Source organism: Neofelis nebulosa, chromosome 1 (genome assembly GCF_028018385.1).
Source record: "Neofelis nebulosa isolate mNeoNeb1 chromosome 1, mNeoNeb1.pri, whole genome shotgun sequence".
NCBI classification, from domain to species: Eukaryota; Metazoa; Chordata; class Mammalia; order Carnivora; family Felidae; genus Neofelis; species Neofelis nebulosa.
In genome coordinates, this window is record NC_080782.1 from 37,487,232 (window position 1) to 37,631,410 (window position 144,179).

The 144,179-nt window shown below is 38.3% G+C and overlaps 1 protein-coding gene and 1 pseudogene across 3 annotated transcripts; one reads left to right on the forward strand and one right to left on the reverse strand.

Moving 5' to 3' along the window:
• Nucleotides 1-51,795: 51,795 nt before the first annotated feature.
• On the reverse strand, nucleotides 51,796-98,703 carry EMB (embigin). 3 transcript variants are annotated; one of them, XM_058719355.1, is made up of 12 exons: nucleotides 98,492-98,703; nucleotides 86,112-86,201; nucleotides 85,548-85,637; nucleotides 84,984-85,073; nucleotides 84,414-84,503; nucleotides 67,458-67,641; nucleotides 67,137-67,225; nucleotides 59,105-59,232; nucleotides 56,417-56,696; nucleotides 55,359-55,392; nucleotides 52,571-52,625; nucleotides 51,796-51,986 (listed from the first exon to the last, which is right to left on the reverse strand). In XM_058719355.1, exons 1-12 carry the CDS (start codon nucleotides 98,595-98,597, stop codon nucleotides 51,969-51,971), a joined length of 1,254 nt encoding a protein of 417 aa, XP_058575338.1. In that variant the 5' UTR covers nucleotides 98,598-98,703; the 3' UTR covers nucleotides 51,796-51,968. The 3 variants fall into 3 exon arrangements, with proteins under 3 accessions (XP_058575338.1, XP_058575345.1, XP_058575355.1); XM_058719362.1 differs by lacking the exon at nucleotides 86,112-86,201 and having other exon boundaries at nucleotides 98,492-98,702; XM_058719372.1 differs by lacking the exons at nucleotides 84,984-85,073; nucleotides 85,548-85,637.
• A 367-nt stretch (nucleotides 98,704-99,070) lies between these two features.
• Nucleotides 99,071-110,847, forward strand: LOC131515514 (rhomboid domain-containing protein 3-like; annotated as a pseudogene).
• The last annotated feature ends 33,332 nt before the right edge of the window (nucleotides 110,848-144,179 follow it).

Consider the following 144,179-nt stretch of genomic DNA (forward strand, 5'->3'; position numbering starts at 1 on the left):
TTTGTATATAAATGAGAGCTTACTCATCTCAGCAGATACTGCTTTTATAAGCCAACATCCAGTCCACAGCAATAGAGGGTAATAGCATGAAGCATGATGGTTCTATTGCAGGAAGTTAGAGAATACAGAGAACAAAAGGCAAAATTGGATTCAAGATTCACAGACCTTGGAGAAAAGCACCTCATCAGTTGGTTAAGATGACTTGTTTATGTGACAGAAGTCTCTGTAACATTGCAGAAATGGTCTCTTGAGTAGAGTTAAAGAAGAGAGAAGGGCAGGATCAGACCATTCTAAATACATGCTAGGAGCACCTGGGTGGCTCAGTAAGTTAAGCATCTGACTCCTGGTTTTGCCCCAGGTCATGATCTTATGGTTTGTGAGTTTGAGCCCTACATTGGGCTCTGCGCTGACAATTCTAATAAACTTTAAAAAATGACATGCTAATGAAAAACAGATCTTTTAATTCACATAGCAATGCCAAACTATTTATTTTCAAGTTTCAAAGCTGAGTTATCATCTGTCCAGTGAAGAGCTCTCTTTGGATGCTATAGAAAAGAGATTTCTATCAGTTGTTTGGCTGATCATACTGTGAATTCAGTAGGGATTTTTTAAATATAGAATTATTTAAATGTTTTAAGGAACACTTAAAAAAAGAAGGGGCACCTGAATGGTTACATAAAAAAGGGGGGGGAGGGACACTTACAGTGACACAAATCATTATTTTATTTTATGGAGATCAAGACCATTTAGATATCCTCTGATGACGAGGAGTTGTACAAAAATATTTTATATTTATTCAGCAATTGAAGAAAAGCTTGTGGAAGTGGAAATTAAGGGGAAATCAATAAGATGGCCTTCCTGGAAAAAGAACAGACATTTTGCATGTTTGGGAACTATTGATTTTTTGGTAAGTTTTTTCTCAAAAAAAAATTAATATTATTTCTAACAATGATATTCCATAATCCTACCCCTGAGTGGGTGGGGCGGGGGGGGGGGAGGTAGGAAGAAAGAAAAAGAAAAAACAGTATTGTGTGTAGAAAAACAGCTAACAAAGACTGTCATCTATCTTCATAGGAGGTTTTAAGAATCCAGCCATAGGAGGCACCTGGGCTCACTCGGTTAAGCATTGGACTCATGATCTCAGCTCAGGTCTAGATCTCAAGCTCCATGTTGGGCTCTGTGCTGGGAGAGAAGCCTACTTAAAAAAAAGAAGGAGGAGGAGGAGGGAGAAGAAGAGGAAGAAGAAGGAGAATTCAGCCATAGATTTTCAAAAGAAAGGAGAAATTTTCTATGGGCTGTATCAAAATCTTCATTGAATCTGCCCTCCCTGGCTAACAACACAATAGACTTGGCCTGTTGTCACACACATATACATGTGTATTCAACCACAGATAATTCTTTGCTTAAACTGCCTTTTATATGGGGTTAGATACCCAAAGGTCCATTTGCTCTGTCTGATTTCATAAGAAGCTTAAAACATGGCTCAAAAAGTTGGGTCATCCTTCATGAAATGAATATTTCCTTTCTCTTTTTTTTTTTTTTCCTTCTTTTATTACTAGCTAACTTTCAACTCCTGATACATAAATTTTTATTTTCTTTCTTTTTTTCTCTTTACTAGTGACTATTATTAAGACTTTCTTTTCATGTAGAAATATTTGTCATCAGAAGCACTTGGACAAAATGTAACAAAAAAATTTATAAAGCATTATTAGTATCATAATTTTAGGTAAATTTTAAATATTTGAAATAATGGTTAACTCATTCAGAAAACTTTTGTGTTATTCTCAAATTAGTTCATGTCCATGATTAAAATTTTTTAAAAAAGAACATTTAATCCTTATAAAAACCAACAAATCTTACAAAAAAACCCAGCCATTTTGCTAGAAAATGGAAACTGCACTCAAATGTACTTCTAACATTTAATGGAATTCTTTCCATAAAGGTTGCACTGATTACATGTGTTCACAGGAGACTAAAAACCCTATGTCTTGACAGCTGATGCCTGCTTGAATAGCTTAGTAGTTTTTAGTTCTCAGAACTAAAGATATTCAATTAGAAGCTTTTCTATGTGATTTCACAATTAAGGGACTTTTAAAAAGCACTTTTGATAAAGGGGTAGCTCTATTCAGAACTTTATTTAGAAGGTAAAATATTCTAAAAGCTTTTCAGTCATTGATGGCAGCAATTATAACTTCTGTCAGAATTTTTATTTTAGGGAATATGCAAATTATCCTCTATTGGACAAACATTTCTGGAAGGTACAAAGAATAGATAATACTTTTACCCATAAATAATCTATCTTGTTATTTCCCAAGTGAACACTCTTCCTACATAAAGTTTGGGAAATCTATTCTGGAATGCTGTGTTATACATAAGCATGTATCCTCATCTGAACAGATATGAAAGTCTACCCTAGCAAGAAATGAGTGGACACAATAGTCTGGCACATCTATAGTAACATACAATGCCTTTACCTTTCATTCTAGAGTGCACTGTCCACCTCTGGTCAGCTCACATCAAAAAGCAAGCAAAGAAATGAACAAAACCAACAACAAAACCTCAACTATACATGCATATCTTGGTTTCCAGCCAAAGTACAGTAATGCAATTCAACAGATAGTTGAAAACTACTACAGAAGCTTCAGAATGCATATTTCACAGAGGGAAGCTTCGAAAATAGTTTCAGTAGTGAGTGCCCGGTGCAACTTAGTATCAGTAAGCAAAGCCGTCCACACTAGCTGACGGAGTTCATCCTTTTAATCAGACCAGCAGCAGTATACCAAATGGTAATTCTGCAGAAAAGGCACATGCTATTGGAAGCTAGAAATAGCGTATATGAGACACTGCTAAGAAGAGGTAAATAAAAGATTGTAAGAAGCATACAAAAACTAAACAAAACTCAGTAAAGAGACCCGCTGAAGTATGAAACAAGGGCTCCAAACAGTGGAGAGCTGGGAAATAGCAGCAAGAAAAAGATTAATTTGCCCTAGAGTAATTATGAATCTCTTTTTCTCTCAATCTCTGTCACTGGTTCTGTCTCCCTGTCTCTCTCTTTTCTATGAAGTTTTTAAAAAAGAGAAGGGAGGGATGCCTGGGTGGCTTAGTCGGTTAAGGGTCCGACTTTGGCTCAGGTCATGATCTCTCGGTTCGTGAGTTCAAACCCCACATCGGGCTCTGTGCTGACAGCTCAGAGCCTGGAGCCTGCTTCAGATTCTGTGTCTCCCCATCTCTTGGCCCCTCCCATGCTCATGCTCTGTCTGTCTCTGTCAATCATAAATAAACGTTAAAAAAAATTTTTTTAAAGAGAAAGGAAACTCAAAAATGATACTCTTTATGTGGCTACTATTCACCCATACCAAATAAAATTATTCCCACGCATTTCAGAAATTGGGGGAAGCTCTGAGATCATAATGTAATATGAAATCTATAAAAATTGCATGATGTAATAGGTAGACCTTTGACTTTCAAAATTTGCTTCTCTCCTTTTAATAGTTCATGATGTGTTGGAAAATATTTGTGAAATATTAATATGTTTTACTGGTATTTTCTCCCATACTCTCATTTGCCTTTTGCCATGTTCAAGCTCCCTGGGTTTTTCTAATGCTCATTTCCTCAAGAAAGGGAAATGTTAGGGGTACCTGGGTGGCTCAGTCGTTTAAGCGTCTGACTTCAGCTCAGGTCATGGTCTCATAGTTCCTGAGTTTGAACCCCACATCAGGCTCTGTGCTGACAGCTCAGAACCTGGAGCCTGCTTCAGATTCTGTGTCTCCCTCTCTCTCTGCCCCTCCCCTTCTCACACTCTGTGTGTTTCTCTCTCTCAAAAATAAACATTAAAATTTAAAAAAAGAAGAAGAAGAGAAAAGGAAGAAGAAGAAGAAGAAGAAGAAGAAGAAGAAGAAGAGGAAAAAAAAGAAAGAAAGAAAGAAAGAAAGAAAGAAAGAAAGAAAGAAAGAAAGAAAGGGAGATGCTAGTTGAGAGTGATTAGAGGATCTGAGAAAGAGGGGACAGACGCCGAACAGCCGAGAGAGGCCTTAAAAAGAATGAACACCACACATAAATTGGTGGGATCTGAGAATAGGCAAGTATGTATGCTGCTTCAGAAGTATAATAGCCCAGAAACAGCAATATTCCAGGGTAAGAATAGATCTCTATCATGCATGGACAGACAGGGCTGTAAATTAAGTCCTTGGAGAGAGCTCCCTCAGCTGGTGAGCCCTGGAGGCAGCCGAGCAGTTCCTTCCACAAGAACGACATACAAACAGCAGAAAAACCCACTAGATCTAAAGTAGTGTTAAAGGCAGAAACAACATAAAGTTGTATTTCTATACATCATCTAACTTTTGCTGACTGAGACTTGTATTTAGCTAATTTTCAAAATATTTGTCACTTTAAAAATGTTATCATCCACCCATATGGCATTTCTAGGTTTACCAGAGGAGTTTAGAACATGGAATCTGGCTACTTGATTTTAAATGATGAGCTCAGCAAGTCACTTATCTGCTTTGTGTCTCAGTTTTCTAATGTACTAACAATAGCACCTACCTTATAAGGTTGTTATGGAATTAATACGTTAATATTTGTGCTTTTTAGGTGTTTGATAAATAAAACAAGAAATAAGCAAGTGACATAACAAAAGCAGAAACGGAGCCATTATATTCAAGGGTCAAACAAAGGCTAAACAAAACATTGCAGACAGCAGGGTGAGGGAAACTACAAAACTACCTTCCTTTTAATGTTAAAAGTATTGTATTAAAGGGGTGCCTGCGTGGCTTAGTCAGTTAGGCAGCCAACTTCGGCTCAGGTCATGATCTCACGGTTTGTGGGTTCGAGCCCCGCGTCGGGCTCTGTGCTGACAGCTCAGAGCCTGGAGTCTGCTTCAGATTCTATGTCTCCCTCTCTTTCTGCCCTTCCCCTGCTCATGCTCTGTCTCTCTCTCTCTCTCTCTCAAAAGTCAAATAAAAACATTAAGAAAAATTTAAAAAGAAAACATTTAAGCACAGTATCACCATCCATAAATGATCACTGTTAATGCGATGCCCTTTAATGTATATACATTTTTTAAAATTTTTTAAACATTTTTTATGTTTTTTTACTCATTTATTTTTGAGAGAGAGAGAGAGAGCACATGAGCAGGGGAGGGGCAGAGAGAGAGAGAGAGAGACACACACAGAATCTGAAGCAGGATCCAGGATCTTTTTGTCAGGACAGAGACCGATGCAGGGCTCGAAAATATGAACCATGAGATCATGACATGAGTCAAAAGTCAGTATATACACTTTTTAAAATTATGACCCTTTAATATATCAATATACCTGTTACAGATACACACACACACACACACACACACACACACAAATGTAATGATAACTGTATACTGCTGTTTCTCAGTTAATAATATTATGAAATCATTTTCACATACATGCATAAATGTTTCCCTCATTTTTTAATTCAAGCAATATGAATTTTTAAATTTCAACTATGAATAAATAATGCCAAATAACTTTCCAGATCTTGCCATTTCCCAATCAGTGCATTAATATCAAGTTCTTATCTAAAAGCATGTCTTAAAGGTTCTTCTCCCAACTTGTAAAATAGAATTATGTATTTCCCCCCACCTTATATTCAATTTACTTTATTGAGTATCTCAAAAAAGTCACAAAACTCCAACTCTTTGCCCAACGTGAATTTTTATATCGTATAAGGTAGTGTGAGTCTGACACCTGCTGGCTATCTGTGAAGTTACACAATTGTCACAAATTGGAATTAAAATTTAACTTCAGTTTATAAAACTCACTGCTCCCCTGCGAAGCAAAAATCATGTGTTTTTTCCTTTCTGATAGGAACTTCAGGTTCTACTTTTAATAAATCTGTATATAATTTTATATTTTTGTGCTCTTGAAACGTGGGTCAATATTTTAAACAGAAGTTTTAAGAAAGATTTAAATTTCAATATTATTTAAATTTTATTTAAAAACTATCATATGATAAAATTTTAAACTGAGTTAAGTTATAAATATCCTTATAATTTTTATTGTAAAATAATGTAACAACCTTACCAAATTGATTATTTTTAAAACATTAAGTAAAATGAAGATATATTGCCCTGCCATGCAAATACAAACTATATTCCCATTCAGGAGTTTAACCAGTTTTCACCAGTTTCTATATGTTATGTTCAGCTTACCAGAGTTGTAATCAGAATGACTTGCATATTAATATTTTGGTCTTTATACTTATCACTACCTATTTAAGATTTTTTTTTCACGTAATCATTAGCATCTTCATTTTTCATGGATGCTTTGAGTATATGCTGATTTACTTAATCATTCACTTTTTGTTAAAGTCCTCACTGTTTCCAATTTTACTTAGAGTTGTACTGAAATGAATATCTTCATTGAAACTTTTCTTTACTAAAATAAGTGAGATATTCTTACACATCAAAAACTGAAGGCAGTGTCCAAGATTAATATTCTTTTAGGCATTTAAAACTAACATTAAATATATTCGAATTCTACAGCAAAATGAGGTATGACAGAGATCTATGTTGTGACTCCAGATGTTAGCAACAGGCAACTATTCATTGAGTCCTCATTAGTGTGAACCACTGACTTAGTATAAGAAGGAATGAGAGTTGTGTCAATTCTTACACTGGAAAATACCATTTGTAGAGATGAGATGTAGACAAACAAATGAAAATATGATTTCCAGAGGAATATTCAAGGAAGTCTTTACTAATAAAAATTAAATTTAAAATGGAGGTATGAATTCCATTCTTTTCTTCCACTTATCTAGTTTCTACATCTTAATGAAAGTAAGAGATACTTTTCCGACATAATTTATGTCAGATGTGTTCCATGCTGGCTCATGATCTGGCTCATTAATATGGGAAACCTATGAGGTGATATGGCACATTGAAGTATTATCTGGGATTTACTAAACAAATTCCTACTAATTAAAAAAAATATATAGCACAATGTAGTGGAAAGAATACTGATAGGGCTGAGTTTCTGCTGATCTAATTTCTGGATTCATCTATTCTTTTTTTCTTAATGTTTATTTATTTTTCAGAGAGAGAGAGAGAGAGAGATTCAGAAAGAGAGAGAGAGAGAGAGAGAGCGCGCAAGCATGAGTGGGGGAGGGGCAGGGAGAGAGGAGACAGAATCCAAAGCACCTCCAGGCTCTGCGCTGCCAGCACAGAACCAAACATGGGGCTCAAACTGACAAACCATGAGATTATGACCTGAGCCGAAGTCGGAGCTTAACTGACTGAGCCCCCAAGTGCTCCTGAATTCATCTACTCTTTGCAAGATCATATCCAAAAGGACTTCAACCCACACATTGCATATCTCTGCCTCAGTTCATGATATATTAATAAAGCGCACACGCACGCACAGAGTGGCTTTCGAGATTGTTTAAGTAACAGCAGGAATTTTATAAAGATGTTCAACATACAAAGCAGCTAAAATTTCAGGGGCAGGAGCCTGTGAGAGAGCCTGACGGATTTTCGCAGCTCCTTCCTCCACTCTTGCTTCATCTCTCAAAAACTCGACCTTCTTAGAAGAGATATGTTAGAAAGGAAAAGGGAATCCCTGACATCTGAAAGCCAACCTGACACAAACAGGCCATGGCGCTTTTAGAAGCTATCCTGGTGCCCATGTTGTTATCTTGTTGGACATAAAGAATCTCCCAGAACAACAAGGTCACTCTGTTACCAAGAAGCTGTGTGACAAATCAAGGCCGCTTGATAATTTTGTCTAAGCAGAGAAGAAAACAAGGTCAGTGGGCAAACAGCAGAATGTCCAATTGCTTCCTCCCTGGGCCAATATGACTATATTGAGTATATTACTTCTTTATAGTACGGTACTCTACAGTAATATGCTTTATCTGCTCCTTCTTTACCAAGTATGACTTTACCCTAGCTCTGTTCCGCCCTCCTTTTAGGTAAGGTTAATCAAGATGCACAATTGTATTGTCCCCACTTTCTTGCAGCACCTTATTTAGAATCCCTGCTTACTTGGATCCTTCCCAAATCGCCTAAAACTCATACCTTGCACAGTGTATGTTCTTTCAGTGTGTTCAATTACAAGTGTGTTACTGGCAGTCTTTGATGGTATGCAAGCAATTAATTCTTATATGTTAATTTCGTATCCTGCAAACTTGCTAAACTTGTTAAATTAATTTTTATTTGTTTGCTTTTGCCAATAGCATAGAATTTTCTATATTGACTGTCATGTCCACAAATACAGTTTTACTTTTTTTCTTTTCAGTCTGAGCACCTTTTATTTCTTTGATTACACTGACTAGATGTTGAATAGGAGCGTTGAGAGTAGAAATCCTTGATGCTGATCTTAGAGGGAAAGCATTCGGTTTCTCACTATTATGTATGATGTTAGTTGCAGGTTTTAATGGTACCCTCTTAGTTTAAAGAGTATTTGAATTAGGAATAGTCACTGGGTTTTTTCTAATTCTTTTTCCTACATCTATTGAGATATTAATCCACTTTTGTTTTTTTTTGTTACTAAGGTAAATTATATTGATGGATTTTTGAGTGTTAAAACAAACCTTGCATTCTTGAGGTGAATTGTATTTGGTCATGATGTGTTTGTTATTTTTTTAACATATAGTTAAATTTGTTAAAATTTTGTTAAGAATTTTTGTCTGTATATTCGTGAGAGATATTGGTCTACAGGGTTTTTTTTCTGTGATATATTTTGTCTAGTTTGGGTATTAGGGTAATGCTGGCCTCATTAAATGAGTTGAGAAACATCTCCTTTTCTATTTCCTGTGTTTTTTTCTTCCCGAAATATTTGATATGCTCATTGTGTTATTTCCTGTGAGAAATCTGCCAGCATCTTTATTTTTATTTTTTCCTATGTAATTTTTTCTCCAATATACCCCAGAGAAGCAAAGAACTTCTAAGATTTTTCTCTTTATCAATGATATTTATTAATTTTGTTCTGTGACCTGTTGGCTCTCATGTCTGTCTGCTCCTTCTTGCTCACTATCACGTAGCCACACTGGTTTATTGGCTGTTCTTGAACATTCCAAATATACTTCCACCTCAGAACCTTGTACTGACTGTTTTCTATGCCTCAGAAGATCTCTATACTGCTCTTCAACTCCTTCAAGTTTTTGCTCAAATAGAACTCTTTGAGTGATGCCTCCTGTGATCATGCCATATAAAATCTCCTACACTTCCATACCACACTTCTTATCACCGATGTAATTCCATAACACAATTAATACATTTTTATTCTGTCCTCCCAACTGAACTGGAAGCCATAGGAAAGCCGGAAACGTCTGTTTCGTTCTGTGTTGTATACCTAGTACCTAGAATGATACCTGAAATGGTGTGTTGTCAGAAAATGTTTATGAGGAGAATTAATTATTAAACAAATGAAGACCAAAGTAACAGCTTAACTTGAAAATAATATTTAATGGGTGCCTGGGTGGCTCAGTCGGTTAAGCCTCTGACTTCATCTCAGGTCATGATCTCACAGTTCATGAGTTCAAGCCCCGAATGGGGCTCTGTGCTGACAGTGCGGAGCCTGGAGCTAGCTTCTGGTTCTGTGCCTCTCTCACTCTCTGCCCCCTACCCTGCTCATGCTCTGTCTCTCTCTCCCTCTCTCTCAAATATAAACAAACATTAAAAAAATTTTTTTAAGAAGATAATATTTTTAAAAAGTGTTGGTTTGGATTGGGATTTATTTTATTCTACAAGAGCCTTAATTTTATCTGTCTTCCTGGCAGTTAACAAACCCTTAATAAATATTTATGGAATGAATGAATGGTAAATTCTTTATTATATACTTAAAGGAAGACCACATATTAATGTGATAATTTAGTTGACAAATTTAGCAGAATCCTAATTCACTGGTAATTTAATTTCTAGGGCATTTGCCATTAATAATTTTTTATTCATTATTAATAATTTTGACTGAAATGTTCTTTTGTCATTTTAAAACTATTTTTACAAATTCTTTTAAAGTTTATTTTGAGAGAGAGCACGAGTGGGGGGGGGCAAAGAGAGAGGGAGAGAACAATCATCCTATTTTAAAAATATTATAGGGGTGCCTGGGTGGCTCAGTCGGTTAAGTGTCCGACTTCAACTCAGGTCATGATCTCTTGGTTTGTGAGTTCGAGCCCCGCGTTGGTCTCTGTGCTGACAGCTTGGAGCCTGGAGCCTGCTTCCGATTCTGTGTCTCCCTTCCTCCCTGCCACTCCCTCACTCAGGCTCTGTCTCTCTCTGTCTCAAAAATAAATAAAAAACATTAAAAAATTAAAAAAAATAAAAATATTATAATTGGTGTAGTATAATCAAAAAATTATGGGGCACCTGGGTGGCTCTGCAGGTTGAGCGTCTGACTCTTGGTTCCAGCTCAGGGCATGATATCACGGGTCACGAGTTGGAACCCCACATAGGGCTGTGCACTGGCAGCACGAAACCTGCTTGGAATTCTCTCGCTCTCCCTCTGCTCCTCTCCCCCTCTCACATGTTCTCTCTCTGAAAATAAATAAATAAACTTTAAAAAAATATATATTACAATCAGAAGACCTAAATTCAGGACCTAGGTTTGCCACTTTCTAGATCTGTGACCAAGGAAAATCTCTTAAATTGTCTTATTCATTTTTTTTTCAATTTTCTTATTCTTAAATGAGGACAGTAACTATAAGTCCTCCAAGTCCTTTCCAAGTCTAATGTTCTGGGAATCTGTTGCAACAAATCACCTATCCAAATGCAGAGTTGTAAAAGATGATGTTTTACAGCTAGGCAAGGTAACTGCCATAATAATAAATGTCCATAATGATAACTTCAAGGCATTCTAACATCCTAAATTTCCTCTGGAGTCATCTTAAATGTATGTTAACTTTTAATTCATCCTTCCCAAGGAATTAAAATACACATGCGTGTATACACACACATATACTTGGGAAGTTGTAGGGAAGAGACTGTAGAAACTTTTTCTTCCTTGTCCCAGAGGTGTATATTTGCTAATCCTGTTATAACCTTGGTGGCCTTTTGAAAAACAGGCTTTTTTTTACAACTATATAACATACTATCCTAACAACGGTATTTTTATAACTTAGTTATCCTTACGTCTTACAATTACTACTTAGATCTACAAAATATACAATTGGGGAGATTTTCTTGTCATCTGAAATACCTCCTGTTGATCGCCTCACGAATACCTTCCTTCTCCTGGGCTCTGTCTTGTCATTGTCTCCAATGTTTGCTAATTGATTTACACCCTTGCTGTAGGAAGGCTCTTAGGCTACACAGGGCCTTGACAGGAAGAAAACAGTTCTCCAGACAAGGAACCAAGGAAAGGATTCCCTACATCCTGCAGACACCATAAAAATTTTCAAATTTCCATGTAGGTAATCATACTTACGGTTTCCAACTTTTTATTTTGCCAAGGACAATTCATTTAAAGCAACTACCTTTTCTAAATATTATTTTATAAAATAAAAGTTACTGCAACAGCAAAATATAAGAAAGACTAATTTTTTAAACAACTCATTATATTGACTTTTTTTTCTCATTTTTTTTTTCAAGAAATTGCTACGTGATCATAGGATGCTCACAGTTGTCTGGGAGTCTGTGCTCTATGACACTCCCTGGGTCTTTCAACCTAACACCCCACGGAAGTGTGAATCATTTCAAGCTCATCACCTGTGGGTGATACTTGAATTTCCCACAGACTGAGGGAGAGAATCACCAAAAGGACAGAATCCAAAGTGGCCACTTTAGAACTCAGGATACATGAGAAGAGAATGTCTCTGGAAGAAAATCTAGATAGCATTCTGTCATTCTGTAAGTTTATCCTCCAGATATCTCATCTCGTTGACTGCAACAGCACCAATTCCATAAATATATGGCCTTAATAGACAATGACTCTATCTTCTCTCTTTCCTTTTCTCCTTCTTCCACTGATGCTTCTGTGTCCCCCCTTCATTTCTATATTCTTTAATGAGAACATGGAAGAGGAGAGATAGAGAAAGAGAAAGAGGATGGTGACTTCAGAATGTAGTTACCAAAGGAAGACATAGCACACGTGGCTGTTATCGACATTCTCACTCACCATTATTGAGCTGTACTCTATGTTGATTCTTCCTCAGACATAGAGGGATGAATGAATACGTGCATGTCTGAATATATGCTTGTCTGAATACGTGAATGAATGAATACTTGAACAAGTTAAATTTACCATTGCATTTAAATTCAACATAGCGTACAGGAATAAATGATTGATTTGGAGGAAGGAGTAGGGAGGTTAGTTATAATAAAGAGGTAGAGGGGGGTATGGTTTTCAAAATGGGAAAATCAGTATTAGATAGATGGACTGGTTTAGAAAGAAGAGAGAAGAAAACATTACAGGGACAATTAGGTAGTAAAAGATCATTGTTTGTGGGGATTCTATCACTCTCTGATATAGGTTTTAAAAAAGAACAAATTTAGGCTCCACATTCATTCACCTGGGCAACTCATTAAGATGGAAATTCTGAATCTGAAGGTAGAGAACAGGAACCGAGGCTCTATATGTCTGAGATGACCTGTGCTGGTCCATGAACCACAGTATGCAGAGAAAAGTCTTAGAACACAGCAGGCACTAATCAATGGTCAGGGGAGTTCTCTCATTTGACTGGGATGACAATAGATCTCACATCTGCAGCCTCCAGAAGCTTCTCATCCTAAGTGATGCAGAGCTCAAATACTGCAGACATGGCATTGATATCTAACTCTTGTAGGATTTTTTGTCCCCTCTTCACTTTTATTATATTGAACTATGTTTTTTTTTTCCTCCCACCACCCTAACTCCTTTAATTGCTCATCATACACATATCTTTTGCCTCCTAAAAGTAGATATTCTACAAAGTTCAGTTTGGGGATCCTTTATAAACAGATCCCATTTATGACTTTAATTAAAACTGCCACACATTTGATTTTCAGATGTGTGTGTGTGTTGTGTGTGTGTGTGTGTGTGGAAAGAGAACACTCAGAGTGATTTAAGCAAAAAGGAGATCTACTATTTTGTAAAAAGGAGCAATGATATCTTCAAGCAAGGCTTGATCAGGCTCAACTCTAACATATTTCTTTGCTTCTGCCTGTCTTTTGAAGTGCTGTCTTGATCCTCAGACTTGACCTACTTATCTCTGGAATATCCAGTTTCTTCCTTTGTGTTAAGAAAATGATTATCAAAGTTTTCAGCCTCATTTCCTATGAAAGAAAGAGGTATTTCCCATTCCCCAGAGTCCCACTAAACATCTTGTCACATCTCACTGACTCTAATTTGCCCAACACTGTACTAATCATTGAGGTGGTACAAATTTAGCTTAAAGAATTTGAGTGAAGTTAATAATACTACCCAAACCCCATAGGTGAAAATGGGAAAGAGTACTTTGGGCAGCAGAAAGGAGGAAAGAGCATCAAGGAGCAAATGGACAAAGGTCCCCTGCATTCAGTTCTAGATCCCTATCTCAAACAGTCAGTTTTACCATATTGCCTAACATTGCCCACAACTCTAGGTAAGATATTCTTCAAAAAACACCTCTCATCTCAAATTTCTTCTCCTTGCCATTCACTCTAAAAATTCGCACCCTACCCATCTTTTGGATCTTACCTCACAATTGACCTTTGACCTTTTTGAATCACATTGTCTCCCCCCCACCCAGCAATATTCTTTTAGTTTATATTATTCTTCAATTATTTTATATGTCTCTTTCTATCCAACTAGGTTATAAGTACATTAGAAGATAAAGATATTTTACATTGTTTATATCCTTCTTCAATACCAAGTAGATTATCAGGCACATAGTCTGCACACAATAAACAATTGCAGAATAAACCCTTTTATAATGAAACAGGCAGCACATTAAGGCAAAAGAACACTGAAGTGAGAAATACAGCTTTAGTTTCAGCTCTATCTTATACCCGTGGCCAATTTTGCATAAAGTATTTAACCGAGAAGCCTCACTATGACATCTACAAAACAGGCAGCTGTCTATATGCTGTGCCTATCTCATCGATTGAAATGAAGTTATTTAAAAAGAAAAGGACGCTTACAAAGAAATTCAGAGGAGAATCTGGCAAAGAATTCTGACCTTTTAGGGAACACTTCCAGGAGGACAATGTAGCTGAGCTTGTAAATGTGAATATCCTTTAAATAAGGAGCAGGAGAAAAGAAAGTACACCTGCTGGGGGAAGGAGAGCAGGGCAGAAGTTTAGGAATGAACATAGCCTTTTCCCTGAATCCTAGAAAACCACCCTAACCAACACTCATCCTTTTCGAGTGAAATTGAAAAAAGGAAGCCTTTTGCTATTACTCTTTTGACAGTGAGGAATCCGGAATTTTCCAGCATTTTCAGCTAATCCCTAACTCTGGCTCTGTGAAATACCAGGAGTTCCTTTAGGAAAATAAAAGCAGCTATTGCCAGTCAAACCACTTATACCACAAAAATCACAGAATCACAGAAAGGGAAGGAACAGTAAGAAGGTATCTGGTTCCTTTAATTAAGAGATATGTCAACTTTCTGAATCAGACAAGAACTAACTTTTCAAAGGCTACAAGGAGCTTTTAAAACAGTCTCCTTTTGGGGCACCTGGGTGGCTCAGTCGGTTAAGCGGCCGACTTCGGCTCAGGTCGTGATCTCACGGTCCGTGAGTTCGAGCCCCGCGTCGGGCTCTGTGCTGACAGCTCGGAGCCTGGAGCCTGTTTCCGATTCTATGTCTCCCTCTCTCTGACCCTCCCCCGTTCATGCTCTGTCTCAAAAATAAATAAAGGTTAAAAAAAAAATTTAAAACAGTCTCCTTTTGATGTAAATTCTTATTGTGTGACTATATGCAGCCTCATACACATATAAATGCATTTAGTTGGCCCTGAATCCCCAAAGCCTTAACTTTGGAAGGGACTAATAGTCTCTCAAACCTAAGACTACAGAAGAGCTAACCAGAGAGAGGTTCTTTGTGAAAACAACTGTAGTCTTAACTGGACACCTGATTCTTTTCTTTGTGGTAACATCACATTGTTAGCTCGTGCTTAATGTGAACGTGATATCCCTGAGAGAAATCTAAAATACCCAGCAAGATTATTACCTAACAATAAGGACAAACAGGAAAACAGATGGAGGTCATTTGGATATGTTTCAAATCCCTAGCCATTTGAATCCAGCAAACAAATGTAAGCAACTATGAAAATAACATCTACAGGATACCGGTATCTTTTCTCTGATATCCTTTCCATCTAATTTTAGCAAGGGAATTCTTTGGAGTTATTTCTGATGAGTTTAGTAATCACACAATGATAACTTTGGTAATCAGCTTAAGTCTTTCTTTAATGCAACTCAGTTCAGTTTCTTAAGCCCCATGATACATTTTTATAAATTTTGACCTCACAAATATCCTATAAAATAAATAATAGCTTTACAAATAATAAAATATAAATATATGCTTATTTCTTAGTTTTAGTTTTTCACTTCATTATCTGTGTGCTTCATTTCATAAACAGAAGAGCAATTGTAACAGAGTACAATATTTCCTCAATACCTACCTTTAAATATGAGACATTTAAAAGTAGTTTTCAAATAAACGGACTTTTATTGCTAATAGGACTATAGAGAAAGAACACTCCATTCATTGTTGAGTATATATAACAATTTAACTTTTACAGAAGGCACTTTAATTATATTTTAAATTTTTACCTAGAAATCCCATGGCCAGAATTTTACTTATAGATAGATAGGTATAGAAATTGTATCAAAATATAGGTACAAAGATTTCATTTCAGCATTTTTGTGAGTGCAAAAATAAATTAACAGCAACAACAAAACAGCAAATACAAAAGCAACTATCTCATCTGCAGGGGACTGGTTAAATAAGTTTCAGGATACCTACCAAGAAAAATGGCTACCGTAGAAAAGAAAAGTGAACACCAGTCGTTCACACTCTTTAAAGTACATGTTCAGTGTAAAATTCAAGATGCAAAACACTATATATCATGTGATTTCTTTCCTGGAAAGCAACAACAAAAAGAATATACAAATAGACATACCTGAATTTTCTTTTTTTCTTCCTTTTGAGAAACTGGAAAATTTGGGGGGAAAAAATCAGTCATTATCTTTGAGAAGTGGAATGAAAGAAAATGGACGAAGGAGGTTTTTATTTATTTTTATGTTTTTACACAATTTTTAAAGTCAATTTATTTACTTTGAGAGAGAGAGAGGAAGCACAAGTTCGGGAAGGGGTAGATAGGGAGAGAGAGAGAATTCCAAGCAGGCTCCAGGCCATCAGCACAGAGCCCAATGGGAGACTTGAACCCAGGAACTGTGAGATCATGACGCAAGCTGAAATCAAGAGTCAGATGCTTAACTGACTTAGCCACCCAGGCGCTTTGAGGAGGTTTTTATTTTTAGTCCTATAACTTTCCATACTGCTGAGTTTTCTATTCTTATATATGTGCAGTTTTTACTATTGTTTTAAATTGTTTTTAATTTTATTTGTATCTGTGCAGTGAGGTTAGAGGCTATAATTGTTTTCCTTTTTGAACTACTATGTGCTTGAAAAAAAAAGTCGCAAGTCATACATACATGTTTTATTTTCCATACACAATGAAAATAGGAAGTCTGGCTACTTAGGGCTATAATATGAATATGAGGACTTTCCAGGACAGGAAGAGGGTATGCAACATGTCTCAAAAAGTATTTCACTGCAGAACTTTTAAAAAAATAATATCCACAGACTTCAATATTCCATGCAGGAAATGTTTAAAAAAAAAACTGACTTCACCAATCAATAACATATCCATTGAATGGGTTCCTTCTTGCTGTTAATGAAAGAGATTATACAATGCAGTTGACTTAAGTCTTATGAGTATTTTTACCTTGATGCATATTTTTTAAGTTTATTTATTTTTTGTAATCTCAACACCCAATATGAGGCTCTAACTCACAATCCCAAGATCAAGGGTCTCATGCTCTTCTGACTGAGCCAGCCAGGCACCCCTTGGTGCATATTTTATAACAATTAAATTTATACTTTTGTAGAGCAGGCATCACCTTTTTCTGTAAAGAGTGTAGGGACCAAGGGCAGGCTACGCCAAGATAGGCCACTTTGGCCTGAACATTATTTTGAGTTAATACTAATCAAAATTCAGCAAATGCAAGAAAAGCTCTCTTCCAGGTCCTCAATTGCCTAAATTGACATTGGAAGGAAGAGCCTGTACCAGGAAGAGAGCTGTTAACAAAGACTCCCCTTTACCTAAGAGATTTATCTGCATAATAGGGCAATCTTTGTGTGTTTGTTTGTTTGTCTCAAAACATTTTCTTTCACCTTGCTAATGGCCTTCCTCCCCTTTATATCTTCGACCCTACTCCTCTCCTTAGCTCATATAAGCTTCATGTTGCCTCACTGTCTTTGGAATTTCATGTCTGTGTGGATTCCCTGTGTATACGTTGTTAAATTTGATCTTCTTTTGTTAATCTGTCTAACGTCGATTTGATTCTAAGTCCAACTAGAAGGACTTTGAAGAGGAGGGGAAAGTCTTTCTCCCTGACTTTTGGCAGATTTGGGAGGATACTTTCACTTGCTGGACACTGCTGGCCGCAGACTCTGCTACAGCTGAGAGATCCTTGGGACACCTGACAAGCAGCCAGCAGAAGTTGAGATTTCTTAAGTCAGACTCCCAGAATCTCCGTGGAGTCCTATGGAACAAGAGTGGTGACAGTCCTCTTTCTCTCTTTCTAGATTTAGATTAGCAGGAGAAAATATTTGTAGAACTAGTTCCTTGGGCCTAGCAACTCTGGTTAAATTTGGTAGAGTACTCTTTTGGATACTGATCCATTTCCTCCCAGAGATGGTCTTTGTTTTATTGTCTCTTTTGTTTGATGTGCGCACAAGGTAAAACTGTTGCTAAGGGATACCTCAAAAGTCAAAGTCACAAAACTGGTGGGCACAGGTCAAGCACTTAAAAGCTGTTACAGTGCTTCCCACCTCAAAAAGACTCCTGTGATAGGATAAATTGGTCAAAGAACAAATTAGATTGACACGCAGTCACCTGCCAACCTCAAGAAAATTTCCATGCAATGAGGTACAGTCTAAACCAACACATGGTCTCTAACCCCACAGCGGATCCCTCTTAGGTATTCGTGTAGCTCCAAGAGACCCAGGGCTTAGCTAAGTTTGTTGATGTGCATAGATTTCCCTGCTGTCTTGTTCCGTATCCTAAGAGCTTGGCTTTGTGACCAGTGAGAACATTCTTTTTGGTCTTTCTTCTCCACCATTTGGAGATGTACCTACCAAGGTTCACCTTGATGACCAAATAGACTAGGGATCCGACTCTAACTTGCTTCCTCTCTCTCTCTCCCTCTCTGTCTCTCTCTGACTGTGCCAGCTGTCAGGGGTGTTTGTCATGAGAGGTTCCAGCCCATTGGAACCTTTGTTGTCTCAACCTTTGTTGCTTATTAGTGCTGGAAAGTCCCATACCAGTATCTCTTACTTGGTGTCACACATTAGTGGGTCTGTGACTAGAGGCATCTCATAATTTTGTGGGAGACCAGAGACATTATTTTCACCACATACCATCCTTACTGCCTGTGCAGCAAAGGTCCTTCCTTTCTTAGACTAGTTTTGGGAGCAAACTTTTGGATCAAGGGGCTGTATCACCTTTGCCTTCTCTGGAGGCATCTTGCATCTTTGGCTAAGCCATTAAGGCTTAGTTGTTTGAGTCACTATTAGCTCCTAGTTGCCATTGGCCAGATGAAGATCCTTTAATCTGGCTACCTGTGAAAGAACAATAATCTTTATAGAAAGCTCTCAATTGTTTTATTGATAATAATGGCTAACCTTAGGGATTCCCTTGACAAAAATGAAATCAAAGAAATTAGACTTAAGATTTAAAAATAAATCTCCACCTCCAATGTAAATTTTTCTTAAAATCTGGCCTCATCTACCTATTTTAACTTACCTTTCTTATAAGATATCCAGGGAGCACTCAAGCCTAATCTCGAAGTTCAAAGTGTACAAGTCACTCACATAAATACTAAAGCCAGGAAATACATCTAACAAAAGCACCGGAGAATGGCTGTAAGGCTTGCTTTGATCCTACCTTCCAGGGACTGATAATCCAGCCCTGCCAGCCTCAGGCATTCCTATGCAATGCCCCTTACAGGTGTATTCTGGATCCCCACAGCAAAAGAATTCCTGTCTCCTCCATAGCAAAAAGTTTTAAATGATAAAGCCCTGTACTTCCACATTGAAAAGTTCCTACCAAATTTAGAGATTAAGAAGATTAATGACAAACCCCCTTTACAGGAAAACAAGACCAAAAATTTCTCCTGGGCTCTCCCACAAATGATCTGTGAAAGGCCAATGCTCTTCAGGGCCAATAGAAGCCAAGGTTGAATTACATACCCAGAAAGAAAGCTTTTGTTAAAATGCTTTATACAGGTTTTACAAAGATGAAAATCTTTTGATTCCAATTTTAGTTAAAAATCTCCCAATATAAAAGAAGCAAATTTTGTTTAAAAGGCAGTCCAGTTGCTTGAGATTCAAGTTGTAATCTAGTTCTCTGCAGAATTATAAACAACTTTTTGTCCTTCAAATCTTTACAGAACCAGAAATGCAACTCTAGAAACAAGTCAGAGCTCACCACTCTTTACCAATCCCCAAACTTCACCTATTCCAAAATGTTTGTAGATATTATGAAAGATCAAGACTTTAAAACAAGTGTCCTGTACTTAAGAAAAAAAGGTAAGTTTTAAACCACAATTACCCTGACACTTAGTAAACAAACAACAAATTCATTCTTTCTGTCCCTTCAAATTATAAGCCACATGTCTTTAAAACATAAACACAGCACACAATTGCCTGAAATTGAGGAAATAAAAGGGAAAAGGACTTTAAATTTTTTTTTAATGTTTATTTATTTTTGAGAGAAAGAACATGAGTGGGGGGGGGGTGGGAGAGAGAGAGAGAGAGAGAGAGAGAGAGAGAGAGAACCTGAAACAGGCTCCAGGATCTGAGCTGTCAGCACAGAGCCTGACGTGGGGCTTGAACTCCTCAACAGGGAGATCGTGACCTACACTGAGGTCAGACGCTCAACCAACTGAGCCACCCATGCCCCGAGTTTTTTTGTTTTTTGTTTTAATACAAACTGCTAAAATGGCTTTTGTGTCCAGACTCTTACACCTCTCATAACAGACAGATAGCCACCAAATCTCTACTTTGGAGAAAACATTAATACTTCCTCTGTCTTTATGATGCAAAATTTCTACCCCCACCTTTCTAGGACTTAAGAGCCATTCTTTGAAATACAAAAAATTACAGAGGACTTTCAGGAAAGTTTTTCACAAAAAGAAAAAAAAAAGAATGTATTTGGGAATTGGGCCTTTAATGTCCTTTCCACAAATAAAATAAAAGCCAGAAGACTGTTTGCATTTTGTCTGTGTGTGTTTCCATGAATTTTGTCTGTGTATGTGTTCATATATGCTATAAACATAAGACATTTTTTTCCACCTCTGGATGGTATTGCTAAAATTAATTTGCAAAAGAGCTCTTTTTAGGTGGTTCTAAAGCAAGCACTTGTAAAAATTGGGCATTCCAAAATCCTGAAAGATAGAAACAAATCAAAATGCTTTTTTTTCATGTTTACATAATCTGGGAAAATATTCAGTACTAAAGTGAATTTAAGGTTGTTGGTTTAATTAAAATAAAATTGCCTTCTGTTTATGCGTTAGTTGGAAGACTTTTAATTTATCTGTGTTTAATGAAGGTCGAATAGGTTCGTGTTGTCTCTGTTGCTTATTTGTCAAAAAGAAAAATGAAAATAATGGTTAACTTTGTCCAATGCCCATGATGTTTGTGGGTAATCTAAACATTATTGTTAAGAATAAGTAGGTTAAATACATGTAAATAAGATTGAAAGGTTTATATGTAAACTACTGGGTGGCCTCCAAAATGTTTGGTAACCTGAAAGTTCAGAGTTTTGCTGAGTTAGATGAAAAGTTGAATTTGTTGCATATCTAGCTTTTCCAAACAAGATAAAATAATGAAATGTTAAGCACTAAATATAGATTTGTCTACTTTTGTCTTATGTCAATAAACTAAAGATATGTATAAGTCTGTTAGTAACTTGATTTATGCTTTAATAAAATTGCACATTAAAAACACACATTTCTAGGGGTGCCTGAGTGGCTCAGTCAGTTAAGCGGTCCAACTTAGCTCAGGCCATGATCTTGCAGCTCGCAGGTTCGAGCCCTGCATCAGGCCCTGTGCTGACAGCTCAGAGCCTGGAACCAGCTTCAGATTCTCTGTCTCTGTCTCTGTCTCTCTCTGCCCCTCCCTCAATCATGCTCTGTCTCGCAAAAATAAACATGAAATTCTTTTTAATAAAATAAAAAAACACATTTCTAGAAATTATAAAATGTATTCATAAATTTGCTAATCTAAAAAATACTGGTATAGCAAACTGTTCACAATTCCTTACTACGTAGTTTTCACTAGAAACTAAGGTTTCTAAGAATTAAGAATTCTTTTTAATGTTTTTTTTAAGAGAGAGAGAGAGAGAGAGAGAGAGAGTGAATGGGGGAGGGGCAGAGAGAGAGGGGGACAGAGGATCTAAAGCAGGCTCTGCCCTGACAGCACAGAGCCCCATGCGATGTGCTAACTCACAAACCGTGGGATCATGACCTGAGCCAAAGTCAGATGCTTAACTGGCTGAGCCATCTAGGTTCCCTGGAGTTAAGAATTCGAATAAATGCAATTAAGGCTCCTAGAAATATGAGAAACAATGCTGTAAGCAGAAAAAGTAAGAGTTGAAATTTTGGGGGAAAAAAACCAGTGAAGAATGGAAATACATTTTTCTTAAGGGAAAAGAAAATAATTTTGTCCTATATCTGGTTATTTAAAGAAGAAAAAACCTGTTAAAAGTAAAGTTATAGAAGGTTTATGGGGAGGGAATGGTGTAGAAGGGAATTTGTGTATGCAGTGCTGGCTAAGATTGGAATAAATGTAAGTAAATGAGTTTTAATATAAAAATTCAAATAACCAAGTTCTTTGTTAAAAAAAAAAGCTGTCTTAGACAATTGATCTACTCTTAATAAGACATTGTAAATGTTTTTATCTTTCAAGTTTCTGCCTAGAAAACAAGGATTAAAAAGGTAAATTTTTCTCACATCTGTGTAACCTTATGTATTTGTTTTTGATATCTTTTATTGTCACTTAGGTTAAATGGGTAATTAAATATTATTTCATAATAATCTATGATCCTGTTTAATCAAATGTTCAAATCTTTTGATATTTTCTGACGTAGTTCCCAAAGTCAAATTCTAAAATGAAATCTTCTGACCACAATCTAACTGAGATGTTCCAGAGAGCTGGAACATTTCAAAGATTTTGTAAGAAATTAGACTAATTAGACTTATTTGGTGTGTTAAATTACATGGAAAACATTGTCAAATAAGCAATACTATTTGTTAGATTATATTTGTGTAGCTTGTAATTAAAATAAGTGTTCTAAAAATTGTATAAAACCCTATTTATGATATTGGGGTATGTTATTACCTTGTGGTGTGTGTCACAGAAATAACAAAAGGTCCATTCCATCATAATGAACTCTAATCAGATTTTTAACCATGGCCATTTTTAAGTTACTGTTTTACACTGATGCTATTGCAAATGTGTTTCCTCTTCAGTGACTCATAAAAAGAACTCTTGAGTATAAGTTTCTGATTAACATTAAGGTCACAAATTAGAATTTCCAAAACTAGTGGAAGAACTGGGTTCTAACAAAACAAAAATTAACATGGACTGAATGAACTGAAGAAGATAATCATAATTTCTATGGCTTTCTGTTTAAAACTCAGCCACTTTTTAAAAATGTTTTGTTTTTCCAGATCTAAGGAAATCTTTTCTTAAGCTAACTGACCCATAGCAATTTGATAAATTATACCATTATAAGTAGAATTGAAAATTTTCCCTTTTCTCCCTACTGAACCCTCCAGAATTCAAAAACCCAGTGAGTATTCTTATATTTTTATGGCAATATATTTATTTGCATAAGTTCAATAAGAATCTGTTTTACTTGTTTTTCTTTTTTTTTTTTTTTTATGCTTATTTTTGAGAGAGAGCACACGAGCAGGGGAGGGGCGGGGGATGGGGGGCAGAGGATCCGAAACAGGCTCTGTGCTGACAGCAGTAAGCCCGATGTGGGGCTCGAACTCACAAACCATGAGATCATGATCTGAGCCGAACTCCGAAGTTCAACCCACCCAGCCACCCAGCTGCCTCCACAATCTGTCCTCCTTGTAAGAGGACACCATTGGAAACTTTAGTTATATTATCAAGACTTCGACTGGAATGTCATATTTGAGACATGCATAAACTCAGATATGACCAGACAGATTTAAGGAACTAAGGCTGACTTTAGGGAGCCAATAGAGCCCCTTGGAGATGTTGGCCAGATACCTTGCCTATAGAGTTTCCAGCAGCCTCATTGCCAGGTGAACTGGAGAGAGCCTGGAACCTGAGGCCTCAACCCAATCGCTCCCAAAGATGTAACTGAGGGCTCTTGGTCTCTTCAGGAGAAAGAATTCAAGGACAGACACAACACAGTGGATAAGCAGAACAGGCAGGAAAGTTTACTAAAGCAAAAGTACACTGTGGAGATATAAGAGCAGGCAAGCTCAAGCCCAAGAGATTGCATACACCAGAATTTGAGTTTCTCTTTTATTGACAATGGTTAACAAGGGGGTGAAATATTCATTACTTGGGGCAGGGATTTCTTGGAAGCAGGGTTTCACACTTTTTCCTCCTTATTTGGTCAAGTGTTTCCTGTCATGACACCTGCCATCTTGGGCCTGTCTGGGTTAATCTGGCTTCTGTTGGCTTTGTTTTGGAGTGTGCCAAAACACGCTTTGGACAGGCCTCTGACTTGCCCCATAGCAGCCATGGCTTTCTTTTTGCTGGCCTTCAGGCCTCCTGTTAGAACCTAACTAGATTCCTCATATGTACATTATTAAATGTGATTTTCTCCTGTTAATCTTCTTACGTCAATTTGATTCTAAGTCCAGCTAGAAGGACCTTGAAGGGGAGAAGTTCTTCCTCCCTGACAAAAGCCTGAAAGTAAATACTTTAGGTTTTGTGAGCCATATGGTATCTGTAGCAACTACTCACTCTGAAGATCCAGAGGGAAGCAGCTTCTGAATTCGATGGTTGTCTGAATTTGGCCTATGGGCCACAGACTGAAAATCCCTGGCTAACATTACTTTTCATGTGTATCATTTAAACTAAGAACCAAATAGTTCTATAAAGGATGTGGTATGCTGAGTTTGGGGATCATCCACTCTGTAAAAGGCTAGACAGCTCTATTTGGCTATGGGTGATTCCCATGGATCGGTGACAGCTCAGGACTGAGCGAGGCAGCATTGCTAGTAGCCAAGAGAAATATTCTTCAGTCCTAAAATAGGAATTGGGGACATAACACAGTATTCGCTATGACCCTCTCTTCAACACAGATATCTGAATCAGATTACTATCAGTATATTTACTTATTTGCTTAATGCTAGAATACACCAGAAATACTTTCAAATTTGCCAACCCATCCCACTAGGGATTTGGAGAAGAAAGCTAGGAACTAGATTTCGATATTGGTTAGCAGTCTTTTTCATCCTAATGGACATATTTAAAATACTGTGTTCAAAGGTTACTAGTATTCCTTCTTTTCTCGTCTTGTTAGCATGCTTATGGTATTCATTTGAGACTTGTTGCTGTTTGTACTTTAAGATTTTTTTTTAATCTCTGTTGATTTCATTCATTCATTCATTCATTCATTCATTCATTCATTTTGGATTAGAAAACATTATCATGGTTCCAAAAGTCAAGGCTATATAAAATACCCAGAGAACTATCATTCCTCTCCCCACCCCTTTCTTCTATTCCTACACCCTCAATTCTCCCATCCTGATCCCACCCATTCTCTGTAAATAACCAATCCCACTAGTTTTTGGTATTTCTTCAGGTGTTCCTCTTTATAATGTTAAATACATATATTTAGATTTTCTTATTTCTCCATATTCTTACATAAAAGTAGAATACTACTATTAACCTTTTTCTCTTCACTTTTTTAACTTTATGTGTTTTGGAAATCCCTCCATTTCAATTCCTAGGAAGCTTATTCATTCTTTTATAGAGCTTCCTGGTTCCCCAATGTGTGGGAATACTATAGTTTATTCAACTAGTCACTTATGTTGGAATATTTTAGATTGTTCCAGTGTTTTGCAGTTGTAAACAATGTATCAATTCAAATTTAAGCATATACATTTTTGTGTTTTTTGGAACTTTATCTTCAGAGTTAATTCCTAGAAGTAGGATTACTAGGTGTTTTATGTTAATAGATTCTCTTTTTTAAAAAAAAAAATGTTGAGCCTACCTTGAATTCCTGAAACAAATCCCATTTGTATATAATATATGATTTTATTACTGTGGTGTTAAATTCTGATCATCAATGCTTTATTTAGTATTTTTACAATAATATTCATAAGTGACACTAATCTGTGATTTCTTCTTATTGTACTCACTTCATCAGATTTAAGTGTCATTGTTATACTTCTGCCTAAAACAAGAATTAAAAAATTGTCTTTTATTTTATCTTGGAAATAATTCATGTAGATTTGGGACCATCTTGTTTTTGAAGGTTTTGTAGAAGTTTCTGTGAAAATATCTGATATTAGTGCTTTTTTGTCAGTATTTCCTAGATAATTTTCTCTATTCTACAAAACTTTCTGTATCTTCTAGAAACAATATACATTTAATCTATGTTTTCATATTTATTTGTTGGAAATGTCAGCAGTTTCATATGTTTTAAAATTATTCTCTTTAAATATTTATTTTATCCCTTGTCAACTATTACATGAATATTGGTGTTTTCCTTAATTTTTCTAAAGAAGTCTGTTAGTGGTTTATTTTATTTTTTAAGATATGATTTTGAGTTATTAATTAAATATAATGTCTTCAATTTCCTACTTCATTTAATTTCTATTTTTATATTCATCATTTCTGTGTATGTGTGTATGTATATTGCTTTATTTGTTCTTCTTTTTCCAGGTTTTGAGTTGGGGATTACATTATTTTTCATTCTTTCATTTTTACTAATGCAAATGTTTAAGGTTATAGATTTCCCACTAATGTGCTTTAAATGCATTTCAGGGGCACCTGGGTGGCTCAGTCAGTTAAGCATCCGACTTCAGCTCATGTGATCCCGCAGTTCATGAGTTGGAGCTCCGCATCAGGCTCTGCACTAAGAGAGCAGAATGTTAAGAAATAACATGGAGATCCAGTATATCCTTCGTTTAGCTTCCCACAATGGTAATAATTTTCAGATCTGTGAGCCTTCTTCAGATTTCACCAGTTTTCCTGTATTTGTATGTGTGTATTTACTTCTTAACAATTTTATCACATATATAGATTTGTGTAACCCTCACCACAATCCATATACAGAACAGTTCCTTCACAAAAGATCCCAAAGTGGGTGCCTGGGTGGCTCCGTTGGTTAAGCATCTGACTTCGGCTCAGGTCATGATCTCAACGTTCATGAGTTTGAGACCCACATCGGGGCCTGGGCTGATGGCTCAGAGCCTGGAGCTTGCTTTGGATTCTGTGTCTCCCTCTCTCTCTGTCCTTCCTCTACCCATTTTTTGTCTTTCTCTCTCAAAAAGAAATAAACATTAAAAATAAATAAATAAATAAAAAGATCCCTCATGCTGTCCTTTTATAGCACAACAAACTAGCTGTCTTCCCTATCCCTAACTCCTGGTAACAAATAGATCTGTTCCCCATCTCTATAATGTTGTAATTGCAAGAATGCTATATAAATGGAATCATACAATATGTAGCCTTTTGAGATTGGCCTTTTTTCCTCGGCCAGATACTTTGAGACCTATCTTAGTCGTTGTATGTATCCAGAGCTCATTCCTTTCCATTGCAGATTAGTATCCATGGTACGGATATAGCACACTGTGTTTAACTACTGGCTTGTTGGAGGACATCTGGATAGGGTCCAGGTTTCGGCTGTTATGAATGAGGCATCTTACCTATGAATATTCATGTGCAAGATTTTCATGAACATAACTTTTCATTTCCCTTGGATACATATCTGAGAGTTCAATTGCCGGATTGTCCAGTCATTACAAATTTAGCTTTGTATTAAGCTTCTATACTCTTACCCAGAATGATTGTACCATTTTACATTCCCACCAGCAATATATGAGTAGTGCAGTTTCTCTACATCCTCATCAGCATTTAGTGTTATAATTTTTTTATATATTTGGGGGCTCCGGTATTCGGCACATAGACATTTATAATTGTTAGCTCTTCCTGATGGATAGACCCTGTAATTATTATATAATGCCCTTCTTCATCTTTTGTTACAGCCTTTAATTTAAAGTCTAGTTTGTCTGATATAAGTATGGCTACTCCAGCTTTCTTTTGGCTTCCAGTAGCATGATAAATAGTTCTCCATCCCCTCACTCTCAATCTAAAGGTGTCCTCAGGTCTGAAATGAGTCTCTTGTAGACAGCAAATAGATGGGTCTTGTTTTTTTATCCATTCTGATACCCTATGTCTTTTGGGTATTTAATCCATTTACATTCAGTGTTATTATAGAAAGATATGGGTTTAGAGTCATTGTGATGTCTGTATGTTTTATGCTTGTAGTGATGTCTCTGGTACTTTGTCTCAGAGGATCCTCCTTAGGATCTCTTGTAGGGCTGGTTTAGTGGTGACAAATTCCTTCAGTTTTTGTTTGTTTGGGAAGTCCTTTATCTCTCCTTCTATTCTAAATGACAGACTTGCTGGATAAAGGATTCTCGGCTGCATATTTTTTCTGTTTAGCACACTGAAGATATCGTGCCAAGCCTTTCTGGCCTGCCAAGTTTCAAAGGAGAGATCAGTCACTAGTCTTATAGGTCTGCCTTTATATGTGAGGGCACGTTTATCCCTTGCTGCTTTCAGAATTTTCTCTTTATCCTTGTATTTTGCCAGTGTCACTATGATATGTCGTGCAGAAGATCGATTCAAGTTACGTCTGAAGGGAGTTCTCTGTGCCTCTTGGATTTCAATGCCTTTTTCCTTCCCCACTTCAGGGAAGTTCTCAGCTATAATTTCTTCAAGTACCCCTTCAGCACCTTTCCCTCTCTCTTCCTCCTCTGGGATACCAATTATGCGTATATTATTTATTTTTAGTGTACCACTGAGTTCTCTAATTTTCCCCTCATACTCCTGGATTTTTTTATCTCTCTTTCTCTCAGCTTCCTCTTTCTCTATAACTTTATCTTCTAGTTCACCTATTCTCTCCTCTGCCTCTTCAATCCGAGCCGTCGTGGTTTCCATTTTGTTTTGCATTTCGTTTAAAGCGTTTTTCAGCTCCTAGTGACTGTTCCTTAGTCCCTTGATCTCTGTAGCAAGAGATTCTCTGCTGTCCTCTATACTGTTTTCAAGCCCAGAGATTAATTTTATGACTATTATTCTAAATTCACTTTCTGTTATATTATTTAAATCCTTTTTGATCAGTTCATTGGCTGTTGTTATTTCCTGGAGATTCTTCTGAGGGGAATTCTTCCGTTTGGTCATTTTGGATAGTCCCTTGAGTGGTGAGGACCCGCAGGGCACTTCCCCCGTGCTGTGGTGTATAACTGGAGTTGGTGGGCGGGGCCGCAGTCAGACCTGATGTCTGCCCCCAGCCCACCGCTGGGGCCACAGTCAGACTGGTGTGTGCCTTCTCTTCCCCTCTCCTAGGGGTGGGATTCACTGTGGGGTGGCGTGGCCCATCTGGGCTACTTGCACACCTCCAGGCTTGTGGTGCTGGGGATCTGGCGTATTAGCTGGGTGGGTTGGCAAGGTGCGTGGGGGCAGGAGGGGCAGGCTTAGCTCGCTTCTCCTTAGGTGATCCACTTCAGGAGGGGCCCTGTGGCAGCGGGAGGGAGTCAGATCCGCTGCCGGAGGTTTGGCTCCGCAGAAGCACAGAGTTGGGTGTTTGCGCAGAGCGAGCAAGTTCCCTGGCAGGAACTGGTTCCCTTTGGGATTTTGGCTGGGGGGTGGGCGGGGGAGATGGCGCTGGCGAGCGCCTTTGTTCCCCGCCAAGCTGAGCTCTGCCGTCCGGGGGCTCAGCAGCTCTCCCTCCCTTTGTCCTCCAGCCTTCCCGCTTTCCGAGCAGAGCTGTTAACTTCTGACCTCCCAGACGCTAAGTCGCGCTTGCTGTCGGAACACAGTCCGTCCGGCCCCTCCGCTTTTGCCAGCCAGACTAGGGGGCTCTGCTTGGCCGGCGAGCCGCCCCTCCGCCCCGGCTCCCTCCCGCCAGTCCGTGGAGCGCGCACCGCCTCGCCGCCCTTCCTACCCTCTTCCGTGGGCCTCTCGTCTGCGCTTGGCTCCGGAGACTCCGTTCTGCTAATCCTCTGGCGGTTTTCTGGGTTCTTTAGGCAGGTGTAGGTGGAATCTAAGTGATCAGCAGGATGCACGGTGAGCCCAGCGTCCTCCTACGCCGCCATCTTCAAGATCTTCCAATTTTTTTATTTTAACTATTTTGATACATGCACAGGGCTATCTCGATATGGTGTTTTGTTTTGTTTTGTTTTTTGTTTTTGGGCGTGAAGCCCAACATAGAGCTTGAACTCAGGACTCTAAGAGTTAGATGCTTAATCGACTGAGCCACCCAGGCACCTCTATCTCAGTATGGTTTTAATTTGCATTTCCCTACTGGTAAATGATGTTGAACATCTTTTCACTGCTTATTTGCCATCTATATGTCCTCTTTGGTGAAATGTGTGTTCACGTCTTTTGCCAATTTTCTAATAGGATTTTTCATTTTTTTTAGAGTTTGGTTTGAGAGTTTTATATATTCTAAATACAAGTCCTTTTCCAAATATGTGGTTTGCAAATATTTTCTCCCAACCTGTAGCTTGTTGTTTTCTCCTCTTCACAGGATAGAACAATGGCTTTGTAAAGCAAAACTTTTTTATAGAGCAAAGATTTCTAACTCTGATGAGGTCCATTTTATCTAAGTTTTTACTTCTATGGATTGGCCTTTTGGTGTCAAGTTCAAGAAATCTTCACTTAGCCCTACATCCAGAATATTTTCTCTTATGAATTGCTTTTATGTCTTTGTCAAAATTTTCAAAAATAAAAGTGTATTCCTCCAATAATACCACAGTCTTGATTACTTTAGCTATTTGGAAAGCCTTAATATCAGCCACAATAATTCCTCCCACTTTATTCCTTGCTTTTTTCAAAATTATTTTGACTATTCCAGGTCCAATGACTTTCCATGTAAATTTTAGAATATGCTTATCTATGTTTACAAAAAACCTTGCTGAGATTTTATTTTTATAAGAATTGCATTATACCCATAGGTTGATTTGAGGAGAATCGATTTTTTTTTTACTATATTAAGGCTCTAATCAATGAACACAGTATGCCTCTTCATTTATTTAGATCTTTTCTATTTCTTTCATCAGCATTTTATAATTTTAACCTTACATATATTGTCCATTTTTTAATGTATATCTAAGAATTGTACTTTCTTTGGAGCAATTGTGATATTGTGTTTTTAAGTCGAAATTCATTCTTAGCATGTGAATTAATATCTGTCTGTTAGCCTCATATCTTGTAACCTGAGACGACTTGTTAGTTCCAGGAATTTCTTTTGATAGATTCTTGCAATAACATAAACAATAATATGATAATATAATCTATAAATAGAAATGATTTTATTTCTTCCTTTCTACCTGTAAGCATTTATATTCTTCTTCTTACCTTTTGCACTGGCTGTAGTGTTTTTGCCATTATTTTAAAAATTTTTTGTTTTAGTTTGTATTTATCCTTTTCCTGAGAAGAAAAGCTAGTAAAAGCAAGATAAAAAGGGCCAGCCAGATGTCTGAGGCTGGATACTCCCCTTGCATACTTCTGGCTTCTGTAATCTTCTGGCCTCCACTGTCCACCAACTGCCCAGATAACATCACTGATAAGTGCCCCCTCCCCTTTTTCTTTTGTCTTTCAACCCCCTACCATCCCAGCCATGAAAGGAGGCAGATGCCAAGGTTTGGGGCTCAGCCTTTGGAGGTGACTCCGCTGGGCTGGCACCAGTGCGCAATAAACAGTCTTTTCCTGATTTCCCGAGTGTTTGTGGCTTGTCTCTTCCTGGGCACCAAGTATTTACTGTAACATTACCAATATACAAATCATGTATTTTTATTTTGTATTTTTGATGCTTTCACATTTTAGGGTCCCGCTGGAAAGAGTGCCCCTCCCAAGGCTAGCTAATTCCTAGAGATAGCAAACAACTCACCTAGGGTATGTCTTTTGTATGCAAACCAACCCAGAGCCCAGACTCCCAAACACCTCCTTTATCAGGCTCTCACATTCTTGGCCACTATTCGCCTCCTATGCTTTCTTCCATACACAGAAGCACTATTGTGCTTTTTTTTTTTAATGCAGTAGTTCATATTTTCATAAGTTTGAGTATATGACACGTGCATTCAGTTTTTGTTTTCAGTCTAAATCATCTGTCTAAAGTGTCTTCACTAGATTTTTCTTGTATAAGTAGATATCTTCCATGATTCCAGCTGATGCATTTAACAATACACAGACTGATTGCTGGAATTAGTAATAGCACAGCACACAGCAGAAAGGTGAAGCCTGTGTATTAACCAATGGTGACTGAGTAAGTAACTGTAAAAGTGTTACGACACCAGGCTGGAACACTGGCAGAAAAACCAAGCGGCACTCGGAGACCTTGGTGGATCAGAGATTGATTTAACACCGGCAGGCTCAGAGGAGACTGTTTCTCCAAAGATCTGAGCTCTGAATAAAGGGGGGGAAGGGTAATTTATAGTTGTCAGCTTCCATATCTGTGGTGGGTTTTTGCGCACTTGGCAAACAGGGCAAGAAGAACCCGGAAAAGGGGTCTGTAAGCTAGAGATCAGAGCTTGTTTTAGTCCCTTTGGCCCTTTGGTGTAAAACTTTATTCATTTTCCCAACAAAAGTAGAAACTGCAATGACTCCACCAACGCTCTAAGAAAGCAGTGCAAGCCAAAGAGTGTGGTTCACTGTGTAGTCCCCATAGTAAGGCATGACCGTTCCTCTAGGGATCTGTAAGCATAACAGAGTATCATTTCAATGGCAGTTGTCTTCTGATCTTTTGGCCTTGCCACACCTAAATAATGATAAAACCTATATTTTAAAATAAAGAGCTGCTTAACAAAAGGTTTTTATTCCTGGTAGAAAGACCCTTTGTTTTATATCTTATAACTAATTTCTAGTTTTATTGTGTTGTTACAAAATGTTATCAGCATATTCTCTTTTTATCAGGGTGATGTAGGAGCATAAGGCAACCTTGAGGGCAAAGTACAAGCTAGCATATTCTTCCACCCCCAACCAAGGTGGGCTATGTGTGACATTCCTCAGGCACTCCTGGCTGCCCAAGAACAAAGGAAAGGAAAGAAAACAAATGGCTGACTGATAGAGATCACAGTCATATAGGACATGGGTCTCCATCAGTTTACAAATATCTTAGTAAATTACAAGAAAAAGGCAATCTTATTAATAGCCTTAATCTCCAGAAACCTATAGACTCAGCTTCCTGGAGCTCCAACATCACCCCTCCATAGTGATGTGGGGAACAAAGACAAGAAATAAATGGCAGGTAAAATTAAATTTCCTTATAACCTGCAGCCCATTGACAAATACTTGATACAAATAAGGAATATGACATTTCTCCAGGAACCCCCTACTGTCCGAATGTTAATGCTTTGCTAGAGGGAAAAACAACCTTAGCTGGACGATAGCAAGGCCTCAGGTATCTTAGGAGTCCTCTTTAGCATATCAAAGTCCTTCTGGAGGCCTCCCTTTTAACTTTACCTCTCCCACTCCATAGTATACAACCCTCATTCTTCACAACCCCAGTGCAGCAGTTTGTGCTCATGGGTCCTGTCCCTGTGTTTAATAAAATCACCTTGTTGCACCAGAGACTTCTCAAGATTCTTTCTTGGCCATAGGCTCCGGACCACCCCCTGCCCCCATCATCCCAAAACCTCATCACTTGGGCAGAGTGGAGAATAAACAGCATCAGTCTTTTCAATAAATATGCATAGGCTTAAGATTCTCAATTTAGCTCACAAAGCAACACTATATAAGAGCACACCCAAACAAAGGGATCTAGAAAGGTTAAAAACAAAAAGATGGACAAAGGTATACCAGGCAAAGGGAAATAATAAGAAAGCATAGGTTGCAATTCTGATATCAGACAAGTCAAGTTTAAATCATATGTATTAAACATGACAAAGAAAGGCACATTTTATCTCAAAGCTACAATTCAAAATGAAAATATAATACTTATGAAAATCTATGCACCAAATAACTATACAGCAGACACCATAGGTAATGTAAGAAAATACTGATAGAAAAAAACTTGGGGTGCCTGAGTGGCTCAGCTGGTTAAGAGTCCGACTTCGGCTCAGATCATGATCTCACAGTTCCTGAGTTCCGAGCCCTGCGTCAGGCTGTGTGCTGACAGTTCAGAGTCTGGAGCCTGTCTCAGATTCTGTGTCTCCCTCTCTCTCTGCCCCTCCCCCACTCGTATTCTGTCTCTCCCTCTCTCAAAAATAAATAAAACATTAAAAAAATTTAAAAAACGAAGAGACTTTTATACAGTCCAATATAGAAGATCTGAAAAACAAAATCAACTAGGAATATAGTTACCGTTAGATATTGATCTTTTACACCCTTGATGGGGTTTTGGAATGGTGGGGGTACAGAGCTGGCCATGGGGGGCTAGGGAGGTTGTGGAGGATGGGGAGGCGTGCTGCTAGCTTGCACTTTGTCTCAGCCCGCCCCACGCTCCCTCATCATTTACGGCTGGAGGTCCTGATAAATTTTTTCTTTACATTTAAATTTGAATAGTTTTACTAAAATATGTCTATGGCTTGATTATTCTGGATCACTTTTCATAGATAACTAGGAAGTCCTATAGATCTGTATTTTATTTCTGAAAAGTGTTCTCATAAATACCAATATTAACGTTATTCCAGTGTTGTTTCTTCTCCAGTAACTTCATTTATATTTATGTGGGCCTTGTTTGTTTGTCTTTTTCAATTGCTGCCTCTCTGACCAATTTTACTCGTTTATCTCAAGTTTGATTCTCTTTGATGTTTTCCTACTTTTGTTTCTCAGGCATCTTTTAATTTAGTCTTCACTTACTATATGATTTTCTTTTTTTTCTTCTATTTCTTTCCTGAAGTAAGTCAACTACCCTTTTATTAATTTTTTTATGGCTTTGGTAGTTTCTTTCCTTTTTAAATTTCTAATTCAAGGTTATTGTGATATTTTTATATCACCAAATGTTTGAGAATTTAATTTATTTCAGAATATTGGATTCCTTCTGCTGTGCACGTGTGCACACATGTGTGCATATGCATAAACGTGTGTGTGTGTGGGGAGCTTGCGTTAGCTAAAATAGTTTTATTCTTATTTATGGTGTTCTTCTCCTAACAGCTTTCTGGACATCAAAACACCTTTTGCCTTGCGTTTCATGAACAAGGCTTCTGGTGTAGGGTGGCTCAGAATATTCTTAGTTGAAGAATGAATGACTCCTTTCCCTCAGTCAGTGTAGGAAAATGCAGTTTTTAAATCAGTGGCACTTGGAGGATAGTTTTTGTGTTTTTAGTTCTATAATTTGTTTTCTTTTTCTTTCAAAATTTCTCCTTACTTGCTCTTGTACTCTTCATTGCATAATTTCCAGAGAACACTTCTCTCTTCCTTTTTACCCTGTTGCCTCCAGAAGCAATAACCTTTCAAACTGCATACTTTTAAGTCCCTTATCTGTAACCAGTGCTCTGCTATACAAGACCTCTTTTTTCAGTATTTTAGCACCTAGGATAGACTTTCTTCTTTCTGGTCATGATTTAGTTCAATCTTAGGCCCTCCATTTCCTCCTATCTTCCGGAGAGTTTTTCAAAATGTCTACCTTCTATTTTCTGCAATGGTTTGGTCAGAACGCAAGAAATAGCTCCACAAAAACATGATGTTTGTTTTTCTACCTAACAAGTCATTTGAAGTTGTACTGTTCTCTGTTTTCTACTTATAGTAAAGGCTTGAGATTTGTGTGGTTTTCTTTCTTGTTCTTCCTGATCTGTGTAGGTTTGAAGGACATGTTGTGAGATTTAAATTTAGATGGCCACCGCTACCTTGGCTATCCAGAATCAATGTATGGCATTTAGAGAATGATTGTTGTGTTTCATCTATAAAGTCTTAATTATGTATAGAAGAAAATATAAACTTTTTGAATTTTATTTTTATTTTACTTTTATTTTTTTTGAGAGAGAGAGAAAGAGCGCAGGGCACGCACAGGGCATGCAAGCTGGGGAGGAGCAGAGGAAGAAGGAGTGAGAGAATCCCAAGCAGGCTGCACACCCAGCACAGAGCCCAACTCAGGACTCAATCTCACCACACTGAGATCCTTACCTGAGCAGAAATCAAGAGTCGGAAGCCTAACCAACTGAGTCACCCAAGAGCCCCTAAACTTTTCAAAATTTAATTCAAAATTTTTCACCATATAAATCCAATTTACTTCTGCAGATTCATCAACCCACTTAACTCCCAACTTCCCACATCTATCCTCTATTATAATAACTGGTGCCACAATTTTTAGCATTCATTGATTTTGCTTTCTTATTCCCATCTTTATGCCTTTGCCTGTGCTCTCCCTAACCTGAAAAGCCCTCTCCATTAATTATTCACTAGTTGAGAATTATTATTTGTCCACTGAATTTTTACCTTTCTCTTCAATAAATACTCACTCTATGGTTATATGGAAAGATACCAAATCAGGAGAACTTTCCCAGTCTTGAGACTAGAACCCACTTAGTGGAATGACTACAAGCAACATATAAGCAAGAGAATATTTTTCTCTTTTTTTCAAAAGATAATTATTATGGAAGGAATAAATTCAACTAAATCAATCATCTATGATTCATTAAGATTGAACTCCCACTTAGTGTTTTAATAACATATGGTGACCTTTTCCTTGATAAACATTGATGATCAAGTTCCGGTTTCTGCAACGTTTCATATTCTTCCAAAGAGATATTTTAAAGGTACAGGAAGTTTTAAATTAGTAAAGTCCTGATTTTCTTTTTTTCACGGATTTAGTATTTTCTAATCTTGATTAACTATTACATGAGGCATAAATCAGGACCTTGGATACCCATTTCAAATTTTTTTTTAAAAGTCATGCGTTTTTCTAAGGTGGCTCAGTTTGTTGAGCATCCAACTCTTGATTTTGGCTCAAGTCATGATCCAGGGTTGTGGGATCAAGCCCTACATTGTGCTTGGTACTAAGTGTGGGGCCTGCTTAATATTCTCTCTCTCTCTCTCTCTCTCTCTCTTTCTCTCTCTCTCCCTCTGTACCTCTCCCTCACTCACACTCTCTTTTTCCAAAAAAACAAAAAAGTGTTTTTTTTTTAATAAGACACTTAGATAATTTCCAGGTCATAACTGTGGAGATTGACCTCCACCTTCAATTGGACTCATGAACCAAGGTGATCTCTCAGCGATATCCAAACATCTACAGCAGAATAAGAAGTAAATAAAATTCTGGGGAAGTCTAATTCACTAACAATCTATGATGACTCTATTTGAAAACTTCTGCATTTTAGTTCCTAACCATTTTTAGGTGTGGGGATTGTTCTAGTCCAGTTAAAGTAGATTTATATGGCCATGGCCCTTATAAATCCAACTTGATAGTGTAAGTTTGTTGCTGATTTGGCACATTTATTTATTGAAGAACTTCTTGAAATAATTCTGTTAAGCTCCCAAGCATACTAAAATGAAGCATGAAAATACTGAAACATTCTTATTCCTATTCTATATAGGAAGACACTGTACCATCCATCATGCTGCCCCCCGGAAAACTGACTTTTGGTGTCCTCTTTATGTGTGCCTGCTTTTCCAAGTAGTGCTTTCCCCAAATCAACGATTGCACTGAAGGGGTGTAGTAAATATCTGTAATTGGTGGAATTTTTCTACCACTGCTCATATCAGACCACAACACAGAAAGCTGGCCTTGACAGCAAGATACCAAACACATCAAGTCATTTAGGAAATGCAATTTAATGCTCTTTAGCTGATGAAAAAAATAATCACTTCTTTCCTGGCTTCTTTTCCTTTTCATATTTTTCTCTCTCTCCACCTTGCTTCAAGCATGCACAACACAAACTGCATTTCCACAGCCAAGTTGGAAGATGTGTTTGTTCAGAAACAAAGCATGCTTTTTCTCTCCTTGGAGAAAATAATCATACATTGTTAAAAAAATATATATTTGGTAGGAATGGTTAATGTGAAAAATTACAGGAAAACAGTAAAAACTGTAAGTAACTTTACCAGATTATCTTTCTTTGCTGGGTTTCAGGCCAGGACCTCCCATTAAGATGGCTGTTACTTTTTTTTTTTCTTTCTCTCTTCTTTCTTTCATTCTTTCAACTAGAGTTTGGCTTCTCATTGGAAGGAGATTTATACTAAGAAGAAATTATGTTGCAAAATCTGGTCCATCTAAACCATAGCAAGAAAATGATGGCAAAATGCTTTGTCCTGAGATTATGCTCTGCAGTGAATAACATTGATTTCAATTATTTCTCTAAACCTATGTTTCACTAAACATATATTAATATGTCTTGTCATAAGTTTTGCACAAGTTTATATATTTAATATACAGATAGCATTTCCTGTCATGGAGATTTGAGGTTACAGAAGAAGGCTTCTATATTGTCACTTGACCTTTCTATTATTTTGAAACAAATATTAAGTGAATAATCAAGCAAAGAGAAACTTGGGGAAGTAACACCAACAACTAGTATTTGGCTTGTTCCAAAGTAAACCCTACCTCTACAAATCTAAAAGCCATTACTAAGGTGACCTTAATAACGTTTAGTTTACTACCATAGACTTTTAGCTGGTCTCCGTGCTTCATTTCTTACGTCCTCCATTCTCTACATGGCAAGGTGATTTTTTAATAATGAAAATCAGATCGTATCATGCTTCTGCTCAACACCACCCAATGGCTCCTGGTGTCAGAACCAACTCATTTTCCCCAATACCTATTTACCATTCTTCTTTGAGAATTTAACCCCCAATATATTCACAAATGTCTAGAATGAAAACTACACTTTCTACTTTCTCTCAGAGCTAGGTGTGGCCTTAAGATACACTTTTCAGTAAATAAGTTTATAAATAGAAGCATTTGCTTTGCTCCTTTGTACTTTCTGATCATTGAAATGCAGAGTTGATGGCTGGGGCTCATTCAGCCATCCGGGTCTGAGGCTAAAGCCACATTCTGAGAAGGACTGACCCCTAAGGATAGAAGGAGCTATGCCCCTGACAATTTTTTGAAGCTGAACTGGGATGCCTATATCTTAATGTCTTTATATGAAAGAGAAGTAATCATCTGTCTTTCTTAAGCTATTCTAAATATAAATTTTTCATCACTTGCAGCTGTACCTAATTCTAACGTTTCATATGACTGAGATTAAAATTAAAATCCTTTCTGTGGCCTCCATATTGCTTGGCTAATTTTATCCCTCATTTCCTACCCTTCATCCTCATTCAGCTATACTGGACTTCCTGCTGATCCTTTGACACATCAAGCACATTATTATCTTTCAGTCGGCGTACTTTCTGTCCCTCAGCCTGTCATGCTCTCCCCAGATATATATGTAACTTTAGTCTGGTCTCTGCTTAGACCTCCTCCAGAAAAGCCTCCCAACTACTGTCCTTAAACAAAAGCACAAGTTAGTCTTTCTTTGCTTTATTTTTTTATAGCATTTATTAATCCCAGTTAATATATATTTTATTTGCCTTTTCATTTATCTGTCTTCTCCATTAGAAGGTAAGTTCCATGAGGTAAGCACCTCACTCTGTTTGCCACTCCATCTCCCAGACCCAGAACCCTTACAGGCACAGTTGTATAATATGTACATGAATGCATGAGTGACGGATTATATGTCTAGGCATCCATCTGCTATTCTTATATTGTCATGAAGTATATATCCTATCTATTATACCCAGAGAGTTAGGCTCATAAGCTGATATGACACTGGGCACTTTTTGTTTGATGGTGAGTTTGTTAAAGTTTTCCTGAAGAGCCTTCAAAATCTTACGTGGTGAATTACTACGTTGTTGGTTTCATTTGACACACAAGAAATAAGAAGAAGTTTGGTGAGATTAGGCCATAAGATTAGTTGTAATTTTTTTTATTTGATGGGAAGAAACCAAAAAGGAAATGCAATGAATTTGGTGTGCCCCGTTGTTAACTGAACTGGTTTTGACACAAGTATTATCTACTATTATACAATTCAAAATTCAGCAAATACACCGTTCTCACACTATTATGGGATTGTTTTATGGACAAGAGTAGAATTTTCCCTCAGTGGATATTTCTATCATCAATCACACTGGAAAGATGTCAGTCTTGAGGAAGAAAATGAGCCTCCAGAGGTACACCAGAGGCTGAGAAGTGCAAAAGCTTTCATTTTCTCTAAGCGTTTTTCAGACATGTGTCCAGGACTCTGAGAAGGTGAGACGGTGGGAATTCTCCCACTGGTGGAGGCAGCCTGGATTCACACAGGAAAGGAGTCTGGTAACCATTCTGCAGTACAGGGCTGCAACCCTGTAAGAATTATAAATTATTTTCAGGACGCCTGGGTGTCTCTGCCGGTTGAGCATCCGACTCTTGGTTTTGGCTCACATCATGACCTCATGGTTCAGGAGTTCAAGCCCTGCATTGGGCTCTGTGCTGACAGTGTGGAGCCTGCTTGGGATTTTCTCTCCCTCCTTCTCTCTCTGCCCCTCCCCTGCTCATGCTCTCTCTCTCTCTCTCTCTCTGTCTCTCTCAAAATAAATAAACTTTAAAAATTACTGAAAAGAAAGAATTATATTTTTTATGCTATATTTCCTTATAGTGTAGTGAAGCTTATAGCAACATCTTGGTAAATGTTCTCTATGTCGTGAGGAATTTTATTACCGCACTAAAGCCATCATCCCATTTTAACAAAGGCCACCTAGATAAAAATCTCCTTTATGTGTTCTTTTCTATTTATATCCCAGAAATTATTTAGCAGAGAAGAAACCATTTTTCATATTTTATCAAAAATTGGCTCTTAGTTTTTCACCCACCACTAGTCTATAAATTCTTTAGGAACTGCTCCTTTCACCCATGAATTCCCAGTGACAAGCACACTACTGAGCAAAGTAAGCCCTCAATAATGGCTTGTGGTAGGCATAAACAAGTCTTTCTAACAGCATTTACAGCCATTCCTATGACTTGAATGAAATAACATACATAAAATTTCTGTCATAACAAATTTAATTGAATCTTATGTGGTGCTATGGGCCTTTGACAAGTGAAGGCTAAAAAAAATGGGCAAGAAGAATTTCAGTATGCCTGTATTGCAAACTAGGAGATGAAAGGAAGTGACAAGAATGTTCTGTACAACTTCCATCGAAGTTCTTTCCCACGTTTTTGCAATTCCTATTCCATCTTTCAAGACACATAAAACTAGGATTGAGGGTAAAGAACCTGGAAAGAGACTTGGGGATAATTCGGGCCCTTTCCTCTCAGCCCAACTGTGACCTAATTCTGAGAAAATAAACTAGCTTCAAATTATGACCTCTCTAAATGCCTTCACTTCTTTCCCCAAAATGCAACTTCTTGGATTTCTGAGGCTGAGGCAAAGGAAAGTGCTGGCTAATAACCTAACTTTGTTCCTCACTACACATGGGTAGGCAACGGTTTTGCCAGATAACACTTAGTAAACTCCACTGCATTCTATTATGTGTGGTATGAAGGGGAAATTGATAGAAGATGAACATGTAAGTTCCTATTTATGATCTCAATGGCTCAAAGGTCCTGAAAGTAAAACATTTTGCCATGGCTCCCAGGATTTTGCAAAAATTCAACTGTCCTAGTTCATTCCTTTGGCCACATTCTTTCTCAAGTCAGCCCAACACAAGACCTTTCAGCTCCTGTCTTCTAATAGCTCTCTTTTGGGCTGAGAAGCTTCCAGTCTAAGCTCAATCCTATGGACACTGATTGCTTTTGTGAAACATATTATCACAAGTAATCGGAGCCCATTTAGTCTGCGTGCACAATGGCAGGGACACAGATACAAAGGAATGAGTACTTTTGGCAAATCCCTATGATTAAAACAGAAAAGTAAAAATGACAGATAAATTTCACACGGTGGAAAGTCAGACCAAGAGCCCAAAATGAGATGATGTCTCCTGCTATTTCACAAGAGAACATTACCATTTCTTTCTACAACTGACTTTAATGGACAAGTTTTTGGGTCATGAACTCAAAGTGTACTTTCATGATGAATTGTTAAGCTCTAAATGATATGATAGAAAATAGCAAGACACTACTTAATAGTTGTGAGATCAGAAGACTAATTTTCATGGCTAAGGATTCATTTTCTTAATTGTGGGTTTCCCCTATATAAATAGATTTACATCATTTCTATCATCTCTTCATGTACTTTTATAACATTTAAAAACAAAACAAAACAAAACCTGGGAATACAAACTGGTGCAGCCACTCTGGAAAACAGTATGGAAGTTCCTCAAAAAATTAAACATAGAACTACCCTATGACCCAGCAATTGCACCACAAGGTATTTATCCGAGGGATACAGGTGTGCTGTTTCGAAGGGACACATGCACCCCAGTGTTTATAGCAGCACTATCAACAATAGGCAAAGTATGGAAAGAGCCCAACTGTCCATTGATGGATGAATGGATAAGATGTGGTATATATATACAATGGAGTATTACTCAGCAACCAAAAAGAATGAAATCTTGCCATTTGCAACTATGTGGATGGAACTAGAAGGTATTATGCTAAGTGAAATTAGTCAGTCAAAGACAAATATCATATGACTTCGCTCATATGAGGACTTTAAGATACAAAACAGAAAGGAAAAACAGAAGGGAAGGGAAGCAAAAATAATATAAAAACAGGGAGGGGAACAAAAACATAAGAGACTCTTAAATATTGAGAACAAACAGTGGGTTACTGGAGGGGTTGTGGGAGGGGGTATGAGCTAAATGGGTAAGGGGCATTAAGGAATCTACTCCTGAAATCATTGTTGCACTATATGCTAACTAACTTGGATGTATATTAAAAAAATAAAAATAAAAAGCACCCTTGGCTTCTGTTTAGATGAAATATACTTATTAGTTATAATGCATTACGCTGACTTATTTTATATTTAACTAAAGGTTTTCTTTGCCCCAACTCAGGAAACTTCAGGGCTTTACTAGGAGCAAAATTAAAATGTAATTTGATTATGAGTTTCAGAATTTCAGGAGAAGTTTTGAAAACATAGAACGTTCCCAAAAGCATAGAATTTTAATGCTTCCTGAGCTACCTAATCTAGAAGAGTAAATAGGCTGGCTCAAGGTGTCATGAGAGGCAGATGTCTGCCTCCCTTGTAAACACATACTGCCAAATGCGATCTCTATGCACAAACTGTCCCCTGCCACTGCAAATCACTGGGAACCCTGACTGATCACCCTTATCTCCTGCTCCCCATGGTAGCAACAATAATGGCTCCACACCCCTATTTAAAGAAAAAATATGAGTTAATGTAGTTATGATAGGGAGATGATGTGAATATGAATATTTACTATTATTTTGCATGTGCAGATATATTTTATAAACGTAAAATAACGATTCAACCTCCTTGATTACGGATTTATTTCCAAAATAATGCAACTTTGTTGTTGTTGTTAGCATAAATTGCTCACATATGGTTAGGTACAACGAGAGATTTAATATAATTTCCATTTCTTACATAGATACAATAGCTCAGAATAAAGGTTCTTATGCTCAGATGATCTTTCTCAAGTTTGTACATAAATATTGTCAACCAATCAATGATGGGAAGAAACTTATAAACTTGTATTGACATTTAAACAAGAATAAGAAATGGATTTCTTTTTTCCTGGCCAGGACCATCAGATAAGAAATTACAATCTTAGCTCATCGGTTTGTAACCATCCCTACTCTTTACTTTTTCACCAGCTTTGAGCTGACCTTTTAGGTTGATTTTCTACCTGAACCTATAATTAAAAAGTAAACATTTCTACCATATTCTTTTCAGAATCTAATCATTTAATGCCTAGCCTACTCAACCATTTCAAACATTTTCTTAAACATTTTAGTTTGAAAAAATTATAGATTCATAGGAAATTGCAAAGATAGTTCAGAGAAGTCCCATTTACCCTTAATCCTATTTCCCCCAAAGGTAATACCTTAGGTAATGTAGTACAATATCAAAAGAAAAAAAATGGCATTGGTATAACGTGTATGTAAAGTTCAATGCCTTTTTCACACACGTAGATTCACACAACCACCAAGATACAAAACTAACGGATCATCACAAAGGTCTCCCGAATGCTATCTCTTTGTAATTACATCTGTGCCCTCTTCCAGCATGGCTAACCCTTAAGAAACATGAATTCATTCTCCATCTCTATAATCTTGTTATTTTGAGAATGTCATATAAATGGAATCATACTTTTTGAGATGGCATAAAGTCCTTGAAATCCAACTGGTTTACATGTATTAATAGTTTGTTCCTTTTTATTGCTGAGTAATATTCCGTGGTTTGAATGTAGTACAATTTGTTTAAATAGTCATTTTGGTTGCTCGCAATTTGAGGCTATTATAATTAAACCTGCTATGTACAGTCATGTACAGTATTTTGTGTCAACATACGTTTTCATTTCTCGGACATAAGTACCTACGAATGTGATTGCTCAGATAGGGAGCGTTTACTATCGTTAAGAATCTGCTACACCAAAATGTCTATACATCTCCACAAGCAATGTAGGTGAGTTCTCATTTCTGTGCATCCTTGCCAGCATTTGGTATTGTCAAAATTCTTTATTTCCACTATTCTCATATGTATATAGCATTAGCTCTTCATTTGTATTTCCTTAATGACTAGTGATGTCGAACATGTTTGTATGTGCTTATTTGCCCTCTATATATCCTCTTTGCTGAAATCTTTGTGGTTTTTGCTCATTTTCTGATTGGATTGTTTCTTTTTGTTTCTACTACTGAGTTTTATGAGTTCTTTATATATTCCAAATATGAATCCTTTGTCAGGATACATTTGTCTTTTTAAGAAAAATTTTTTTTAACATTTATTTATTTTTGACACAGAGAGAGACAGAGCATGAGCAGGGGAGGGTCAGAGAGAGAGGGAGACACAGAATCCAAAACAGGCTCCAGGCTCTGAGCTGTCAGCCCAGAGCCCGATGTGGGGCTCGAACTCACGGACCGTGAGATCATGACCTGAGCCGAAGTCGGATGCCCAACCGACTGAGCCACCCAGGTGCCCCTGGGTACATTTGTCTTTTTATCCTAAGGGGATATTTTGCAGAGTAAAACTTTGATAAAGTATAATTTCTTTCTTTTTAAAAAATTAAACCTGACGTTTGTCGAGTGCTTTAAAAAAAGGTTTAAAAAAATCTTTTTAAAAAAATAATTTCTTTTTATCCTAAGGGGATATTTTGCAGAGTAAAATTTTGATAAAGTATAATTTCTTTCTTTCATGGATTGTTTTTTTGATGTCATGCCTATACTCGCTTATACCAAGCCCTAGGTTCCAAAGATATTATTTTACTTTTTCTGCTAAAGGATTTATAGGTTATTTTTTTTTCATTCTGTCACTCTTTTTTTGTTTGTTTGTTTTGTTTTAAATTGTAATAAGGGGCACCTAGTTGGCTCAGCTGTTAAGTGTCTGAGTCTTGGTTTCAGCTCAGGTCATGATCTCGCAATTCATGAGTTCAAGCCTCGTGCCGGGCTCTGTGCTGACAGTGCAGAGCCTTGCTTGGGATTCTCTCTCTCTCTCACTCCCTATCTGCCCTCCCCCACTCATGTGTGCACTCTTTTCCAAAATAAATAAAACTCTTAAAAAATTGTAATAAAATTACCATAAAGAATATTTGCCACCTTAACCATGTTTAAATGTACAGTTCAGTAGCATTAAGTATATTAACATTGTTGTAAAACAGATCTCCAGAAGTTTTCATCTTGTAGGACTGAAACTCTATACCCACTAAACAGTTCCCCCTTTCCCTCTCCCAGCAGGAGCTAACCAGCTCAAGGCACACTTTTTTGTTGGGCTCTCTTGAGAAGGATGAATTGTTTTACCAAACTTCCCATGAGTATAATGAAAGGGGAAAAAATCAGTTTTTTCTATTGAAAATTGAAAATATATTTTCTTTTTTAAAAATGTTTATTTACTTTGAGAGAGAGAAAGAGAGAGGAGGAGAGGGGCAGAGAGAGAGGGAGAAAGAGAGGGAGGGAGGGAGAGAGAGAGAGAGAGAGAGAGAGACAGAGGTAGAGAATTCCAAGAAGGCTCCATGCCAATAAGGAGCTCCATCACAGAAACTGTGAGATCATGACCAGTTGGTTGTGGAACTTAACCAACTGAGCCACCCAGGTGCCCAAAAATATATTTTCTAATACTCACTTAAATCCTTAATTTGGAGGAAATTTTATTGAATTTAATTGCATATTAAGTACACTCTTTGAGTTATATGCAACAAAAAGCTGTCTTTAAACATTCCAATATATAGACATTTTCTGTGCTATTTACATAAATCAGAAAGGCATTAATGGAAATTTAGACACATATGCTAAAAAAAGAGAAAATATTAAAATTATTAGGAAATATGTCATCATAAATCCATGGTCCTTGATTTAAAAAAAAAAGTAAAGTTTATGGTCAAATTTTTATCTTAAGAGATACAAAAGCTGTTAATATAATCATATTTTGTGATATTTTTGTGCCATTAAATAACATTATAGTTAATTACATATGTAATATGTCTAATATTTCCATTTATCAAATAAAACATAGAAAAATGAGAATTTGTGCTTTCCCTGAAGTACAGTACAAATTAAATAGCAAAATCAATTTTTGTGAGCAAAAGTTCTGAACCATAATAGATAACACACCAAAATAATATAAGATTTTAACCAATATCCTGTAAACAAGTTTTCCTAGCATTTTCTTATTTGGAAAATGAGAGAGTAAGAAACATAGATGTTCCAAGTTAATCACGTGATTAAAAGTAATTTTGACAATGCTATTCATGAGTAATCTTCACCAATTTTGTAAGTAAATTTTATTATAAAAGCATAATGAGGCATTCCTGATTCACTGACAATCACAGATATTATTATGATACATTAATCACGAAGATAAGCAGATCCAAAGAATTGCCCAATTCATTTCACAGGTTATCAAAAACATGATTTTCTTTTCCAACATCTCTCACAACTGTGAATCATACTTTTGAATTATAATAAATTTTAATCACATTACCTTTGGAAAGTAATAAATCTTTAAACTTACTAAATTGTCTCATAATAGGTATTTGTCTATAGTGACTCTCACCTGGCATTTTCTAAAGATAGTTCTTTCCCTGACCTTGAATTTATCACTCAAACTTGCTATACATGTTACTGCTATGCCTAGGCTAGAATATCCATAAAGTACTTAGGTCTTCCCTGCAGACGAAAAATGTGACCATACAGGTCCATTTTCTGTCTGTTGTCCTGGTGAAATGATACATATGCTTTCTTTCATTCTCAGTGTTTGGATGATAAAGCTAATGTTCACACTAACTACTGAGGAGTAAAAATAGGGGGAGGTGGGAAGAAGGACTCTCCAAAGGAACAGAAGGGTCATGATTCCCCAGCACCACTCATAGGGACACAGCACAGATCCTATAAGCCTTGAGGATAAGATTGTGGAACTTCTTTAACTGACCATCTGAGAAAATAAAAATTTTTTTAAAAGACACTTGATATAGATAATAGCCTCATTTTCTAAGACGCATGTAAGTAGGGGCTAAAGATGTTCAACATGGTTGTTAAACGAAGACTCCTGAGAAGGACTCCTTGAATTTCCATCCCAGCTCCAAACAGCGTCTCCCCAGGTTTTGGGTTTCTCATCTCTAATACAGCAAATGGTAATATTTCCTGTAGCATAAGGATGTGATGTAGGGATTCAAGGAGGCAACACATGTCAAAGCATTCAGCACAGTGCCTGTCACATGCTAAGCACTCGACAAATGTCAGGTTTTATTATTTAATGAAATTTATATATTCTTAATGAGGAACTCAATTTGGCATGTAATTGACCATCTAGATTCAGTGCAAATACATTCCTAAAGACCACAGAATTGAACATAGGCAGTTTCAGTTTTCTTTTTCTCTGGATAGGATAGAGTCAAAGTTAATTAATCAGAATCAAAGTAGATATTATGTAAATATGTATAATTTAAGATTCCAACATAATTGAGTCATTCATCTATTTTTCATTCATCCAATAAATATTAACTCAGAGCATGCTTTAAGTAGGTCACTGTGCCTTTTTTAAAATGTTTATTATTTATTTTTGAGAGAGAGAGAGAGGAGAGAGCCTGAGTGGGGGAGGGGCAGAGAGAGAGGGAGACACAGAATCCGAAGCAGGCTCCAGGCTCTGAGCTGTCAGCACAGAGCCCGATGCAGAACTGTGAGATCGTGACCTGAGCCGAAGTTGGACACTTAACCGATTGAGCCACCCAGGCACACCTGTGCCTTTTAACTAATACTGCAACACATACTTGAACTCACTCCCACCTGAAGATGAACAAGGGTAATAGGGAGTAAGTCCCCTAATTCACTGACTGCATAGCCTTTTTCAATTAGAAAAGTGCATTTTCTGTAAGGAAGTATAGTAAATATTCAGTAACCATCTTGTATAAATCTATTTAAATGCCTCAAAGATGAAGACCTAGGGAATAAGTGAGCAGAACTGACTTTTTTTCTTTCATGAATTTGATTAAAGACAAATCTTCAGTGATCAAAACTAAACAATGAAACCTTTCTTTAAAAATTTTTATTTAAGATAAAATTTTGAATGGGATTCCAAGATACTCTAAAGTACTATAAGGTATTAGTGGGGAAGAGAAATGAGAAATGAGTCGGGGGGCGAGGGCGGGGGACACTACACCATGCAAAGGCTATAATTGCTAAAGTTGTTTATATTTAAATTCAATACATTATCTCATTAAAATAAAAGATAAAAATAGGGTTAATATTCCAACTGTCCATGAAAAATAGAGGACATTAGGAATTTTAAATAAATTGAAGGGGGCATACCTTGTATAGCATAGCAGTTTAGGAATCAGAGCTCTCTTCACTCACTAGATATTAATACATTATGAAAATCTGATGACACTTTTGACTCTATTACTGTGTAGTTTTCAAAGTAATGGAAGCAAACATTGACTCAAAACCTTGTTTATCTCTGTTAAAATAATGTGTTTTAATTCTGATGTCACAATTTAGATTGTTCTAAAAATAACTACAAATTTATGAAACTTGATTTTTACTGATACATTTACCTATTCAACACACATTTTGTGACATCTCTAATGCACCCTCTCTGTGGTAGGTTAGGTACAGGACACAGGAAGAAGACAGATGTTACAGGGTAATAAACACAAAGAAATTTGGAGTTATTTGATGAAATAACATGGTATATATTCCACTGGGTATGAAAGATCTACCAGGAAATAACATCAGATTAAAATTTTGAAAGCTAAACTCGAACCAGTCCATGGAAGGAGCACAGGGTGGGGGACAGCATTCTGCACCGGGTCTCTGCATATCAAGGCTAAATCAAGACACTGGGGAGAGATTAGCAACTTGGAAAACTGCAGTATTAAGAAATGGGCACCTGGGTGCTCAGTCGGTGGAGTCTCCGACTCTGGATTTCAGCTCAGGTCATGATCCCACAGTTTGTGAGTTCAAGCCCTGTGTAGGGCTCTGCGCTGGGATTCTCTCTCTCCCTTCCTCTCTGCCACTCCCCCGCACACACAGGTGCGTGAGCACATGCTCTCTTTCTCTCCAAATAAACTTAAAAAAATAAATAAAAGGAATATCAAAGGTGAGTCTGCAGAATGGAAGCTGCCATATTAAGTTAGCATAGCGAGATCCGTGTTTTAGAAAGATGAGTCGGGCAGCAGTACAAGAAGTGGACTAACAGAAGATGAGACAGAAGAAGGAAAGCCAAGCCCTTGCTACTGCAGTGGTGAGAGTGGGGGGGGGGGGAAGGCAATGGGTGGATTAGTGAACTACTGAGAAGGGTAAAGAAACAGATTCATTAATAATGAGTATTAGTTAATAGAGGAGAAGAAAATGTCATAATGAGCTCTGGGTTTTGGCCTGAGTACCTAGATGCTGAGAAAAAAGAGACATACAATGGGGGAGAAGATTTACATTAGAGCATAAACTGAATATGAAAGTATCTGGGAATTTTAAGACATCATTAAATCTACTTATTCTGCAAAACCCTGTTAGCCGGAAAGATTAATAGAACTTCCCAACATGTCTAATATATAAACATAGAGCAGTTTTCCTACTTCAGCTTTTCTGCTTGCTTAGAATTTTCAGCCAATTTACAATTGGTTATTATGAGTTAATCCATCTATCTTCCACATGAGGTTAGTTAATGGAAGCATTCCATTTTTAATCTAAGAGTCTGAAGTAATTTTCCAGAAGTTCTTCCAGAGAGGATCTAAAAAGCCAAAACTCAACTTTAATTTTCTGAGTACTTTTTCTGCTTAAAGTCACTGAAATGAATTGCCTTTGCTAGGAAAAATAGCAAGCATTGACCCTTAAAAATTCAACTTACTATTTAAACATTTCAGATTACCAAGGGGCAGCAATTTTTCTTGCTTGAAAAATATCTTAGCCTAAATAGTGTTGCAAAACGTAAGGATGCATACTGCCTATGAGCTACAAATTGTTTTGTATATGCCAATCATAAATACACCATTTTGAATTGTACTTAGTCAAATAATAGGTCTCATTTTTCACTGAATTCAAATTGTTTATATTAATTAAGTGACCTGATTGGTTGTCGGCCATCATATAGATACCATCCAAGAGAATTTTATCAAATACTGAATTAAACCAAAACAATGCAAGGCTTATGGCTCTGAGACTAAGAACGAAATAAAATCTGCCATTACTTAAGGGATATCTAGTTCAATCAAACGTGTATGTGTAGTTAACATGCTTTACACAAAATACTCTGCAACAAAACAATGAGCAGCTTCTAAGTCACGACTTTATGTGTATTACTCCTATTAGTAATACTTTTAACATTAGTTAAGATGCCATATAAACTCCAATTTTCATTAACACAATTTTATTATTTTCTCAGCCAGGACACAATGTAAATTTCTAGAAGTTATTATTATTATTATTATTATTATTATTATTATTATTACAAATCACTGAACTCCTCTTCTCCAAATGTGAGTCTCCTAGTCACCAGAAATCATGGGTTTCTTGTCACCGTCCCAACTCTTCCCTCTTGGCTTCTGCTTGTTCTGATGGCTGCTATACTGGACCCACCAGCACTAGGGACACTGAGGCTTCACATCATCATCTTCAACACAGTCTAGTGTCCTGCAGTATGATTTTAATAGTCCACTCAAAGCCACTGACAATTTTTCATGATCTATTTCATTTGATTTAGTTAAAGTGATTTTATGAAATATTTCAGTTATACACACCAACGGAACCATTCTAATTTTGAAGAAAAGTCTACGGCATTTACAACAACAGAGAAGAAATACTTTAGTACCTCTGGGTTTCAAACAAAGGAATCGTGACTAGAAAGCACTAGCAAAGCCTTTTTAGATATTTAGCTACCCATGAGTATCAGGGCACCAGGCACCAAGTCAAAGATACCAGGAAACCATGAACCACAGAAGCAGTGCTTCTACAGAACCCTGTCGCAGTGCTATATTATGACTATATGGACCTATAGCCTACAGCATCAGCCCAGGTGTAACTTATGAAATCCCAAACCCATGGCATTTAAAAAATGCTCCGCATAAAGACTAAGAGTCACTTTTGCCTGCTGTCTGAAAGCAGTGGAGAGGAGTGAAACAAAGGTCGGGAAATGGGCTTTTTTTGTGGTGATGGGAGATTTGGGGCAAGTATATGGTTATATTTCCTTGCCTTAAACTGCTATCTGTGGAGGAAAAGTATGTTTTTCTTGTGGCGATTGTGAATTGTTAGCAAAGGCAGAAAGTATTCATTTCCTAGTGAAGATGGTTTTTTTCCAGTGTGACAGAGGATGAACCTTACATGAAAATTATTACAAATATTTCTATACGTAGTAAGCATGATTAGAAAAAAACAACTTTTTAAGGCAAATGGCGAAGATTTTCTCTTTAATGAATTCTTTGGTTATAAACAGGTCTTGAATGACATTAGTTCTGTGTAGTATTAACTGGTTTTGCTGGTATCTGTTCTGTGCATCCCTTGATGACCAGGATGAAATTAATTATCCTAGGTTGTAGCTCATAGAACATATTTATTTTATTTTATTTTTTTTTTTATTTTTTTATTTTTTATTTTTTATTTTTATTTTTGGACAGAGAGAGACAGAGCATGAATGGGGGAGGGGCAGAGAGAGAGGGAGACACAGAATCGGAAACAGGCTCCAGGCTCCGAGCCATCAGCCCAGAGCCTGACGCGGGGCTTGAACTCACAGACCGCGAGATCGTGACCTGGCTGAAGTCGGACGCTTAACCGACTGCGCCACCCAGGCGCCCCTCATAGAACATATTTAATATAAGTTACCTTGCTTTAATGTAAAAATAACTGCAGACTGAAAATATATTTTTAGATCCCACATACATATATTATTACAAAGCTACTGCTGAGCAATATATTGCATAAACTTTTCATCCTTTTAAAAATAAAAATTCAGATGTTCTTAATAGGAAGCATAAATAAAGCTGAAATACAAACTGCACATGTTCCCATGACTCTTGACACGATGTTTCGCTCTCATTGGCTCACGGATTCCTGAGTTAAATAAAGCATAATGAAACATAATTAGCATGTCCTAATCATTCTAGAACTACTTATCACTCTAGCAAAGCAAAAAGTGCTAGCAAGGAGTGATCCAAACCACTGCCAAAACCAACAGTATCCATTCTAAATACTGTGGAAAAAATGTTGATGAACTATGAAAATTTGGATTCTAATCAGTAAAGAAAATAAGCTAATATGGATTTGTTCATAGCACCAAATGAGAATATGAGTATATGAGAATAAAAGAGGAAGATCCAGAAAACCTAAGATAGAAAAAAAAATAAGACTATATGAAAAGTAGTAAAAGGAACTAGCTAGCCCATGGTGATATATATATATATACACACAGTGCAATAGATTTACTTTTAGGTTTGTTGCTACATGTTCTATGGTAGAAAAAAGATGTCATTTATTCTTGCAGAACTATAAATTTTCTTCTATAATATTGTAAACAAGCATATTCAAGCACATAGTAAATGATTAGGTTTGTATGAAACTAAAAAGTGTAGTTGGAATAAGAGTCTGTGTATATGAATTTTTCCTTTTATTTGGAATATCCTTTGGAAGTAACTTACATTTTTTCTGTGCCTGGGGGCATTATTTTCTACACCATTGGTATCGTCTGATTTCCTGTATAGAAAACAAAAAAGAAAACCACTAGATATTTACATTACATCAAATCAAGTCAGTACACCATCTATACCGTGGCCATCAGGTTAAAATGTAAAAGGTCAATACAGACAATTCATTTTTCCTAAAAATGTTTTACTCATAATGTTGATTTTGTTTTTATACCATTGCTTAGAGAAGAACTATTGCCATAGATGACCGTAACCAAGTCCTGTTTATTTTATGCAGAGGGAGAACTGCTTCTCGCCCAACATGAGTGAGGACTTGGGTATATGACTATAACTTGTGTGCTGTTTTGAGGCCTGCAAGATAACAGCCAATCAGAAATTCAGCCAACACATAAGAGACGGGTGCTGTAATCTAACATGTTTATTACAATTAGACGTTACACACGGTTCTCTGTCTACCCCATGTGCATCAGGGCAAGACCACAAATACAGGCTTCAGATTCTTAAAGGCAAGAATGACTAAACAAGGTAACAAGAGTGCATAAGAATACCCTTCTAGGTCTTTCGGGCAGGCCTGAGCTCATTAAGCTGTTACCACCAGATGGTAAATTCAACCACCTAAGCAAAATTTGGGGGAGGGGTGAGTAGATGAGAGCGTATGCATTAAACATATGAGTGGATCAGATAAATGAATGAGCTCCTCATTGAAATACATGAAGTGATTAGCTTGTTTTGATGTTATGCACTTAGTACTGTTTTTAAGATTTATTTTCATCAAGGAACTCTATGACTCTCCCTGGCATCTAACATATAAACATTATATATAAAATGTAATGATAATTCTAAACTAAAAATTCTAAAAGAACATTGGTAAAAGTTACTGCAAATGAATTCAAGTGCCCTTGACCCTTGTATTAAAATTAAAGATACTGAAATAAACTGGAGATGAGCAGGACAGGGTAGAGAAAATTATGTACACTATCCCAATTATCCATAAAAGAAAGTTAATCATTATACTATAGATTCAGTCAGTATGACATTATTCTTAGGGTATTCTAGACAAAAATACTGTAAGAATATTTTTTAAACAGGGTAAGCTAGATAAATGAAAAGTAAATTGAGAATTGATGTCTATTCCATGCTTTTCTGATGTCATCCTTTCAGAGTGTGTGTTACACAAACCACAAAGCCTCCAAATGTGAGTACAAGGGAATGGCTAGAAACACTGGGGCAGCTGAGCTGGAAGAACAGAATTCAGGCAAGTCTATAACTGTTTCAAGTATCTGAATGATGGTCTTGTTCTTATATGACTGCAAGTATAACAATGGGAATCAATAGGCCGGAACCAGAAAGATAAAACATTCAAAGCCGTATAAACAAGGTATCCAAATTCTCCAGAAAGAGGTGCAACTTCCTTCCAACTGTAAGTGTTTATGCTAAGACAACACTATTTTGTTTTGTTTTCTTCCTATCTGTGGTTACAGAGCACAGAGCTCCTGACATAATTATTTCATGTCCTTACTTTAGAAGTTCATATTTATCTTACTGACCATATGTGAACAGAGTAAAAAGAACTATCTGAATAACGTCTGCAAATATCTAAATGACAGTGGTCTACCTCGCTCCCACTCTCTAACCATGGCTATAGCCCACACCTCAGAACTTGTGTCGGCTGACAAAGATAAACTTCAGTGCCATTCTGTATTGGTTACATTTGCTCAGGCCTTCCATTTCCTAGGTTTCTATCAGCTGCTTTAATCTGGTCTCTTTTTCCTGGTCCAGCCCTTGGCTATGTTACTCAGATCTTGAATCCCAGACTTGGGCACCTCTATCTATCACTGGACTCCATGTTCACTCCTCCAGCTTAGAGGACCTAGTGACTCCCATCTTTGCCACACTAAGCTACTTTCCTGATAATTTTCTTCTCTGCCCTCTTCAGGCTTGACTCTCAACAAAGGGGCTGTAAGAGAACCTGTGGCACAATAGGTGTTCTCTCAAAAGTAGTGACTAATAAAATTCTAGGCCAGTGATTTTCAACATGACAGAGAATCAGAATCAGTGATCGACATTTTAGAGAAATGGAGATGCCCAGGCACCAATCCCAGAGGTTTTGATCCAGGAGCAAACTGCTCAAGTCTGAGCAACTGTATTTTTAAAAAAAATTTTTAATGTTTGTTTATTTTTGAGAGACAGAGAGAGAGAGAGAGACAGGTGCGAGCGGGGGAGGCAGAGAGAGAGGGAGACACAGAATCGGAAGCAGGCTCCAGGCTCTGAGCTGTCAGCACACAGCCCGATGCGGGGCTCCAACTCACAAACTGTGAGATCATGACCCAAGCTGAAGTCGGACGCTTACCTGACTGAGCCACCCAGGCGCCCCCTGAGCAACTGTATTTTTAAGGAGCATCCTAAGTAACCAAAGATATAGCCAAGTTTGAGAAATACTACTTTACACAATAATACTTCCTTATGGTTATTGAACACCCCTGTGCATCAAAGCCTAGGCTAAGCATTTGGTCCAAAAGCCTTGTACGGCAAATGCTATCATTAAAGCCATTTTGTTGAGGAGAAAACCGAAGCACAGAGAGGTAAAAGTGAGTGGTGGAGGGAGGAGGGGAGGCTCCCTTGCAGGCAAGCCTCCCCACAACACAGATGTGTACAGAAAATAACACCTGCATGATGTTACACTTGTGGGTTTTGTTTTTTCACCTGCAAACTTTTATATTCAATTTCATAATTGTCTGTATTTTACTCAAGTGAAAATTAATCTGTAAAAAATAATACTTACAGCTGTTCAACTTGTTCAAATTCTTTCCCATCATCTGTGCAGCAAAAGAAGAATTTATTAAGATTGGTTTGTTATTCTTACGGATCACGTATGTTGAATTCAGCTTTCCCCAAGTTAAAAATGCATTGGTGCAGTTTTCTCTCTTTGGAATGAAAGAGAGACATACCACACAAGACACTTCCATATCGATCATGTTCTCCCCTTTCCCTGCTCTCTAGACCTCAACTGCAATTTTTTAAATTTTTTATTTTATTTTTTTAAATGTTTTATTTATTCTTGAGAGACAGAGACAGAGACAGAGCATGAGCGAGGGAGGGGCAGAGAGAGAGAAGGACACAGAATCTGAAGCAGGCTCCAGGCTCTGAGCTGTCAACACAGAGCCGGACGTGGGGCTCGAACTCACGAGCCGTGAGATCATGACGTGAGCCAAAGTCAGATGCTCAACTGACTGAGCCATCCAGGCGCTCCTCCTCCAATCTCTGAACAGGCATAGTGTAGTGTCTGGGATTTTCAAAATAGGGTTGACTAATTTGTAATTGTTTAAGTTAACAAAAATTTAGTACAAAATCAGAAAAGTATATAGAATGTAAGATACATTTTCTTAGGGGACCATTGGCTTCTCAACCTGTAATCTGTAAGATACATGCTACAAAAATAGAAAACTGACCAGAAAATGTCTCTTTTATAAGAACTCCAGAATGTTTGATAAAATATTTTTGAAACATGTTATCTAACTGAAAGACAGTCTTTGAGATCTTCTATGTTAAGCTACGAAGGGACTTACTAATATTCCAGTACCAAACCACATATCACCTAATTGGTGTTTAGGTACCAGCAACACCAAAGAAAAAGGGGGAAAAAGTATATTTTCATACTAAAATATTTTAGGAAGTTGAAACAGAAAGTCTATCAGTATAAATTCATAGTACTTTCACCATTAATATTAACATAAATACCACTCCAAATAACAAAAGTTAGACATTTCCCCCAAACTCTAAAGCCACTATAATGTATTAAGTCATAACATGAGAAGATTACCTAAAAAAAAGAAATCTTACCTATGTGCTTCTTTTTCTTTTGGGTGTATGTTTCACAAAGCAGAATAACAGCCACTAAAATAGCAACCTCAACAACTATTCCAAGAAATGGTTTGAGCGGCACCAAGTAACTCAGCACCACAAGTTGAACGCGCTCTTCACTCTCGCCTAATTGGAATACTGCATGGCACCAGTAAGATCCCTGATTGTCCTCTGTAAGTTGCATTATCTTCAGCCTTGTTTCATTAGCATTTGTTCTATTGATCGCATACTTCTCGCTCATTTGAACATCAATAGGAACCTAACATGAGGAGACATTAAAAGCCATTCCTATCATATTGCATAAAAGATACACATCCTAAATAATCTAGTTTGAGCAAAAGGTATAAGGCATAGTAACAGAGTCCAAGAGTTTGCTCTCCCAAAGGTAGCAAAGGAAAGGGATATTTTAAGTGCTAAGCACTCAGTCTTTGAAACTATAGTGTATAGGTGCTCGTGGGTAAATATCAGAATTAAAATTACACAAAAATTCCACCCATCTGGGTTACATGTTCTAAGCCCTAACTAGCTGTTTAAAGTCCTTCCTCCCTCCCATACATCAAATCAACTATTGAACTTAATGAATTAATGAAGCTATTTTTAAAAAAAAATTTTTTTTTAACGTTTATTTATTTTTGAGACAGAGAGAGACAGAGCATGAACGGGGGAGGGTCACAGAGAGAGGGAGACACAGAATCTGAAACAGGCTCCAGGCTCTGAGCTGTCAGCACAGAGCCCGATGCGGGGCTCGAACCCACGGACCATGAGATCATGACTTGAGCCGAAGTCGGACGCTTAACCAACTGAGCCACCCAGGCGCCCCTAATGAAGCTATTAAATCTGATCATTTGTATAAAGGAAGATCACTGGCCCCTGGCACCGGGAGGTCCTCAGACTGGAACTGAGGGTGAAATCTTCAGGCCTTTGAAGCTGACATAGAGGGAAGGGTAGAAATCCTGTGTGAGTCTGGTAAATGTGCTTGTCTGCACACCTTCTGTCTTCTCATATCTGAATTTCTTTCTTTATCAGGCAAGGTGGCTTCTGGGATTCACTGGATTTTCCCCAGCCTCTAAAGAGCCATACGAAACTGCTGTGGAGCTGATTTATTTAACCCGTTTAAATTAAAATTTATTCTCAGGCCATTTGATGCCTTCACTGCACTATCACTCAACTGCCCAGCTTGATAAGTGCTAATCTGCATACAAATATTCTTAGAGGTTATCTGATAAAGAATTGTCTGTGAGTTTATTATTTGCACCCCCCACCCCACCAAAATTTTAGCAACCTGGCTCCCTGTGCACAGAGCTGCCTGTGACGTTCAAATGAAACCCTCTCTAACTCAGAACTGATGAATCACAGTAATGCATGTTTAACAGGCACCCCGGATGATTCTGATGCAGATGGTTTGTCTACATTTTGAAAAAGAACACTTGACTTAAAGTTTTGACCTGCACCCTCTTCCTTACACTTTCCTCACATCCTAATATGACCCAAGCTGAGGACCAAATTGAGAGAAAATTACGATAGCAAATGAAGAGAGGCACAGACTACATCCTGAGAGTTTAATATCATCAGATTTAGGTTATTTTTTCCCTAGTATCCCATATACATAAATAAATCAGGCTATCTATTTCAAGTACTACAATTGATACTTATCTTTATAAATTTACATACTTAAAAAAATATTTACACACACAAAAGGATTGCCTTTCCTAATCACCAATGAGAAGATAAGCAGAAATGTGACTGGTTTAAATTTACTCCTAAGTGACTTGGAGCTTTCTCTGAAAAATCAAACCCACCACAGAATCAGACACTCTGTCTTTTAAGTCCTTCCTCTGGTTCTCTTCAACAGTCTATGGCAGTTTCAATTTTGTCTAAGAAGGAATTTAGCATTTCATTGTAAGGTCTACACTGTCTCATGCTGTCCCTCCTAGAATTACAGCTTGTTTTAATTTCACTGTTCACTAGTAGCAGAGTAATAGACGGTGTTCCCCTGGAGGACAATGTGCTAAATTTCCTTGCTCTTAGAGGCTATTTGGGAGGAAGGAAAAGAGTGAGAAATGATTTTTTGAATGCTCATGTTTTTCTTATTATCAGCTCTTTGAACAGCCATTAATTCTTTAACAGGAATGTAAAGTCTTTGGCTTCCCTTAGGATTCTGGAAGGCCAAGAAAGGCCAATGACACTCCCAAGACCTAAGTTTAAGTTACCAAATTTTTATTCTTTTCTCAAATGGCGCCACTGTGTTGCATATTATCACAAATGTTTCCAGAGACAGAAGCTGAAAAAGAAAACTGTCTACTTTTTCTAGATACTTTCATGGGATGATAAGAGAAGAGAATCTTTTTGTTAGGGTCATTTCTAAACTCATCAACTAAAAGCGAATTATAACTTCCTTTCAAAAAATTTAAATTAAGTCGCTAAATCTAAGAAACAAAGTACCAGTTAATGAAACATTAAGAGTATCTTCAGATGTAAAATGTAATATGCTAAAAACATTCAATGACAACGGCATTTATCACTGTTCTTCTTCATGAATACATATTAAATAGTAAGATAATAGAAGTACAAATGGTCCTAGAAATTCTGATTCTGCTGGTAATCTTATTATTTATGAAATAAAAGTTTCCATTTTGTTTTCTTCAGATCAAAGAAATACGATCTTACCTGCACACTCCCATTACTATGGTACCAGGTCCAATGTAAAGGAGAGCAATGTTGACATTTACACATCAAGACAGTTGAATCCCCCACGTAAGTGATCAATGGTTTGTTTTTTCCATGAATCTCAGGGACTAAGAAATATTTAGAAAAACATGTTACTGAAAGAGTTTGAATAAAGAAACTCATTCAAGTTGAGGACAAATTCTCCTTTCTTTCATTTTCTCATTAATATAATTTGCTTTATGTAATTTTAGCTTCATACAACGTGAAACCATTTATTTTTTAATTGGAGCACAGATGACACACAATATTACATTAGCTTCAGGTGTACATCACACAGTGATCAGATAAGTCTATATGTTATGCTTACCACATGTGTAGTTACCATCTAACACCATGCAACACTATTACAGTATCATAGACTATATTCCCTATGCTGGACCTTTCATTCCATGCCCAAACTGGAATCCTATACCTCCTACTTCCCTTGCCCATTTTCCCCACCACGCCCCACCCCTCTGGCAACCACCAGTTTGATGTCCCTATTTATGACTCTTTTTCTGTTTTTGTCTGTTTGTTTTGTGGGACAAATTTCCTAAGAAATTTACTACTCACCGGTAACAGAATCAAAGTGAACACTGAATTTAGAAATGTTAAGTTTTAAGGATGTGAATGACTTGGTAAACAAAATTAAAACAAAAGAACATAAGCAAAGCAATAAAAAGACAGCCACCAGCTCCATGGTGGAATCAGTTTCTTCTTATTGACCTCAAAGGATATATTATGGAATATACTTACACTAGAGATGTAGACTGATCAACAAAGATTACTTTTACTCATTTATTTTTTCTTTTAGTCATTTGAGCAGATTTTTGGTTTTGTGTTGTTCTTCCCTTTTTTGTTTGGCAACAGAAAGTATAAAAGATAACTGGGCACTTGCTGGATGTATGAATTGTAAAGATGAGGAAGGGAAAAATAATTAGTAATGACTAGGAAAGAAATTCTAACTTGTATAATCGCCAGGGAAATGGTAAAAATAGGTTGGAGAATAGGTTTTCTTTATAGAATCTGTCCTTAGGTGATTAATGTTACAATGATGGGTGTGGGGAGTCTTCTTTATTCCTCATTGTTTAAATTGTGCCTAAATACAATTGTGCGTATCACCCTCTCCTTCATCAAGACTGCTGACCAGCAGAGTGTTGAATGAGGCACTGCTAATAAAAAAGAGATGCAAATAAGAGGAACATATGTCACCCATGACAGTATAAATGCTTTAAGTAATCATAAGAAAGATAACTGAGCAATCTATAAGTCAATGGTTCTCACGCTCCTCATAACTAAGGAAACATGTTTTTATGAAACTGAATGGTCTACAATTTTACATTAAACAAAGATGTGAACTGCCGATCTGAATTTATAATCACCCACTGATAGTATACGAAAACCTAGTAAGGTTCCACTAGGGTGCTCCTCAGAGAGGAGAGAGGTGAGTATATATGACTATCTTGATTGAAGACATCCCAGCCAGAGAAGATACTCTGTGCATTCCTTTGACTGAGACCACTAGTGTCCCACACTCCTTATTGGTCACCATTAGGCTGAGGGATATTTAGTTAATATGTGGTTAGTATGTGTGCATTTCAAAGGTCAAGTCATTAAGTGTTTGAAGGAAGTCAGCCCAATGTGACAATGATGTGACAAAGAATTGATTTGGGTGCAGGAAATACATACATTAAAATTACAGTTTCAGTGTTACTACTGTTGAGGACGTAGGTAGGACATACCTATCCTGCAGTGTTGTCGTAGAGGATTAAGTATGGGATCATAAAACATTAAGTACTTGGTACAGAGTAAACACCACAAACTTTTGATCATGGACTAGCTCTGCTTTTCTTAACCGATCCTTCTTACAAGTTGTAATGCTCATGGCCTTACTACATAGTGTCATTAGCCAGCTTACTAGGATAGATTATCATTATGTGCGAGGATGATTTCTAGGTCATGTAGTCGTTTTGGACAGAGAAGAAATAAGACTTAGAATAAAAAAAGAAAACTGGAAATTCATCTGAATATATCTCAGAACTGTAGGGACCTGTAAAAACACTCCAAAATGGGGGAAAGCCTCCAAGCTGAGTCCTTGATGGACCACCCAGCCCATGTGAGAAAGGACATTATCAAAGTAAAATAATGAAAAATTCAAGGGATGAATTCACAGGAAACAAGACCCAAAAGAATGTAGAAACAGTAGCTTTGAGATGTGGGTGATGGCACCAATCCATCCTTTAATAACATACATTAAACAATTTAGTGAAGCTGTAAAACAAATTCTACTGCTTGACACACACATTCAAGTACTTGGTGAAAGCAGTTAAATAAGATTTTGTTTGTCTAAAGATTACAATTTCAGTATAAATTAAAACAATTAAATCAGAGTGCCTCATTACTGTTCCTTTGAATGAAATTAGTTGAAAGGTTAAGAAGTTAAAAAGAAAATCTTGTCAGGGAACCTGGGTGGCTCAGTCAGTTAAGCGTCTGACTTCAGCTCAGGTCATGATCTCACGGTTCATGGGTTCGAGTCCCACATCAGGCTCTGTGCTGACAGCTCAGAGCCTGAAGCCTGCTTCGGATTCTGTGTCTCCCTCTCTCTCCACTCCCCCTCCCCCCGCCCCTCTCTCTCTCTCAAAAATAAATAAACATTAAAAAAAAGAAAAAAAAAGAAAAAGAAAGAAAGAAAATTTGTTTCTAGACCTATGTAGTATACGGAGCAGAAAGAATATATGGAATAATTTTACATACTACATATAATCTAAGAACAAAAAGAAAAGGGCCCATCTACCACACACTAGTTTTCACAAGAAAAAGCAGAATAAAGCAACTAATACTTTAACATAATCTATGACCTAAATTTTTAAATCACAGAATAATTGCTGTCCATGTGCCTTTTTAAAAATAAAAGTAGAGTGTGTCCCTTGCATAAGTGTTCTGTCCTATTAAGTCAAACCACTTTTGTTCAGTGTCCTAAGTCTGTGGCTACCCCCCCGGGCTCATTCGTAGACCTGGAGAGCCCACTCTAATGTAGGAAAATAACCAATATAAGAAAACTGGAAGCAACTCTAGGATCTAAGAGGATAGATTGAACATCTGTCCTGATATTAACATGCCTGTATTCTAATTCTTGAGAAGACCATACTTTTCAGTGTCAAGATGTTACAGGCCTATGCTGAACCATGGGACATTTTGTTCTGTTTTGTTTTTCTTATGGTAGATCCAGCTTCCTCACTGGACACTGGAGTTGGTGGCTATAGAAGCCTGGACTGAAGCCCCTGGTGACCTCAATAGAGGTTCCCTTCTCCCATCCAGCCCTCCAGCTTCCCAGTCCTAAAGAGGAGGATTATCCTGTATTGGTCGTGGTCCAGGGCACTGATCAGGCCCTGTTCTTCAGGGATAGAAATTTGGAGGTATAAATACCATAGCCTCACGCTCAGCATGTTTTTTTCCAGCTCAGGAGGGTATATACTCTTGTCTTGGTAGTAAAGACCAAATGGACCTTGGGCTGAGAAGGAATATATGGCTCTGCTTTAGTTGAAGGTCAGTACAATCTAATTGAGAAAAGAGAAGCCTTCCATGTGGCATAGGCTTCCAAGAATTTCAGCAAGGTTTGTGGCCAAGACTGGCCAATAACAAACTGTTACTTTGCTTGACCATCCCTTTTTTGTGTATGTTTTCTTATTTGAGATTTTGCTGTGAGAAGGAATGACTGGACCTAGTGAGAATGAAGTTATTTGTGGGCCTTCTGACAAAACATGATCTATCAATTCAAGATCACTTCCTAATCATACTTCATCCCAGTATGTCCAACACCTGGTGTGGCTTTATTCTTAAATGAAGTATGAGAACACAGAAGCTCTTGGAAAGATCAACCCTCCTTCAGGTGAGGCCTCAACTAAAGACTTATAAATGAAGCAGAGATTTGAGCTTGGCTAAAATAAGGACTCTTTTCGGAAGCCACGAGGCTCCTTCCAAACCTCAGATGAAGCAGAGCCACACTTCTTGAGTTCCACATGAAAAGGTACAACATGTATATATCTGGCACTGTTTTTCAGTAGTGCAGCTCTGTTATAGTTACTTCTAGAGCTAGGCTAGGCTCGCCTCGAAACAAACACTGCTTTGAAGGCAGACTTTGAAACCAGTTGTGTTGGCCACTAGTCAAGGGCACAGTTTCTGCTTTCCTTGTGTGTTGATCTCCTATCCCAGATACCTTTCCTGGTTCTCAATCTCAGCATGATTCTTTCTGGAAATTCATTAGGACATGCTTTATTGGGAAAATCCGTGTTGAAATAAGATCAAAATATTGAAATCTACCTGTAAGCTAAGAATCAAAAGTGGAAGAAAGGCAAAATTTGGGGGAAGAAACATGGCAGAAAAACACTGTTTTTCAGTAGGCCTCTAAGAGGCACAGGGTTGGAAAGCATGACTGGTAGCTGAAAGGGGATTTTTAAGAAAATCTGGGATATTTTATGAGGTTTGGGTGAGGAACATACAGCTCTCCTGCTAAATCATTCCAATGAAATGCTAAGATCAGGGTACAGACAGCAGACAACTAACTGTGCAGTGACTTAGTGATGCTACAGGGAAACAAAAGCAAAATTCTATTTTCTTTTCATCTCCTCTGTTTTCTTGACTATCCCCTAGACTCATGACCAAGAGGACATGAACCACTGCTCTGCTATGCTTTATCTGGCTGATAACAGCAGTATGGATCTAAATAATAAAATACACTATGGTCAGGAAACATGAATTTGTTTGAACTTCTCCAGAGGTCACAGTTGGTTGTGGGCTGCTACTTATGTTTGGAAATATTTATACAAAGAAGGACAGTGATACAGTAGTCGAATGTGTTCTGTTGACCTTCTGAAACTTTGGATAAAGCAGGACAGGTGAGAGTCTTGGGAATGGAAGAATCCCAAGTTTGAAGATGGCAAAATTGCTAATTCAAACTTGTGTCTAATAAGATGCAATCTGGGATGTACCTGGTGACAGTAAAAGCCCAATGGAGTTGTAAGGTGAGAGATTTATATTTGCATATTCATGGACTAGAAAAAAATCAGCTGGTGTCATTTTGGGCTCAAAGACATTAAGGTATTATCAAATTAGGAAAAAGATCCTTTTCCATAGTTGAAGATAGCTAACTAGACTTCAACACCAGGGTTTGAAGCTGAAGTTCCAACTGACTCTATTATGCTACTCTTCCATACTTTGACTCCTTGGAAACTTCCTAGTAAAGGCAGATGGCCACTCCAAGACAGGTTGTGCAGTACTTGGTACTATCAAAATCTCACCATGACTTCTAAAAAGTTCTATGTGCTATTACTTGTCCCTCACCAACCAAATTTCTGCATCTTTCTACTACGAGATTTTAACATTGATGAATATCGTAGAAGTTTTCAGCAACTATGTCGGAATACTTGACCCACTGCCGAGGAACACCATAGCCCAGCATTCATTCATCTTTCTTGAGGGAAAAGTAACCACTGACATATTAGCACTTGCAAGCTTCCACGATGACTTTGCTCTCTCGCCTGTACCGGCATCAACAGCCAAACACACAAAGTTTGCTTTATACTAATCAGTGATGTTGAAGCCTTTTTACAGTCTTGTGGTAATAAACCAACCCGCTCCCATAAAGGCCAAAGCAGGGATTTTGCGGATGAACTGTTCTGAGGACTCAGGCTCATACCCTATAGTTGACTCATATAGTCAAGAGCAGAATGCATTTTTTGGCTGGATTTAAAATAGAGGATAAAAAAGCCTTTTCAACCACACTCAGCTGTAGCATTGCTAAGGAAAAATAACCCTTCTTCTTAGGAAGAACCACAAACAAGCCATGTGGAGACATAATATAGTAGGATATTTATAAAAATATGTATCTTACAGATCTAACTACATAATAACTAATATGAATGAATTATTCTGCAGATGCCTTGAAATTGTAATCAAATGCAATTTCTCCTCCAAGCAATATTCAATCTAGATGAATTAAAGGAAATTATTATTTTACCAAAGAAGATCTGGAAAGCCCAAACTTATTAATTTTCTAAATAACTTCAGGATACAGTAGATACTTAAAAGTTACATTAATGATAAGTGGACATTAAAGACCAAAACCCTGAACTAAACTACTTTAAGAATACTATAAAAAGAAAAAAATAGTAAATATTCAGTGGCTCTATGCATTCCTCAAGCATTTGATTTCAAACCTAGGCCCTGTGTTGGTGCTCCGGAGACCAGCCAGAATTAGCTTCGATATCACAAAATAGATGTGGAATCCAGAGGCCTTCTCCAAGAACACTCAGCATTAAGTGTATTGGCACATTGAAAAGTAAAATGCTTCTGTTCATCTTCACATTAGAGGCAGGAGAAATCACTACTAAATAATAATTTAAGTAATTTATTATAAGAGAGCTGATAGGAAAAAGTATAATATATTCAATATTTAAATTCTGAACAGGCATTACTAGTACATATTTTTATTTATTTTATTTTATTTTATTTTTTTAATGTTTATTTTTGAGAGAGAAAGAAAGAGACAGAGTGAGAGTGGGGGAGAGACAGAGAGAGAGGGAGACACAGAATCTGAAGCAGGTTCCAGGCTCTGAGCACAAAGCCTGATGCGGGGCTCAAACTCACAAACCATGAGATCACGACCTGAGCTGAAGTCCGACGCTTAACCAACTGAGCCACCCAGGCGCCCCACTAGTACATATTTTTAGAAAACAGTACTATTTAGGAGGGGGGGAAAGCAATTTTTAAAATTGAATCTCCTGGAATCATTTTAAGCCTGAAGATTTGATGAGTATTTCCTCAAAACTATAGGATTTCTTTACACATTGAAGGGAGACTCAATAAAATGTTTACTAGGATTGTGTGTATGCATATGTGTTTAATATTCTCTTAGCTCATTAGGAAGGAAGGAAGGGAAGAGGGGACTGGGTGAGGGGGAAGAGGAAGGAAATACAAAGACAAGGGAAGGAAGGGAATAAGAGAAGGAAATGTATAGTGTATCTATCCTTTACTAAATTAAATTAAGCAAACAGAGGAAAAGAGGTTAAGAGAGAATGTCCATGATCAAATAATCAAAGGATGGTAATAGTTTCTGCCTTTGCAGAGACCAAATTGCATGAACACAAGGATTTATTACATTTACCGAGTAGGAACATTTACAAAACCACATGAAGGAAACGAATCTGTGAGTATAGAGGGAATATAGGGAGGGATGTAGGAGCAAACCATCTTAATCAAGATAATACCACATTTCCCAAATACCAGCATGGACATTGTGGTTCACGAATCCATCACAAAATAGGGGTTTTTCATGAAGATAATTATCCAACTCAAAGACCAGTCTTTATTATGAGATTGAGATCTTTAAGGTTTTGGTTTAATGATAGTAAAAGTAAAATACTCTGATTTTCCTTTGTTTGTACCACAGGAGAGTACTATGGATTGTATTCTGGAGTGTGTCCTTATTTGAGGAGACCAAAAACAGGCAACCCTTTGTGCATCTCCATATTATTTTTAAATGTTATGGATCCCTGAAACCCCTAAATCCTGGAGCCACTGATAGATACATAACACCAGATCGCATTCTCACAGTCCAGGGGTGCAATAACAGATACCTAGAGGGATAGTATAAAAGCTCTGAGTTTAGTGGGCTAAGCAAATGAAAAAATAAATGAACTCAAGAGACTGTTATGACTTGCAAATAACCTGGCACCCCAATCTTTCAAACTAAAATTTGTGCTTTAATCTAGGGGAGGGAGGCTGGATGGCAAGTCGATTGGGAAACACAAAGTCTACCACTGGGAAGACTGGGAAGCTCCATTTTTAAGGTCACAACTTAGGATTCAGTGAAAAGCATATGATTTTCTCTCAGCTCATTATGTTTAGTGCTGTAATGATAACTTAAATATTTGGATATTTAGAATTTTAAAAATTTAATGCTGAAATTATCACTCTATAAATTATTAGTACTGACCTTTGAAGTTAAATGTACCTCTTTGTTCCTTTTCTCCTCCAAAGAAACAAGAATAGCTTCCCATTTGTTTGCTATTAATGATGGTAAACCTAAAGAGAATTTATTAATATAGACTTAGTTCTCAAAACACTTCTTGATCAAACTGAAAAAGACTTAGCATTCAGTCAGAATTCTAAAATAGAAACAGTCCCGTAAATATGCAAAATAGAACATTAGCATAACTTTCAAGAGACAGCAAAGGAAAGAATGCCCAGTCAGCAAAAATGTTAAGAAGTTAACAAATTTCATCTAGCCATGCAGGTTAAAATTTTATATACTTACATGTACTGGGCATACAGGATGCATCCTGTTGCATTGGTGAGATAATTCTCAAGTAGTTCATCACCTTTTTTCCAAGTCACATTTACTGAATTCACACCCCTAGATATTGTGATTTGGCATGTGAGTTCTATATTAGAAGGTCTTTCTAAAGTGATGTTTTTTTCCACCGGTACATTGGAATGTTCTATTAGCCACAAAAGAAAACCAAGAAAAAAAAAGTTGTAAAGTTACATTTAGGGGAGACCCAACATATATCTATATCTATATCTATATCTATCTATCTATATATATAGATATATATATATATATATATAGATAGATATATCTATCTATCTATATATCTAAATATTTATTTAGATATATAGATAGATATATAGATAGATAGATATAGATATATAGATATAGATATATAGATCTATCTATATCTATATATATGTATATAAAGCAGTTTTAAGTAATCAATAACAATGCTCTATCAACCTTTTTTTTAAATGTTTACTTAGTTTTGAGAGAGAGAGAGAGAGAGAGAGAGAGAGAGACAGAGCATGAGTGGGGGAGGAGCAGAAAGAGAGGGAGACACAGAATCTGAAGCAGGCTCCAGGTTCTGAACTGTCGGCACAGAGCCCGATGTGGGGCTCAAACCCATGAACTGTGAGACCATGAAATGAGCCAAAGTCAGACGCAGACCGACTGAGCCACCCGGGTGCCTCAATAGTTTCTTAATGTAACATTCCTTTGAAGAATTATTCCTCTGTCAACATAGATTAGGTTCCCTATATTAATCTTTTTCATTGTCACAGCTGAAGAAAGGGTTTGTTACATTGACAGAATAGCAAAAGCCTAAGGCTATGATGTTAATCTTAAAATCTCTAGCTGACAAGGATATAGGGAATGAGCACTGTATAAAGGAGTGCCTTATGCTGATAGCACAGAAACAGTCCAACTGCAAAAACAAAGGAAACCTAAGGGAGAGAATGAAGTAACTGTTGGGACTCCTTTCAGGAATCATGTTCTTTGTAGTTCTGACAAGAATGTATCAGTATCCAGCAAATGAATGAAGAAACTCTAGAAATCTGACACAATGATGTTGCAGATCTGGGCATTTTGCATGAATTGCTGCAACCCTCCCCAACACACAATTGTGTGTCCCTTGGGGAGGAACACCCCACTACCTAAGCTGTACTTTTGTCCCAAAATATAAAATAAAATAAAGGGGGAGAGGGTCCTGAAACAAAGTCTCTAGATTCATCTACCAGTTTACAGGAAATACAGAGGATGGGAAAAACATGTTAAACTGCACCCCATGAAAGTGATCAACAAAATCTGGAGTGTGAGAAAACTCTACAAGACGAATGATCTGGTTTTGTCAACTGATAAATTAGAAAAGGGAAAGAAACGAACCTAAAAATAAAAAGATACTTTAAAAACACGCCTTTAGAAAAGGAACTAAAACCAACCTGTAATATTTAGGGATGTATACCTGCGTAATAAAACAATTTTAAAAACCAAGGCTGTGACTGTATAAAAATCAGAGTAGTGGTTACTCTTAAAGGGAAGTAAAGGGTTGTGTTTGTGGGAGGGCACTGCCTTATAGAAACATGTTTCTCAATCTCATGCTCAGTAGCGTGGTATCACTAAAAGCAGAACGCAGAGCCAAAAATGTGGAAAAGAAAAAAGAGAACCTAAGTAGCATAACATCACTTTTAATTGCACTTAAAACTTTACAGAAATGCTTCCTTAAGCAATGACCAGGTGCAAAGTTAGCACAGGTAGTGTGAGGTGCTTGGTGAGCACAAGCTTGAAATAACTGCTCTTGGAATTACAAGAGTGCTGAGTAAAAAACAAAAACAAAAACACCTAGGTATAAACAGATCTTAACAACATTCAGTTATACAGGGAAAAAAACTGAGTCAGACAAACTGAAGGAATTTACACGTTTTGGCTCATTTTCTGAGTGCACCAAAAATAAGACTAGGTACTAGTAAGCATGAGAAAATGTTTTAAGATTTTTTATATTCGGTCCTAAACTTCTGTCTTCTGTTCCTCATTCGCCTTTAGCTCTGGGGTACCCTTAAAAGTTAGTCCTGTCTCTGTCAAATGAAGAAATTTACTTCACTAGTCAATTTCATAAAGGAGTTCTCTACACAGTCTGTGCCTTCACCCAATATAGCATATTCTGGTATCTTATTACCACATTACAAAAAGTGCTTTACCATAGGTTAAAAATGGCCTTAATTGTTTAACCTGACTACCTCTTTTCACAGCTCATGTTTTCTTTAATGTCTCCCAAGTATCAGCCATTGATTGCCAGGGACTACATACGCCTTGAAATTCTCTTTCCCTTGCTTCTATTTCAGGATTTTAATACTTTGCTGGCCACACCAACTCCTCCAACTACCCATAAATGTGGTATCCCTTGGGACTTTGCTCCCTGGCCCCTTTCCTTTTCAATTTGACACTCCCATGTTGGATTCAACTATTATCTCTAATCTCCTTTACTCACAAAACTCTTAGCTCCATTCCAGACTTGCTTCTGGATCCTCATGTCCATAGCTCTGGGTGTCTACTGAGCATCTAAACCTAGATATCCCGCAGGTGCTTCAAACTCAATATATCCAAGGGAGATGGATTAGCCTTCTCTTCCCCTGACCCACAACACTGAATCACATATGGGAGAGTTCAGTTGATTCCACCTCTGAAATGCAAATATATTTGCCCAGTTGTCTCCAGCCACTTTTAATGTATGCCTTTGAGGTGATTCAGGACACACTCCCCTCAAAATATGTCACCTTGGTATCCTGGATTTTTAAAAACATTTTAAAATGTATTTTATTTACTCTGAGAGAGAGAGAGAGAGAGGTGGAAATCAAAAGATGGAATCAATTTCCACCAAAAGAGATGGAAATTGGCAACATGCAACAACATGGATGGACCCCAAGGACACCAACCACAAGTGAACTAAGCCAGCCATGGAAGGACAAATACTGAATGACTGCACCCATCTGGAGGGGTCTGCATTTCTTCAGCATTTGCTCATAGCAGTTATGGTCTTTGCTGGTCCTTCAGGGATCCTTAGAAAGCTGAGCTAGTTTGCTTTATCTCCTTGCTGCTGTGTGACAGGAAATCTTAACTTACAGAGAAGGAAGGGGCCACAGGAAGTCAAATGTCCAAGGCGCGTCTATTGAAAATTCTTTCACATCCTGCAAAACTGCTCACTTGTTGCTTCAGGGACAAAGTCTTTGGAGATTTCTGTGAGTCTTTTCCCCAGGGCTAAGCTGAGTGTCAGTCATTACTGCTGGCCTCTGCTCAGCAGAGTTTATGCTGGCAAGGCACCCCTGCTCAGAATGAGGAGTCCCAGGCCTTGGAGCTGCAGGCCATCGAGCTGCCAGAGGCCTGAGAGGCCGGAGCACCCAGAGAAGCCTATTTTGACACTTGCATTATTTCCCTGGCACCTCATGGGGCTGACGACAGACTATCTTTCTTGCGGGAGGACTCGCGAGAAGACATGGCAGCACTATCACTCCTAGCGAGAGGCCTTTACATTCCAGAAGGTGACTCCGGGACACCACACTCTTTTCAGTGATGTGGCTCATTGGAGCCTTCCAACATTAGGAAGTTAGAATATGAATTTTCACCCCCATTTCACAAGGCAGCCGCCCAGTGTCAGGTTCCTTGCCTGACTTTGCTGACAGGGCAATACAAAGTATCTTCATGTTGGACACCTCAGTTTCCTCAATTGTAAAATGGCACAATACATATTTCCTGAGACTGCAGAAAGAATTAAATGAGCTATCATGGGGTAAATGTTAGTAATATATTAATTGCTGAATAATTCCCCCACTTAACTTCCTCTCACCATTTATCTCACTGGGGAATATAACAAAAGCTATGTGTTACCTAAAGTTATGTATTTTTCACATCATTCCATCTTTATAGCAGTTCTATGACATAAGTACCATTTTTATCATTCCTACGTCATAGATGAGGAAGCTGAGGCAAAGGAAGGTTACCCATCTTTCCCTAGATCACATATCAAGACAACGACAGATGTTAATACAAAATTAGGTGTGGCTGGGTTCGGATTCTTACAACCAATGATGTGTACCGACTCTCAAAGATATGAAATTCTTATGATAATGGAATGCGCTTCCTCATCACTTTCAAACTATTAAACTGCGGTCTTAAATGAAAGAAAATATAAATAAAAGATGAAATAAACTTATAATGCAGCAACATAGCAATGTGATGACAGATGGTGTGATCAACATACTTTAAACATTCACACTTTCAACTGAATGCGTGTAGCCTTTCTTTGTGTCAGGCCAGTTTCTCAGCCTTCCTTGTCACCTCCCTGCTTCTTGGAATACTTCGCAGAAGCTTCTGCAGCTTGCTTTCCTATCAGAAGATCAAAAACATGTAAAAAGTCTTGCCTCTATTTTGTAGTTAGCCAACAAACTAATATGTCCATTGAACTCAATGGACAATGTTTCAACTTCCCCAAAACCACAACTGCAGTTTATTTCTGCTATTTTGAAGTGTTGCAAAACATCCATGACATCAACATTTCTAAGACTATACCCAATTGCTCAATTTCTGAACTATATTTTTAAAAGGCTGTTCTTAAAGTCAAATGGTAATTTACATCTGTCTCTTATTTTCCTAATTCTCTTTTATTTTCATAATTGAAAGTTTTTAAGTATATGGACATTTAAGCAATTTGAAATCTTCAGAGAAATGACAACAGTAGGACCTTAATGGCTCTATTTAGGAATCATATCACTCAAAATAAAAGTCTACTTTGTTCCTCTATAGAAAAAAAAGTGAAAAAGGCAAATTGAAATTTCTTGCATAAGACAGTGTTTCCAAACATGCTTTAAAAGCAGTAACTTTTATTTGCAAGAGTTAAATGTACCACAACATAAAAAAACTGGTAAAATGGGACAATTCTGACTGGGGCAGAGATAGGAAATATGGGGCTCTTCTTTATTTTACTGTAGATGCCAATGAGGTCCCATGTTACATCCTAAAATATAGACGGAACATTTAGAATCCTGACAGAAATCGTCAGAAGGCCACTCTAACATGAGGCCAACATCTGTACACAAAACGGATTCCTATTTTTAACATTTTGTTGCTCCATTTATATGATGCTTCTTACTGTACGGAGTTTAACTGACTTTATGAAACAATTCCTCTGAATAAGAATAAAATATGGTATCTTAAACTTCATATTCAAAATTTGTACAACACAAGAAAATTGCTCCTTGCTTCTTGTAATTTTCAGCTCCTCCCAAATTAAATTTCATATTGAAGTAAAGAATCATGATCATTTTTTTTCTCTGCATCTGTTATTTAGATGCCATCTGATCAGCACAATACTGATGTGATAGAGTCTAAAATACACATGGTTTGTCAGTAAGATACTACCTCACACTAGTCAGAGTGGCTAACATTAGCAACTCTGGCAACAACAGATGTTGCCGAGGATGCAGAGAAAGAGGATCTCTTTTGCACTGCTGGTGGGAAAGCAAGCTGGTGCAGCCACTCTGGAAAACAGTATGGAGGTTCCTCAAAAAGTTAAAAACAGAACTACCCTATGACCCAGCAACTGAACTACTAGGCATTTATCCAAGGGATACAGGTGTGCTGTTTCCAAGGGACACATGCACCCCCATGTTTATAGCAGCACTATCAACAACAGCCAAAGTATGGACAGAGCCCAAATGGCCATTGATGGATGAATGGATAAAGAAGATGTGGTGTATGTATATATATATACATATATATATATGTATATATATATATATGTATATATATATGTATATACACACACACACACACACACACACACACACACACACACAATGGAGTATTACTTGGCAATCAAAAAGAATGAAATCTTGCCATTTGTAACTACATGGATGGAACTAGAGGATATTATGCTAAGTGAAATTAGTCAGAGAAAGACAAATATCATATGACTTCATTCATATGTGGAATTTAAGATACAAAACACATGAACATAAAGGAAGGAAAGCAAAAATAATATAAAAACAGGGAGGGGGACAAAATATAGGAGAATCTTAAATACAGAGGACAAACTGAGGGTTACTGGAGGGGCTGTGGGTGGGGGGATGGGCTAAACGGTAAGGGGCATTAAGGAAGACACTTGTTGGGATGAGCATTGGGTGTTATAGATAGGGGATGAATCACTGGAATCTACTCCTGAAAACATTATTGCACCAAATGCTAACTTGAATGTAAATTAAAAAATAAAATTAAATAAATAAATAAATAAATAATAAAATACACGTGGCTCCTGAATTCCATAAACTTAGAACAGAAACTCACCAACATGCACAAGAAACCTAAATGGGTATAAGCCTAACCTGAGTATAAAATGTATATTTAAAAAGTATATAATAAGGGGCACCTGGGTGGCTTAGTCGGTTGGGTATATGACTTTGGCTCAGGTCATAATCTCACAGCTTGTGGGTTCGAGCCCCGCGTCGGGCTTTGTGCTGACAGCTCAGAGCCTGGAGCCTGCTTCAGATTCTGTGCCTCCCTCTCCCTCTGCCCCTCCCCTGCTCGTGCTCTGTCTCTCTCGGCCTCTCAAAAAATAAATAAATGTTAAAAAAAATTTTTTTAATGTACATAAGAAAAGTATGGGGGCGCCTGGGTGGCGCAGTCGGTTAAGCGTCCGACTTCAGCCAGGTCACGATCTCGCGGTCCGTGAGTTCGAGCCCCGCGTCAGGCTCTGGGCTGATGGCTCGGAGCCTGGAGCCTGTTTCTGATTCTGTGTCTCCCTCTCTCTCTGCCCCTCCCCCGTTCATGCTCTGTCTCTCTCTGTCCCAAAAATAAATAAAAAACGTTGAAAAAAAAATTAAAAAAAAAAAAAGAAAAGTATGTGTGTGTATGTATACATGTGTCTGTACACACACACACACACACACACACACACACACACAGTCTCCAAGTCTTCCCTTTGGGATCCCTCGAGCTCTAGGAACTATGTGACTGGTGTTATATAAGCACAGCTTAGTCTCAAAATTTTTGGAATTTTATGCAGGCAGCATCAAAAGTCAGGGAAATACTAGAAAATGTAGATGGTTTCTACACAAATGAAGCCGGGTTTACCAACCATAATTCAAAGATTGAGCAATATGATGGAAAATGTTACAAAATTAGCCAAGAAAAGATGTTAGTTAGACTTCATTAAATGAAGTTCCTGCTGGTCACTTAGTACCAAGTATAACAGTTATTTCTCTACTTTCTAAACTGACTTGAAATCATTTCAAATAACCATTTAAAAGGGACATGGTTCCATTTGAATTTTAGAAAGGCACATCTCTTCTTGTTTTCAACAATGTAGCCTTTAATTTGAGGGTATAGCATTGAGTAATAATCCATCAACTAAATACCTTTTTATACAACATAAGGAATAGGAGGTACTGTAATAACTGTTCATATCAGTTAGAGAGAAAATACAACTAATAGTTAACTGTTTTAGTAATAAAACAGGTTACTATTATTTCCAGATAACTAACACAAAATTAATCCAACACTGTAGTAGTAGATTACCCTATTTTTGGATAACCAGAATCTGAATACCATTCCCATACGTGTAAGTTTTAATGAGAGGCAAAGCCCCCTCAGTCACTACGTAAGCCGAAAAACCAGATATTTCTTCTACCTCTCTGAGGGTAAGGGCATGGCCACTTGACAAATCATATTCTCCCATCCAGGACTTTAAAATTAGAGAGAATGACTAAAGGCCCTACACAGAATTGAGAAATTAATCAGACAGCAATGGGAAACGTCTAGCAATGATAGGGTATGTGTTCATATAGTCATTCATTCAAAACTTATTTACTGAACACCTACTACATGCATTTCATTCATCCATTCATTCACAACTGTACTAAAAATCTACTAGGTGCCTTTACTCTGAGCACTGATATCAAGAGTACAGTATTAGCAACAATATCTTAACCAGATGATTTCAGGGTTTCTTGCTGTCTGCCCTCCTTAGGTCTTTGGCATATTCGAGACTTTGGTTTCCATCCGAATCATAAATCTGGAGAAATAGAAAGCCTGGGGGACAAGCTTTTTGACATTGGTGTGGGCAATGATTTCATGGATATGAGCAACAAAAACAAATATAAACATGTGGAACTATAGCAAACTAATAGGTTTCTGTATAGTAGGCGTATGCAGGTGGCTCAGTTGGTTAAGCATCTGACTCTTGATTTATTTAGGCTTAGGTCATGATCTCAAGGTCATGACATAGAGCCCCGTGTTGGGTTCCACACTGAGTGTGGAGCCTGTTCAAGACTCTCTCTCCCCCTGCCCCTCTCCACTGCTCACTCTCAATCTCTCTCTCTAAAATAAATAAATAAATAAATTGAATTGCATTGAAATGAAATGAAATAAAATGAAATGAAATAAAATGAAATAAAATAAAATAAAATAAAATAAAATAAAATAAAATAAAATAAAAACAGGCAAAGGAGCTGAATAAACATTTCTCGAAAGAAGAGATACAAACGGCCAACAGATACTTAAGAAAAGGGAACTCCTGTACACTGTGAGTGGGAATGTAAATTGGTTTAGCCAGTATGGAAAACAGTATGAGATTCCTCAAAAAAATAAAAACAGAACTGCCATATGATCCAGCAGTCCCATTTCTGGGTATGTACCTAAAGGAAATGAAATCAGGATTTCAAAGAGATATCAGCACTGCCAAGCTCACTGCAGCATTGTTCACGAGAGCGAAGATGTGGAAACAACCCAAGTGCCCATAGAAAGAAGGATGGATAAAAAGGATGGAACATTATTCAGCTGTGAGAAAGAAGGAAACTCTGCCTTTGACGATAACGAGGATGAACCTGGAGGACATTATGCTAAGTGAAATAAGCCAGACAGGAAGAGACAAATACTGTATAGTTTCACTTTTGTGTGGAACCTAAAAATAGAAAGAAAAAAGCTGAACTTGTAGAAGCAGAGGGAGTAGAAGGATGGTTACCAGGGATTGGAGGAGTGGGGGAAATGAGGAGATGCTGGTCAAAAGGTACAAAGCTGCAATTCTGCAGGGTAAGACTAGAGAGCTAATTAATGTACAGCATAAAGACTACACTTAATAACACCGTACTGAACACTGCAAATATGCTAAGACAGTAAATTCCAGGTGTGCCCATCATACAAAAAAACCAACTTTGTGAGATGCTATGTTAATTCATTGACTATAGCAACATTTCACTATATATGTATAACAAATCAGTATGCTGCACACCCTAAATACATACAATTTTTATTTTCTTATTTTTCTTTTTTTTCTTTTTTCTTTTTCTTTTTTTTTAAATTTGCATCCAAATTAGTCAGCATATAGTGCAACAATGATTTCAGTAGATTCCTTAGTGCCCCTTACCCATTTAGCCCATCCCCCCCCCACCCCCTACAATAACCCTGTTTGTTTTCCATATTTATGAGTTTCTTATGTTTTGTCCCACTCCCTGTTTTTATATAATTTTTGTTTCCCTTCCCTTATGTTCATCTGTTTTGTCTCTTAAAGTCCTCGTATGAGTGAAGTCATATGATTTTTGTCTTTCTCTGACTAATTTCACTTAGCATAATACCCTCTAGTTCCATCCACATAGTTGCAAATGGCAAGATTTCATTGTTTTTTATTGCCAAGTAATAATCCATTGTGTATATATACCACATCTTCTTTATCCATTCATCCATCGATGGCCATTTGGGCTCTTTCCATACTTTGGCTATTGTCGATAGTGCTGCTATAAACATGGGGGTGCATGTGTCCCTTAGAAACAGCACATCTGTATCCCTTGGATAAATATGTAGTAGTGCAATTGCTGGGTCATAGGGTATATTTTTTAATATATTTTAAAAAGGAAAAAAATTAATTGTAATAGATATTCTAAGTCGAATGAGATTTAAATCACAGGTGATAATATAATATCAGAAAATCATTCATTCCCCTCCAAATTATTCTACAGATTCAGTGAAAAATCAGTCAAAAACCAAGCAGTATTTGTTGTGGAATTTGATTCCAAAAAAATCTACATCAAAGAGTAAAAATGCAGGACATTAGAAAACCTATTAAAAAGAAAAGAACAAAGATATAAAGATGTATCATAATGTTTCACAAAATTAATATTAATGTATTCATGATGCCAGAAAACACCAAGAAATTAATGGAATAAAATTTCTGGATTGCAACTTGGAAACTATTAGTGGTCAAGAAGTCAAGATAACAGTTACCACGAGATTTGTTTTTTAATGAATTAGAAGAGAAGAGAAATTATCAGTGTAACACAACTATTAGGTGTGGGCATAGCTTAATGAACATTTTGTTTAGTGTGTGTGTGCATGTGTGTGTGCTGCGTGTGCATGGGTGGTGAATCAGGTTATAAGGTAAATTCATTTCTTACTGTGCCCAACTCTATAAAATGTCCGAAACACACTGAAACAATAAAGGAACAGAGTAGCACATGGGAATTTGGAATATGATTAGGGTGATGTTTCAAAGCTAAAGGAAGAAGGAAAACTATTCAATACTGAGTGTTGAGACAATGGCTATCTACATAAAAATAATTTAATAAAGTTAGTGCCCTATCACACACAGTAAATAAAAGTACATTTCAAATGGATTGAAAACTGAAAGGTGAAAAACTCCTATGAAAATACTTCTATAAAAATGATAGGAGAAAACAAAAACAGTGAAACTTCCTCACAATAAAAAACACCATGCAAATGTTTAAAGACAACTGGGAGACAGTATTTGTAATTTCAGTAAAAAGTACAAATCAGTACTTAAAATTTATAGCTGTCTTCCAGACATCAATTTAAAAATATATAAACCCAATAGATAAATGGATACAGGATGTTAACAAACACACATATACATATATATATAAGTAGGTCCAACTCCAAAATGCAAATTAAAACAAAAGTGATACAGCTTTTAGTGCTCATGCTGCCAAAAACCAAAGAGTTTAATAATATCAAGTGCTGGTGAGGATCGAGGGAGAATTATAGTCAAATATGGGACTAAGGGAGAGGTAAACTGTCACTTTAGAGGGCAAATTGCAAGTCTGTATTAAAATTAAAATGCACATAATTTCTGATTCAGCAACTCTATTATGTGGTATTATCCCTAGAGGAGCACATGCAGTCATGCCCAGAGAGAGAGATGTAGAAAGAAGTGTTCATTATTGAACGGTTTACAATAGAATAAAAGTTCAACAAACTGGGGTACATTGAGAGGAAAATGTCTAAGAAGGCTGGTATATTTATACTGTGTGCACAAGTAAAAGAAACAAGCTATGCCCATGTAATATGGCTAGATCTCCAAGAATTAATACTGAATGATAACAGAAAGCAATATGCAGAACAATACATTTGGGTTTAAAACACTAATTTTAAAGAATACAAAACAATGCACACAGTACTCTATAGTTTCTATGAATACACACACACACACACACACACACACACATACACACACACACACACTCATTGAACAGAGGTTACTCCTGGAGAGGAGAGACTTGAGACAGAAGCAGGGGTTGTGCAAAAGGGCTTTGACTTCCTCTGACAAGTTGTTTTCAACACCAGAAATTCTATTTGGCTATTTTTCAAACATGCTTTGTCTTTCTTTTTTTTTTTTGATAGTGTAATATTTTCTCATGTTTTAATATTTCTTCTTCTATACCTCTACCTACTATTTCTATGATATAACAACTCTAGACAATCTAATCCTGCTGTTCCTCAGTGGACTCTCAGTCTTGGGGACTACTCCACTGTATTTTGTATTTCTGACTTGTAAGTCCTCAGTAGAGATTCCACAGCCAGAGCAGGCGATGTGTCCTTCCATAAAGTTTTTTCATTTGCTTCTCTGCAGAATTAATACCTGCCAGGGTCATGTTTGTGTTATTTTTCAGCTTGCAGGCTCCTGTATAATCCAAGTAATGTAAATGTGCACTCTAAATCTCATTGAGGGCAGGCCCTTGACTTTGAGTACTCAGGGTCTTTGTTTTTGATGCAGAACAAGGCTAAACCAAGGCTAAAATCATGGCCTGGTGCTAACCCACTATTCCCCACCCCTTCTCACTTCCTAGGCCAAACCTCTTTTCACTGTATTTATAGCCTTCTGGCGGTTTTCAGTTCCACCTTTCTGGAAGGATCGGCTTTCTGGGGATTTTCAGTTCGAACTCCCCTCCTTGCTTAGATTCAAGGCCTTATTCTCAGATCTGTGGCTCTTGGAACTCAAATACCTTGTTGACAAACACAAAGAAAACCAACACATCCGTTCACAAACTTGATGCCTGGTCATCAGTTTTGGCTGGCAGATATTGTTTTTACTTTTTGTGTACTTAACTAAATACTTAAAAGAATGTTTGAGATATTTTAAATTTTCTAGATATGGTAGGAGGATTTTCAGATTCCCTAATTTAGTATATTGCTGGAAATAAAAGGTTACAATATTTTTTTTAATGTTTATTTATTATTGAGAGGCAGAGAGAGACAGAGCATGAGTATGGGAGGGGCAGGGTCTGAGGGAGGCACAGAAGCCAAAACAGGCTCCAGGCTCTGAGCTGTCAACACAGAGCCTGACGCAGGGCCTGAACCCACAAACCGGGAGATCATGACCTAAGCCAAAGTCGGACACTCAACCAAATGAGCCACCCAGGTGCCCCAAAATGTTTCAATATTTTTGAAAATCAACTCACTTTTACTTATGTAATTAAAAATTAATTTAAAGTGCTAAATACAAGGGTGCCTGGGTGGCTTAGTCAGTTAAGCATTCGACTTCAGCTCAGGTCACTATCTCTCGTTTCATGAGTTTGAGTCCCACGTCAGGCTCTGTGCTATCAGGAGCCTGCTTCTGATTCTGTGTCTTCCTCTCTTTCTGCCCCTCTACCGCTCACACTCTGTCTCTTTCTGTCAAAAATAAATAAACATTAAAAAAAAAAAACTAAAATGCTAAATACATATCAGAGAAACAGAAACTACTTCTCTATATGTGCTTTATTGAAGATGTAGCTTTTGACTTAATTCTGAAAGACTAGGAAGATCTGAATGTAAGCAGCAGACAAGGGAAGAGATGGGACTATATCCTATCAGGTTCCCTGTCCCACTTATGCTAGGATGTCCCGTCCCTGCTCCTTACCACCATCATCTAACTTTTTCATTAGATTCTTCACCCAATGTTAACAAGCACGTGATTATTAAATTATTTGTCTTCTCATGTTGACGGGGTGGGGCACAGTTACACAGCTGTTCTTTAGGTATAGAGCAGTGGTTCTCAACTGGGTAGATTTTGCCTCCCCAGGGAACATGTGGGTGGCACTGTGTGGAGAGCTTTTCGGTTGCCACGACTTGGTGAGTGCTACTCAAATCTAGTAGGTAGAGGCCAGGGATGCTACCAAACATCCTCCAGTGCCCCCCAGTAGCCCCACTGCCCCTACAGCAAAGAATGATCCCATTTAAAAGGTCAGTACTTCTGCTAATGAGAAACCATGGTGAATGCGTGCAGCTACTGCCACTTATATCACTACGGTGGCTCCCTCTTCCATATCTTTCTGTCACTCTGAATGTTAATATTCACTTCGTTTTTCTCTGTACATCAGCAGCGTCTGCAGAAGGTGTGATGACTGAGAGTCTGGCCCTGAGAAACATCACACCCCTTTGAACCTCCTCGGAATCATTCTAAGGTCTTCTCTGCCACAAGGGGTCTGAGCAGCCAAATATAAGGGGCTCATTATTCTTTTTCTTTTTTGACTAAAAAGTCCATTTCTTTTCCTCTCTTCCTGAATCCTTTTTCTCAATCTCATGGACCAGGTTAGAGTCTGAGAGGTCCTAACCCTGACTTCTTGACTCTAGCTCTAGGCAACACGGCTACCTTCCTTTCCCAACCTTAACGACTCTTCTCAAATTTCACTCCATACCTTAATTTAAATATCTATTCCATTAGTGACTGCTTTGTCTGACTCCCCGTTTCACCAGGACCTTGCCAGGCCAGCTGCTAACATTTCAACATGGCAAATAAAATTTGTCATCAGGGAGAGCCTACCCCAACATTACCAGGGTGGTCAAGAAAACTGCCCGCTGATGTTTTGATTTTAACCTCTTTAGTTAAACTATAACACATTGATTGAGACACCAAACACTATAATATGCAGAGGGAAAGAAAAAAGAATAAAGTAACAATAAAGAAAACACTCTAACTGCTGTAACACAAACAATGAATTTCAAACACTGACAATGGAAAAATTAGTGATGTAAAAAAAAAAAAAAGTCCATTATCAAAAGAGCAGTTTTAAAAGCCCAATGATATTAGAAAAGGGGGGAAAGGGGGAAAAAAAGAAAACCTCTTATTCTTAGTCAGTTATACTTTCACAATGTATTCATTATCTCCACAAATGTAATTTCTATAACAAATGTACTTAAGAATAAGGTAATTAAAATATTTGTTTTCATTGTTTTTGAAACTTTATATATTTTCAAAAATAATGTAAGTTTCCTTAAAATAGGTATAATTGTTTTAATAATACTGTTGAGGGAAATGGATAATTGGGCATTAAGAAAGACAGCATATATACTGATTAATAGCATAGCCCCCGGCAGCACACTTCCTGGATTCAAAACCACGCTTCAACTTCTCATCTGGGACCTCGGTCAATTCACTTGATTTCATTGTGCCTCCTTTTCCTCATCTGCAAATTGCAGATAGTAATAGTACCCACTGCACAGAGTTGTTATGAGGACTGAACTACATTATATTTAGAAATATATACATTGTCTGTAGTCAATCAATCCCATGTGCCTGTTAAGTAAATAATTAGCAGCATTTTAAAAACATAAATAAGTAAATGGTCAGGCTTCCATGAATCAAAGGTCATGTTTTCCATTCTTCCAGGCACAGGATCCTGTGTTTCCCCAGCCTCTAGCATCTTTGGTAAGTAAGCATGCTAGGAGCTGGGCCAGTGTCGTCACGATGGTCCAAAATGTGCAACTAATGTATTATATTTGAATCTCTCTACAAGAAACATTTTATCTCCTAACAGAGAGATCCATTTCTAAAAGGGCCTGAGGGAAAGAGAAAATAATAAGGACAACCCAGAAATGTAAGTGCAGTTCAAGCATACAATATCACAGTATGAAAACATTCCACTCATAAAGTGGATTAAAAATCCTAGTGACAGCAATAAGAAGAAAGCCCGTGGTTCCTAATGACCTTGAACACATCTTCAGACTTAACTTCTGTATTTCAGTAAAGGCGGTCCCTAACACCAAGCATTTCGATGGGCAGGAACCATGAGAACAACCTACATGAAGACGCAACCAGCTCAAAAGTCCACTGTTTCAAAATCAACGTCAAATCTTTTCTTTTGTCGAATAAAAATGAATCCAGATTTACCTAAGGAGAGATTTTATTCAAAGAGTCTATTGCGGTAAGGAAGATGCTCCAGACTTTGGATCTGTCTGCAAGTATCTCAGAACCAAACAGAAAACACTTTCCTTTTACAGGAAGGAGGGGTGTGGGGTGGAGGTGGGGGGGTGGGGGGGGCAGGTCAGTGGGCACTTTTGAGGGGAAACAGAACAAACTGGTGGATGGAGGCAGCATGATCGGGCTGTGCTCAGGCCTCGTGCTTGCTCAGACTTGGGGCAAACCAAAGTTCAGGGGCCTGGGAGGAAGAAAAAGCCTGACTAAAGCTTGATCAAGCCAAGGCAGATGATAACTAACAGACCACTGTGAATGCTTGGTCTCTTCCCAATGGCAGGAATACTGGTTTTAATAGAAGAGTTAGAATAAAAGAGTAGTTAGGAGTTAAACCCTCCAAACGGGTTAAGTAAGTAAATAACCAGCCCAATACCAACTGAAAAGTCCACTTTTTTCTCTCTTCCCGGACACTGACCCTTTTTTTCTCAGGGTCCTTACTGGGTAAGTGAGGGGCATGATGTTGCCAACATCACCTGGCTTGTCAAAGGATTTGCAAGCTTAGGTTCTCATATGGGTCTGTCTGGAAGAAACATTTCATCTGACGAAGAAAATCAACAAGTAGAACATGCAAAAAGTAAAAAATTAGGTAACAACACAAGATACAATTACGTTTTACAATTAAGGATAATTCCAAATACTGGAATAGAGACTGAGAACAAACAGTTGTACAAAGTCATAAGAAATGGTCTCCAAAAAAAGGTCAGTGCAAACATTCCTTTGGTATCAGAGGGGAGATGTGGGAAGCATACTGTTTGTATGAGAAAAAGAGAAAAAGTTCTTAAGACAAAAGGACAGTTAAAGACTGGACAGGTATTGGATAAAACATGCTATTGACCCAATAAATGGGTTTACAGTATTTTAAATTCTAGTTATAGTTTTAACATTGTTACTAAAACAGACAACTACTCTTACTCATTTAAAAAAATCTGAGATTACTTTTGAAATACTGGAATCTAAAACTGTGAAAACGAAAGCAGAGCTGAGTTTCAGCACAGAATACTTTACTTATTTTTCCACAGCACTGTCATTGACTCATTTAGTAGCATCTTTCATTTCCCTGCCTAAAGGTCTCCCAGGACCTCCTCAATGCAGAGAGATTTGAATGGACGTACCAGCAAGAATGGATGAAAACATAAGAGCATCTGCCAATCAAAATGAACCTTCCCTTCTTCTCTGGCGTCCCTTTTCTAGAGAGGCTTCCTTAACCTTCCCACGTCTGACCAGCTGCCCCCTCCTTGCACACCAAGCACATTGCCCTCTTTGCCTTAGACTCCTACATGCTCCCTTCTAAGTGGATGAGGTACTGGTGTGTTTCTCCCATCAGACCATGAGCAGGGATTAATACCTCATGAAGCAAACTGCAGTCACTTAATCAAACACAAAAACTTTGGGGGGGGGCCACTGTATTATTTGAAATGTGGTACATTTACCGGTCAGTGATATGTTATGACTCTCCAAGGAAAGGTTAGAATACTTTGTCATCATTTCTCCTCGGATGGGTAGACTTGTCAAAGGTGAAGCTGTAAGAAAAAGATCAGGTGACTACATATTATTATCAAGATGAAACAATATTTTACTTATTTTTCCACAGGACTGTCATTGACTCATTTGACAGCATCTTTCATTTCCCTGCCTAAAGGTCTCCCAGGACCTCCTCAATGCAGAGAGATTTGAATGGACGTACCAGCAAGAATGGATGAAAACGTAAGAGCGTCTGCCAATCAAAATGAACCTTCCCTTCTTCTCTGGCGTCCCTCTTCTAGAGAGGCTTCCTTAACCTTCCCACGTCTGACCAGCTGCCCCCTCCCTGCACACCAAGCACATTGCCCTCTTTGCCTTAGACTCCTACATGCTTCCTTCTAATTGGATGAGGTACTGGTGTGTTTCTCCCATCAGACCATGAGCAGGGATTAATACCTCATGAAGCAAACTGCAGTCACTTAATCAAACACAAAAACTTTGGGGGGGGCACTGTATTATTTGAAATGAGATACATTTACCTGTGGGTGGTATGTTATGACTCTCCAAGGAAAGGTTAGAATACTTTGTTATCCTTTCTTCTTCAATGGGTACACTTGTCAAAGGTGAAACTGTAAGAAAAAGAACAGGTGGTTACATAGTATTATCAAGATGAAACAATACTTATTTTTCCACAGCACTGTCATTGACTCATTTGACAGCATCTTTCATTTCCCTGCCTAAAGGTCTCCCAGGACCTCCTCAATGCAGAGAGATTTGAATGGACGTACCAGCAAGAATTGATGAAAACATAAGAGCATCTGCCAATCAAAATGAACCTTCCCTTCCTCTCTGGCGTCCCTTTTCTAGAGAGGCTTCCTTAACCTTCCCACGTCTGACCAGCTGCCCCCTCCCTGCACACCAAGCACATTGCCCTCTTTGCCTTAGACTCCTACATGCTCCCTTCTAAGTGGATGAGGTACTGGTGTGTTTCTCCCATCAGACCATGAGCAGGGATTAATACCTCATGAAGCAAACTGCAGTCACTTAATCAAACACAAAAACTTTGGGGGGGCACTGTATTATTTGAAATGAGATACATTTACCTGTGGGTGGTATGTTATGACTCTCCAAGGAAAGGTTAGAATACTTTGTTATCCTTTCTTCTTCAATGGGTACACTTGTCAAAGGTGAAACTGTAAGAAAAAGAACAGGTGGTTACATAGTATTATCAAGATGAAACAATACTTATTTTTCCACAGCACTGTCATTGACTCATTTGACAGCATCTTTCATTTCCCTGCCTAAAGGTCTCCCAGGACCTCCTCAATGCAGAGAGATTTGAATGGACGTACCAGCAAGAATGGATGAAAACGTAAGAGCGTCTGCCAATCAAAATGAACCTTCCCTTCTTCTCTGGCGTCCCTCTTCTAGAGAGGCTTCCTTAACCTTCCCACGTCTGACCAGCTGCCCCCTCCCTGCACACCAAGCACATTGCCCTCTTTGCCTTAGACTCCTACATGCTCCCTTCTAATTGGATGAGGTACTGGTGTGTTTCTCCCATCAGACCATGAGCAGGGATTAATACCTCATGAAGCAAACTGCAGTCACTTAATCAAACACAAAAACTTTGGGGGGGCACTGTATTATTTGAAATAAGATACATTTACCTGTGGGTGGTATGTTATGACTCTCCAAGGAAAGGTTAGAATACTTTGTTATCCTTTCTTCTTCAGTGGGTAGACTTGTCAAAGGTGAAACTGTAAGAAAAAGAACAGGTGGTTACATAGTATTATCAAGCTATGTATTATCATACATACAAGCTAGTATGTAACAGCTAAAATGTTATATTGTATACTATTGAATGAAAAATGTTTCAGGAAGCTCCAATGAACTAGGTCTCCTATGCTCCCAGAGATTCAGAAATATATGGAGCTATCAAATGTGACCAAATTTCCAACTTTTTCTATGTTCTTTTTTTTTTTTACTGAAAAATACCTACTGATTTATATCAAGTAGCTTTAAAAAAATTCATTGTCTTATCCTACCATTTGTAGTTTCTTTATAAAACATAAATGAAGACATTGAGGAATTAGATAAGAGTGGTAGAAAAGACAGACATGAAGAGGCAGAAAGAAAATGAGTAAACAAAGACAGAGAGACCATAATAAAGGGGCATTAAAAGAGGACAGAGAAGATACAATGAACACACAGTGAAGGTTTCTGTTTGTCTTCCAGTGACAGACCCAGCCGCCCTCTACCAAAGTGACTTTTGGTTTTCCTCTGTCACTTCATCTTTTGAAAACCTTTATTGAAGAAGAAAATTTCCATTTCCACCTGGCCCACTCGTCTGGAGAGTGTATTCTGGCTACGGTTTCTTTGACCTCAAGGCACCTGAACTTACCTCCCATGAAAACCACCCCAACTCTATCAAGTAAGTCAAAAAAGGGGAAAAGGCTTATTTATGAGTGTAGTCTTGGCTGCATTCTTTCATCATCTCATTCAATTTAAATTAAACCTGAGCCTCTTTTTATTTCACTTTCTTAATACTCTGCTCAGAAACTTACTCCTAGTGCAAGATTAGATTTCCAGTTCTTTTCTCATGTGCATGAAAAATATTATCAAAATTAGTGATCACCTTTGTTGGTTCAGCTTATACATAGCTTTTACAATACTGCCTACTAAAAAATCTACATAGCAGAACCTTGCTCTCCAATAAGCTGTATTCCAAAGGCTTGATCACTTCAACGCAGCTTTGGAAGGTAGAATGCACTTCCTCCTTAATCCTTTAATGAAATTAATATGTAAATCATACCACGCTCTGACAATGATTATAACGGAAAATATGCCCTGAGTTTCTCACTGGGCTATCAGGAATACAAAACATTTCTTCCACCCACATCTAATATTCATTCATTTATATTCTCTCTCTCTCTCATTTTCTCTGTGTGTGTCTCCCCTCCTCTCTCTTTCCCTCTCTCTCTCTCTCTCTCTCTCTCACGCGCACACACACACACACACACACATACACACACACTAACGGCCAAAAGGCACTTATCATCATTCTTCTGATAAAAAAAAATGTTGTTTTTTCCATTCTTGAGCATAGCTCACTTAGAGGTTGTATTTAAGAGGAAATATCTCAGGAAGATGAAGGCGGATGGGATTGACTTGTGGATCGGAAGCCAGGAGGGTGCGGATGGGAAGGAATGAGCTGTTCTAGATCATCTGTTCTGTGAAACTTGCAAAACATCAACTTGGATATCTTTGCTTCCTTGCTTGGGAGTTCTCTTTTCTTGGCCTAGCCTGCTGCAGAGCTGAATACAATTGTGAGGGTTCCCACCGCATTCTTTACCCCTAAAAAAGCCTATAATCCTTTGAAAATAATATCGCTAATAATACTAATAAACGATATGAGATGGTCTAATATCTGATATTTATTAGACCATACCATTTATTATTGGTAGTAGTATTCGTACCACCAACAGCAATAAGAAAGTGACATAAGCTGAAAAAAGTGTTTTATTTCTAATTCTTATTTCACTTAAATAAGTAAATATGTAGAGCCCCTGATACATGCTTGATGCTGGTAAGGGCAATGAGGCTGAGTAAACTTGGTCCCTCCAGGGTGACATGGGTCATATTAATATTGATTAAGCCCACAATGTGACTGAGAGTCATTAAAATTTCAGAGTGCCACCCACTGGCTGTATTGACTATAACTGGCTTGTGTATTTCCCAAATTGGCGTGTGAGCTGCAGAGTACGAAGCCAGGTTTCCATCTCTGAGGGACTCTGGTGATGGAACAGAGGTGGAGATAACGCCAAGGAGATGGGCTTGGAGGCTGGGGTCATTTTGCATTTCTCGCTATCAGGACCTGGATGGAAGAGCCCACCAGTATTCGAGCAAGAAGAGAAAAGAGGTCTAGGTGTGGCATGGGCAAAATCCAAGCTTACAGAAGCTGAAGGAATAGGAGGAAAAAGAAAAACCAAGCTTCAAGAGCAGGGAAGTTTGGGTAACTCCAGAATGTGCTAACTGTTGTAACCACTTCCCACGGCCAGTCCATATATTAAAAATACAGACATCGGTAAACCAGCCGCCACCTGTATCCTAACTTTATATCCCTTCTAAAGCATTCATTTATCTTGATCAGGCTCCAGGTTCCACTGAACAAGCCCAAGTGCAAAAGGAAATGTGTAACTCTTGTGATGTTTTGCCTTGGGAACAGTCCCTTTAAGAGGCAAGGTACACAAACCTCTTGAGTGGAAAAAGCAGGGCAAGTCTCCGGAAGGTGTGAGAATAGTAACAGTGAGAAGTCCTTTGTTTTTTTTTTGGTTTTGTTTTTTTAATTTTTTTTTCAACGTTTTTAATTTATTTTTGGGACAGAGAGAGACAGAGCATGAACGGGGGAGGGGCAGAGAGAGAGGGAGACACAGAATCGGAAACAGGCTCCAGGCTCCGAGCCATCAGCCCAGAGCCTGACGTGGGGCTCGAACTCACGGACCGCGAGATCGTGACCTGGCTGAAGTCGGACGCTTAACCGACTGCGCCACCCAGGCGCCCCAGAAGTCCTTTGTTTTTAATCAAAAAAGTGGGAATGTAAACCTTACTGCTTTCAGTAGGAGGACACTGGCAGGAGGCTGATTCAGCTGAGGTTGATGTTTAAAGGAAATTGGCAGGAGAGTCAGGCAGATTGGTTTGAATACTTTTCCAAAAGGATTAGGCTGAGTTGCAGAAAGAAATTCAAAAGGAGAGGCAGGAATTTTGTATCCTAACCCAAGTGCTGCCTCTGACTTGTTACCTGGGGTTTCATTTCATGGAGGAAACAGGAGGGATCAGAAAAGTTGTATAATATTGAGTGACGGTACCAAGATCATAGCATACATTCCTCAATGTATCCTGCTCACCCCTTTCTTAACCATTGCTGGAGATTTTTCCACTCGACATTCTTTTATAGGTAGTGGCCAAAATGCCACATGAAAGAGTAACATCTAATAGTTTTTTCTTTTTTTTAAATTTTTTAATGTTTATTCATTTTTGCAAGACAGAAACAGAGCACAAGTAGGGGTGGGCAGAGAGAGAGGGAGACACAGAATCTGAAACAGGCTCCAGGCTCTGAGCTGTCAGCACAGAGCCCGACACGGGGCTTGAACTCACGGACCACGAGATCATGACCTGAGCCGAAGTCGGATGCTCAACCAACCGAGCCACCTAGGCACCCCACATCTAATAGTTTTTCTAAGGATTAAAGATTTTTTTCTCCCTCTGCAGGGGCGATGGGACATGAGGGTGTTGCACCAAAGAACTGAATAACATCCAAATTTTCAAGTATTATTAGGTTCATGTAAGATAGCAAAATGGTCTCTACTTAAATATCTTTCACATATTATATTTTAAAATAGACATTGCTAGATGGGTTTATAATTTATACTATTAACATTTTTAAATGAAATAAACATGTTCTAATTTCTACTTAAAATATTAAGGTAACATTTTCACATATTTAATTCGGGATCTCCATTTTAACTGAAGTAAATTGGGAAGATAAAGAAGAGGGTAAGTAGGGGCGCCTGGGTGGCGCAGTCGGTTGGGCGTCCGACTTCAGCCAGGTCACGATCTCGCGGTCCGTGAGTTCGAGCCCCGCGTCAGGCTCTGGGCTGATGGCTCAGAGCCTGGAGCCTGTTTCCGATTCTGTGTCTCCCTCTCTCTCTGTCCCACCCCCGTTCATGCTCTGTCTCTCTCTGTCCCAAAAATAAATAAACGTTGAAAAAAAAAAAATTTTAAAGAAGAGGGTAAGTAACACTAGAACACTGCATTGGGTCTTAATATTTGCTTTCACCTGTATCAGAAAATAAGTTCAACCGTACCTCTGTTAAAGAATAAGCATTTTCTCTAAGTCCCTCCCCCCCGCCCAATCTCTTTATTATATTTTACAATCTTGTAAGGACTTCATTTAGAGAAAGGTGTAAGTAAAAGCCATTATTAGGATAAATATCATTCTCTTTCTTTTTCTCTCTCCTCCAAATAATGTGTTGATTGCTATCAATATGTATAACTAACATTATTTTTAATAAATCTTAATTTTAGCATTGTCTGATTCACAGCATTATAAATGTGCAGCCCAATTACAAAAAGACTATAACCTAGGAATGGATAATATATACTATTTATACAACAGAGTTTTGGAACTCAGAATATATTTCCTCATGGAAGCAATGCTATATATAACCATGAGATCCCATGCCAAATTGCAAAAGCCTTTTAAGCCATGATATGACTAAACTATAGCATTAAAATATCGAATTACCAATATTTCTAATAAACAGTGCTTTTAGAATTTTACTTCTGGATTCAAGGAATATCCCCTGTCTGTAACAGCAATAGTAGAAAGAAGAGGAGAATAAGACTATATTGATCCCAGACACATAATCCAAAAGATTCTCTTCTGTCAAAAGAGAAAAGAAGGTTTGACAAAAAATAAATTCCTGATGGGGACATTTACAAGTCAGACTTTCTAAGTCAGGGACAGATAAAAAAACAAACAGGGAACTCATATTTTTTCTACATAGAATGAGAACCATTGGACAAAAAGGCCATTTTTAGACCAGCAAAAACAAACAAACAAACAAAAAGATGAAGAACAATTAAAAAGCCTAATGGCAAGAACAGTGTGCTCTTTTACAGAGCCTTGTAAAACTGTTTTTAAAACTTGGCCAGGCCACATTGAAATATAAACAAATTGATCCTTTCGTTTCTTTTAAATATGATTTTCGCAATAAAATATATTTTGAAAGGCAGTGTGAAAACTCTTGTTTCAAACTACCTCTAAATGGCCATTAAGATATTTTAACAGTGAAACTTAGGTCAAAAAAACTCTTAAAAAATAAAACCCCCAAGGTTTGACTATGGGTTTGTCGAATGTGTCACCCACTAGATTATTCTTTAATGAGACTTACATTCTGTTCAGTGGTTCTCAGCTTGGGCTGACCTTTGCCTCCACAGGCCATCCTACATTCCAGAGGTCACAAAATGGAGGCCGTTACCACTTGTATCTAATAGGTTACAGTAGTTTTCTAGTAATGCCACACAAATTACCACAATGTAGCAATTTACCACAACAGAAGTTTATCCTCTCGCAGTTCTAGAGGCTAGAAGGCTGAAATCAAGGTGCAGGCTTTTGCCCCTTCAAGGTGCAGGCTTTAGAGAAGAATCCTTGCCTCTTCCTGGCTGTTGGCGGTTGCCAACAGCCTTGGCATTCGTTGGCTGATAGCTGCATCAGCCCAATCTCTGGCTCTGTCTTCACAGGGCCATCTTTCTTCTGTGTGTGTCTATCTCTGTAACCAAATCTCTCTCGTTTCTTTCACAAAGACCACAGTCATTGGGTTAAGGGTCTATCTTAATCTCCTATGACCTCCTTTTAACTCGATTACATCTACAAAGACCCTACTCTCAAATGAGGTCACATTCATGGGTACCAACAGCCAGGACTTGAACTTATCTTTTTTGGAGACACAACTCACTCACGATATAGGAAAGGCCAGCGATGCTGCTGGGCATTCTACAATGACAGCCCCCCACAATAGAGAATTATCAAGCCCCAAAAGTCATAATGCCAAGGTTGAGAAACCTTGATTTCAAAACAGGTACCTCCTTACTTCTGATTCTTCAATGTGATTATTTTTAGTAATCTTCAAATGGCCCTGTGGCCCTCAGGTCCTGTTCTATACACTTTAGGTGTAGATATTTTAAAGCAAGAACATCTCTTGCCACCTTTTTTGCCAGCCACACCCTCCTGCCAGGGGCCTTTTGAGGACCTTTCACAGACAGGCACTAAGGGCTGGAAGGAGTTTTGAAACACAAACCAGGAAATCTATTATAGCTATTAGCTAGCTCCAGCCTCTTGGCTGCATGAGGAAAGCACTTGGGCTTCAAGATCAATCGAATGACGTATCTAAATTCCCTTTCAGGATGTCAGAACTATGTAATTATAAGGCTATTGAAAAAAAAAAGATTCTATCTTTGGAGTGAAGATACATTAGTAATAATATAATCACAACTGTTTAAAAATAATTTTTTTAATGTTTATTTATTTTGAGACAGAGAAAGACAGAGTGTGAGTGGGGGAGGAGCATAGAGAGAGGGAGACAAAGAATCCAAAGCAGGCTCCAGGCTCTGAGCTGTCAGCACAGAGCCTGATGCAGGGCTCAAACCCACAAACCGTGAGGTCATGACCTGAGTCAAAGTCAGATGCTAACTGACCAAGCCACCCAGGTGCCCCAATATAATCACAGCTTTAAAAATTGCAGAAAAACATTATTTCCGATTAAAGGAAAAACACCATTTTCAAAGATAACATCTATTATTTCTAACAATATATTATTTGAGATATTATATGTGAACAGTGACTATGTCTTATCAGGAGTAGGGGGGTTATTATTTTCATAGAATATTGTGAGGTTTTTTTCTTTTCTTTTCAAGATTTTATTTTAAGTAATCTACACCCAGCATAGGACTCAAACTTACAACTCTGAGATCAAGAGTCACGTGCTCTACCGACTGAGCCAGCCAGGTGCTCTGAGGGTTTTTCCTTCTATGTCACTGTGTGTGTCTTGTTTTTCATTTCTATGGTTCACATTATATTGTGAAATATGGAGGCCAGTGATACAAAAGTAATTTCAAAAGAATACACTGTAGGATGAACAGCCTCCACACTTACAATCTGTTTAAGGACAAAAACTCCTTTGAAAAATGATACTTAATTACATAAACTAATGACAGTTTCTCAACTCTCATTGTGGTTTAATGTCTATGTTGACTAAAGCTTTCCCAGAAAGAGTTGAAATTCTTTTTTCTTTAAGTTTGTTTGTTTGTTTGGAGAGAGAGAGAGAGAGAGAGAGAGAGAATGAATGGGGAAGGGGTAGAGATAGCAAGAGGGAGATAGAGAGAATCCCAGGGAGGCTCTGCACTAACAGCCCAATTCAGGGCTCAAACTCAAATTGTGAGATCATGACCTGAGCTGAAATCAAGAGTCGGATGCTTAACCAACTGAGTCACCCAGGCCTCAAAAGTTGAAATTCTTTTTCCTTCTTTTCAAACGATCTCAAAGAGAAGAGTTTCAAGCACAGAAAAATTTTCCCCTGAACCATCTGAGAACAAGCTGATGACCTGATGACCTATTCCCCTCTGAAATGTTACTATACATTCCTTACAAAGGACATAACCCTCACACCATCCCACAATGCCATTAAAATTGGGAAATTAACATTTATGCTATTACCATCTCATCCCACATCTCATCGAAGTTTCAACAAAAGTCCTTAAAATGTGTTTTTTAGCCAAAGGTTGCAGTTCGGAATTACATGTTGCTCTCAGCTGCCGCGTCTCTCTGTTCCCCTTCACTCTGGAACAGCATTAGTCATTCTTGACTTCTATGACCAGTATGGCTCCAGAATAGGTATGTTGAATATGATTAGATTTGGAGTAGACCTCTTTGGCAAATATGTCATAGAGATGATGTTGTGTTCTCATTGCATCCTATCACATGGCTCACAATTTTTAATCCTCTCTTTGCTGATGGTTTTCACTTTGATCATTTGATTAAAGCCTTCTCCACTGTAAAGTTGTTCTCTTTACCTTTTCATTAATACAACTTCACCAATTTTGTGGGAAGTTACTTTAAAATTATGTAATATTTTGTGCCTCATCAAACTTCCAATTGATTCATTTAATTAATTTACATCAGTATGTACTCATGAATACCTATATTATTCAGTGGGCATTCTCCAGTGGATACTAATGGATACTAGTCCATTATTATTATCATTCATTTTGATGCTCAATTTGTCCCAGGTTTGTCCACTGGGAACTCTCTGGCTCTTGTATCTTTTTGACACGGCCCATCATTCTTTGAGTACTTCATTGCTTTCTGGCACAAGAAGTTCAGGGTTTATCTTATACTTTCTCTTCCCTTTTTGTAAAATAAGTCATTTTTCCAGGAAGTCCTAGTTACCCATTAGTAAAGAATCATATATAGAGTCAAGATTTGGCTGCTAAGTATGGTCATCACAATTGAGAAATCAGTGGTCCCCACCTCTGTGGGCAGAGCTAATGCATGTGTATATTCACACACACACACACACACACACACACACACACACACTGTAAATAAATATATGTGAAAGGTATAACATACATACATATATAAATATATATGATGTATATGCGTTACATGTATACTTACATATACACATCTATACCTGTACATCTGTTTATATAGACACACACATAAAAGACAAATAGATTTAAAGTCATGAATTCACGCTAATGCTGTCAATTGCAACCCAACACTGCAAGGTTCATTCTAGTTTCCCCTCTTTCTTTATTTCCTTCTCTGAAAGAGAAAAACCTACATCCTATTTTTCTTACTCGTTCTACTTATTTGCTCAATCCTCTTGTATGTAACTAATCTCCCACTGCCACAGCCACTCCTGGCCCCAAAGAAATGTCTTCCTCACCCATTTGGGCTCCAACATCTTGCACTGTTGGCTCTTCCGTGTCCTTTCCCTACACCCCCCTGATCAAGATCAGACAGCACAATGTCCGGCTGCCCCTGCTTTGAAGCCCGTCACGCTGTTCAGCTCTGAGACCTGGCTCTAGGCCACCCCTTTGCAGGAGGACACATCTCAACGTACTCGGGCTCTAACACTCTACACGAGGCCGCTCCCCTACCTGGATGCCATCCTGACCTGGCCCACTTTCTAATTCCCTGACCTGGGACCCTCTGGCTTCCTCTAATAAGGGAGCTTGCCTCCCCGCATTCCCCAACCTAATGACTATAGAACCCATTCCTAGGAGGAAGAGGACGAGATGGGAGCAAGAGGTGGGGACCAAAGAACAGGAAGAGGAAGAGCCAAGAACTAATTCTTAACAAATGCTTATATAATTTTAAATGTGATAATTTAGGCTCAAAAGTTTGATGCATCAGATATAACTCTATTAAACATAAGCTTATAGTTAATCTGTTCCTTTAAACAGTTTAAGGAAATGACTCAAAACTGCTAAAAAATATTGCTGAAGTTTTCTACTTAGATCTAGACTAACACAATGTCAGGCACATTAATATTTATTACTAGGTGGTTGCTGTATATGTGGGATGGGGAGTATCTCTAGAAAGGTAGTTGAGCTCTTCCTTTCTCTTCCTACCTCTTCCTATCAAGAGATCTCTTGATCCCTTCCTATCTCTAGGAAGGTGGTTAATCAAGAAAGTATATAAGCAATGTCCCCCAGAAGTTAAAAATGATCACTTCAAATGTTTCCCTTGCAAACATATTTTTCAAAAGATAAACACGACTCGGGGCACCTGGGTGGCTCAGTCAGTTAAGCGTCTGACTTTACCTCAGGTCATGATCTCACAGTTCGTGGGTTCAAGCCCCGTGTCGGGCTCTGTGCTGACAGCTCAGAGCCTGGAGCCTGCTTTGGATTCTGTGTCTCCTTCTCTCTCTGCTCCTCCCTCACTTGTGCTCTGTCTCTCTGTATCAAAAATAAATACATGTAAAAAAAAAAAAAATTAAAAAAAAAGATACACATGACCCATCCCCTCAATTTATTCCACATAAGAGAAATATTAATGATGTTTAAATATTCCCATTTATCTAATATTTGCTTTAATAAAGTGATTTTACATTTCTTATTTAATTGAAACAGCTTAAAAGAATTAAAGTGAGTCCCTTTCTCTAACTTTTTTCTAGAACTCAAAGTGTGTTAGCATGCTCTTCAGCTGAAATCAAGCATTTAAATCCATACACCATGTTCTGTCAGTGGTTCCAAACTTTCATAGACATACCCAGTTATCTCAGAGAGACGAGTGAATATTGTGTTTAAGAAAACAGATATTGGAGGGGGCTCCTGGCTGGCTCAGTTGGTAAAGCATGCAACCCTTGATCTCAAGGTCACAATTTATGCCCCACATTGGGCTTAGAGCTTACTTTAAAAAATTAAAAAATAAAGAAAACAGGCATTGGAGTCAGACTGAACAATGCTTAATTTCCTATTCTACTGCTTAAATAATTATATATACTTGGGCATTTGTTTAATCTCCCTAAATTCCAATGTCCTCATCTGAAAGTCAGGGACAATAAAAGCTAACCCATAGGGTTGGTTATATACTGCACAGTGTAACACCTGGCCCACTTGTTATATAGTAAACATGATAAATTATAACCATGTTTATTATTAAAATTTTGCCCAAACTCTTAGGCTTATAGAATACCTATTTCCAAGTAATTCAAAGTACCTACATAAAAAATAGCCAGTAAACTTCACAATAGCCTTTAGCAAACAGAAAACTGAATCTCCCAGAGATCAAAAGAGATTCTATAAAATAAAATGAAGTCGCTTCACGATTTTTAATCCTGCCTTAAAATGAGATGCTAACTTCATGCCTTTTATACAGCACATCATTCTACAGTTTTCACCTAAGTGGAGGTGGTGACTGACACTATATACATACACAGACAATTGCCATACCTACATACACCATCCCAATTATTTATAACTTTGTTAATTTAACCCACTTTCATTTGTTCCCTACTATTTTCTCTTTAGAAGTCTGCTCTGAATGTCAACTTAAACCTGACTCCCTGCTACCAACAGCATATAAATATTCACCCAATGGTGCACTCTCTAGGCCACCGCGATTTTAAAGCAGTGGGTTGAAAACCAGCTTAGGATCTCTTGATTAAATCACACGGGAGCTTTCAAAATACCTGATGTCCAGCCTAAATCCCAGGCCAACTGAATCAAAAGTTTTGAGGGCAGGAGCCAGTATTTGCAAAGCTCCCAGATAATTTTAACATACAACCACGTGGAGAACCATAGGACTTACCCAGAATGCAATGGGCCTCAGAGCTGCAACAGTCTCAGGTGAACCAGGAGTGAATCAGGAATGGGCAGGAATGGCACGGTGGGGGGGGGGGGGGGGTAAAGAGTCTTTGACCACTCTTTATAAGTAGTAGGAATGAAAAAGAGGTACGTGGCTAGGAAGTAGGGCAAGGAAATTTAGGAACTGAAGCAATCCATAATGCTTTGTCCAAGTTAACAACTAGACCCTTTAAAGGACATGTAAAAAACTGAAAAATCTTATCCTTTGATTATCTTTCCATCTTTATGTTACAAAAAAGTCTACATGCTGTAAGCTCATAAAGGTGGAAAATCTTGTGTAGACTATCTTAATTTTAGTTGGTGATAGGCAGTATCTGTCAACCTGAAAGGCAGTCTATTCTCCTAATTAGGTGCTAACACGTTGCAATTTGTAACACAGAAACCTGCATTAGAAAGTAGGTTGGATGAAATACTTTCAACATGGCAAGTGATTATAAACAGGTGAAACTACAATGCCAAATCTGGTGTTGGTTTCGGTAATGTTTTGCACACAGATCCCTGTTTCAAAGTGTCTGAAACAATTAAAACAAAACCCGCAAAACCTTCGTTTTCAGAGACCGGGGTGCTTAAAAGAAGATACACACACTACCCAATGAGCGGGGGGCTTTGGTTGATCGGTTGTGGTTACGTTGTTATTTCAACTCAGCTCTAAAAAACATCCTCAAGTCCAGCCCACCAGCCAGGCAGGGAGGTGATATTTAAACCTACTATCGATTCCAGCGAAGGGAGTTGGCCTCGGGGAATGTGGCTTTCAGAAATCCTGGCACTTTAGCGGAGCGAGTTCCTTGCTCCCGCCCGCACCCCCACACCGTGCCGCCCTCGTCCCAGGAACACCCAGACCCGTCCTGCTACCAACGCCCCCGACTCGCGGGGCGCTCTCGGTTCCAAGATTCCCTCCCCGGAGCGGAGGAGCCCGAGCCGCCCCCGTCCTCTCGTCCAGCTTGGGCAACCCCCCAAGCTGGCCAAAGGACGGAGGGGGCCGCCGCTCCGCACCCGCGGTCTCCAGCATCCCCGCGCCTCTCCCCACCAACGCCTCTCCCCACGGGGACCGAGGCTCGCGCGTCCCTTGCAGCGCACCCTCCTCCCCAACTCGGCCCTGCAGCCATCGCACCTGTGGGCTGGCCGTCCGCCAAGCTCCCGCGCGCCGCGGCGAGGAGACACAAGAGGGCCAGCGGCAGCAGCCCCCGGGGCCCCAGCAGGCCGGACGGGGAGCGCATGGCTCCGGCGGGTCAGCCGCGGTCCTCGCGCACCGCCGTCGGTGGCCGAAGGCCCTCCGCACAGTCGCCGGTACCCCGGCGCCAGCAGCTAGTCCCCGGGGCGGGGCGCGCGACTAAAAGCAGAGTGGGAGGGGCCCAGGCGCCCTGCCCTCCTCCCCTGAGACGCTCTCGCCGCGCCCGCCGCCGATCCAGGGCTGCGCGCGGTCCTCCAACAATTATGCAGCACGCTGGCCGCGGCAGGCGCGTCCGGCTGTGCAGTGGCCACCTCCGCGCCGCAGCCTTTCCTGCCTCCGCCCTCCCGGCTCTAGCAGGGCTCGGAGGGAGCCTGCTACAGACGCGGCAGGTGATGTCTAGCCCGTCTCCGGGAGGAGAGCTTGAAACTCCTAATGTGTGCACACATATATACATCTACAGACTATTCTGTGCGGTTCGTCTGAAGCAGCGGTCACTTATTTGATGACACACATGAGAGGATGGAGAACACTTTCCCGCTCCCCCCGGGACATCCCTGGGTTATTAAGGAGATTTATGTTTGCGCAGGTGGTAGGCGCTCTCCAGCTGCCCTGCATCCCGGACGACTCTCTGCTCTCCAATCGCACACACCCTCCCCTCCGGTCTCTGAAGGCTTAACCGGTTCTCTCTAGATTAAGGTTTCCGAGTCCCAAGGCCCCATCGAGTCTGCTTCTCTTTTCCTTTTGTTTGCTTTGCCTAACAGCTTTTAAGGAGCCACCTAGAGGTCAAGAAACAGAAAACTACCGAAAGCAGATACTGTGTAAATGGCACAAGCCTGTTGACCTTCGTCAAACTCGAACACAGTTTCAAGATAATACTACTTCTAACCCGGCAAGACTGTAGCTTGGGATTTTCAGTGCTCCCCACCAAATAAAGTCAAACTAAAAGCTATCAGAGAGGGGAGGGGAAATCTATGTTATAACATAAGAGGCAGTAAGACCTTATGATTCTCCAGGGTGTTAGAACACATGAAAAGATTTTAAGTATTTCTCATGAATCTTGTTCCCTTTTCCTTTGTTTTGGGAATGCCAGATTTGATACTCATAAGTTCATTTTATATCAGTGTCAAAAAAAATTAAAGAAGATGCGAGACACAAATTTTGAAAACTGAAGCGCTAAACAAGGGAGAGCGATGCTCACTTTACTGAGGAATGGTTAAGTTTTACTTGGTGTATTTATAAAGTATGCCTGTTTCCGGTTCAGTATTATATAGGCAAAATTTCGGAGGAGTGTAGATTATTTAAATTGGTGTTAAGTGAATATGAGTAATACAATTCACTAAGCATATTAATATTAATTAATATTAAAAAATCTGCCAAGCGCCAGGCACTGGGTTCAGAATAGGCTGCATGGGGGACACCTGGATGGGTCAGTCAGTTGAAGGTCAGACTTCCCTCAGGTCATGATGAGTTCAAGCCCCACTTTCTGCTGGCTGCTGTCAGCAAAGAGCCCACTTCAGATCCTCTGTCCCCCTCCCTCTGTCCCTCCCTCACTGGCACTCTCTCAAAAATAAACATTAAAAAAAAAGCACACACACACACACACACACACACACACACACACACGAGAACTACTTATTTATGAACTACAAATCTCAGGAAAAAATCTTCTCAGTGAGAAAATTATGGTTATAATGATTAACCCTTTCTAAACAAAGCCTTATAAGAGACCTTGTAGGATTAAGATGTTACATCATGGACTCTCTTGGGACCTTGACCAGACTTGCTAAACCCAAATTGCCTGATCAATGGTTGCTAAATCACAACCCTGTCTTGCTGCCCTGAATCCTGTCTCGGGATTAACTACAATCATTTGTCTATACCTTAAGAGTTTGAACAGCAAGCACTTTTCCAAACAAGCTGAACATTGACTGACCTTCCCCAGGTGTTCCTGGGAAATAGGCCCAAATTCACTGTATTTCAGATGAGCTGACCTTGTTTAAGGAAAAATTATCTTCTCGGTTGAATCAATGTGTTGGTGAACAGGAAAAAGGGACTTGCCCAAGCTGAAGTAATTGCTTTTGTTGTTACAGCAAGATAAATTGAGAAAGAAATATAATTCTTGTTTTGCTAAGCCTTTTTTTAATTTTTTTTAACCTTTGTTTATTTTTGAGACAGAAAATGAACAGGGGAGGGTCAGAGAGAGGGAGACACAGAATCTGAAACAGGCTCCAGGCTGTCAGCACAGAGCCTGATGCAGGGCTTGAACTCACAGACCGTGAAATCATGACCTGAGCCGAAGTCGGCCGCTTAACCGACTGAGCCACCCAGGCACCCCTTGTTTTGCTAAGTCTTTTGACAGTCTTTTCCCCATTGTTACCTGCTTTATATTTAGATAGTTGATATTTTTGACCTTATCTCAACTTCACTTCCTTTTTTCAAACGTTCTATAGTCTTTAAAACCAGGGTCTGTAATACTTTTCCTGTATAGCTTTTTCTGACCTTTCTAGTCCAAATTGAACTTTTCTTTCATGATGAATTAAACATGGCCACAAATAGTTTGACTAGTCCTCACCATGTGGAGTACTGAGGGGAAACGAGAGTCCCGTGTTTCCCTTCTTCAAGCTGGCTGGTTGGTCTCTGTGACTTCTCTGGTCTATTGAACATGGCAAAAGTAACATTGTGTGAGTTTCCAAATCCAAACCACAAGAGCATCTTCTTCCTTCCTCCTCGTTCTTGCAAGACAGACTCCAGGAAAGACGTGTGACTACTTTGAGATCAACATGCTGTGAGAAGCCCAAACTGCATAAAGGGACAGGAACAATGAGATGCCAGGTGGAGAGAGGCTAAAGAGCAGGAAGGTGCTACATTTGTGACAGTCTCTTCTTGGAGCCTTAGGCAAGGTCAGTCCCCAGCTGAGTACTGTGCAGTGACCCCAGCTGATACTCCGTGGAGAAGAATTGGCCAGCTGAGCCCCGCCCGAACTCTTGGCCCACAGGATTGGGAGATAGCGCTGTCACTTTAATCCACTAAATTTTAGGGTAGCTTGTGTCACCACAGTAAATTATCCAACAGTCTCCTCTGAACTCATACTGTCCCTAGGATTAATTTGACAATTAATAATTTATAGCTTTGTGACTTGACCTTCATTGTTGGCTTCAAGTTACATTTAAATATTTTATTAGTATTCAACTGGTTATGTGATTATATCTTCTTTCCCGACTATATTACAACTCTTCTCAGTACCTCAAAATAGTTCTATACATCTTTGTGTTTCCTGCAGTATCTTAAAAAAATAGTTACTGCTAGTGTGCTCTGTTTTTTACTTCTTAGAGAATCAGTTAGGAAATACACTTTTTTCCTTTTTTTGCTAAAACTTGTGTTTGTAGAATAATGCTATAAAATCTTTATTTTTTTTCTTTTAGGATATAAGCTGTTGTTGAGTGAAAAGTATATGACAGGATCCTAGAAAGGTATGAAAATGAGAATGGCAGGGGGAGGGGCCTGGGTGGCTCAGTCAGTTGGGTGCTCGACTCTTGGTTTTGGCTCAGGTAATGATCTCACAGTTTATGAGTTAGAGGCCTGCGTTGTGCTCTGTGCTGACAGTGCAGAGCCCGCTTGGTATTCTATCCCTCCCTCTCTCTCTCTGTCCCACCCCCACTTGCCCACACTCTCTCCCTCTCTCCCTCTCTCCCTTTCAAAATAAATAAATACATAAATATAGAAACACATAAAGTGAGAATGGGAATGTGGGTTACCTCTTTTGGAAGGCGCTATTTAATTTTTAAAAATTTTTATTGAAGAAAAACATTATATCAAACAGTAATACACGAGAGGGAAGGATGTAATATGTTTACCTGTATCACTCAACAAACCACAATTTCTGTCTTTGTCAATCTGACAGTTGAAAACAGCATGCATTTACAGTTTATATTTGTTTTATTGTAAGTTGGGGTGACCATTTTTAATGTGTGAAAATGTAATGTACAAGCATTGTTGCAAACAACAAAATTCTGTCTCAGTCGTTGAAGCAGAAAAACAAGCATTTAAAACTTGTCAGGTACTTCTTGGGATTGTTGAAAAAATAGACTCAAGGTAAACTTTGAGGAACACCAGAACTCGTGGAGAGCACTGATGCCTGCCCCATCAAACACGAAGGCCAGGGACTCGGTACCCTGCGTCCACTTCTGCCTCCATCCCTGAGGCCTCTTGCGTGTCAGCAGCTGACCCTTGGCACTCCCTGCAGCCCCTTCACCAGCCAAGTGGGAGGGATGTTCTGCTCCCCTCCGAATCGGTCGCTCACCTGGGAGTGTAAGGCCAGAGCACGAGCCTGACTGCTAGCTTCCAGAGACCCTGAGTGTTTGAGAGAAGACAGGATTCCTAATGTGGAACTCTCCCTAAATACAGAAGCATTTCCCAAATACAACCAGGGGCCCTGAATATGTCAAATATCCACTCCAGTCCTCCTCACTGTGACAGGCAAACTTTCTCCATCCTGATTCTTTAAAACAACAGCAGATGCTCCCCAACTTGATATGCCTTGTACCCACTTAAATGCAGACACGCTATCCAACCCACAAAGAGAACCTGCCCCACTAGAAGAGGAAGTTGGATCCCTGCCTTGTACAGATGCACATTCTCAGGCCCCGGGACAGGAGCTCGTAGTGTGTGCATTTGACATATGCTTTTGTACAATTTGCTGAAGTAAACACTGTAACTGGAATTATTTAATATGACCACTTATTTCTACTCCAACTGCTCTTGTATCTCACTGTCCCACAAGTCAGATGGCATGCTGGGCGTGTTTCTGGGATCCCCTTAAGAGCAAGTTGAGTTAAGGATACATTTCATAGGGCTTTATTATAATATAGTTTTCTGTTTTGCGGTCCCTTTGGTACAGAGACAAGTTATTGCTAGCCACCCAGTTTAGAAATGGCTTAAAGGTATACAGACTTCTTGCTGTGTGACCCAACTAGCACTGTGACTGAGTCAACTCTCTGGGCATCTTGACATAAACGTGAAGAATCAAAGACCAGATCCTGATATCATACTGTCACTTGGCACCAGAAATAAGTTGATAGGGAGGAAAAAGAATGCCATAGCCAAACCAAAAGTGTATTGGACTGAATTGTATCCCCCTCAACCCCCCACACACCAAATTCATATGGTGAAGCTCTAATCCTCAGTACCTTAGAATGTGACTGTATTTGGAGATAAGCCTTTAAAGAGGTAATTAGGTTACATGAGGTCATATGGGTTGGCCTAGAATCTAATATGACTAATCTTGGACCTAATCCAATATTGAATCCTTATAAGAAGAGGAAGAGATACCAAAGGAAACGTGCACGCACACACACACACACACACACACACACACACACACTCAGAAAAGGCCGTGTGAGGACACAAAGAGAAGGCAGTCATCTGCAGGACAAGGAGAGAGGCTTGGAGAATCCAAGTTTGCTTCCATCATTTGTCACTGTCTATTTAGTTTTTGGTAATAACTTTTCCCAGTGTGCCTTCTGTCTTGTGACATTACCACCAAGAATTATTTGTTATATAGCCAAATTAACCAGTCTTTTTAAAAAAGGGCTTTTGATACAGAGAAAGACAGATACCATATGGTTTCACTCTTATGTGGGTCCTGAGAAACTTAACAGAAACCCATGGGGGAGGGGAAGAAAAAAAAAAGAGGTTAGAGTGGAAGAGAGCCAAAGCATAAGAGACTCTTAAAAACTGAGAACAAACTGAGGGTTGATGGGGAGTGGGAGGGAGGGGAGGGTGGGTGATGGGTATTGAGGAGGGCACCTTTTGGGATGAGCACTGGGTGTTGTATGGAAACCAATTTGACAATAAATTTCATATATTGAAAAAAAATAAAATAAAATAAAAGTAAAAAAAATAAAATAAAAAATAAAATAAAATTAAAAAGGGCTTTTGTTTCTGTCATACCTAGAAAGGCCTTCATTGCTTTAAGGAAAAAATAAAGACATCCTATGTTTTCTTCTAGTATTTTTTGCTTTCTCTTTTTTATGTTTGAGATTTAAGTTAATGTAAATGTTAATCTCTATAAATGTAAAATTATTACAAAAATTTATGGTAATAATTATGACTTACCTTCCTGTCATTTTCAGATATCTTGTACTTTAGAATTTTATGTCATCTCTGCATTTGGGCAATAAACTAACCAATCATTTAAATGAATTGTTTGTTATTTGTTTAATATTCCTGATTCTTTCTCATATTTCAAGTTACCTTAAGGAAGTGGCAATGTCTAGTTAAGAGGATGGGTGGGGGGAGAGGCTAACCAAATACATGAATAAGAAGGAGAATTAAATAACCTGAATATCTGAATATGCACCTGAATATATACCTGAAAGTAGAAAAGATTCTGTAACTGGACTGAGTCTCAAGAGATCTAGCTCATGTTCACATTTTAGAGACAAAGCAATTTATAAAAGGCAAAATCGAAGATCTCAAAGCCTTTATCCCTAAAATTTTATCTCAACCTTTACAATGTTGGGGGGAGATGGAGAGGGAGAATATTGTTCACTATAAATGATTTCAGAGTTTCAATTATTTTTAATTTTTTAAAATTTATTTGGAGATAGAGAGAGAATGTGTGTGTGTGTGTGTGTGTGTGTGTGTGTGCGCATGCGTGCACTTGAGGGAGGGGCAGAGAGAGGGAGGGAGAGAGAGAATCCCAAGCAAGGTCCATGCTCAGTACTCAGCACAGAGCCTGACATGGGGCTTGATCTCATGACCATGAGATCATGACCTGAGTGAAAATCAAGAGCTGTAAGCTTAATTGAGCTGCCCCAGGCACCCCTACAATTTCAGTTTTTATCCAAATGTTTGACTTTATGCAAAGAGTCTTATCTCAGAATAGAACCAATATATTACTTCCCATGACATTTTAACTGTTTTGTTAGTTTTTTTTAAATAAAAATTAAAAGTTAGATAAAATGAATTCATCTCTACAACTAGATAGTTGGCCATTTGTAGTGATGTCCTTGTTTTCTTTTTTTCATTAAACCGTTACAGAGAAAGCGTGCTCTATTTTAGTTTTAACAAACTGTGAGGTGCTCTATAAAGGTCTTTTTGAAGATGTGGCATAATCAATAAATAGTAACTCTGGTTTGTGTTCTGATGCAAAGCAGCTTTGTATTCACCCTGGAAGATTAATGGTTGCTAAGGAGAGTGTTTATCTGATAAATGTAGGTTTTGTTTGGTAAGGAACCTTTGAAGAAGGTTTAGTTTTTCTCAGTGTAGAGAATCAGCAAAAATGGAGAGAGCATGTGAAAAAAGAAAGCTCTGTGTGTGGATGAGACAGCCTTGCATATTCACACTGGTTAAAAGGATATTTGAAGGCAGTAGTTTTGAGTCATAGCAGTACCACCTAATCTTTTGGTGAATTTAGAAGTAACTACCCCTCCAAATTTCAGTTTCCCTTCCTTTAAAACAGGGGGATAGTACACATCTGTCAAATGTTGTTGAGATAAAAGTTTTGGCAGTATTGCAAACTATAAAATAGAATATTTGGATGTTTGTTGTAGTGATTTTTGTTGTTACCACTATTATTGTTATAGATTACACAATTATGGTATTTTTTGTCTTGAGGATCTTTTGTGCAAAAATGCATCCAATTTGGAGCTGTGTTGTGTTGTGCACTGTAGCTGAGAATAAATGTTACCAAGTCACTCTAGTGGATTAAGGAACAGAATTTATTGACAGGGGCGCCTGGGTGGCTCAGTCGGTTGAGCGTCTGACTTCAGCTCAGGTCATGATCTCAAGGTTTATGAGTTCAAGCTGGGCATTGGGCTCTGTGCTGATAGCTGGGAACCTGGAGCCTGCTTCAGATCCTCTCTCTCTCTCTCTCTCTCTCTCTCTCTGCCTCTCCCCTGCTCATGCTGTGTCTCTCTCTCTCTCTCAAAAATAAATAAAAACCTGGGGCACCTGGGTGGCTCAGTCGGTTAAGCGTCCGACTTCGGCTCAGGTCACGATCTCGCGGTCCACGAGTTCGAGCCCCGCGTCGGGCTCTGGGCTGATGGCTCAGAGCCTGGAGCCTGCTTCCGATTCTGTGTTTCCCTCTCTCTCTGCCCCTCCCCCGTTCATGCTGTGTGTCTCTCTCTGTCTCAAAAATAAATAAACGTTAAAAAAATTAAAAAAAATAAATAAAAACGTTAAAAAAAAAGAATTTATTGGCAAACCTTACAATGGATGTGATCACCAGAAAGAAAGACACAAGCCATCCAATACCTCCTCTTAATTAGCACAACACCCCTGAGGAGGCCCGCTGGTGCCAGAGTCCTCCACCAGACACACAACATAGGTTTGGCATTCAAGGAACTGTACTTCACTGTTGATAGAGAGCAGCCTTTTTGATGGAGTTTGTGGCCAACACATACAGGCATGGTAGAGAAATATCAGCTGCCAGCATGCTGTGACCTTGGTGCCCGTGCAAAGCGAGATTTAGACACAGCAGCTTTGTGAGGGACCGAAGGAAGAAAAGCGGCACCGGAGTAAAGAGAATTGTGTAACATTGAATTTAGAAGCAGATCTCCAGGTCCCCACCTGAATTGTACATTGTTGGGCAAATGCTCCTCTCCCAGCCTCAGAGAAAACGGAAGAGAGTAAAACTGGTCTTTAGTCTTGATCTGCAGACTTGAGGGTGTGGGTACTCAGGACTGGACACATAATTTTGGGGGCCCAGAGCAAAACTCAGATGCAGGCCCGATGTTCAAAACTCGCTAATTTTGAGAGGACTACCATAGAGAATTAAACCATGTGTAGGGCTGTTATTAGGACTCAGGGTAACTTTACAAGTTGGTTCTGCCTCCTATATAGCTGGCTGCGTGGGTACTTTACTGAAAATACTAAGATCGGTGTCCACACGCACACTGAATGCTGGATGCTAAGACCTCTTTTATTTACTTTTTAAAAAATATTTTGGGGCACCTGGGCTGGCTCAGTCGGTCAAGCGTCCAACTTCGGCTCAGGTCATGATCTCACGGTTGTTTCAGCCGCGCATCAGGCTCTTTGCTGACAGCCCAGAGCCTGGAGCCTGCTTCGGATTCTGTGTCTCCTCTCTCTCTATGCCCCTCTCCGCTCATGCTTTGTCTCCCTCTCTCTCTGTCAAAAATAAACATGAAAAAAATTTACATTGTTTAATTTAACTAAAGTTGACACATAATGTTACATTAGTTTCAAGTATACAACAGTGATTTTATAACTATATGGTATGGTCACATGACCATCTGTCATCATAGGATGCTATTATAGTATCATTGACTACATTCCTTATGCCCTACCTTTTATTCTCATAAATATCATAATAAAAATCCTCAGATTAAAAGATGATATTGTATCTATGAAAAAAGAACAAGCTGTTATGAAAAAAGAACATTTAAGGGGAAAAAAGATCAGATTTTAAAACATGATAAAAGCAACGAAAGGAGTTTGGGAACATAAAGTTGAGGAAAATCTCACAGAAAGTAGAGCAGAAAGACAAAGAGATGGCTGTAGGGGCGCCTGGGTGGCGCAGTCGGTTAAGCGTCCGACTTCAGCCAGGTCACGATCTCGCGGTCCGTGAGTTCGAGCCCCGCGTCAGGCTCTGGGCTGATGGCTCGGAGCCTGGAGCCTGTTTCCGATTCTGTGTCTCCCTCTCTCTCTGCCCCTCCCCCGTTCATGCTCTGTCTCTCTCTGTCCCAAAAATAAATAAAAAATGTTGAAAAAAAAATTTTAGAAATCCTATAGTAATCTGTTGTTGAATGGAATTTTTGTTGCTAATTTTTGTTAGTTTCTCTTTTCATATTAAATCTTCTCCTTGCGTGTTGGGTGATGTTGAATTGTTTATTCTTGTTTAAGATTGTGGGAGTTAAAAGTTTATTTTAATCACTCTGAGCACATATATGGGACTTTTCTGACTTTGAGCTTCACTTGAAGGTTCTTTTTCTTTTTTTTTTTTTTAAGGTTTTATTTTTAAGCAATCTTTACACCCAAAATGGGGCTCAAACTCACAACCCCAAGATCAAGAATCACATGCTGTACAGACTGAGCCAGCCAGGCATCCCCACTTGAAGATTATCTTAAATGTTTTTGAGGAATCTTGGGCTGGTTGTACATACCTGAAAATACGGTTTTTGATAGATACCCATAATTATACAAAGGAAGTTTTCTTTTATTCCTAAATTACTAAAGGTTTTTTGTACTTAATGAATACTTTTGAATCAATCTCTCATGATCAGTTACTTTTAAAAGTAGAATTTATTTATTTATTTATTTATTATGCATACATGCATGAGCTGGAGAGGGGCAGAGAGAGAAAATAAGAGAGAGAGAGAGAGAGAGAGAGAGAGAGAAAGAGAGGGAGAGAGAGAGAGAGAGAGAGAGAGAGAGAGAGAGAGAGAATCCTCAGCAGGCTCCATGTTCAGCATGGAGCCTGATGCCGGGCTCAATCCCTTGAACCTGGGATCATGACCTGAGCCAAAATTAAGAGTCTGATGCTTAACCAATTGAGCCACCCCGGCTCCCCAAAAGTAGAATTTAAAAAGAGATCGCACTGAATTTACTGATTGATTTAGGGAAGGTTGACAACTTTGTAATGTTGATTCCTCTTTATTTGGTTGTCTCCATTTTATGTAGTCTGAGGAAATGTTTACTTTTCCTTCATGTAAATTTTACACGATCTTAGTTAAATACTTCTTAAGTATATAATTCATAGCATTGTTTTGTTTTTGTCATTGTTAAGGTTTGGGTTTTTTTTTTTTTTGTTTTTTTTTTTTTTTTTTTTTTTTTTAAGTAGGCTTCATGCCCAGCATAGAGCCCAACACAGGGTTTGAACTCACCATCCTGAGATCAAGACCTGAGCTGGATCAAGAGTCAGATGCCCAACTGACTGAGCCCCCCAGGTGCCCTTAAAGGTCTTTTAAAACAAATGTTTGTATTTTGTTATTTCTATAAATTTTAAAAAGTGGGTTGGACACAGAGACTGGTGGGAGGGCTGGGGGAAGAGACCCAAGCCTAGAAAAATGGCTGACTAATGGAGGGTGGCCTAGGAGGGGGTGGTGCACAGGTGCCGGCTGGGGTCATAGCACCTGAGTACAAGCAGAATGGGCTTTGAGCTCATGAAGAAGCTGGGGTCTGGACTTCCTGCCAGGGGCCCTACCCAACATTCCAGGGGCAGGGGTTACGCTTTGCAAAGGAGGAAACTGAGGCCCAAGGAATTTGGGTATCTTTCCTAAAGTCGCAAAGCTGAGTCCAAACCACACTGGGACTCTCTATCACTAGAAGAATCTTTCTGGTCCTTGTTTCCTCATTCTGTCCTCCCAGCTTCCCGGTAAGCACACAGACCCCAAACCACCCTTGACACCTTGAGCCATGCTGTGCATTCCAGAGCACCCCACTTACCCACCCCTCTACTGTCCCTGGCGTTGCTGAGCAGCCTGTGGTCTGTGGGACTGGCCCCATCTTCACCCTGGTCCCGGAGCTGCCGCAGGAGCTCCCGCTACTGACCTGGGCTACACAGCCCTATCTGGCCTGCTCCTGAGCCTGCTGTCCCACCCACTCTGAGCTGGTGGAGGGAGCGCTCCCCGGGCGGCTGCGGTCCCTGCACGCCTCTGCCCTGCTCCCTCTGGCTGCTAGCCTAATGGGTGTGCTGCAGGCAGGCCTCAGGGTACCCAGTGCAGCTGGTGGCCACGGCCATATGCCTGTCCACCTGGTCACGCTGGGCGGGGCAGGGTTACTACTCTAGACAGCCACAGTGGCTGCTGCCATGGCTACATGCTCAACAACAAGCCCCGCTTCCTGCAGCTCTTCTGTGGCTTCCTTGTTGGCCTGGTCCATGCAGACAGCGCTTTCCTGTGGCTGAAGCTCTCTGAGCTGTGGCTGCAAGCACTGCAGAGAGCATCTTGTGCAGGGCCCAGGCAGGGTGCCCTTAGACTCCTTCTTACCTCGGGTGGCCTGGCGGCGCTGCCCGTCACCCACCCCGGTGGAGGGAGGCCTCCAGCCCCTGGACCTCCTTACATGGCCTCCCCTAGCCTCAGGCCCCACAGTGAAGGCTCAGCCCAGCCCCCGCCAGGCCTGGAGACAGTGCAGCAGACCTGGGAGGGCTCCTCCGAGGTGGGCCCGGCCTGGGCCCCACTGTGGGCAGACCCGGAGGAGCAAATGCTGCAGGTGGGGATCCAGCCCTCACTCCTTGGGCGGGAGAGGGGACAGCCCAGGGTGCCGAAAGCCCCCTATGGCTGCCCAAGTCCTCCATCCGGGCTTCCTCACCGGCAGGCAGCAGCGGCAATGGCAGCCACAGGCCACCTGGAGGGCGCCATGTCACTCCTGGTGGGCGGGGGAAGGTAGCACTGAGGCCCTAGTGACTCAGGGAAGAAGCTGCTTGCCCACCCCCGGGGCCCTGGTCCTCCCTAGCACATGTAAGCCTTCGGGTGACGAGAGGCTTGGCCTGTGGGTGAGTAGTCCGAGCCCCAGACCTGTCTCCGGACAGCCAGACAAGCAAATAAGCAGGGCAGGGTAGAGCAATGGTGGGAGTCTGAGCCCGTTGGTCCCCACAAGCTGGCAAAGAGAGTCTGGAGAGGTTTGCCACAATGGTGGAGTCAGGTAGGAAGTCCACCTGCCGCAGCACCTGGAAGAGCGTCGCTGACCTCTGTCCCCTGGTGGTATCCTCTCCCGGGCCTCAATAAGCTGCGCGGAGATACCTCTGCATTTTGCAGGACCCAGTGCAGAATGTAAACGTGGGGCCTCTGTTCAAAAAGGAAGTCCCGTTACAAATACTAAACCATAAAGTTGTTACCTTTCTTCTGCGGTCTCTCTCTTGACTTCTGTCTTTTCTACTTGGTATCTAATGTTGTTCTAAGTAGAAGAAAAAAGTTGTAATTATTCGAAAGAATTACACCATTTATATTGTTCAATACCAGATTAGATGCAAATGTAAGAGCATTTAACTCAGATGCAGACTCACTGAAATGACAGAATATAATTACTACCTATAAAATACTGTCATGTCTTTACAAAATATTTTGTTTGCAATAAAGATTACATAACAATCAAACTTTAGAAACTATTAAGATAATGTCTTATATTTAAAGTTAAGCAAGCATTTTACTTTAGAATATTATCAGAAATAGCTCAATGAATATATAGCAAAAATCTTTTTAATTAGCCACATCTCATTTTCTCTTTCTTTCTTTCTTTCTTTCTTTCTTTCTTTCTTTCTTTCTCTTTCTCTCTCTAAAAATTTTATTTATTTATTTATATATTTCTAGGGCTAAACATATTTATTATTTATTATTTATCTATTTATTTTAAGTTTTTTAATTTTAATTTTTAAAATTTACATCCAAATTAGTTAGCATATAGTGCAACAATGATTTCAGGAGTAGATACCCCTTAGCCTTAATGCCCCCTAATGCCCCTTATCCATTTAGCCCATCCCTCCTCCCACAACCCCTCTAGTAGCCATCTGTTTGTTCTCCATATTTAAGAGCCTTTTATGTTTTGCCCCCCTCCCTGTTTTTATATTATTTTTGCTTCCCTTCCCTTATGTTCATCTGTTTTGTATCTTAAAGTCCTCATATGAGTGAGGTCATATGATTTTTGTCTTTCTCTGACTGACTAATTTCACTTAGCATAATACCCTCCAGTTCCATCCACATAGTTGCAAATGGCAAGATTTCTTTCTTTTTGATTGCCGAGTAATACTCCATTGTACAAATATACCACATCTTCTTTATCCATTCATCCATTGATGGACATTTGGGCTCTTTGCATACTTTGGCTCTTGTTGATAGTGCTGCTATAAACATGGGGGGTGCATGTGTCTCTTCAGAACAGCACACCTGTATCCTATGGATAAATGCCTAGTAGTGCATTTGCTGGGTCGTAGGGTAGTTCTATTTTTAGTTTTTTGAGAAACCTCCATACTCTTTTCCAGAGTGGCTGCACCAGTTTGCATTCCCACCAGCGGTGCAAAAGAGATCCTCTTTCTCCGCATCCTCGCCAACATCTGTTGTTGCCTGAGTTGTTAATGTTAGCCATTCTGACAGGTGTGAGGTGGTATCTCATTGTGGTTTTGATTTGTATTTCCCTGATGATGAGTGATATTGAGCATTTTTTCATGTGTTGGTTGGCCATCTGGATGTCTTCCTTGGAGAAGTGTCTATCATGTCTTTTTGCCCACTTAAAGATTTTATTTTTTTAAGTAATTTGTCCACCCAACGTGGGGATCGAACTCACAACCCTAAGATCAAGGGTCGCACGTTCCACTGACTGAGCCTGCCAGGTGCCTCAGTCCCATTTTGACTTTAAAAGCAATAGTATTTGGCACTTTCTGGAGTACTTTCAAATAACTGGTTATGCCCACCTGTGACCCCACACAACCTATGTTTCCTATTTCAACAAAGCCTTTATCTTTGAAGTGGAGTAGTGTGAGATCAGATATTGTTGTTGCCCAGGGAAGTGAAATTCTAGACACTCATCGTTCAGTTTCACCTTTCTGATCAACTCAGGTTTATAAACAGGAAGAAAGGGTAACATCTTATATACACAGAGGAAGAGAAAGGCAGAAGAGAAGATAAACTCTTGCCAATTTCTTACTCCAGAACCTCCTTGGTGGAATTTGCTTTCTTCCATGAGTTGAGCTGTTCCAGTGACTTTATATACATTTCCAGTAGAATTAGGACTTGACTGGGTTAGCATCTCTGCTCTCAGTGTTATTGTTTACTTGACGGCAATAGACAAATGTTTCTCTAAAATTTGAACTTCTCAAAGTTCCAAATAGAATCTGGTCCTAAATATGTACAGTTGTGTGTGTGTGTGTGTGTGTGTGTGTGTGTATGTGTGTGTGTGACATATGAATCCTGATCATTCTCTATTAGGTAGGATCTATACTTTATATATCTAATACCAATTTCAAGGAGAGTAAACACAAAACAATTTTATCAAAACTAAACGATTTAACTTTAATATGTATATATATATATATATTTATCAGATATATTTATCAGATTTATATATTTATATATTTATCAGATAGCTGTACTGCTACATTCTGTGTTATACATAAATGGACTAGAAATATAAAATGGTATTTTTCTCTGTATTCCCAACTAATAGGGAATTTCATCAACATTATATTATAATAATTTCATGCTTTGGGGACACAGCTTTTAGTATTATTTCTTGTTCTCTATTTAATACCTTTTATTGGCTTGAGTTATAATTAATTATATAAAACACTTTAAAAATATTTTGCTTGTTATGTCTGCAGAAAAGAATATTCAGAAATTCTCAGTTAACAAAACACTAGTGCTCTCTTGGAATGGAAGTATATGAGATGCCCTTAAAATACATAAACTCATTCTTAATCGCTCTCACACACACATATGCACACACATCTATATATCTAGATAAGATATCTCGTTATACACACCTATATAGGTTTATATATATATATTCATATATATTATTTCAAACTCATATGTATGACCAAATTTTCAGTTAAAGTCTATATCCCCAAAAGTGTGATTGGAAAAGTCAGAAATATCTGACTGAAAGTATAAATTCTTTATAAAAAAGCAAAATTTAATGTATATTTAAAATATAAAATATGAAACCATATATACAACTTATACATTACCAGAGCATTTTGGAATGTGAACTGAAACTGTTGTTAAAATAGCAACATAATAATCCTGTCAAATAGCAGTGGCTGCTCCATTTAAGTCTAATTTTCCCAGTCTAGGATCAAACCTAAGTTTATTTCAATCTCTCTCATTCTCAAATCAAACTATACAGTTAAAAAAAGACAAAACAAAAATGCACTGTAGTTTGAAAAGTGTATGTTAATGAAGCAGTAATATTGGTTGATTTTTAAAAGTATTTTACTAGAAAACAATTTCAAACCACTGAATTTAAAGACATCTAAAAATATAGCAAATGCAAGAAAGTACAATTTTAACACTGTAATCAGTTGTGGTTAATTTGGTTTAAAAGCCAGGACTCTGGATGTACAATGTTCTCCTTTAACATTCCTGTATTGTATTCAAGTCAGCATTGACTTTGAAATTTTTTTATGACTTCAGATTTTGTGTAGTTATTTTTCTTAGGCTTTTCTATTTTTAAAATTTTGTTACGGAATAATTTAGAATGATATTCCAGGTGACTCTTGTTGTGAGAATAAGTTTAATGGAGATGAGCTTCTAATGAGGGTTTTTTTTCTCCTCATTGGAAACATTCTTTCTGCCACTATCACCCATATTTATTCAGCCTCCACAATTTGCTTTTTCTTATAGGCAACATGTTAATACAGTTCTTTCATGTGTACCATTGAATTTATAATCTAATTAATACAGAAGAGAAATTAATCAATAGAAATATAATTTTAAAACTCTTAATGCCTCAAAATTTTTCTAATTTTTAGTAAAACTGTTGAGGAACTCTAAAATGGAGATGTCAACATCTTTTCAAGGAAATGGTCAGTTTGCCGAACAAAGGTCAACTCAGAAAATTTGCTGGTGTTTGATTTACAGGTGATGGAAGGAGACAGCAGTAAAATGTGATCCAGATCCAGAACCAGAAAAGACATTTGCTGATGCAATTCCAACTGGAGGTGTCACTCATGTTCTATTAGTAGATCAGTAGCTTACACTGGACTCATAGACGATTTTTTTGTGGTTGTGTGTTCATTTGTTTATCAACACATGACCACATCCCTCAGATGATGGCTCTCAAACCTAGGTGCACATCACCATCAGTTCTGGAAATGTCTCAAAATGCAGTTTTATAGTAGCATCCAATTCAGTCTACTGAATCAGAATCTTTGGAAGCAACACCTATAAATCTTTTCCTTCTGTCCATCCCTCTCCTCCTTTCCCATCCTTCCTTCCTCCCTCTCTCCCTCTTCTTCCCTTCAAGCATATTACAAAAACAAAAACCAGAGGTGCAATATAGAAAAGGAAAGAAATAATAAAGATAAATTAGTGTCAAAAAACCCTTACAAAAGCAAATATTCAAATAGTTCTGAGATTCTTTTTCAAGTGAAAAACATGATGGTTTATCCAGTTCATTTAAAAATTATACCAATAGTGGTCCCCACTATCATTTTCCTGTAGTATGTTATTAAGATGGTTTAGCTGAAAGCGTAGTCTGACCATTGACTTATTTGCCTACTTAGGTTCCTATAATATGAATTCCCTAAAGGAAATTCAATAGTACCAAGCTTGTCCCTAATTTTGTTCAATTTACCCTGCCCCTTAATTGCTCCCACTGTCTAAAACACCCTTTCCCACCTTATTCAGCTCTTGAATTCCTATTTATCCTTCTAGATGAAACTGGTACATTCAGTAGATAATTTAATGACTGAGTGCCTATTTAGTACTAAGAGTTGTGATTGCACAGAAAATACAAAATGGAATTAGGCTTTGTCCCTTCACCAAGGATATTACTGTCTAGCTATTGAGAGTGATAAGTAAATAAACAGTTACAGCAGGTATGATAATGATGCTAAGAACACTTTGCTAATGCAGCAAAGCAACATATAAACTGAACTGAAAGCCATACCAAGGTGAAGCAAAAGTACCATGAGTCTGTGCCCTGTTCTCGAACCTCTCCTCTTAATATTTTTATCATTTGAATGGAAACGTAGAAAATATTCTCAGCAAGGCTTGAGGGAAAGCAACACAGCAGATGGGAGATTTAATATACTAGAGAGTTGAAGCAAGATCCAAACTAATGTCAACAGTCTAGGTTGATGGTCCAAAATCAAGGTAATCGCACTGAACAAGGGAAAAATATAGTATGGGATGGGAGGCACTTATCCGGATGATATTTTTAACAGAACATACACAGATTTAAGAAGATAATTTTTACAAGTCCTCGCTGTCCTACAGCTGTCTAATATTTATTTAAAATTCAAAAATGCTTAAAATTAAGTAATGTATACATTAGAACTTTAAGAAAAGCAAAGGAACGGTAAGCATAAAATCCAGAATAGTGGTTACCTAAGAAAGAGGGGACAGGTGGAGAAATACAAATGCAACAATGATGGCAGTTGCACCGGCAACTGGTGTTGGCAAAGGGCAACCAGCATCAGGTGTATCAGAAATGTCTTGCTTCACAAATGGGGTACATCAGTGTGTGCGTGTGTGTGGATTATTTCAAAATTAAATTTGAAAATAACAAAAACTTAGTCTAATTGTATCCATTCAACTAGGAAATCAGAATCACTAGGAGAAAAATATATATAATTTGCTCCAGAGAATTGGGCAACTGTGGGAGCTGGTTGAGCACCCCTGGTGATGTGGTTGTTGCTGCTTCTCATGCTGATGCATAAAGTCTGCTAGGAAGGCAGTCAGGAAGGGAAGATAGCTGGAAACTGGAGGAGACCAAGGGGAGATTGGAAGCCAGAGGCACATGACTGAACCCCAAGAGGACAGACTGAAACCATGTTAGTTTCTTTGCCTTGGACCTTGTTGACAAAGGTATTCTGCAAGATTTCCAGGGTCCTCTGTTCACAGAGGTAACAAATACACCTGACTGAGGAATAAAAGAAACCAAACTTGGATCCAGGGCAAACTAGGGCGCTTGGCAGACCCAGCTGCTACTTCACCCCAAGGAGGTGATTCAGCAGATTGGAAATGACATGTGTGAGCTTGGAAACAGCTGTTGCTTCCCCTCTGCTTCCAACTCGCCCAAGTACCTCCCCTGTGGTCCGCCCTACCATACGACAAAGGGAATGGAAAATGTAGTTCAGCATGGCTTACACAATAGTGACAAACGGTTGACATACCAGGCTGTTTTAAAAGAAGGCATCTCATTTGTTAACTGCATTTGGCAGACAGTATCTAATTCAGTTCTGAGTATTGCATTTTAAGAGGGTCTTGTAGAAAATGTTATGGGATCTGAAGATTTATTCATAACATCTAAAGAAGGAAGGTTCTGATGATTCTTCAGATTTTTAAAGAACTGTCATGTGGAAGAGGCAATAAGTTTTTTTGGTTTAAGGCAGAGAATCAGCAATTAAAATGTTACAGGAAGGTAGACTTTTAGTTCAATTTAAAGGCTAAAAGTCCCTGTATTTATTTATTTATTTATTTATTTATTTATTTATTTATTTATTTATTCATTTATATGTTTTTAAAAGAATGAAATGAATTTTAAGTTTATTTATTTATTTTAACAGACCCAGAGTGTATGCGCACGTACACAAGTAGGGGAGGGGCAGAGAGAAGGAGAGACAGGAGCCCAAGCAGGCTCCATGACATCAGTGCAGAGCCCGATGCAGGGTTCAAACTCATAAACTGTGAGATCGTGACCTGAGCTGAGATCAAGAGTCGGACACATAACCGAATGTGCCACCCAGACTCTCCAAGGCTAAAAATCTCTTTAGACTGCAAATTCTACAAAAGCGGAAAATAGCGTGTGTGTTTGTGCGCATATGCTTTTCACTTCCAATGTTCAGTACGTATTTGCATATGTGTAAAGTGATAAAAAAATGTTTGTTGGATTAGTCAATTAATTAATGGACAATGGAGACAATTTTCTAACAAATAAAATTGAACTAGCTAACTGCGAAATGGACTATGTACATATTACATAATTCCCACTTGACCACGGCAGAGTAAACACGCCATCTCTTCATAAGCATATGTTCTTTCAAGGTTGTAAAAATCAAGTAACAGGAAAGTTTAGAAACATAAGCAATCTCCATAAAAGAGTCATAAAATCTCAGATCTTTAAGAAATTACAGTTTAGTAAAATCATAAAAATAGCACAATGACTAAAAATATTTTATACTTCCTTGGGCAGCTTGAATGTGTCTACTGGATTATAAAACTAGGTGGAGGGTAAAGATTTCCATTCTCTCTGGTAATAACGTCTGTTAGTTCCATATGCAATAATAGACAAAAATACAATTTCATTTTTCATTTACTTTCAGGGGCTTGGAAGTCACCAATCATTTGAATGTGACTAGTTCTACTTCACAGATAGAAACACCGAGGAGACAAAATAGTGATCACTTGGGAATGTTTATGGTTTTGCATATAGATACCTGGCATCCTTTGAGCAATATATATATGAATATATATTCACTAATATTTGCATCACAGGGAGCCTGTGTCTCTCCCAGTGACCTACGGGTGCAATAAGAATACCAATCAATTCTCTTTAAAACCCAAGGATTTTGAAATGTTTGCATTGTTTTATGGAGTAGTCCCTTTCCTTTTTTTCTACTTTTGACTTTGTACGGGAGGGGGAAAATTCCTTTACTCTCTAACATTCTTTCAGTTGGTTTAGTAATTAAACTGACCTGAGACAGATTAGCAGGAGAAAAAGTTTTACTATGTGTACACAGAGGTCCAATAATGAAATTGAGACCCAAAGAAATGGCCAAGCCAGGTAATTTTTATACATTTTAGACATAGAGACAATAAATTTGGGAGGAATTGACAGGGCAAAGAAAACAGTGTGGGAGTTTTAATTAGTAAGAAATTCTAAGTGGAATTGGGGCTGGGGTAGTAGATTAGCAAAAAGTAACAAAGTTGTTTCTACAGCTTTCTCTGCTTTAAACTCCCTATCTTCAGTGATAAGGATGTCATTTTACTGCTTAGTACATGGAGCGTACCTTTCACATGAGAGAATTATTTCCTGTCTCCAGGGAGACAGATGAGGGTCTGAACGTCCTTGTACTGGCTCTTTCCCAAGTAGCTTCAGCTCAAAATAATTAATACGCTATTGGGGCAGCCTGCCTTGGGTTCCTGGAGTTTTATCTTTTAAGTTTTGTAATTTATTTTTTCAATTTTTTTAAGTTTATTTATTTTCAAAGACAGAGAGAGAGAGAGAGAGAGAGAGCAGGAGCCAAGGAGGGACAGATAGAGGGGGAGACAGAGAATCCCAAGCAAGCTCTGCACTGTCAGCACAGAGCCTGATGCAGGGCTTGATCCCACAAACCATGAGATCATGACCTGAGTTGAAATCAATACTCAGTTCCATTGATCTGGACTCTTGACCAACGGAGCCACCCAGGAGACCCATGACTCAACCATTCTATTCTATTTTATTTAAACTTTGTAATTTAACTTTATTTTTTTATTTTTTAAAATTTACATCCAAATTAGTTAGTATATAGTGAAGCAATGATATCAGTATATTCCTCAATGCCCCTTACCCATTTAGCCCATCTCCCCTCCCACAACCCCTCCAGCAACCCTCAGTTTGTTCTCTATATTTATCAATCTCTTTTGCTTTGTCCCCCTCCCTGTTTTTATATTATTTTTGCTTCCCTTCCCTTATGTTCATCTGTTTTTCTCTTAAAGTCCTCATAAGTGAAGTCATATGATTTTTGTCTTTCTCTGACTGACTAATTTCACTTAGCATAATACCCTCCAGTTCCATCCACATAGTTGCAAATGGCAAGATTTCTTTCTTTTTTATTGCCGAGTAATACTCCATTGTACAAATATACCACATCTTCTTTATCCATTCATCCATCAATGGACAGTTGGGCTCTTTCCATACTTTGGCTATTGTTGATAGTGCTGCCATAAACATGGGGGTGCATGTGTCCCTTCGAAACAGCACACCTGTATCCCTTGGATAAATGCCTAGTAGTGCAATTGCTGGGTCGTAGGGTAGTTCTATTTTTAGTTTTTTGAGAAACCTCCATACTGTTTTCCAGAGTGGCTGCACCAGCTTTCATCCCCACCAGCGGTGCAAAAGAGATCCTCTTTCTCCGCATCCTCACCAACATCCTTGTCAACGTTGTTGCCTGAGTTGTTAATGTTAGCCATTCTGACAGGTGTGAGGTGGTATCTCATTGTGGTTTTGATTTGTATTTCCCTGATGATGAGTGATGTTGAGCATTTTTTCATGTGTTGGTTGGCCATCTTGATGTCTTCTTTGGAGAAGTGTCTATTCATGTCTTTTGCCCATTCCTTCACTGGATTATTTGTTTTTTGGGTGTTGAGTTTGGTAAGTTGTTTATACATTTTGGATACGAACCCTTTATCTGATATGTCATTTGCAAATATCTTCTCCCCTTCTGTCACTTGCCTTTTAGTTTCGCTGATTGTTTCCTTCGCTGTGCAGAAGCTTTTTATTTTGATGAGGTCCCAGTAGTTCATTTTTGATTTGTTTCCCTTGCCTTTGGAGACAATGTTGAATAAGAAATTGCTGCGGGCAAGATCAAAGAGGTTTTTGCCTGCTTTCTCCTCAAGAATTTTAATGGCTTCCTGTCTCACATTGAGGTCTTTCATCCACTTTGAGTTTATTTTTTGTGTATGGTATAAGAAAGTAGTCCAGGTTCATTCTTCTGCATGTTGTTGTCCAGTTTTCCCAGCAGCACTTGCTGAAGAGACTGTCTTTATTCCATCAGATATTCTTTCCTGCTTTGTCAAAGATTAGTTGCCCATACATTTGTGGGTCCATTTCTGGGTTCTCTATTCAATTCCATTGATCTGAGGGTCTGTTCTTGTGCCAGTACCATACTCTCTTGATGATTACAACTTTGTAGTATAGCTTGAAGTCTGGGATTGTGATACCTCCTGCTTTGGTTTTCTTTTTCAAGATTGCTTTGGCTATTCGGGGTCTTTTCTGGTTCCATACAAATTTTAGGATTGTTTGTTCTAGCTCTGTGAAGCATGTTGGTGTTATTTTGATAGGGATTGCATTGAACATGTAGATTACTTTGGGTAGTATTGACATTTTAACAATATTTGTTCTTCCTATCCAGGAACATGGAATCTTTTTCCATTTGTTTGTGTATCCTTCAATTTCTTTCATAAACTTTCTATAGTTTTCAGTGTATAGATTTTTCACCTCTTTGGTTAGATTTATTCCTAGGTATTTTATGGTTTTTTGTGCAACTGTAAATGGGATTGATTCCTTGATTTCTCTTTCTGTTGCTTCATTGTTGGTGTATAGGAATGCAACTGATTTCTGTGCATTGATTTTATATCCTGCAACTTTGCTGAATTCATGGAACAGTTCTAGCAATTTTTTGGTGGAATCTTTTGGGTTTTCCATATAGAGTATCATGTCATCTGCGAAGAGTGAAAGTTTGACCTCCTCCTGGCTGATTTGGATGCCTTTTATTTCTTTGTGTTGTCTGGTTGCAGAGGCTAAGACTTCCCAATACTATGTTGACTAACAGTGGCGAGAGTGGACATCCCTGTCTTGTTTCTGACCTTAGGGGGAAAGCTGTCAGTTTTTTCCCATTGAGGATGATATTAGCATTGGGTTGCTTGTATATGGCTTTTATCATCTCGAGGTATGATCCTTCTATCCCTACTTTCTTGAGGGTTTTTATCAAGAAAAGAATCTGTATTTTGTCAAATGCTTTCTCTGCATCTATTGAGAGGATCTATGGTTCTTGTCCTTTCTTTTATTGATGTGATGAATCACATTAATTGTTTTGCAGATATTGAACCAGCTCTGCATCCCAGGTATAAATCCCACTTGGTCGTGGTGAGTAATTTTTTAATGTATTGTTGGATCCGGTTGGCTAATATTTTGTTGAGGATTTTTTGCATCCATGTTCCTCAGGGAAATTGGTCTATAGTTCTCCTTTTTAGTGGGGTCTCTGTCTGGTTTTGGAATCAGGGTAATGCTGGCTTCATAGAAAGAGTTTGGAAGTTTTCCTTCCATTTCTATTTTTTGGAACAGTTTCAAGAGAATAGGTGTTAACGCTTCCTTAAATGTTTGGTAGAATTCCCCTGGAAAGCCATCTTGTCCTGGACTCTTGTTTTTTGGCAGATTTTTTATTACTAATTTGATTTCCTTACTGGTTATAGGTCTTTTCAAATTTTCTATTTCTTCCTGTTTCAGTTTTGGTAGTGTATATGTTTCTAGGAATTTGTCCATTTCTTCCAGGTTGCCCATTTTATTGACATATTATTGCTCATAATATTCTCTTATTATTGTTTTTATTTCTGTTGTGTTGGTTGTGATTTCTCCTCTTTCATTCTTGATTTTACTTATTTGGGTCCTTTCCTTTTTCTTCTTGATCAAACTGGCTAGTGGTTTATCAATTTTGTTAATTCTTTCAAAGAACCAGCTTCTGGTTTCATTGATCTGTTCTACCGTTTTTTGTTGGTTTTGATAGCATTAATTTCTGCTCTAATCTTTATTATTTCCTGTCTTCTGCTGGTTTTGTGTCTTATTTGCTGTTCTTTTTCCAGCTCCTTAAGGCATAATGTTAGGTTGTGTATCTGAGATCTTTCTTCCTTCTTTAGGAAGGCCTGGATGTCTATATACGTTCTTCTTATGACCGTCTTTGCCGTGTCCCAGAGGTTTTGGGTTGTGGTGCTATCATTTTCATTGACTTCCATATACTTTTTAATTTCTTCTTTAACTGCTTGGTTAGCCCACTCATTCTTTAGTAGGATGTTCTTCAGTCTCCAAGTATTTGTTACCTTTCCAAATTTTTTCTTGTGATTGATTTCGAGCTTCATAGCATTGTGGTCTGAAAATATACACAGTATGATCTCGAATTTTTTGTACTTACTTAGGGCTGATTTGTGTCCCAGTATATGGTCTATTCTGGAGAACGTTCCATGTGCACTGGAGAAGAATGTATATTCTGCTGCTTTAGGATGAAATGTTCTGAATATATCTGTTAAGTCCATCTGTTAAGTGTCATTCAAAGCCATTGTTTCCTGTTGATTTTTTGATTAGATGATCTGTCCATTGCTGTGAGTGGGGTGTTGAAGTCTACTATTATGGTATTACTATCAATGAGTTTCTTTATGTTTGTGATTAATTGATTTATATGTTTGGGTGTTGCCACATTTGGCGCATAAATGTTTACAATTGTTAGGTCTTCTTGGTCTATAGACCCCTTGATTATGATATAATGCCCTTCTGCATCTCTTGATACAGTCTTTATTTTAAAGTCTAGATTGTCTGATATAAGTATGGCTACTCAGGCTTTCTTTTGTTGACCATTAGCATGATAGCTGGTTCTCCATCCCCTTATTTTCAATCTGTAGGTGTCTTTAGGTCTAAAGTGGGTTTCTTGTAAACAGCATATAGATGGGTCTTGTTTTCTTACCCATTCTGTTACCCTATGTCTTTTATTGGAGCATTGAGTCCATTGACGTTTAGAGTGAGTACTGAAAGATATGAATTTATTGCCATTATGATGCTCGTAGAGTTGGAGTTTTTGGTGGTGTTCTCTGGTCCTTTCTAATCTTTTGTTGCTTTTGGTATATATATATATATATATATATATATATATATATACCAAATTAAAATATACCAAATTAAAAATATACCAAATATACCAAATTAAAAATATATATATATACATATATATATATATATATATATATATATATATATATATTCATTCTTTTCTCCCCTCAGAGAGTCCCCTTTAAAATTTCTTGCAGGGCTGGTTTAGTGGTCACAAACTCCTTTAATTTTTGTTTGTCTGGGAAACTTTTTATATCTCCTTCTATTTTGAATGACAGCCTTGCTGGATAAAGAATTCTTGGCTGCATATTTTTCTCATTCAACACACTAAATATATCCAGCCACTACTTTCTGCCTGCCAAGTTTCTGTGGATAGGTCTGCTGCACACCTGATCTGTCTTTCCTTGTAGGTTAGGGACTTTTTTTTCCCTTGCTGTTTTCATGATTCTCTCCTTGCCTGAGTACTTTGTGAATTTGACTATGACATGCCTTGTTGATGGTCAGTTTTTGTTGAATCTAATGGGAGTCCTTTGTGCTTCCTGGATTTTGATGTCTGTGACTTTCCCCAGGTTAGGAAAGTTTTCCACTATGATTTGCTCACATAACCCTTCTACCCATATTTCTCTCTCTTCCTCTTCTGGGACCCCTATAATTCTAATGTTGTTCCTTTTTAATGAGTCACTAATTTCTCTACTTAAATCGTGCTCTTTTGCCTTAATCTCCCTTTTTTTCTGCTTCATTATTCTCTATAAGTTTGTCCTCTATATCGCTGATTCTCTGTTCTGCCTCGTCCATCCTTGCCGCCGCTGCATCCATCCATGATTGCAGCTCAGTTATAACATTTTTAATTTCATTCTGGCTATATTTTACTTCTTTTATCTCTGCAGGAAGGGATTCTAATCTATTTTTGACTCCAGCTAGTATTCTTATTATCGTGATTCTAAATTCTGGTTCAGACATCATGCTTGTATCTGTGTTGGTTAAATCCCTGGCTGTCGTTTCTTTGTGCTCTTTCTTTTGGGGTGAATTCCTTCGTTTTGTCATTTTGAAGGGAGAAAAGGAATTAATCAAGTAGAAAATTGAAATTAAAAAAATTAAAATTAAAAAAATATTAAAATTAAAAATTAAAAACACACCCACACAAAAATCGAATAGATGATGCTAGATTCTAAGTGTGTTTTGGTCTGGGTGTAGAAAGTGGTTTGACAAATTAGAGAAACAAACAAACCTACAAGCAAACAAAAGTGGGGGGAGAGAAAAAAAGGAAATCGTTTGAGAATTTGAAAAAATGAATACACTAAAGTAGATTAAAATACACAAAAGTAGAGAATATAGCAGAAAAAATTATAGAAAAATATTTTTAATAAAAATTAAAAAGAAATATGATTTTTTTCATTTTCTGTATTTAAGAAAAAGAAACACGAAAAAGAGAAAAAAGATAAAACAAAGAAAAAACAAAAAACAAAAAAAAGAAATCGTTTGAAAATTTGAAAAAGTGAATACACTATAGTAGACTGAAATAAAATGATGGGAGTAAGATAGAATTTGAAAAATTTACATAAAAGCAAAAAATATAGTAATAAAAATTAAATAAAAATATTTTTAAAAGAAAATGAAAGTAAAAATGAAGTTTTTCTCTTTCTGCATTACAGAAAAAGAAATGAAAAAGAGAATAAAAGAAAAAGAAAGAAAAAAGGAAATTGTTTGAAAATTTGAAAAGGTGAGTACTGAAGTAGACTAAAATAAAATGATGGAAGTAAAATAGAATTTGAAAAAATTTACACAGAAGTAAAAAATATGGTAATAAAAATTAAAGACAGATATTTTTAATAAAAATTGAAAATAAAAATGAGTTTTTTTCTCTTTCTGTATTCAAGAAAAAGAAAAGAATTATAAAAGAGAAAAAGGAAAAAGAGAGAGAGAAAAAAATGGAATAGATGAACCTGCTAACAGATTGAAGTCGGACTGAAATTGCTTCATTTTCCCCTAGAGGTCAGTCCATGTAGCTGTTTATAGTCCATAGATTAAGCCGGCGGTGAGGTTTGCGTTCTTGAAGAGCGAAGTTGGCCCAGTTGGGCGGGGCTCGGTGTAACAGCTCTGCTCTCCTCTAGATGGCGCTGCTAGCCTACTGGGGTGGATTGTTGCGGTGCTCGTTGGTGCGCATGCGCGGGAGCGGTGAAAAATGGCGCCATCCAGCCACCCAGTCTGTTCTCCCGGATCAGTAATCGTGCACCGATCCTCCGTCTTCAGCTCTCTTCCACTCTCCGCTTTTCCACTCTTCGTGACCAGACCCCAGGCAGTACCTCTCTCCTGAGCTTTGTCTCAGATGCGGCTGTTTTCCCCAGCCCCTTCTGAAGGACTGCGGCTTTGACCCACTCTGCCCCTCTGCGGGAGGGTCTCACCGAACAATGGCCGAATGAGCAATGGCCGAATGAGCAATGGCCGAATGAGCAATGGCCGAATGTCGGCTGCACCCAGGATGCCCACTGGACCCTGCTGTTGCTGGTGCCCCGAGACTGTGGCCAGGTGCCAGCCTGCCCCCCAAAAAAATCACGAGACAGTGTAGCCTCAGCGTTTCAGGGACCATGGAAAATCGCAACACACATCTGGCACCAGGCTTCACCCTCAACAACCTTGCCCCAGCACCAGCGAATGTGGCTGCCTTCCGGGGTCTGCTGGGACCAGGTGGCTTCAACAGTCTCTACCAAATGTCCTTCCAGCAGTGGAACCGCTTTTCCCTGTGTGGCCCGAGAACCTCCCGGACCCCACTCTGTTCCTGGGGATTCACCTTTCCCACCAGAGCACCACCAGGTATGGAGCTGCGGAGTTGCAGCCTCTGCTCTCTCCCTGTTTACAGTCTCAATGGAATTTAAACCCTCTCCTTTCTCCTTTCTCCCTTTTTAGTTGAGTCCTTGCACTGTTTCGAGTTTTCCACTTTCTCTCCAGCTGCTTTTGGGGAGGGGTGCTTTTTCCGTATGCCCCCCCCCCCAAGTCTCCGTCCTCTCTCTGCCTGCAAAAGGAGGTCCCTACCTTTCGGGGCTTCTTGCTCCCCAAGTTCAGCTCTTCGTGTCGCGTACCTGCTGAATTCTGTGGTTCAGGTGGTGCAGATTGTTGTGTTAATCTTCCAATCGGTTTTCTAGGTGTGTAGGATGGTTTAGTGTTGGTCTGGCTATATTTCATGGACACGAGACACACAAAAAGCTTCCATGCTGTTCTGCCATCTTGGCTCCTCCAACCATTCTATTTTAATTTGCACCTTTCCCAAATGTGGCTGAAGAACACGCTGTGCTCTCTGGTCTTCTGTTTCGTTAACGCAGCGACTCTTTCATTCTGGGCTCAGCCTCCCCCTCATACTGTTAATAATGATATCTTCACAGGTCCTGCTTATTAGTTTAAATTACTCAGAAAACTTAATAATGTTGGCATTTTGCAGCATTAATGAATCACATTTTTAGACTTAGGTTTTCCGAGGTGTGTATATGAGACCACCCACAAAATTCCTGGTTTGTCAGGTAACACAGTAGAAGCAAGTTAGAAAATGCATCATGCTGGGAAAACCTCTTGCTCCTACTCACAGTTCAGAGGATGTTTGTACACTCTTTTCTTCTCAATAAAGTACACTCAAAGAAAAGAAACTGTTGTCCATGGAGAGAGGTTGTGATCCTATGTAAAGACTTTGAGGTCAAATTGTAGGATTTGAATCCAGTGCTACCTTTTGCTTACTACATGACCTTGCACTTAACATTTAACCTGTTTCCCCATTTACCAAATGGAAATCTTAAGGGACACCTGGGTGGCTCAGTTGGTTAAGTGTCCAACTTCAGCTCAAGCCATGATCTCACAGTTTGTGGGCTTGAACCCTGCATCAGGCTCTGTGCTGACAGCTTGGAACCTGGAGCTTGCTTCAGTTTCTGTGTCTCCCTCTCTCTCTAACCCTTCCTCACTCACACTCTGTCTCTCAAAAATAAACATTAAAAAAAAAAGGAAATCATTAAAATTTAGTAGTACATAGTAGCCACTTTATAAATACCAATTCTTGTTATTATGACGGTTGTTTTCAGAGTTTCCAAGAGGTTTTAAGTTCTGATTCTAGAAATCCACTATTATTATATATCCTTTCCCTCATTTTCTGCCCTCTAGTGGCAATTTCAAATATGACTTCTGTGTTTTATTTTAAATGAAATTCTTGTTCTTCGAAAAAAAAAAATATATATATATATACAAATATATATACACACATACATACATATATACCCACTTTGTTTCCCTAGTCTTATTAGGCTCAAATCATTTTAAGTGCAATCTTATATATGTACAATTGCATGCAATTTGCAACCATTTTTTTTTTTTTTAATGAATTTGGTAAGAAATAACTTGGGGATTGTTTTACAAAAAGAATTTTCTCTTCAATTCCTATTTACATCCATTTCTGAGAGAACTCTGTCCAAAAGCAATCCCTTTTTCTAGAAACAAGAGCTCTTCCTTTACCTGACCTTACCAGTGAGATCCCACCCATTTTAAGCCCTATAAAAGCAACAGAGCATTTTTATATTAAAGGTATTACAGTACTTCCCTGCTCCCTGAGAAGTAAGCATTTAACTCCAAAAATAACAATGCTCCAAAAATAGAATGGTAACATCCACAAGCTATTGGAATATTTAATCAAAGAATGATAAAAAGACTTACTTGAAGCTATTTGTTGCCTTGAAAACTCTGTCACCTTCTTCCCTTCCTTTGAACACAAACTCCTTTCCAATATACTTACTCTAAGTCTGGATTTAGAGATAAAACAGATTATTCCTTCTTCCACAGCTTTACTGAGATATACTTGGCATATAACTATGTGTAAGTTTAAGATGTATACACACATATACTGTGAAATGATTACCACAAAGGAGTTAGTTAACATCTCCATCAACTCACATAATTACCATTTTTGTACTTGTGGTGAGAACATTTAAGATCTACTCCCTTAGTAATTTTCAAGTGTATCATACAGTACTATTAACTGTAGTCATGCTGTATATTAGATCTCTAGAACTTATTCATCTTGTAACAGGAAGTTTGTACCCTTTGACCAACATCTCCCCATTTCCCCTTTTCCTCAGTATCATAGAATAAATAAGAGCAACAACTAACTGGCTTTCTTCTTTTTCTTCTTTTAAAGACTTTTAGGGAAGTTTGGGGTTCACAGAAAGATTGAGAGGGAGGTAAAGAGATTTCTCATATATCCTTTGCCCCCACCTATGCATGGCTTCCCCCCTGTCATTCTTAAGAACAGATCTTTGGTGTTTTTACAGCATAGCTCTTTATAATGAGTTCAGAAATATCACCTTGGACCAAACAGTTTTAGCATATAGACATATCACAAAAAGGGATATATTAAACTCTAAGAAATTAATTGAGTTATCTGAAAGACCTTGTATTTTTATTTATAAACCAGGAAATGAAGTTAGGAAGGATAATTGAAGAACTATACTGAGTTATAAACCACATGATTTAGTGAGTAGATCAAATATTCAAAAAACGCTCTTGAACTATTTAATTTTATCTGTACATTATTTTGTCCTTGATCAGGATAGGACCATAAATATAAGAGAAAGAAAGAAACTCCTGGCTTAACAAGTCTGTTCAGTTTGACTGATAATATTTATTTCATTCTCCCTAAAACTTCCTTCTTTGAGCTTGGAGTGGAAAAATGCTTACCATAAAGAACGTTTTATTACCTTCCTTTTCTAATTTAGTGAAATGTTGAAGACATCTCCTTCTGATGTCAGAAACATAAGATGTAAGGTCGTAATCATTACCATAGACCAAGAAGGATATGCTCAGAATAAAGGGAGACCCTGACTACTCACTTCAGAAGGAAGATAGGAGAGTCCCTCTAGAAGTGGCCAACAATGACTTTTCAGGAATATTCATAAACCTGATATATAAGCAGCTATTATTGGGCAATAGCATCAGTGTTAGAAATTAATATCTTGGTGCCAATTCATATCAATTTGCTCTCAGTTTCAAATGCTACATGCATAATCAGTATGAGTCGATATAGCTCTGTTAAATTTATATCATATATCACGGTTTATTTATTTTTAAGTAATCTTTCTACCCAAGGTGGAACTCACGACCCCAAGATCAAGAGTCAAAGGCTCTACAGACTGAGCCAGCCAGGTGCCTTGATATTATGCATCTAGGATTATTTAATACATTTAATTTGCTTTAATTCTGTTGGATAGAAACATTAGCAAAGGAAAGGCAAAATAAAAATTAAAAAGGAGATTTTAGAAGTATTCAAAGAAATGCCATTGGTTCCCTCCTTGACCAAACTTTAGCCAGGCTCCTCTGAGCCTTCTTCTTGACAAGCCTCAGTCTTGGCCTATGAAGACTTTTTTTTTGTTTTACCTTAAGTTTTTATTTTAATTCCAATTGGTTAACATACAGGGTTATATTGGTTTGGGGTGTACAATATAGTAATTTAACAGTTACATACATCACCGTGTGCTCTTCCCAAGTGCACTTCTTAACCTCAACACCTGTCTAACCCATCCCCCCACACCCTCCCCTCTGGTAACAAAGACTTAAATATCAGTATAGTTTCTAACAACACAAGGCCACATCCCTAGGATGACTCTAGCGCCCTGTTAAAGTCCACCTAAGAAAACTCAAAGCTGCCAAAAGAATTCACTGTTTGTTCCAGCCAATACCTGAAGATGGGGCCTTGTCTCCCAGCCTCTGTTGGAGGATAGGAGCTTCACCTCCATAAGCACGCCAGTTAGCAAACCCAGATGGGTTTCGTGTGGGAAGAACCCGTTCACTGCATTTTGTAATTTTCCACTTCCCTGACTCTACTGTGCCCATGATCACTCCCTCCCCAATTCACTCATTCTCCTTTTAAAGCAGCCAGTCACTTCTGTACAAATTGAAGTTGAGTTCAGTTCACACTGGACTCTCTTCTTTATGTGATAATGTATTACTGATTAGAATTTGTCCTTACCTCTTTGTCGAGTGCCCAGTTTTGTTTGTCTTTGACAGAAGGAAGTGGAAGAGACAGAAAAAATAAGAAGGCAGAAAGCACCCAATCTAGTCAAAACAATAAACCTAAAATGAAATATGTGAACTCACCATTTCAAACATGGTTTATTAGTGCTTATCGTAGTAAGGTATAATGTTAGGTATTGGAGACAAAATAGTGAACAAAAGTTTTCACCTAGTAAGAAACAGCAATGTGATGGGCCACCCACTCAGAAAGAAAATGATGTGTAAGTACTATGAAGGGATCGAGAATAGGGTTCTTCAGAGTCCATTAAGATTTACAAGTGGAAATAACATTTAAGATGAATTCTGGAGGATAAGTGGGAGTTAGGCAGAGGAAGAGCTGAGAAAAGAGTGTTCCAGACAGAGCAGAGAGCATGCGCAAATGCCAGGAAGTAAGAAAACAAATGTATAAGCACAAGACAAAGAGCAGGTTCCAGGAGCTGAAAGAACCACATCATGGCTGGAGAGTAGTTATCAGTCAGGTCAGGGAAGAGAATGGTGGAAAAACCCAGGGTGAGGGAGGAAAGCTGGAGCCAGAGTCTAAAAGGTCCTCTGGGGTTGGTTTATACCTCCTCACATAGGGAGGAGGAGAGGTCTGAGTTTCCAATAAGGGCTAATGTGGCTTTTTTGTGGAAAATGGATTGGAATAAACAAGAGAAGAGAAGGAAAGAAGTGGATTTATTCATGAGTTATTTAGGAGGCCATGTACAGGAGGAACTCAGGGGTACTTAGCTGTGGGGTAGAAGGGACAGAAGGGAAGAAGCCGAAGTTGAAATTCCCACTTGGGGCTGGGCAGTTCAGTGAGTGGTGCTGCGTTGTGTTTCTTTTTTTTTTTTTTAATTTTTTTTTTCAACGTTTTTTATTTATTTTTGGGACAGAGAGAGACAGAGCATGAACGGGGGAGGGGCAGAGAGAGAGGGAGACACAGAATCGGAAACAGGCTCCAGGCTCCGAGCTGTCAGCACAGAGCCTGACGCGGGGCTCGAACTCACGGACCGCGAGATCGTGACCTGGTTGAAGTCGGCCGCCTAACCAACTGCGCCACCCAGGCGCCCTCTGCGTTGTGTTTCTAAAGTAAGAAATACAAAGGGGCGCCTGGCTGGCTCAGGCAGTAGAGGATGCAACACTTCATCTCAGAGTTTTGAGTTCAAGCCCCACGTTGGGTGTATAGATCACTTAGAAAAGTAAATAAAATAAAATAAGAAATACCGGAAGGAAAGCTGTTTTGTGAGAATAATGGGGCAGCTGTAGTCCATGACTAAAGATACACTCCACCTTAACGTGCAAGTGAGGAAACTGTCATCTTTGTTTTAGTTGAATAAAAAAGCACCACACTAAGATCTAACTACACACAAGGTTTTAGTCAATTACTTTACCAGAGGACAGGAGGTAAGGTGTAAATCAAAACGCAGAACACAATGATTGCAACTGCATTTCCTCTATACAAGAGGTAGGTGACAAAAAGGGGGGAGGGACTGTAGAAAAGAGGAATAAAAACAAAGAAACAAATACAAGACGCTCTCACTCTATGAAGGAAGAAAGCAGATAAAACATCCCAGAAGTTGGGTAATTGAGAAGTTAAAAAATAAAAGTTAAAATAGGAAAGAAGTGGACATTAGAATTTTTCTTTTTATTATTCTTTAGGAACTATGTTAAAAAAAAAAAAAAAGGGGGCGCCTGGGTGGCACAGTCGGTTAAGCGTCCGACTTCAGCCAGGTCACGATCTCGCGGTCCGTGAGTTCGAGCCCCGCGTCAGGCTCTGGGCTGATGGCTCGGAGCTTGGAGCCTGTTTCCAATTCTGTGTGTCTCCCTCTCTCTCTGCCCCTTCCCCGTTCATGCTCTGTCTCTCTCTGTCCCAAAAATAAATAAAAAACGTTGAAAAAAAAAATTAAAAAAAAAAAAAAAAAAAAAAAAGATTTAGCAATATAACCAGTAGGAAATACCAGACCTCAAAAATCTAACCACCGGACACGCTCATGCAGGTTTTACTTTAAACTTTTAAAAAGATTGCACTTTTCTGTACTTTAATTGAATGTTTCAGTCATTTACACTTTAACATATTTTACATGGGTGATAATTCCAAAGTAGGAAAAATCTTTGCTTTTTCCACCCAGGTAAAAAATTCATGCTATGAAACCTGCAAATTTATACAAAAGATGGGCAATGAGGAACTTCTAAAGTTTGTTGCTTTCTTCCTCTATGCTCTGAAACCACACAATTTCAAAAACTTTTTTTTTGTTGTTCTTACCACGAAAGTGCGTAAGTTCTCTAAAAGAAGCCACCGGCATTCTAATTTTTGAAAATCCTCTTAAGTTATTGGTGTTTAGTTTAACATATTTTAGATTTAAAAGTTAACAGTTTTGTTCTTAAGGAGATTCTAGATTACCAAAAAAACAAAAACAAAAACAAAAAAAACAAACCCAGAAAGTTTCTCTTAATTAAGATATATATTGTTTGGGGTATATTTAGAAATGCTTTATCCTTACCTTATTCCTAATATTACCTGTAAAGTTTAGGTAGTGTAGCAAAACTTCACAAATTAAGATTTCATGCAAGTCTTATCATCCAATACAAATCTGCCTGTGAATAGACCCTACTGAATTCTTCTTTTTGTGTACTATTTTGCCATTTATTCATCCATAAATTGTTTATCCTTTACCTTGGGCTGGACACTATTTTAAATGCTGAAGATATAAAGCAAGTACAACCAGAAAGGACCCTGACTTTATGGAGCTTGTGTTCAGCCCAGTACCATAAGGAGGAGCTACAGAATGAAAGACCAAAGGCCATGGGAAGCTACATAAACCAAGGCCTCAGTGCCATAGACAGATGAAGGAAAATAATAATAATAATAATACTGCAATCTATTGTTTCCCTCAAAAAGTACACCTTTGCTTTAAACTTTATTACTATCAAGGTACAAAAATGACACTAGAGAGGCAATACTTGAGATCAAGATGAGAATCTATATTAAGCTTTACAGAATAGTGGGACAGAAATGATTATATTTTAAGATTTCTAGTGAGTGATATTTCATTTTTTAATGCACATAATCCCAAGTACCTTCCAAGAAATGTAAATAATATACAGTATATACTCATACCTCAATACACTCACCATAACTAAATGTTTATTCATTGGGTTTTGTGAATGAATGACCTAAAATATTTCTTTCTCTCAATTTTTAAAAAAATTTTTTAATGTTTTTCTTTTTACTTTTGAGACAGAGAGAGACAGAGCATGAGCAGGGGAGGGGCAGAGAGGGGAGACACAGAATCTGAAGCAGGCTCCAGGCTCTGAGCCGTCAGCACAGAGCCCCACACAGAGCTTGAACTCACGGAGTTGAGATCATGACTTGAGCTGAAGTCGGACACTTAACCGACTGAGCCACCCAAGCGCCCCTCTTTCTCTCAAATTTAAATGAAATAGAATTTTGTGATTTGTGCTTATATCAAATTTCCTGGTAAGTTTTTTTCTTTTAAGTTCTCATGTATGTCCCTCCCTAGAGCACAGTTTAATAATAGGGCTTCTACCCATTAAATTTTTCTCTCATTCTTTGGTTTGTTTTTTCTTTGTTTTTTGTTTTTGCATGGATATTTAAGAGATTTTTTTTTTTAGTTTTATTTATTTATTTTGAGAGAGCAAGTGGGGTGGGGGGGCAGAAGAAAGAGAGAGAGAGGATCCCAAGCAGGCTCTGGACTGTCAGCATGAAGCCTGATGTGGGGCTCAGAACCACGAACTGCAAGATCATGACCCGGGCCAAAACCAAGAGTTGGACGCTTAACCCACTGAGTCATCCAGTGCCCCAAAAGTAGATTGTTTTTTAAAAGAGATACTGACAAGAAGCATCCTGAGAGTCTACACCATACCAAATGTGACTGTATTAGTCAGGGTTCTCCAGAGAAAAAGAGCCAATAGAAGATATCTATATCTATCTATGTATCTACAAATTATATCTATATTTATCTTTTAGTATAAATAAATCTATATTAAATAAATAAATATAGATACAGATTTGTACATATATAGATATACACTTAATATAAGAAATTGGCTCATGCAGTTATGGAGGCTGGAAAGTCCCAAGATCTGCAGAGTGAGTAAGCAAGTTAGAGATCCAGTTGAGAGGATGGCATAGTTCCAGTTCATAAACTAGTAGGCTTGACCGAGGAAGATTCAATGTTTCAGCTGGAGTTTGAAGGCAGGAAAAAGCTGATTATCTCAGTTCAAAGGCAGTCTGGCAGATTAAGTTCCTTCTTACTCAGCCTTTTTGGTGTATTAGCCCTTCAACTGATTGGATGAGGCCCATCCACATTAGGGAGGGCAATCTACTTTACTCAGTCTACTGATTCAAATGTTAATCTCATCCAAACACTCTTACAGGAACATCCAAAATAATGTTTCACAAAATATTTGGGCACCTTGTGGCCCAATCAAGTTGACACACAGAATTAACCATCACAAGTGACTTTCATTAATTTCCTTTGGTTTCTCAAGCCAACAGATAATGCCACTGCATTGAGAGGAAAGAGAAAGAGTTGGAATAATTTCGTTCAGCCTCAGGGTATCTTTCTTGTTTCTTAGTCCCAGAAAAACAAAATAATACAACCACAAACATGTCTTTACATAGGTTTTCTTTTCTTCCTCTTTGCTTTATGCAGAATTTAGTAACCTCTGGGTCTTCTGTTCCATTGACAGGGCTGCAGAAAAAAATGTTTTTGAACTTTTTCCAATATATTTCAAAAATGATATCCTATTTGGGCTTCATACTTGATTGGATGTTTTTAAGTTTATTTCTCTTAACAAAGTACCTATGAGAATGTAAAAAATGTCCCCTCCTCCCATTGCAAGCTATTTTAAAATTGCCCAGGTGGTGCCCTCATCAGCATTTTGCCTGTTCATTATGCATATGTGATATTCATTGTTTTGTGTTTCCTACAAGCTTTGTAATTTTTCCTAAAATAATGATTTCCTGCTGAGATACTTCAACTGTGGATACACGCCACTTTAAAAAATTTTTAACCATCTGTTAATTACAAAAATCAAACTATAGCTCATATCTAAATAATTAGAAGCAATACCTGTATGTAGTAGGAATTCAGTAACCGATGAATGAATGAGTGAATGAATGAGTGATGAATGAATGAAGGTTAAATGTGGCAATGTGGTGGGGGGAGGGAGGTATTGATCAAACTTGTGGTTGATCTGAAAAAAGTTCAAAAGATAAATATCTTTGGTAAGATAAAACTTGTATCTTGGCCAGCATCAAACTAGAACTACAAATAGGGAGTAGTGATGATTTTAAGTTTATATCACATGTAAGTAATACATAAGTTTATTCTCTGTGTAAAAATGTTTAAATATTGAAGATAAGTTTAAGATACCATTGAACACTACCCCATAAACAATATTACAATACTGTTTTGTGGATTTGCGAATTTTTTTCCTCCGTGAACTCTGAGTAGATATTTTATGATAGGAATGAGGGACAAAACTAGGGCAGAGTATCCACATAGCAATAATAGAAATAGCTAATATCTACTAAATTCCAGTCATTTTTTCTAGATACTATGCACACATTAACACACTTAAGCCTTTCAAGGACACATGGTATCATTATTATGTACTATCCATTATTCCCATTGTGCAGATGAGTAAACATCCATTTCCCCCAGCAATTTTCCATAATTTCTCCAAAGTCATGGACCTGCAAGTGGTGGAGATGGAATTCGAACCTAAGTGGTGTGGCTCCTGCACTTGATCAAAACCACTACATCATATACAAAATATGTAGACAAAAAGGGAGCCTGTGGTCGAGTACTGATTGTACAACCATCTGCATGTGCACTGGTACAAAGCAAATGCCCAGCCTGCTCAACTCATGTTTCTCACTTGACTACCAGATACTTTGGCAAACTCTAGCATTTATATTCCACTTTATAATTTGCTGCCCTTCTCTTATATGGGAATCCCACTTCAGTTCTCAAATGTGGTTCTTGATTAATAACTGAACTGAACTAACAAGGGAGGACTCAGATAACGCCAAGATCTCACTCCAACTTTGTGGATCAACATTAACATACTCTTCTTCAACACGGACGATCCCAACTAAGCATCCTTTCCATTAAGCTGCGCAACCATGTGTTAGGTGCCTTCACTGTGTCTGAAGTGTTCTTCTTTTGTTAGTTTTCATGTTAACACCTATTTCTCTCTCAAACTCTTTCTAGGGTGCAATGTCCTCAGTGAAGTCTTCCTTGTATGTATTATTTCTATCTCTTTTGTGTTCTATCACTACTGCGCCATCAGTCTAGATTTTAATTCTTTTTTTTTTTTTTTTAACATGCTGTTCTCACATTGGACAGTAAGATATTTGAGAATAATCATGGTTTGGGTAAACCAGATGTGAACACCATGCCTGGCACATATTAGATACATCATGAATGTTGTGAAACTAAATGGAAATGTGACTATTACAACAGCATCGTTGAGCCTGGCAATACTTTTTACAACCACGTTTACAACTCAGTATTTACCTGGTGTATGAATTAACTCCCATATGTTGAGAAAAATTCATTTCATATTTCCCCCAAATAGTCCACAAAGCTACATTTTTCCATTATATTTTATTTCCCTATAACCTTAAGATGAAAATCTTAATGTTTTACACTTGGAGGAAGATTTTTAGTTGTTTCTTTATTAAACTTAAGAATAATTTGGGGCATCTGTGTGGCTCACTTGGTGGAGCCTCTGACTTGATTTCAGCTCAGGTTGTGATTCCAGGGTTGTGGGATTGAGCCCTGTGTCAGCCTTTGTGCTGAGTGTGGAACCTGCTTAAGATTCCCATTCTCTCTCTCTCTCTCTCTCTCTCTCTCTCTCTCTCTCTCTCTTTGTCTCTCCCCCCCTTCTTCCCCTCTTCCCCACTCACACTCTTTCTCTCTAAAATAAAATAATAAATGAATAAATAATTGGGAAAAAAGAGCCTACTTCCTTAAAAAAAATAATAATTCTACCAATTAAAAGTGTTCACAAATATTTGTAGTGGGGAATTGTATGTAGTGGCCATTTTTAAAAATATTACACCTTAGCAGTATAGAAGATGGTGGCTAATTTTACCAAAATGAGATCACTAGCAATTGTTATTCCCATTAAGGGGTAATTTCTCTCTTTAAATAATTTTTTCTGACTATAAAGCTAGATAAAACTCTCATTTATCACAGGGTAGCTGACAGAGATAACTAGAACCCTTTCCACTACAAATGCCAAGATATGGTGGATGGAACAAACCAAACTTATTTTTAAATGCATAGCTAAATTTTCAACAAAGAGAGGAAAATTTGTCAGTTCCAGAAATAAAATAGAAACTGAAAACCAAAGGGTAAGCATGTGAGTGGAACCTGAGACTGTCCTGTGATGTACTTCTCTTCCCAGTACTTTAGGGACTGAAGTTCTATTTCCCACATGAGAAAGGGGACATGCCTGGGCCGACACATGACAGAAAATTGGGACTAAGAGATCTGAACAGAGCTGGGACCCTCAACTGTCTACACATTTGGTGGACCATTTAATTTTTAAATTGTCCAGTGTCACAAAGAAACGTGCCTGTCTCGGCTATGTGGGAAAAAAATAGAACCCCAAATAAAGTGAAGTTCTACTTTATTTCCATAGGCTACCCTGGGCTTGAGGATAAAATTAGCATATTGTTAACGTTAACAATATGCATTACGTTGTTCTTGAGACCATGATTACTACCAAGCCACCTGGCAAAGCGAATGCAAAGCTGTTCCTTAAAGCCATGCCACAGTATTATCTGAAAAATAAAGAGAGGAAAAAAGGCTCACTAAAATAGGCAATTAACAAGTAACAGCATGTATGGAAATCACAGAAATAAACCATCATGAGTGAGACTAAGCACACAAGAGAGGGGGATTACAGATTCAAGAACTTGAGACATAACAAGGTAATCTAAAAAAGAGTATACAATAAAAAATAATATCAATATAAAAAGCTCTTTTTAATATGCAGAGGTAGAAATATGGCTGCACTGAACAGGAAAGGTCACAGGATCAGATGATCTGGACAAGGAGAAGGTAGGATCAAAGGCAGTTAGGAAATAGAGGACATGACTCACGTGGGGGAGACAGTTTAAAGGATAAGAATTTAGTAAAAACAGCCTAAGTTTGGTGCATATTATAGAACTATGAGGAATAAGGTTGACCAGAGAGAATGAGTCCATTTCCGTAGGCAAAAACAGTGCAGTTCATTTCCAACATTCATCCCATCATTTCCCGAATAAGTATTGCGTGATTTGGGAATGGAACTCAGTTTTGGGGTGGGTCTGATTTGTCCACTACTTTTCTCCCCAAACCATGTCTGACCTACACGCAACACTTTAACTGTAAGCATTATGCCTGCCCACATCCCATTGCCACCTATGTCTCTGTAAATTCCCATGCTCTGCTTCTCCCCATTTTGTTTTCCAGAATTTATAGTGTCCAACCGGACAAAAAAACCCCAACAAAACAAAACACAAATAAAAGATTTGAAGATGCCCCTGTTGTCTTAAAAGTAGGACCTTTGCAGTAGAGTAACAACCGTGTAGAGTTCTGATTGGTGTAATGATGTGAAGGGAGCGGAGGTGAGAGGAGTGCCGTGCTGACAAATGTTTAACAACCCGCGGGGAAAATGGGCTGACTTGTAGCCTTTGATGATGATTTCTATGATATAAATACTCCTACCAAGGCTGATTTCAAGCCTCAGTGGAACAACCATCTTGCAGAATCCCTGATAAATGAGCACTTGTCTGTCTCGAACCGCTGTGAGCTGGCTCCAGCACACTGCCGCTCCCCGCACACCTGTAGAAGGCAGTGTTGCACCATGTCACGTGCTCTTTGCCAGGTGGGTCGGCCACTGCCATTTTCTAACTGGTTGTAGCAGCCTATGGATGATAAATGTTCTCAGACTCTAGTGACAGGGTTATGGCCATCTAAGTGTTGATGATAGTGTGGGCTTTGTTTTTTCCAGAAATAAAATCGAAACTGAAAACCAAAGGGTAAGAATGTGAGTAGAACCTGAGCCTGGCCTGTGATGTACTTAATGGGGGGTTGGGAAAGAATACACCAAAAGCTATTTTAAATTGGACTCCCAAACTATAATATATTAACAGTATTTCTCAATTTATTAGTCATTTATTCAATAAAAATGTATTGAGCACTTTCTAGACACAGTTTGAGCTAGAAAGGATTGAGCAGTGAGGAAAAAGTACAATGATTAAAGCCAAACAACTCCTTCTCCACCGCTCTTAAAAAGTTATTCCCTAATTTGGTTTTAAAATATTCCATTGCTTTCTTTTATGTAATTGAATACAAAGCAGTATCTATGCACAGTGATCTTATGTTCAGTGTATAAATGTTGGAAGTAAATAAATCTCAAACATAAACATATGGCAAGCCCCGGTAAAACATCTGCAGGTAGAATTTTTATTTTAAACAAACCACCTAAATCATGGCAAGTCACAGGATCAATAATCCACCTATTATAGTCAATAAAATAATTAATGGCAGCATTTTTTGTGAGAGAAAAAAATGGAAAAAATCTGAAATGTTCATTAATTGGAAAATAGACAAGTAAATTGTGACAGATCCATACAATGAAAGGGTTTCATACAATTTTTAATTTAATTTAATTTAATTTTACTTTATTTTATTTTATTTTATTTATTATTTTGAGAGAGCACATGTGCTAAAGAGAGGGGCAGAGGGAAAGGGAGAGAATCATAAGTAGACTCAGCACAGAGCCCCATGTGGGGCTTGATCCCATGATCCTGGGATCATGACCAGAGCTGAAATTAAGAGTTGCATGCTCAACTGACTGAGCCACCCAGACACCCCCATTTATTTATTTATTTTGAGAGCAATAGAGAGAGAGAATGCGCACACACTCACGTACGAAAGGGGGAGAGGGAGGAAAAGAAAGAGAAGGAGAGAGAGAATCCCAAGTAGGCCCTGCACTGTCAGCACAGATCCTGACATGGGGCTGGATCTCACAAACTGTGAGATCATGACCTAAGCTGAAACCAAGAGTCAGAGGCTTAACCTGAAAAGCCACCCCGGTGCCCCCATACAATGAAATGTTACATAGCAGAGAAGATGAATAAATGGGTGGACCTTACAAATTTAATGTTGAAAAAAATTGCCAAAAAATACATAGTATAATGCTTTTTAAATAAAAATTGTAAAATGTTTATATATACACATATAGGTATGTGTACGTATACATGCATATTTATATTTTGTATGTATATTTACATGTATACATACAATCTGCCAGGCATGGTAATAATAAACACCAAATTACATGAAAGTAGTAACCTCAGAAGCTGAAGGAAGTATGATACTTTTAAAAAGAGATTCATAATCAGCTTTAACTATATCAGAATGTTCTATTTCTAAACTGAGTAATATATAGATTTTTGTTGACATTTTGTTCCTTTGGAATTATGAAATATTCCATAATACATTTTAACAATTAAACATTTAAAATTTGCCTGGGTGGCTCGGTCAGTTAAGCATCCAATTCTTGGTCTGAGCTCGGATCTGATCTCAGGGTTGTGAGTTCAAACCCCACACTGGGCATTGCACTGGGCATAGAGCCTACCTTAAAAAAAAATTAAATTCATTGGCTAAACATTTGTCACTTCATAAATATTTGTGTGATTTGAGCATTAGTCAAGAATATTATCTTGTGCATAAAAACCCTCATTAGTCTTCCTGTTTTCAAGTTTGGGAATTACTTTCCTTGATATTTAATTATCAATATGTCACTAATGTTATTAAGAACTTTCTACCCAACTTCAAATCATACCTTGGAGAATAATAGATGTACAAAAAATTAGAATTAATATTTAGGAATGAGAGATATCATCTCACCTGGAATAAATATAATAATGACACAAATTCAATCTCTCTTTGTTGTTTTTTAGTCATGTTTTGTCTCAGGAAGATCTACCAGGTTTTTCATAATCACAAAGATTTATGATGTTGTGTGTGTGCTGGTGCTTGTGTGTGTACAAGCATGTGTGTGCACAAACGTATGTGTGCAGGATTGAGTCTGACCAAGAAATCCCTGCATTGCCAACCTCAGAACTGAAATTATATATTGGATGTAAATACTGTTGACATAGCTCTCAGTGAGGCTAAGGAGAATATTGCCTCTCCTTCCATTGAATTTTAAGGTCAGATCCAGGGGAAAATTCCCTTGCAATGGAAAGGGCTGTTAGGAGAACAAAAATGTAGTTAGCCATAGAGTTTCAAAATTCTAGATCTCTTTAAAAAAAAAAAAATCTAGATGTCTTTTGGTCACTGACCAGTTTTGTGACCTTACTTCTCTGATCTTACTTTTCTGCATGTCTTGTTTTTTCTCACTTGTATCAGATATCTGGCATTTTATGTATAATTATGTAATCCATACCAATTATATTCATTTGCTACAAATAGTAGTAGAATTTGTTTTCCCAAAGCAACCCATGACTTAACATGTGCCCCAGAAATTCCCTCAGAGATAACAAAAGTTTCCTAGCACTGCAAAAAATGAAACAAGATGTTTCCTCTGGTTTATTCTTGGTGGAAAAAGATGAACAAACTTAGACTACTTGGGACCTGAAAGAACCAAGAAAGTACATGCAGATGTACTTTCCCTGAAGTGGTAACAAATTTGAGGAAAAATGGCAGAAAGGAGAGGAAACATTCAGGTTTTACTAATGCTTGAATTTGTTTTCTATTTTTAAAGTTTATTTATTTTGCGAGAGAGCGAGAGAGACCAGAGAGAGTGCATGGTGCGCGTGCACGCGCGCACGAGAATGAGTGGGGGAGGGGCAGAGAGAAAGAGAGAGAGAATCCCAAGTGGGCCCTGAGCTGAGAGCGTGGAGCCCAACACAGGGCTCAATCCCATGACGCTGGGATCATGACAAGAGCCAAAATCAAGAGCTGGACGCCCAACCAACTAAGCCACCCAGGTGCCCCTGTACTGTTCTATTTAGTTAGGGCCATGCAGTTTTTCTCAGGACTATACAAATTGACTTTACCAAATTCTAGCACAATTATATTTTAAGGAAGTAATATATTTACAAGATTCTACATGTATAAATTTTGATATGCAAAAATTATAAATTAGGTAGTATTTGTTTACTTTCAAATGGACTTTGCCTAATATTTAAAAATACTATTTAATTTATAAAAATTAAAATCTCCACTGAAACTTTAAGGTGAATATTTATTGCTTAAAGCAATGTTCAACTGTATTTGAAACAAAATTTATATTAATTCACATCTTGCATACATAAAATGATGTTATGGTGATTTTTGTTTTGTTTTGTTTTCATTTTTTTTAATCTTTTTTGTTTTGTTTTGTTTTCATTTTTAACTAAGGCTTGAGTTCCTGATGTGACTGAGGCAGAATGTTAATACTGATCCTTGTTGATGACTATTCCAAAGTGTGCAACTTGGTAGTTTAATGAAGTAATGTTGATAGTCTTATGGCGGAAATAAAATTTAATAGTAACATCAAAAGAAATTTAACATGTTCCTTCATAGGAGATGTCAATTCTTTAAGACTTTATGTTTAAGTAATCTCTACACCCAGTGTGGGGCTTGAACTCACAACCCCGAGATCAAGGTCATATGCTCTACAACTGAGCCAGCCAGGCGCCCATAGATGTCAACGCATTTTAAGGAGAAATGCCTTGAGGGGCGCCTGGGTGGCGCAGTCGGTTAAGCGTCCGACTTCAGCCAGGTCACGATCTCGCGGTCCGTGAGTTCGAGCCCCGCGTCAGGCTCTGGGCTGACGGCTCGGAGCCTGGAGCCTGTTTCCGATTCTGTGTCTCCCTCTCTCTCTGCCCCTCCCCCGTTCATGCTCTGTCTCTCTCTGTCCCAAAAATAAATAAAAAATGTTGAAAAAAAAAAAATTAAAAAGGAGAAATGCCTTGTTACCAAATATTATTAGTTTGAGACAGTAAACTCCTTTCCCAAAATAATCCAGGAGGAATTTTTTTTCTTTCTTTCTTTAACACCACCACCAAATTTTCCCCAAACTTGGAAGGTAAATTATCCTACAGTTACACATGCTCAATCGGCTTCTAGAGTTTTCCGATCCAGAGTAGAGAACCCACTTCATGTGCTTTCCCAGATTCCCACATTCACAACTGTCCTCCCAGACTTGGACAGTTTGCTCATTAGAATGCTCCCCGTCACCATTGGTGCATCATCTGCTCACGCTGCCAGCTGTCTCAGCCCTCACAGGTGTCAGCTGGCCCAGCCCAGCCTTCATGCACTGTCCACAAGGCTGCTGCAGCAGCCCATGCTCCCAGGCCAAACCGAGAGGACCCACAGTGGCTCTGGTTCTTCCC

Bases quoted from the DNA above. Each gene is read 5' to 3' on its own strand.
- EMB (XM_058719355.1), bottom strand. From the start codon at position 98,597: ATGCGCTCCCCGTCCGGCCTGCTGGGGCCCCGGGGGCTGCTGCCGCTG. The intron at 84,504-84,983 runs GTAAATGTATCT...TTTTTCTTACAG, and splicing joins TCATAACATACCACCCACAG to CTTCACCTTTGACAAGTCTA. The intron at 55,393-56,416 runs GTAAGATTTCTT...TTTGCTGCACAG, and splicing joins AAAGAAAAAGAAGCACATAG to ATGATGGGAAAGAATTTGAA.